This window comes from Brachionichthys hirsutus, chromosome 13, assembly GCF_040956055.1.
Source record: "Brachionichthys hirsutus isolate HB-005 chromosome 13, CSIRO-AGI_Bhir_v1, whole genome shotgun sequence".
NCBI classification, from domain to species: Eukaryota; Metazoa; Chordata; class Actinopteri; order Lophiiformes; family Brachionichthyidae; genus Brachionichthys; species Brachionichthys hirsutus.
The window spans coordinates 8,553,653-8,673,261 of NC_090909.1; the positions used below are offsets into that span (position 1 = coordinate 8,553,653).

The 119,609-nt window shown below is 40.4% G+C and overlaps 2 protein-coding genes and 1 non-coding gene across 3 annotated transcripts; 2 read left to right on the forward strand and 1 right to left on the reverse strand.

Annotated features, from left to right (window-relative positions):
- Window positions 1-53,433: 53,433 nt before the first annotated feature.
- Window positions 53,434-105,597, forward strand: LOC137902924 (glutamate receptor ionotropic, kainate 5-like). Its single transcript, XM_068747030.1, has 19 exons — window positions 53,434-53,542; window positions 60,777-60,941; window positions 62,200-62,297; window positions 64,417-64,582; window positions 66,488-66,666; window positions 69,381-69,434; window positions 74,014-74,175; window positions 78,593-78,745; window positions 80,278-80,382; window positions 81,552-81,659; window positions 81,758-81,961; window positions 85,530-85,643; window positions 94,824-94,933; window positions 95,881-96,054; window positions 98,392-98,557; window positions 98,865-99,090; window positions 99,755-99,883; window positions 103,538-103,659; window positions 104,818-105,597. Exons 1-19 carry the CDS (start codon window positions 53,434-53,436, stop codon window positions 105,595-105,597), a joined length of 3,324 nt encoding a protein of 1,107 aa, XP_068603131.1.
- A 3,522-nt stretch (window positions 105,598-109,119) lies between these two features.
- Window positions 109,120-109,192, forward strand: trnav-cac (transfer RNA valine (anticodon CAC)). The gene has a single exon. It is a non-coding gene; the product is annotated as a tRNA-Val (tRNA).
- A 796-nt stretch (window positions 109,193-109,988) lies between these two features.
- Window positions 109,989-117,161, reverse strand: LOC137903263 (glycoprotein endo-alpha-1,2-mannosidase-like protein). The gene is made up of 4 exons (XM_068747408.1): window positions 116,657-117,161; window positions 115,625-115,734; window positions 111,231-111,307; window positions 109,989-110,625 (listed from the first exon to the last, which is right to left on the reverse strand). The coding sequence occupies exons 1-4, from the start codon at window positions 117,159-117,161 to the stop codon at window positions 109,989-109,991; spliced, it is 1,329 nt and encodes a 442-aa protein (XP_068603509.1).
- Between the last annotated feature and the right edge of the window lie 2,448 nt (window positions 117,162-119,609).

Below are 119,609 nucleotides of genomic sequence, written 5' to 3' on the forward strand. Positions count from 1 at the left end.
CGAACACAGTGAGCTGCTCAGTGGTGTGATGCGACATTGCTGCTTTACTGCAGCACATCGAGAGAGAACAAATGAAGCACCTCTGCAGCGCGCGCACACACACACACACACACACACCATCCTTTAGTCTCCCTGCTGTGCTGCAGGAGGAGGATGAATGTTTGGTGGATGTTTTGGGTCAGGGCAGCAGTTCCACCGTGCTGAAGTTAGTTATGCTCTCTGCGGCGTGTCAACCTGTGTGTGCGTGTCTGTAGTCAGAATTAATTTGGGTTTCTGTCAGTTTTCTGGGGAAGCAGCACACCTGTGTTTGAGCACTGATTAGACAACCAAGGTCATTTTCAAGGATCAAGGTAATTATTTTGTCCGTGCATAATGCGACTGCATTAATGCATCGTTCATCCCACACAGATAGAACATCGGAAAGTACACTTAAAATAACAACATACAGTTGTTTCCTAATGTTGGATATTGCGCATTGTTTTATAGCACCGTCACTCTTTTTAATAGTGTGCTAGTTTTACACATCCAGCAGAGACAGACCATCATGATCATCACATTCATTGGTTTTTGCAAATCTACTAAATCGGTGGCTCCTTAGCTGATAATTCCCCTGCTATGTTCACCAGCTAGGCTCTCGCTCTGTGTGTGTGCTGTTTGCTGCTGGGCAGCCGGGTTCATCAGAGTGTGTTTGATGAAAGCAGCTGCTGGAGACATTGAGACTAAAACAGCAATAACTCACATGGCAAAAGTGTATAAAAAAACTTTGCAGGGTTGCACATTTTTCGGGATGATGTATTCTCTATTTCAAAAAAAGAAAAAAAGAAAAGAGGATTTGTTTTGTCCTTTTGTAGCCACCGTATGTAACCAGAGGTTGGATGACTGAGGTTCAGTGCTGCAGTACAGCAGGTCACACACACTGGAAGACATCTAAATAATGACTTCAGTGTGGCTGTTTTGTGGAAAGAGAAAACGTGTTTGACTGTATGACAGAAACTGATAAGCTAATAAATATGACAACATTTTATTAAATGTCCCTCTGAACAAATCAGACGTGCATCATTAGGAAAAGAAAATCATGTGTCAACTTAATTCAGCACATCTAACACTGTAATTGTATTCCCTCCCCATTTAAAGAGACATAACACAATAATATGACTGATTATGACCATTAGGATTATCAGATATGGCCAGCAGAATAAAAGGAAGAGATTTAAACAGAGACAATAATGTGTTGCATACCTCAGTTTGTTTGACAATCAACACACACTGAGCTCAGCAGGGGGGCTGGTGGGGACTGTTCCTCACTGAGAGACATGATTATGGATCTCCATGTCTTTTTAATTAGTCATTTGCATTGCAGGGATCCCCCCCACGGCAGCTTGACGGGAGCGAGGGGGTGGGTAGCTTCAGAGCGGGGCCTCTCTGCTCCCTCCTTTTGGTCTCCTCGACATGGGAGGGATGTGACGAAAGACAAATTGCTTTTCCCTGTAAGAGGACAATCTGGTGTTTAACATTCTGGTGGTTTTGCCTGCATAACTTTTCGGCTTTTTTTCCTTGCCTGAATGTATGTCTATGTCCATAGACATACAGAGTGCAGAGTAATGGAGAAACTGGAAAGGAAGTGAAGAACCGTGTACAGGCAGGCTAGAACAGGTGGATGAAAGTATCAGGTGTCCTCTGTGATAGGAGAGTATCGGTGAGGATTAAGGGAAAGGTCTACAAGACAGTGGTGAGGCCAGCCATCACCAGCCGTAGAGACAGTGGCTCTGAGGAAAACACTGGAGGTGGAGCTAGACGTGGCGACCCCCACTGTGCTCTACACAGCATTCCTAAACTGGAGTTAAACATGCTGAAATCATGCACCAACCTGGTAATGCAGCTAGGGGTTGCTGTGAAATTGCAACAACCTCTGCGAGAGCACTGAACTGGAAATTTCTTTATGCTACTGCTCATAAAAATGTAACAAAGACAAAATAATGAACCTGTCATGGCAACTTTTCAAATACTGGCTAGGGTCCATTGATTTAGAGTCGCCAATCTTTGTTTGATTGTTTGCAGTTGCGTTCTAACCTGTCGACGGCAGAACTTTTTTATAGTTGTGAGGAGATTCGTGTGGTGAATTTAAACTACCCACAAAGTACCAACCGAACCGAACTCATGTTGACATTAGGTATTCACCTTTTGACAACTCAATCATTCACTAGGATGGGAAGAAGCAGCCCACAAAGCTGAAGATGACCATTCTTATTTATATAATTTCAGTTATTTAGTGCATTGAAAGCAAAACCTAGCAGATCAAACATATTCTGCTAAGCAATATTGACATTTCCTCACTGTCATAAAAAGAATGACACAATAATGAATACTCAAGCGTGGTGTCAGAAAGTCTTCTGGTTTTCTTCACTCCGGATTCGGTGTTGAACACATTTTCTGCTCTGAAGCACATTCTGATATTTAACCGACAGAATATCTAAAGCCTAAATGAGACGTGATTCGGCTGAACGCACGCAAGGATGGGGAAGCTTTTCTGAAAGATTCTTATTTGAACCTGCTGAAAGTCTTTACATATGACTTTCAAAGCGAAGGGCAGCTGATGAACTTTAGTTCAAGACTGGTGGTCTGAACGCAACAGTATAATAGTGTGCAATTAGTCCAATCAGGTACTTTGTCACGGAGCTGCCAGAGAAGCCTGTGTTCTATTTGTGGTGTGTTCATGCTGCTGTTAATGAGTGTGGCTGCTGTTGGCCCTTGGCTACTGGCAAATTGCATTTCAGGCGCTTTGAATCACTTCTCTGTTTGAAGTAAATGAAGTGTATTCAGGGACAAGTTGTTGTTGTTTGTGTTCAACCCCCTTGATTTTATTGACAGGTAAATAAGCAGACAGCAGAAGTGCAGTTTGGGTACATCTGCAAATCCTAGCAGGCAGCATTCAATTAAAGGTGAAGCCTCTTTAAGGGTTAAACAATGATGCTAATGGTTGAATAACCTTCTCAGATGGATTACAGTTGTGTTCAGGATTTTTTTTTTTTTTTTTAACATTTTGATCAATGTAAGAATTTATGGTCATTTATTTTGAATAAACCTCAGATAGAGTTTACCAACACTTAAACTCCCTTCAAGGCAGCATTATTGTAAACTGAACAATCACATCAGCAATTTGAAGGCATCACTTTTATCTCTACTACCTTGCCATTGTCCTTTATCATCCTTTATCTCATTTTATTGACAAAAAGGATGAATTTGTTTTTGACGAATAAAAAGGTGGGGGGGTGGAAATTGCAATGTTTTTATTTTCTGTGACATATAATGCAATATAAAAAAGATTCTTGTCTGGCATCGTTTCAAATGCCATATTTGGATAGAATGATTCTGCTAATTCTTTCAAACAAAGAGACAGAGTGAAGGCATTGCAAATAAAAATGATAAAAAGGGAAGAAAATAGCACAACTGAACCAAATAAAGCATTGCATGGCGAAGAAACAGTGTATATGTCATCCTTCCCAGCAAATAATGATTAATTTTCCATAGGTGTACACAATTGACAAACAATACTAGTGTGTGTCTGCTTTTTATGGATACATTCACTTTGGTGAAATTCCCAATCCTGTTCACAACAGCAGGAAACCAGAAGTCGTAAGTCTGCTTCAGGTTTTGCCTCTAATTGGAGGAACACACAAAACGGTTGATTCCTTCTCCTGACACATACTAAAAGTCAATTATGTTTTTTTTTACTTTGATTTCGTTACAGTGATATGGATTTCACAATCAGATGCAGATAATTCAGCTTCCATATCTGTCCTGACAACACACTTGACATGCTTAGGAATCCTGCATGTTCTTCCTACATGATGGCCTTCTTTCATTGAACCATCCTTGCAGTGCAGTGGGCAGCTTATTGGGTCAGCCGACCCCTTTACCCCCCAACCCTGCAGCCCCAAGAAATAACTGGCATTGTTGAAGAAAGGAGGTGATGGAAGACACAGCCATTGTTCCCACTACGTTTTTCCATGTAATGCAAGCTCTCTACCCTTTCAGCAATTTGCAGGTCTAAATTTGATCCAAGTTACACATTTGACTTTGAGCAGAAAGTCCAACCCTTTCCAAGTGAAAGGAAGGTTAAATTAATTATCTGCTGTCCACTGTCTGAGCACATATTGACACATCCTTTTGTACATTCACTTCCTCTGTCTCGCCTTCTCTGAGCGTCATTATAAAAGTCACAAAAGGCCATGATGCATCAAATTCTTCTCACATTATGTGGCGGCGACACACATGGAGCCCTTCCCTTCACAAAAGGGTGCACATGCTAAATTTGATGACAAGGTTAATGCCGGCTAATCAGCGAGGCTGAAAGTTCAGCCCATGACATCAGATTGTTGTAATGCCAATTAGGTCTGACGTAGTGTAAAAGAGTCTGAACATGCTTTGAACCAACCCTTGACATGTCCAAAAGATGAAGAGTCACATCTACAGCAGATGCTAATTTGTATAGTGACCCGGCCTTATTAAATATAAAGATGACACCATTGGTGTCGCTGTATGACATCACCCTCTTTCTACTTTAATTATCTAATAGAGGATAAAATATATCATCTTACAAAGACCAAAGAAAAAAAAAATTCCAGTCATTATCAAGCTGTATTTTAGAATCCCATGTTAGAAAAGGCGATGGATGGGATGTAATAACCGTGTCTTTATAAATAGTCATAAGATTACATTTAGATTCACTATTAGTTCTGATCAATTTCTGATTTCCTAATTGCAGCTCTTTGCTTCAAGTCAGCTTCTCCTGCTTTTGTCCCCTTTTCCTTGCCCTTCATTCATTTCCTATTTTCTTATCTTCTTCCTAACGCTCTCTTTCTTTTGTCTTTTGACTCTCCTCCTTCAGTTTGCTTTTTAAGCATCTTTCCAGATATTTTTTGTAAATCGTCCCCTTCGCCCACAGCTCTTTCATCACTAATTTTTATTTGAATTTTTCATGTACTTTCCAAACTAAATCTTGTCTCTCCACTTCTTTCCATGTTTTCTCCCCTTATTCATTAAGTCTCCCTTTCACACCCCACTGCATTCTTTTTAGTCTCTGTCTCTTCTACTTATTTTCCTTCATTTTTTCCTCTTTTCCCATTTACCATCTGCTTCAGGAATCTTTGACCTTTTAATTACGGTCTGATTTCCCATGGATCCAGCCAATACTGTCCCCTCCGTCCACCAGTGACCTTGGCGAGGCACTCATTGAGGCATGGGGTTGTGAGGCACTGGGAAATCAATGACCATGTCTCAAATCACTCCCCCACTTTCATGTGGTTGAGGACAGGAGTTTAATTTTTTTGAGACACTCCCAGACGTCTTGGCAGTCAGTCGGTTAAACATAATCAGAGTGAACACGTACTGTGCCTGTTTCCCTGCAGACACTTCAGACCTGTGTTTATCTTGTTGCCTACTGCAGAACATTCTGAAGTCACATGATCCCTGCCGACTCAGCGGGAATGTTTACTGGGATCTCCTCACACTGGCCTCCTCACACGCAAGAGAGTTATTAACCATGAAATTGCCTATTTCCATCAAATTAAAGTGCACTTTTTTAGTTTCACACAAGCATCTTATGACTGAAGTTTTAGACATGTGTACATCTTGTTTTCAGCTTTGATCAGCATATTACTTGTGGAGTAGCAAGCATAAACCTCCAGTGCACTCATGGTATGTTATTTGCGTACTGATTCTTTGAGCCGATTAAAAGGTTCCCTTGCACATTCCATTATAGGATCATGTTGAAAGATATTTATTTGCAAAATTTATAAAATAAATGTCACATGCATATCAGACTAATCCAGAGTCACGCCGATTTCCAGACACCCGTTTAGACTGTTCCAAAACTGCTTCTTCATGTCAACATTATATATTGTCAATTGTTTCAACAGTATTTATATGTAGGATGGTGTGAAGGATTTCTGATCCCTTGTGCAATAGGGAAAATAAGGAACTATAATTTGTCTTGACAGTCAATTATCAGCAAACAAATAGATGATAATCAATATTAGGAAAATCATATTCTCAATCAATGAATGATTTTTTTTGTTTGTAGTGTTGGTCCACACCAACTCTGCTGCTCTATGCAGTCACCATCTTCTTGTGATACGGATGGCTGTATACGGGAAGTTTGTGTCTTTAATGCTGCAGGTTTCATTGTCCTCATCAATGTCCTGTCAACCTTATACATTAAGTAAATGGTGGAAACATCTACAGAGTCCAATAAGTACAGAATTGACTATCATTGCCACAAGTGTAATCCGTCTAAAGTCAAGCCATATATGTATGTATGAATGGTCCCATGAGCTGTGGAGCCGAATGTCTCTTAGAACAAAGGACTATGCAAGTCTCTGTCTGGGGAGAAGACAGAATCACAAAGTGACAGCAGCCTGACATTGTACAGGCTCCTCTGTCCCTCCAATGCGCTGTGTAGGGAGTGGCTGGGGTTCTCCGACAGCGGCTTATTCAAAGAACATCATTCAGCCATCTTCATCACGAGTCCAGTCCGCATCCCACAACCTTGCCAGCCTTCTGATCACCTTGTCTGATTTGTCCAAGGGGAGTGGGACAGGAGGTGTGCTCAATGGCCGCTGCAGCAAATGTAGAAGCGATGTTGGGGATTGTAGTGACAAACATGTGGATTTGAGTACTGAAGACAAAGCAGTTCAAATGTGTTGACAGGAATAGTTTTGATGATTTCATTACTATGTAAATTACATCAGAAACTTTGAAGAACTATGCAAACAGAGCAGCATTGTTTTCCCCAAACAAAATAAGCTTCTGAGAAGAGACACTCATAAATCTTTGAAAAGCAGGACGTGAGATAAAGTGTAATGATGAATTCACAGTTTTATCATGAGGGGGGACAATATCATGACCTAATAATATATATATATATAAACTCTGTTAAAACTGATTTGGTCACATTGTATGTAAATTCCTGACATGTTTTTTTCACCTTGAAGAATATTCTTCATTTTTCTGTCCTGATGGGCAAAGATAGAGTAGATGAAAAGAGAAGTGAAGTACTGTTTCTATCTTACTCAAGGTAAAATTGATCTTTTAGATGACTAGGAGGAATAAGTTTCACAAGCATGTATATAATGTAAATGTTGAATAATGCACCCAGCCCTCCGCTCCTCCGCATTCATGATATTCTTAATCAGGCCCCAGGACAATATTTGAGTAAAGCTTCCTTCATGCACGGACCAGGAGCACCCTCCAGGAGTTATAGAATATTTGGATCGCTTTTCAAGTGCAAATTGTGTGTTGAGGAAAAACAGCGTAAAGAGAGAGAGAGAGGGGGGTCTGCTGAAATGTGTCAGCAGCTTTTCTCCAGATTTACTCACACTTGAATTTATGTTTCCTTTCCTCATCTGAAAAATGAGTTGGTTGATTCAGGGGAAGTCCTGCCTGAACTTTCTAAACGCTCTCAGGTATACACAGTTTGTTTTATGTCCTCTTCAAGTTGATCAAGTTAACATACCATGCAGACTCTGGAGGATAATGTCGGCTGAAAATGGACACAAGATTTACTGCAAGGACAACGGATTGTGGGGTCACTCCAGTTCAGTACTGTGCTGGACGGTATTGAGGTCCAGGCCCTGTGCAGACCATTTCTCCACGGGGTTGTCGTATGCACGAGAACATTTGCATATTGCCCTTACAAAAACTCTACTGAGACTGGTCGCAGGATGTTTAACGTCTAGTTCAGACGATGAAATGTACAATCCAGGAATTATAATTTTCAGTTGAGAATATGGGTTTGGAAAGTTTATCAGATTTGCACTGCACAATGGTTTCAGATATTCAGACAGGATATTACAACTCTGGAAGGTTATCAGGATGGCAACAACTACATAAAAAAATGAAATAAATGTAGATCCATTCACACATTTTAATTACTGAGCGAATAATAATTTTTTTGTTTTTTATATTTTTTACTGCTCATCAGCTCAAAAAAAATTATAATAATCAAATGGCACATTGGGCTTCAGGGCTCCTCGAAATTGTGATGAACATTTCCTTTTCTGATTCCCCCTCCCAGCTTTTCATTTTGCAAAGCTATTACCAACAACTAAACCAGTCTTCGGCTTTTTTACTTTTGTCGAGCCACCATCCCCTTTAGGCTCTTCCTCTCTGTCTGAATAAGATTCTGGTCCTGGCTGAGTTGCCTGCTCTAGTGCTGATGAGCATTCCAACACCTCGACAGACAGGGAATGACAGAAAAAAAAATCTGTCTCACCAATATAGTGATGTGTCAATTAAGCCACATTCGTACTGTGTGTGCCAGCTCGAGTTGACTCACCTTAGTTTAAGGCCTATTTGTGGGATAGTGCCTCCCTCGGGGTGACACTACTGTGACGCAGTCTTAAACCTTACAAACACCTGTCATGAACCTCGAATTACCTGTTCGAGAATGAAACGTCTCGTGTTTGATAGAGCGGCCGTTTGAATAGAAGGGCCGTTGAGAACTGACACCGAGAGTTTGGAAGGTGGGCTTCATCCATATTCATATCTGCCTTTAACATTATTAATAAATTAGCTTGAAGATTATGAAATGGAGGTGGACTATAATAGACCTGCTGATCTGCCCCAGAGCAGACGAGTGGGAGACCTGTGGATGTACAGATGGAAAGCTGGAGCAGAGTTAGGCGGGGGTGGGGGGGGGGGGGTGGGTAGTTATTTTTACCTCCCTATATGACATCCAGTGGATGCATGTGAAATATGCAGGTGACTGGTGGCACTCATACAGCCAGAGTGCGACTAGGGGAGGGGGTAGTAGGGAGGTGGCAGGCAATAGATCAAACGAATCATGATAAGCAGCATGCTGGGAAGGCTATCTTCACCTCCACCTCATCCTTATCCTCCATGCACAAGTCTTTCCCACAGGTCATTTTGGCCTGAGAAATACCAACCAGAGGGCAGAACATCCACATCCTAATTGCCTGTCGCTGCACTCCATCGGTCAAGAAAATCGCAACTTAATCAGCTTGTCCTACATGGAGGCTCCTCAGTCAGGGATAAAGACCAAGCTGCAGGGGCCTTTTAGTGTTTCTTTCAGGAAAAATAACTGCATGACGCTGTGTAACGAGATGTTGTTGTCAAGTGACAACCTCCTCTCTGGTTGAGTTTCATTTCTTACTTCATAAGAGGGATGTCACAGAGCTTGCTTTATATGCTCATATATGAGTTTCACATCCTACAAAGTAATTGTGATGGATCTCAAATGGGAATATTGGACCATTCTATCTGGTCATGCAAGACACCATCGGGTCAACATTTAATTCAGCCTTTTCTTTGTGAATTCAGAAATGTTGGAACTCCACCGTTATCCTTTCTGCAAACTTGTGTTCAAGCCCACTTTATAGAAAACATAGCTTGTAAGGCACGTCTTCAAGACAACAAGCCTGCACCGCCAGCATCTGGTGGGTCACAAGCCAATCACAGCACATTGATTATCTCTCAGCATTTTGGCTCTGAAACTTCCCGGCGTCCACACACACACATGCGCACGCGCACACACAAACTCAGACTAACACAAAATCACAAGTGACAAAGAGCCTATTGAGTGGAAATGGTTTTCAGTCACTTTAGCAGGTGTGTGTTACCAGGTGCCTGATTGAAGAGATGTTTGTGTGTGTGTGTGAAGAGATTTTGGAGCTGAGTCTCCTCATTCAGTCCACAGTTGTTGAGGTTGATGATTATCCTTGGATGAAATATTTTCTCACAGAAAGTCAGAAGTCCAGTGTCATTTACAGTCATTCTACTGAGCAACTGCCATTGTTTTCTTGATCATGATGACATAATAATTCACTTAAATTATTTTGTTCTTTCGGTTAGGTTTAGTTTAGAGGATTTATCTGAAATGGGTTCTCTCTGAATTGCAAGTTGTGGAACACAAAGTTCTCCATTACAAAGAAACCAGAGTTGGTTGGGATTTAGTTAGTTAAGATTTGGCTTCAGTTTAGTCATGGAGCACCAAAGCACCATTTTCAGTTGCAGCCTGCGACTGTAATCCTCCTGTGGTGAATATTTTGAGACATTAGCATTTTAAGACCTTGTGTCCATTGTGCCTGTGGATTGTGTGTAAATTTAAGAAATACAGTACTGCAAGTGGGATTTCTGACTTCCGTCTCTTGAGATGGATCCCATCTTATTCCGAAGCTGTCCACACTTGTTAATCCATATGATCTGATTATGAGATTTATAATGTCCCTCTTTTACAGCTGGTCTCACTCAACGACGTACTTGTTTGAAGTACTTGAAAATGTAAAAGTACGAGTTTATCGACACTGCTACGACGAGCAGAATGCACAGGCAGCAGAGTTGTGAGTGAGTACGAACATACAGTATGTGCAGTTTAAAATATGTATAATATTTTATATTTGCCTATACGTATGCAAATATTTTAAAATAAATTACCACACGAAATGTTGGCAAAGTCGTCGGTCAACGGGGGTTTCGTAAAACAACAGAACTGTCTAGTGATGGATCTTGTCAAACTGTAAGGAACATAGCTCTGAATGGTTTGTCCTTCCTCTGCATGATAAGAGCATTACTTTAGAGGTTTTGGTCGTGTGTTTCTTCTCGTCTAAGTCTAAACTCCTTGGATTGACAGAATGAGGTCAAACGAGTGAAATGGCTATAGATGTTGCATATATTGTATTCTGAGTTTAACATGATGGACCTCAAAGTTCAATTAAAAATTCACTGAAAAACCCAATCTATTTGCAGCAGAAAAAGCAGAGATAAAGACACAAATATGCTGAAAATAGTGAATGAAACATATTTCTTCTAGCTTTATATGCTCCAAGGATGATGTAAACGCTGTGATGATAAAACACCATTAAGTGTACCAGCCATTTAGTTTAAAATGTGTTGCTTTACTTTGTTGTGCATGACGTGTGACATTTATTTTGTTCAATGTATTGATAACAATGAGAGGCTGTCTCTGAACTTATCCAGATGGATCCATCCAGCCATTAGCCCTTACTTTAGGGTCGTGGGGGATTTGAGTCAATCCCAGCTAACACTGGGTGAAAAGCAGTTGTAATTTCACTTCGTATCAGGTCGCTGATATCTAGAGACGACGAGAGTATGAACAGGGATCATACCTACATGTCTCACAACTGTGGGAGTAAATTGGACCACCTGACATGAATAGGGACACCATGCAAAGTTAATTCAGAATGGTTTGAGCCAGCTGCCACCGAGAACCACGCTGTGTGGCAAACTACGTGCACTGTGGTGCCATCATGTAGTAAAAACATAAATGAAATATATTTGAGTCCGTCGGGATGAATGAACAGAAAGGTGTCTGCTGTTGCTCTGAAAAAAACTGCTTACCTGCAGCATATTTTCAGCAGATTCCACCTCAGTCGTGAATCTAATTTGTACTGATTACGTCGTGTGCTGAGGCCCTAATGCAAACGCAGTGAGCCGAAGGGTGATTCATAGAGTGAATGTTTGTTCTGCCATCTCTATAGACATTAGAACAGCAACAACTTCCTTCTGCATCAAATGAAAGTGCTGAGTTACATGAATACACAAACAGTTTCAGTTTGTCACTTGTAGCATTTGCCGCTCTTGGGGTTTCGAGCAGATGCAGTGAGGGAGTGTTATGATCATGTGAAAGGTCCAATCGAGGCGAGGCATTGATAGGGAGCTGATGTGGTGTCTGGATTCTCACCGGGATGCTCGTGCTATAAATGTCTATGCTCACAGCGCTGTCAAATGTTATGGGCTAAAGCCTGCAGCCGACAACACAGACCTGCTGCTGGCATTTCTTGCAACAGATTGAAATCGCATGTCTATTGCAGGAAGGAATTAATTGTTAAACTGTTTTTTTTTCCATCGCCAAGAAAGTATATCATTAAAATGAAGGTAACACAATAGCTGTACTGCACAAATATGTAAATATCTGCTTCTAAAGAGCCATAGAAAACAAAGAAAAAGAAAAAAAAGTCCTCCAACAACCAGCTACAGGGTGGAGACACGTGTGTGTTTTTTCGTTCCAAATATTTGACACTTTGAGTGAAGTGCTGTGGACGACCCTCAACCCCAAACCTCTCGCTCCCATATTTGGACGTTCACCATCTATAAGATCCAACCTCTCTGCGATGAAGTGATATATCCTAGCTTTTTCGCCTTTAGGGCAATGCCTTATTGTGATTAATAGAAAACAACCTGCCTTTCTTCACATAACAGTTGACTTAAGGACATTTTAACCAAATTTAAAAAGATCAGAAGTTTACTTACAGACCCCTTTATTTAGCACGTGAATACTACCGGGTTTATTTGTTTATTCAGCCCTTTTTTTATTGAAGGATTTAGAGAGGGTTCCTGGGGAAGGTGAGTTGAAAGGGAATGGATAGGGATAGGGGTTTATCTGTGATTTATTTAGTGAAACAAAATAAAAATCGATTTGAAATATAAAAATATAATACATTTGAATTTCCTGCTTTGAATATCTAGCTCACAGCTGGCAGCAAATGTTCTTGTAATTACATTTACATATATTTCTAAAAAGATTTGGGTTCATATTTGGTCAACACATTACAGTTTTACAGTTTGTTCTTTTTCATAATGCAGGAAATGATATGTGGAGTTTGCTTAAAACAAATTGAGTGAGCCCAGAGACACAGCAGGGGAAAGGAGCCAAAGGCAAGAGCGGTGAGAAGCTTTGGTTAAAAATTGAACTTTCTGAGGCAACCCCAGGGATGAAAGTATTATTGCAATATTTTCTATCCTTTTCCAGTACAAAAGTACTTCAACGGACATCTGTACATTATGTTTCTTTAGTATCCTGCTATATTTATGTGCAGTCCAAAACGGATGAAGGTACGTTACATCAAAATCCTCCGGATCCTTTACCCGCTATTGCCAATGCGATGCAATATTAAGAAATAATTTTTGAATTTGTGATCCAGGAACAAAGCAGCTCATCCCCTTGTCTGCTGTCATCATTTAAAGTGACTTGAAATGAAGCAGGAGGCAACAATGAGAATCTTTCTACATTTATCTACAGTACATTGTATCTGAGGAATAAGCAGTATATTAACAGACACCCTAATCCTACTTGATCAGACTCATTATAATTTGATCTGAGTTATAATCCAAGACATAACTCTCCCACCTCAGGTCAATCTGGCTTCTTTATGGTTTGTGCTCTTTCAGGTGAGCATAAAGCAACGCACAAGTAGAATTTATTGTCGTAGGGAATTTATTACATTTATTTAGAACAGTTCAAACCCAAAAGACATTAAAAACCCTATAAATATATATTTTTAAACATTTATTTGAAGATATGGATATGTAGATTACAACTTTGAAGTCACATTTTCTGATTATATTAATGATGCATCACTAAACTTTTTTTTATTTTTAAATGTAGATTTAGATGCAAAATGAATTTCTTGCCAGGTTTGTTGGTGTGTCTATTTAAATGGGTACAAAGCTGTTGATGTGTAGTTTGAAATGGTTCAGTGTAGTTAAATAAGTGCGTAAAGATGCAACTGCTTCACAGAACTGTAATTAAGTTCATGTCATTTTTATATTTGTTGTACATCGGTCAAAAGAAAATCCATTATGGCATCGTTTTACAAACATCATATTCCAAAATGAAAAAATCTTCTTATCTTTCATTGCAATGCCTACTTAATTCAATGCTTTTAACAACTCCCGCTCTCATACACATGAGCTATATGCTATTCTGAAGCGCCTGCAAGCAATGCAATATACCTTTCTCTGTAAAAAAAAGACTGCCGGCCCAAGATGACCACATTTCATATGTTTTTGATCCCTTAAGTGATTTTCTTTGGCAGGTTTTTACTTCTACAATAACTGGTTGACACCTTTCAGAGACTTAAACCTGTCTGGAATGTGAGCTTTTTCCACAAGCACTTGTTTCTATCGCCAGATAAGTTGTTTTTCTGGATGAGTTAGATTATGTTTACAGATGTCTTTTGTTTTGCTTTTGTTTTTTGGTCCGTGTCATGGGTAATTCTCATCCTTTGGGTGAATGCTGAGAGTCAAAGCAGATGCAGGTGACGTAATGGTTGCATCACAGACAAAGAGGGTTTTGGGCATGCATTTCTTGTCTTTACTCTGCAATCACTTCAAGTTTCAAAGTCTGAGAGTCTTGTCTTTCTGGAAGCTGGTTTCTTCAATAGAATTATGGGTCTCATTCACAGACACTGGCAGAACACCTCTGGGTCGCTGCCTGTTTAGAGACCTGGACAATTCTTTGAAGTGCTTCATATTGGCATATTATAAATAAACATAAGGCTGCATGCTTGTTGGGCAGTGATCCTGATGTGTTTCAGTATGTGTGTGCGTGTGTATATGAATGTTTAATTTAAGAAAGACGTGCTGCAGATATTATTCATTGGTGGAACATCAGACATAAGACTCTTTGATATCCTTTTTTAAATTAATTAAAGAAAAACATATCTAAATTGATTAGATATCGTCAGGGGTCATGGAAAGCTCAGAATAGCTCATTATCTCTAAACTAATTGTGTATCGCTTCCCCAATGAAGGAAATTGCCCTCAGCGAAAAATGGGAAAAGGTAACCAAGCGTTGCAGATGAGGAGATCCGTGAATTATAAAAAAGAAGGGAGGGGAGTTTGGCAGAGAGACAGCCTGACAATACTGAGACTCCAGCTATTCCTCCTCCTCCTGACCAGTAATACATATATACATACAGATGACATATTCTGTAAGAAACACCCAAAGGCAAGAGCTATAGAAATTTCCAATATGATATAAATTACTTTTGACTTCCTGCACTCTCCTTTGGACCCTTCATCTGACCTCAGCTGACGCCACCCTCTTACGTGTGATATGGAGATGAAGAAAATATACATGTTGGGCACAAAGCCCTTGGCATAAAATTCATTCTATGCCCCTCAGGGATTGAAGTTGACAGACAGCCGTCGCTTTGCATCGTTATCAATATTATTAGATGATGAGGATCAATCGAGGTCGACGTTTGCGTCCACAAGGTCATGGAATATTATTATTGTTTTAAGAGCCCTGAAACTTTCCCAGGGGAAATGATTATTGATTGTTGATAACTTGGGGCAAGGCAGACACGTGAGTTTCCTTTAGGGGGATGTGATGGATCACTCTCCCTGAATGATAGATTTCATTCTCAGATTTGTAAGAATGTTTTTAGCAAGGTGCACTGATCAGAAGTTGTATAAAAAGGCATTGATCAGCTAAAACACTTTACAAGATTCAATATGTTCTCCTCAATTTTATATTTGTCTTCATAACTTAATTAAAAAACAGCATAGTTGGCGTCCCCAACCAAATGAGGAACATTTCTTGTCCATATTGTAATTAGAAATATTTTAGGACCATTTGCATCTTTTGTTTCAGGAATACAATTTTTTATAAAATCACCTCCGAGAATTTCCACAGCAACATGAGCAACTTGCGGCAGAGCCGCTGACGAGTCTTTAAAAGCACAGCCAACAGTTAATCAAAACAGCTGACTAGGTAATAAGTAATTAGATAAAATGTTGAGAAAAATCCAGATTAAGTAAACAACATTTATTATCACAGTTCATAGGATTTTGTACACAAGTTAGTAATGAAATCACAGCCAGACAAGAACAGCCGTGTTAGTTGTGTTCATGACTATTGGCATAGCTACCATACCACGCTTAGATAACAAGATGATTATATTTTGGTGATGATCCAGAAGAGATCCTGGATTCTGGATCACTTTGAAATTTCCGTTAACATTGCAGTAAATGGAGCTTCAAGATTTGTTCCTCAATATCTCGATTGATTATTGACAGATTTTTATGGAATTTGACACAGTCGTGTAGAGTGGGGACCTCTCTCTCACTACCGAATATCATCTGGATCTGAAAATATAAAATATTTACATTAAAAACCCATCAGTTAAAAATACACTTCAACTCCGGTTCACTTTTAGTTTTCATAGTTTGGTGTATAAAGATACCAAGAACAATTCAGAACCTTCTGATGATGATCCAGATCACCAATGTGGATGGTGTAAATCCAATTAAGAGGGGGACGAGCTGCTTGGCGGAGGTCTGCGCTCTTTGATTGCTTTTCTCGTTCTCAGAGATGGTTTTGTGCCGACGTTTTGGAAATATGGTGTGAAGACTGAAAAAGGAAAAGGATAAGTGGATGAAGGAATTCTGCACTGAACTGTTTCGTATGCATTTGTCATATTTTATTATTATGTCTGTGGTGCTCGTGCACATAGGCTAGTTTATCCATAGGTCTCAAAAGGCAATTAATCTTCTCTCACTTTCTCAGTTAAATTAAGCTATTAACCAACGTCACATGCGTTGATAAATAAGAGGAATAAGTGTCACTGATTGAGAGATAAGTAACAGCTAAGCATCAATGAGTGGTGCACTCTTGCACCATGATGCATTCATTAGATTCCATGATGTAATAAAGTAAGACTAGCTGACTGTATATGTGACTAAATTTGGATTATTTCACTAAATTTAACAGCAAAAACAGCTGGCATCTCATGTGTTCTCCTCTAAGGGACCTTTAAACATACAGTATTGTCCATGTCCGCTGGCTGATTTTTTTACGGTAGAGTTCTCTCTTGTGACGAGTGCCGCCACTTTACGTTGAAGACAAATCTTGTAGTCCTTGATTTAGTGACATCCACAAACCAGACGTGGTTGCCATCCTTTATGAGCTTTCACCCCTTGCCTGTCTCAGTGTTCAATCAGCAGGCCTTGATGGATGTTCGTGTTGTTTGGAAGCATGGTGGATAATGGAACCGCTGCTCACCTTGAATCTGTTGTAAAACATGAGCATGAAGGCGTTCACTTGAGACCACGCCACCCATGTGATGCGATGATCAATAAATGCATGTGTTGAGAGTGAGTGAATTAATCATTTGAATGGGAGCCTCTCACATGTGCCAGCAATCACAAGTCAGGTCACTTCCAGCTACTGTTTATTCTGGCCTTGCATCCAAAACCATGTCATGCCCTGTTGAGAGTATTAAGGGATCCTTACGGCTCGGATGGGGCTTCTGTCAAAATAAGGTGATTAAATTGTCATGGTAAAAACAAATGAGCCTAGAACCAACAACACATTCTTGGTTTACGTATTAATGGGCCATTATTTTCTTTTCCAGCTTCATTACAGTTACATGCCACTTTTCCAAGCAACGCTTAGAGCATGTTGATGAGAAAACGATGCTGCCGGGAGCAACCCGCCGTGTCACCGAATGTATTTGTGTTTGCTTCTCTCTACAATTATGTAGTAGTCACTTTTTGACAAAACTTTCTCATTCAGACAATCTCAATAAGTGATTTCTGAAGCTTTCATGACAACACATCTCTTCCTCTTCAGCCTCTTGGATGAGAGGGGAAACACTTTCAACTAGACTTGAACGAGTCCAGTTGATTCTTCCTTTCTGCTCTTTTGCTCGTGATCTATCAAGTTAATAATGACACCAATATGATCTACTATTCTGTCTATGGGTAGGCATTCATGGTCCAGGATTCACATGATGATGATTAGATTATCAGGGGACTGTTGCTATGTTGTGTTATGAAATAATGGGCAAACTGAGCTGCCTTGGTGATTTGCATGAATCCTTTTTTCATATTTCTGCGCACTTCTTAAGATCCCCCCCGATGTGAACACCTGCTATGTTTTTCAAATACTTCAGTTCTTTTTTCTCTGCAGGTTTCAGTTTAACACAAAAAAACCCTGACATGCTTCAAACTGTCCCTGAACCAAAGCGGAACATCTGTCAGGAATGGGGGCCCGATGGTAATTCTTCTCCCTGTTTTCCCAAGATATTTTCAAGGACATTACCGTTATTGGAAAGCTGCACCACAGAGACTTGGAAAATCCAGGACACTATTGAAGTCATTGTCTAAGCAGCACCACACAGTCGTTTTACATCACACTTTAACAAGCCAATGTTCTCTTGACAACAACAATGTTACACATTTTAATTTAGTCTTCCTTCCTATTGTTCTCTTTTCCTGAAGCGGTGAATAATGGGTGCTGCTAGGTGGGAATTATGACAACTGTTCGAAAGAAGAGAAGGGTGTGGTCTGGTTTTATCTAATGCAGCTATGTGGGGGGGTGGGGGTGGGGGGCTGCTGCCTGACTAATTACACGGCTGGAGATCAGAGACTACAGAATTCCTTATGCAGCAATGAAATGGAGAAAGGATTAAAACATGATCCATATTCTCGAGGAAGAGAGGAAAGCAATAATGACACACATTATTTCCTGTAACTGACACTTATTTTAATTGCATTATAATTCTATTCATACCCATGTTGGGATGAAACCGGTCAAGGCTGAAGGAAATGCAAAATTCCTTGTCATTTGCAGTGGCAACATGACAAAAGACCGCTGAGCCGATGTTATTTCATCACTCTTGGGAGCTGAAGGTCGATGTGCTAGAAAAAAGAGAAAAGAGAAAAAGGAGATGAAAAGGAATTAAAGCAGCTGAGGTTTTTATCTTTCAATCCTAATATTTGAGAAAACCCTTACATTGTCCTTCTACATCCTCTTGGCATTATACAAATGTCATGAATTCAACAAAATTATTTAATCTTGCATATTTCTTTAAAATGGAATACATTTTATTCTTTCAATTTTGGTGTTTTATACTTTATTTGCATAGGACCTGCTTGTATTGGGATTATTTTAGTTTTATAATCAATGTTGATCTCAGTTTACTCACATCTTTCGAGTGAATATTCGTTTCATCGTCAAAAAATGGACTTGACAGACCGGGTCATAATGTTTGTAATAATGCACTTCTCGCACTTCTCACATTCACACTTTTCATGTTTGTTTTTCCTCTAGGACACACAGGCAAGAGTGGACATATGGCAGCAGCTTTTTTTATACTCTATTACTTCATTTCTGCTGCTCTTCAGAAACACAAATACATTGGATGCTTACTCATTTGTTTTGCATCTACCTTTAAGGGCAGTTTGACACTGTCCAAGGTGACATCATAGGATGAGGTATAAATAGCACGGCACTTTAAAGGACGTTTCCTGTATTTAGACGCTACGTGTCTCATCATCTGACCTTACTTTTTGTGTCTGGTTCACTCTTAATGTCAATGTTGTTAAAATGGCATCCCACACTCATTAAGTGAAATATGATAATTACAGGAGACATTGGTTTGTTCCATGTACCATTTGGTGAGGCCAGCCTGCGAGCTAACAGCTGCATAGTCAATTTCCCCTTTAAAAAAAGCCATTTTCTATGCAGCCCCTAAAGTCCCCTAATATTTGACCCCCAATATTATTATCTTGTATATCTGTTACTATGTTATAGATACAAGATATTACAAGAATAATTAAAACAAAACTTATTTGTGCTATATTATTTGTGCATGTTATTATATTTCGGAATATAATTAAATAATATTGTGCGATCGTTGTGAGGTCAAGACAAGGTCAACACAATGCTCTGTTCAGATGCGGCTGTGCATTTGAAAGCCTCAGAGACCAATCAATGCAATGCAATTTGTTGCCCCACACACACCAACATCACGACCTCTCACCATACTATAGGGTGTTATGATGGTGCCATAGCCAGAAGTATCACGCCACCTGGAAAAAGGCACCAGATGGAAGGAAATTAGCATTTCCTGTCGCGGGGCCTGCTACTCCTCAGCCTTGCTCACACAACGCCTTTTCAGATGTGTGATTTCCAAGCTTTAGTGACAAACATGTCAATATGGAGTAAATCGAATATGGCTCATCTGTACTGGATCATAGGGAGATGGGGGGGGGGGGTTGTGCATACAATAAAGATCCCAAACTATGGTGGCCATGGTTCAAACTTATCTTCCATTGAAATATTTGGTTTACAAAATTAGACCAAACCATCATCATTTAGAATCTGTCAACTGTCCCAAAATGAAGTCTGGCTTGCAGTTAGCTCACCATATTAAAACATTAAAATGAGTGTCATACTTGATGAAATCCAAAGTGAATATTGAAGTATGTAGTGTTTATGTGCTACATTTGAATGAGCCGATTTAATGTCTTTTTTTCCCCTCGGTGCTCGCTGCTCTCAGCTTGTTATGAAAGCCTGCGTCATGAATCTAAATGTCTGTGTAAACGCTGCACTGCACTGCCTCAGCCTGTGAGACAGCCATATAAACTGACAGAATGAGCTTTATTCACCAAGTTAATCCTCCGAGCGCTCTCAGCTGGCTCTCTGTTGTTTTGCCGCAGGAGATCATGTGCCTGCAAAAAAAAAAAAAAAAAGATGCAGAATCACATAAAAACATGTTGATAGCTGTGATTTTACTGAACATGTCTTTCATCCCACTAACAAAGTTGTAGCGGGATAAAAAGGTCACATGCTGACCTTTTGCTTGGACACATGCTTGGTTGTGATCAGTGGGTTTGCTTCTGAATGGTTTTTTTTTATCTGTCATATCCTTTCCCACTCAGGATGCGTAGACGCGTTCCCCTCGTTCCCCGCCCTGTTACGTGCTTTTGGACATTTAATAAGTTTAAAGCTGCATTTGAGCTATCTTAGAGTGATACCCGTTAACTTCAATATAGTTCTTACCTGTTCCCTTTGTCTCCCGGTCCACCGCGCATGTCTCCTTCCAGCCATCCCCACAAACTGCCCGCAGCATGCGCTTCATCCATCTCGCGCAGCCCGGGGCGCACAACGGTTCTCGCTGCTCATCAACCTTCCTTCTCGTGCCTGCTTCCGCGTGCGTGATTCAGGTGACCGGCCAAACAGAGCCAATCTATGGTTCACACCTTTATAGTGCCTTTGCGCATGTTGTGGGTGGCCATGTGATTAAAGTTTAGATACATTTTGAATTTAAATTATTTTCTGTCACTGTGGAATAAAGGTTCGCTGAAGGAATGGTTAGATGTGCTCCAAATAATATCAGAAACATTATTATTAACCGACATTACATGGAAATGGTGTAATTGTTAATGGGACTTTCCTATAAGTGTTGTATAACGCCCATGGGGGGTTGGGGTATAAGAGGAGGACCGTGCTGGTCTCCCCGGGAGGCAGAGAGGTCAACATCAGTGAATTATTCTGCACCATCGTAAACGCCACTGCATTGGGAATTTTTGTTTACCACTATTTGGAAGATTTAAAAATGAATACCATAAAAGGAAATAACCTGACTGGGCCATTGTGACTTTCAAACCAACCCGCAACAATCAGGCCAATGAAGTCTCAACATCAAAACAAATATGGAACACAGTAACGGCGGTGGGAACACACTTTTTTCCAATTAGAAATGTCTCGTATTTCTGTGGGCCGGATGGTTTAATAAGCTGTTGAAAGGTTAAGGTGTTGAAAAGGGGAGCCTAACTTTGATCACAGGGCTGAAAAAATCCACAGAGACGTGACTGATGTTGACACATTCAACACCACAGGAAGCACCTGCCACATCAGAACCAGCTGTTCTCATTAAAGCGTTTCTCCTGTGATGCCTCTCTCGAGAAACTAGGTGTCAGTATTAATTTTGTTTTTTTTATCGTTTGTGCACACGGTCCTGATTATCTGGCTGACATTTTATTTTTCCTAGATTGAAAATATCAGGGCGGTATCACTGTGTATCCACAGGAGGAACGAAAATGGTAAAATGGCTTGTTTGACTGACGAAGAAACTGAATTTAACATTTTTAGGTATTTATTGATTGATCTGCTTTGCACCCCACTGTTCAGTTGTATGGAAGACTCACACCATTCTGGACTCTTTGTGGTAGTTGTACTTGTATTTATTGTTTTATAGCGACTTCCTTTATAATAGTGAGAATATAAGTTAGTGTGTTTACTGTAAAATTAAAACAATAACAAAAAAATACCCGAAAACAAATCTAATCTTTTGACCACAGGGGGCTATTTCGTTTCACATTATCATATGAATTAAACTTTTTGTGTGCTCTTGAAACCTCTAGAGCTCATCAGTGCTTTAAGAGATCTGGCTCATATGAGAACAAGCATGTTGACATTGACGTATTTGCTATTTAGCACATTAAGTCCCTTAATTAATGAACCTGTTGGTTCTCCCTGAGGCTCATTTCATGTTTTACTGGCTTCCATTGAATCAATTTAAATGTGATTACACATCCACTGTGGAACTGATTTAACTGCTTCACCTGAGAGGTTCTTTGAAATGAATTATTCACACTAAAAAGGGCAAATATCTGTTTCTACAATAACAAAGTTGTCTTTTTTTTTTCTCTCTCTATGTTTTTAGATTTTGAATTCATCTGGTTTGCCCAGTGCATATTGGAGAGCATTTGATCTACAGCTTGAAGTGCTTGATGACAGAGGGAAACTATAAAACAATATATTTTTAGCTGATATTATGTATATAATACACAGTACTCTAGTCTCGCTGCTGGATGGACCAGTCTTCCCTCTGAGTTATGCATGTTGATTATTAGATCCTGAAGCATGGTCCTTTTCCTAAACCTAACCAAACTGCGTTTCAGTCTGAAAAATCAGAAAATGTTTTTCATCAAACCTTTCTCATTTGACTGTAGAGCCTTGCAAGTAAGAACGTGTTATGGTCACAGTCAGCAGGGGGAATGAAGCCGGGATAAATGCTGCTGTTTCATGTTTCTGCAAACAAAAATATATAAAAAAAAACATTCTTTTGTGACCCAAAAATTAAAATTCAGTCATAATCTACTTGCTACACAACAAAAAAGTGATTCAACCCTCTTTGAAGGTCTGGTGAGGTTTAGAATCTACATGGAAATGCAGTTGCTATAAAGCCCCTGTCAATTTAACCATGCCACATCTTCAACCGCCTTCTTTACCTGTACTTTTCTGCTGTCATTGCTGAACATTTCTATTACATTTAGGAACATAATGTACAGGCAGATGTAGAACCTGGGCTGGAATCCAGGGGGTGGGTTGATAACAGTGCAGGGAGGGTTCATAAATGTAGAAATACACGTAAAATAATATGGTATCGCTACTTTGCGGATTTTCACCTATTGCAGCGGGTGATGGAACATAACACCCAGATAAACGGGGGACAACTTTACTGCATTACCTGATTTTATCAATTGTACACCATTACAGATCCAGAAAAGATCTTGCAGGACAAATGCATTGGACAGAAAGATATTTGGTTTGAGCAAATCTTATCTGCAGATCATGGATGTTCCTTCAATTTTGGTGATTTTTTTTAACAAAATCATTCCCATTCAAATAAATATCCTTGAACCACACATCAAAAAAGAGGAGCGGTGGGGTGATAAACAACAGGGTGGAGTGAATTCTTTCCGATCTCTTTATTTTCTGCTTTCTGACAAATCCAAATGTTATCAGTTTCCTGGCAGTTTCTCCCCTCAGAGTTGGTAAAATCCACTGAGTCCCCAGAAATGCTGCAGCCAAAGAACGGCTGCCGCACTACTGAAAGGTCACGAGGCAACTGTCTGTTTAGTCTTTATATTTTATTTCTTTGTTATTGATTCTGATTCTTTCTGGAAAGGCTAAAAAATAAAAATATTTTCTGAATACACCTCTACACCCCTTGCATGTTCTTTTCCCTACATACAAACTATAATAGACACACACACACAAATGAAACAAAAATCAGACTCGTGCAATTATCAATAAACATGACCGTGGTGTCTGCGTAAACTCCATTCACCCCTTTATAAGAACTTCCATGTTTCAGTCAGCTGCTTCAACATAAGGCAATGCACAATATGGTGAGGCATTTGTGTACAAGGGGTGCAGAGGGAAAGCCTGGCGCCCTGTCAGCAGTATTACATGTCTACAAATCTGAGCCAAGCTTTCGTCTGATGAAAGGCACGCATACACAGTGAAAGCACGTCCTGTACATAAGCTTGTCGGGATTTTTTTTCTTTTCCTTTTACAATTTCTTTCTGGAGCTGAAAGGCTTTTTTTGATGTTCGGTTTGCCTCCCTAGTAATTTCTTTGACAGGCATCAGTATAAGCATGATAAATATTTGATAGCACTTGTGTTTTAAAGCACAAAAGCCCACACAACTCAGAGAGCACCTTGGTTGGCCTTGAAATATAAAAAGTTAAAGAGCTTCTGAAGTTCTAGAACGTGCAAACGGGTATGCTTCCCATTATTTGCTGATATTTTCTTAATTTCTTTCAGTTACTTAAAAAATAATATCACACATAACAGCATTTAATGGGTTATAGATGGGAGTATGTTGGGATTTTGAGTAACCATTCAAATTGAGCTTTGAACGTGGTACAAATAAGAAAACAAATCATCAGTTTTTACAAGTCTGGAAAATCTTCACATGTTGAATGATTTAAACTTAAATTAACCGAATAAATTCATGGTACTCTTGTAAAACAATTCACCAACTTCTGATAAACCACCATCTTTCCACAAAATTCATCCTTCAGCACCAATAAGCAGCCAGCAAGGACAGTAAGATAATAAAAGGCAATTGAATATGTATGTTTTTACAAGGATATCTTTAAAAAGAGATGAGCTGTTGGAAGTTACAAGTCAGTAAACGGTCCTCCATCTGTATAGAAACTGGATCAACAAAGGGTAACTTAAGGTAGCAAATGTCGGCTTTGCAATTACAAGTTTGCATAGAAATCTTAATCAGCACCAGAACAAAAGTTGCGTCCTTTTGCTGCAACATTGCTTATAATATTCTATATTGAATAATTGAGTTACAAATAGTTGATGATATTTAGTTTTTATCTTAAGTCATTTCACAGTAACGTTAACGCTACACAACTTCTAAACATCTAGTGGTTGTAAATCCTGAAGTCCTTGGTTGCCACCTTACATGTTCAACGGTGATTGAACAGTAAAGATGTTTTCTGGCTGGCTGCTGCTGTCTTTCTCAATGTCAATCCTCCTCCTTGTCTCTGCCTTCTGTGGCTGCAGGAGTGAATGACATCCTTACAGTTCCCACATAGAAATCAAGCACTGATTTTTAATCATCACGCACATGATTTGGCTGTTGATTGTCTGCGAGTCGAAACAACAATATTGCAATCCTGAATTATACACTCAGTATAACTCCTCTGTATTTAAATGTGGATAATGTTGAGCAGAATGTGGACTCTGAGCACCAATGGTGAAGCCAAGCATCCTGGCATTAACACGGTTTACACAGCATGTCTTCAAATGGCGCAGACAGATCACACAACAAGTCACTGTGTCTTGGCCACAGTACAGAATAACATACGTTCATGAAATGTATTAGCCATGTTTGGAATTGCATGAAAACTGTGGTAAAGAGAGAGACAGGAAGTGCAAGGGAAAGATTTAAATGAGAAAAAGAAATCAAATGTTCTCATCCCTGAGCTTTGGCTTCACTTGACCTGTGATTACTGTAAATTGGCTTCATGATTGAAATGCCAATTTACTTTTAATTATTCATCTGATTTTGTGATTTATCTTCCTATTTTTGCTTCTATGTTGGACATGTTCTGTTGCTATACGTCGTGTTTTTGAAGTGTTTATTTTCTTAGCATTTCAAGGGCACCTGATGAAGATCTTCATCGACATCGTGTTACATTAACACATTGGACATCGCTCTTCTTTCTTTTATAAAATGTACGTTTGTGGGAGCACTAAGAGCCCCCAGACATTCTTCTCCATGTCTGTTTAGAGCTGTTTTCACTGAATTTGTGCTTTTCTGCTTCTGTAGATATTGCGTTTTGATCTACTGTGCATTTAATATTAGAGCTATATATTTCTAACAAGTGTCTTATAGCTGAGTCAATTCCACATCGGAATATCTCACTTATACCTCTGTAAAGGAGGTTCTGTTTTTGCTGGCCTTTACCAAGACACTGTGGAATTAGTAGTGGACAAATGGATTTGTTGTATCGTCAATATCTATGGATCTAGATCCAGGGGAATCCACCATTACTGAAAGTGTGCTTTTGGTAAATAACGTTTAAAATAATAATGATTTCAACGTGAATCCAATAGCTAATGGTATACTTTCATGGTTAAGGAATCTTAAAATATAGATAAAATAAAAGTAGGGCCATTATTTTTGGTGTAAATCACAATTTAGGGAATTGAGGGGCTTGGAGGAGGTCTGTGCTCTGAGTGTTTTTCTAGTTGCTTCTAACACGTAATCACCGGTATTTGTTTGTTTGTCTGTCCGTCCGTCCGACTGTTGGCACGATATCTCAAACGGTTCTCGACGGATGTTGAAAGTTTCAGTAAATGTTGAGGAATGTTACCAAGAAGAGATTTATCTTTGCCACCATTTAGCTTAGATGGGGGGAAATGGATGAAGATGGACGGAGTGGGGATCTAAGGAGAAATGAGTGTTGTGTGTAGAAAACAGCCTTTTGTTTGGTCTGGAGGTGAGAAGTACAGGCGACAGTTATAACAAAGAGACTGTGAATCAGAGCCATAATTAAATGTAAGCCTTGGACCAAGGTGAGTCTCGAAATTAAGTGTTCCTTGGAACATTGGCATGCTAAATTCAGCCAGAGTGCAGCCAACGATAAACTGCAGGAAGGGAGAGACGTGAGGGCGGCCAATGTCAAAGCATTTTTTTGGGGGGGTTGTTGATCGAAGTGAAGAGAAAGGATATTTCTATTTTAGTTTCTTGAAACTGGTCCAAGGTACAGTGTAGATCAGCTGACTAAAGCAACACTTCACATTCCAGTGAATTTTGATGGTGTTGCAGGCAATCTAGTATATTAACTGTCAAAACAGGAAGTGACACGCCAATGTGACCTGGAGTTAAAAAAATACTTCAAAGCAATCTTGGTCAGTATAAGTATGGAAACGATCTGAAATTGAATTGAAACCTTTTTTGAAATCGTTTCAGATTTTCATATCATCAACTCTGAGCTGTATGACTGAAAGAAATGAATGGTAATCTGTCTAGTCAGGCACTTGCAGCTGGCTCACATCTATTCACCTCTATGGTGAAGGAAATATCCAAAGTCAGACATTTAGTGTTGCCTTTTTTATTTTTTTATCCAGGTTCTCTTGAATTCATGATTAAAATATGGGCTCTAGATGGTCATTTTTAACTAATTACACATCAATAATTCTCAACTTTTGAGTCCAAGCAGGTTGTTTCCATGATGTGGCCCCTTCTTTTCCCTTGTGAATGACCTGACCTTAAATGATGCCCCTCCTATACTCAGTTGTGATGCCATTGATGTCAGTTACCGGTACATTTATTTACTTGTGGAATGATCCAATCAGACATTTCTGAGCACTCCACAACTTGACAGTTGTTTGTTGACCCTGCCTTGACCTTTATAAAGATGTTTTACAGAATAGGCTTGCATCCATGGATGTGATGAAGATACTCCTTACATATTGGGTTAGTATAGGATCATATTCACAGAGCATCCCAAAGTTTTTGCAATTGGGGTTGGAGATTTGGGTTTAATTTAATTAAATGCACTGCTGGCAAAGCTACACACTCTATCTAGTGCCCTTCTATTTCTTCTTATGAAAATCTTAGGAGCAAATTAACAAAGTGGTGCTTTTTAAAACATACAGCTTTATACTGCACTAAATTTGTGAGTGGCTGGCATCGTGTTTTTACTTTTATACTAGCCTTCCCACCTCGGTTTGGTTCATTAAGACAACTGTGAAAGCCTTCAGTTCATGTTTCAGTACACAATTTGTTTGTCATTGGATTTACACAAACACGCACACACACACACACGACAAGTTTGATGGAAGGATTACTTTTTGTGCTTGTGGAAACAGGGGAATTCTGGAAAAAGTGAATCTTAGCTGCACAGTATCTACCAGAATTTATGGAGTAGAAAGTGTTTAAATACCCGGTGGACATTTGATTTGGACTAAGAATTATTAGCATGAATGTTCAGACAGCTTCAACAGTGTGTGGCTGCCAGAGGACAGATTCAGTCTTTTCTTTTCATACGAAATGGCATAAGATGGAACAGAAGATGAAAAAAGCTTCAGGCCTCAGAACTGACCCAACTGATTGACTTTTTTTTTTAAATATTGCCTGTTCATAATGTAGTGCTGCACATCTTCATCAAACTAAATGTGATGTAGTGCCTAGTCTCTCTCTCTCTCTCTCTCTCTCTCTCTCTCTCAGAGCAGCCTTTGTACATGCAACTATCACATCTTCTTTCCGTCGTGCATCAACATGAATGAGATTACATTTTCTGCCCTCCACCACCTCTCAGCCCTCTTGCAACACCCAACTCCCCCCTCCCTCAATTGCACTTCACGCTGCTGCTGTGGCAACAGAGGACAGGGAGTGAGGATGTGGGGGGGGGGGGCGAAAAAGACAGTGACAGAGAGGGAGACAGAAGCAGAGGAAATTGGTGAAAACTGGAGTGTGGGAGCAAAGGTGGTGTGAAGCAAAGCGAGGACTGCAGTTTAACAGGTGTTTCCCAATGTTCATTCCATCATTTCATCTTGGGTGCATTGCTCCCTTTACATAGACCTGAATCAGTTCCCTTAAGTTCTGTGAAGAGCTCGACTCTCCCCTAATCATCTGGCTCCTCATCTCTGATTTGATTTCCGTCTCTGCAGTGACTCTCGTGTGAGTCTCTCTGTGTGTTTTTGCATTTTCACCTCACTGGAAGCCTTCGATAAGTGTGTGTGTGTGTGTGTGTACGTTCAGAATAAAGCTCCAGTAGGCAGTGAGCAAAAGTGCAGAGGAAAAGAAGAGGCTGAAAAAATTGTAGCAGATTTCAGTGTGACTTGAAAGTCATTTGAAATAAGATATTAAAGTCGTGAAGTTGTGACAACCCTTGAATGCATCCAGAAGAACGTAATACAAGTAAAAGCTAAAGTAAGTATTATTAAGTAAGAAGAGTAAGTATTGTACGACTCCCCTTAATTGCTCAAATTTATTGTGTTTAAATTATTTTAGTTAGTGAACTTCAATGATTTAGAGCGGTTGGTTTCCTTCAACTGTTTGAATTGGCCATTTCTCACATCCTGTGCATGGTAACATTTATTGTTGATGCAGATGATACATTGAAGGTGCATAAACCTGTAACTAATGTTAAATATGAGATGACTTTAACAATGAGGCTTTCATTTTGTAATGCCTAAGCCTAAGCCATCTGATAGCAATAATAAGTGGACACCCTACAGCCAATCATAGTCAAGTCCTGCACCAATACTGTGGCACAATAACAAACAAGCACTCGTCCATGGTTAGCAGTAATGCTCTCACTCAATTAGCAGCAAGAAAAATATATCTTATTTTAATGAAGTATAATACAGGGAAGAATCTACAACCTGCATGTTAAAGGTGCACAGATGACGAGCTGAGCGCTTTACAGCTCTACCTAACATCCATCCATCTATCTTTAACTGCTTATCTGGGTTCGGCTCGCGTCCTGGTGGTAACAGACTAAGCAGGGAAGCCCAGACTTCCCTCTCACAATAACATGAAATATTCACAGCAGAACTTATTCTCCATCCTCCCCTTTCCTCTTGTTTTCATGTGTATGTCTGGTTGCAGTGGAAAGGGGCACCCTTCATTCAAGCACACATAAAGTGACAGGAAACTCGCTGATTGGCTATTATTGGTGATGTCATCAGCATAATTAATCGTGAAAATTTTGAAAACTGATACATATTTTGTGGCCTGCATCGTTATGAGTTAGCTTTAATTGGAGAACATATGTCATGAATAATGTTAAACCAGTCTTCCAGTATCAGCCCAGGCTGACAGTAGCACACACCAGTGTCATTCACGTCATCTATGAAGGCAGCATTGCAGCACATCACCATTTTCACTGCAAGAGTCCAATGAAAAAAACAAAGTCTATTAAATCTCTTTCATCTCCAGCCTTCTTTTACTCCTTATGATTGAGCATTGCTTTCTTTGTTTTTTCTTTAGATTTATTGATCCTAAAGTCAGAAATTAATATTAAAACTTTACCAGGAGGAAAACCTTCAATCAGCAAAGTAATTATTTTTCTTCAATTTTATATTATTATTTTAAAATGATCAATGATATAAAACATCATGTGAACAGTCAAAGCAGAAAAAGTAGATTAAAGATAAAAAAAATGTAATCACTTTGGTCCCTTTCAACCACAGAGGGAACATGGAGGCAACATGGAGCAGAGCAGATAAATGAAATGAAATGAAATGAAATGCTTTTATTAATCATCATCTGCTGACACACACAATGAAATCGAATTACCAGAATTTGATAGCAATTACGAAGAACAATTTATCAACATAACATTTTCTTTTAATGAGCAAAGACAGGCTATTTGACCTTGGATACATTTTGTTGTCTTGCTGTATAAAAACAATAAGTATTTTGATTCTGACACTTTGTGTGAGACACAATGGAGTATCATCAACTATGAAAAGTGATAGCAATATAATTAAAAATTGCTTCTATTCAATAAATGCATTTTTCATCATTAGTTTGGAAGCAGCTCACAGGGATAAAGGCTTAAAATGTAAATGAGTGTACGAATTGAAATACGCTGGCTGTTCTCCACTAACTGTTCACATTTGGAACCATGTGGTGTTTTCTCTCCATCTATAAAGGGTAATTAAAATTGGCTGCAACATGACATGCAATTTACTGTAATATTAGTGCACTATCATTCTCCTGTTTGTGTTCCTTCACTACCATCTGCACATCAGAGCATGTTTGTATTTGTTCATGCGGGTCCATCTGTGCTGAAGCTAATAGCTTCCGCAACGTTCCTCCATGAATCACTTCTGTCACTCGTCATTTTTTAAAAGGCAGGGTTGCATTTTTCAAGTGATGGATCTCTTATTTAATGTGATCTTCAAAAGCTGAATGAAATGAAGGTTCTTTCCTAATGGGCAACAAGTTGCATTTATACCTTTGTGACATGTAACAATAAAAAATTGAGCTCCCAAACTGGGTTCAAGCAGCAACACTGTAATTCTTGCATTAGTACTGATGTGATGTCTTTCAATTGTAAAACTTGGTCCAAATCCAGTAAGGATGCAATGCCTCACGTTTGCTGGAGAACGTCTTCTTCAGTTCAATAACGAACATACAGCACACAAAGGGCAAACATCCTCCATACATCAAATCCCGCTAACGTGAATATTATAAACTAATTAGCCTAGAATAATTTTTAATTTGAACTTACAAGGTGAATTTTCTGTATTTCCATATTTTCAGCAGCTGATTGATGGCATTTGTGCAGTTTAACTAACTTTGAATTAGTTTTCATGAGGGATGACCGTTTTAATGCAAGATGACCAAATGTCTCTTCCACTGAAGTATTCTGAGTGCGTAGCGTTGAATATACTACGCTTTGCATTACGACGTAAATAGCAGCTTCTAAAACATTGATGGCTGTTGAGGAAATTGATTTCTGATGATTGCACACCCGTTCTTCAATATTTAGAGAAAACCGATGTTATGATTCTGAAAACATATCAAAGTCTGAATGTATTTGGATTTACACCTACCTAGCATTTGTCCCCGGCACCAGCACACCTCTCGTCAAACATTTCCAATGACATCAAGTAAGCGATGACACTGACCTGTTTTCTACACGCATATGTGGTGACTCAGCTTACAGGGGAGAGGAGAGCTGCATAAAACTAGTTGTTCATTGACTTAAAAAAACAAAGTTACTTATTTAATGTTTTAAATGACAGACAAACAGATGTTGGAAGGGCAACCAGAAGCTGCATAAATCATAGAATGCAACATTTTTTGAAAAGAGGAACTCGACACCATCCACCCATCCATCCATTTGCTCGTAGATGAGACAATTGTCATAACAACGGGCAAAGAAAATTCATATCTTTACTAGCAGTCAGGATGACGAAGGGTGAGTCATCCTTTTAAGAGACTGGCAGCAGACCCTGAGTTTATATTTCGATTGGAGAATGAAACACAATCACACATTTTGGCAGATTTGTCATCTCATGTTCAGGAAAGTAAGTATTGGACACGCAAACCTGAATCCTGAATATTTGAAATCAATATTAAATTCATCAGACCTACAAATCAGGAGAAAATTGCCTCTATTTGCGAATTGCCTCTCCCTCATTAACACTCCAGTTGTCATTATCTCTGCAACAAAAATGCAAAAACAGTACATTTTGGATACGATTCATCCTTGCTGAGAGAATAATTGATTTTGGTAATAAAAAATCCCTATCTGTTGACGTTAACACTTTGAAGTCCTATAATTTAATTACCGTATAATACTTTAAAAATCCACTAAGCAACACAGTTTGTCCGTGCAACATAATCTATAAAAGTTTACATTTCAAATTGACAATAGGGATAAGCAAGTTAACAGAGTTGGCACATTTCCGCTCTGAAAACAAAACCAGAAGTGACTGTTTTATTCTATTCTGCTCAGGCAGAGCAGTTTTACAGCCTTTGGGCAGAGCAAAGAGCATTCAACATCTGGCTGTGTGTGTGTGTCACTACCGCTGTCAGTCAGTGCCCTCTGGAAACCTCTCACACCTTGTCATCCTCTCAGTTTCCCAGAGCCAACCAACCAGAGAGAGGCAGAGACGACAGGAAAATGTGAGGTGAAAAAATAGGTGAAAGCGAGTAAATTAGAATCGACTAATAAAAGAAAAGCCTGAGCAGATCCCAGATCGATGGTTGCTGGTGAAGGTGAGGTAAAGACACAGAAGGTTAAAAGAGATGGGAAATCTCTCCACCTTTTTCTTCCTTTTTGCTTTACTGTGAAACGCATTATCCTTCGTCTCTGGGCTTTGATACCAGACACGTCTTCTCCAGGCCGACTTCAAAAGCCTCACAACTTGAGCCCTCATCTGAAAACGCACACCCAGCCGCTCAGCTATCTGACACGCCACACAGATAACAATGCAAAGACGGCAAAGAGGGAAGGAATAATACACGGAAGCGGCTTCAACAATGAAGAAATCGCATAATCGCATCACAAAATCCAATAAACACATGAAGTAACACATGCGGGAGAAGGCTGGGATGTTAGTTTGAAAAATAAAACGGGGAAACAATTTTATGTAAAACCAACCAACCCTGATCGGATCCATAAACGCTGCAAATTCAACCAGAGCACTGTTAAATCTTTCGTGACCAAAATCGAACAAACCAAGAATTTAGTACTTTACGCAGAGAACTCGATTTTTCATTTCTTTAGAAAAAAATAACACAGTATGGAGTTTGGAAGAGCCTTTGTCTCTTCCAAACTAGACTAATGCAGAACATCCTGAAGCTTCAAATCATGCAAAACAGTGCTGCTGGCATCCAAATCTGAATTTGTAAACAGGAGCTCATCTCACCAATTCCAACCTCGATCCTGCTCCCCATCACCTCCATAGTAAAGTAAATGATTGCTGTCATCACCCACCACTGAACCCATATGCCCTACCTGAAGGACCTCCTCCAGTCTGTCTCCAGTCTCAATAAAACATTGTATTATTAGTATTATTATTATTACACACACACATTGCTACCTTTTCCATTGCTTTCTTCATTGTGTATCTTTTCTTTCCCCCTTTTATCTTTCTCATCTCTCCCATGTCACCTTTCTCTTCCTCTGTGATCCCTCCACATGTCCTTTTATATTTATTTCCTTCCGCTGTTCTGTGCTAGCGGTCATACCGGCTGAGCCCTTTGTCTAGCAACAGAGCCGTCCCACCATAGAGAAATCTCACTGGGCTATAGGACACAAACTGACCTCGTCCAGCAGAGAGTCATGCATGTCCGACAATCTAATTCACATGCTGTCCTGATGTCTTCCCTCCGTTGGTATCAATATGTTGTGCCTGTGAAGGGTCTGGGTTGTACCCCGCCTCTCGCCCGCAGTCAGCTGGGATAAGTGCCAACAAGCAAGGCAGATACAGTGGCTGTAGAGAATAAGATTTTGCAGGCCCTACTATACATTTATAGTCTGCAAAGATGGACAAATCTGATTCAACATAAAAAATATATATATTTTTTTTATTTTCACAAAGCAATCATTGTTGGTAGCATATATTATTAAAAATGTACCAATGTGTGCATTCTTATTCTGCACGACTTATGCTTTAGGAAACTAATTGAAGCAGCAAATTAGAACTGAAAAATGAGGCTCGTGTGGATGTTGCCAAAAAGGGCTCAGTCGTGAAACTTAATTAGTGAAAAGGAAATATCAACTCGTGAACATGAGGGAAATATAGAAAGGTATGCATCTCATTTTGGGGTGTAACAGAATGAATATAGCACTGTGTAAGTGTAAAACTAACAGTGTCCATGACTTACAGTGGACATTCTAGCACCTTTTACATGAACTGGAGAGAAAATGGACAGATGGGGCCGAAAAAAAGGGAATTTGAGACAGAGTGTGTTAAGAAGAATATGACTGAGTTATATGAAAACTGGAATAAGATAAGAGTACAGTTTATATTGTGGAACAAAGAAGAGACAATGGCATGTACAAAAAATTACATAAAGGTAAAAAAAAGAGCAGGAGAAATGTCAGAATTGACTGCTCCCCTATTCTGTCAGCGCCTGTCTCAGGTTTCAGACCTTCCTGTAATCCAGCTTTATGTCTGTCACTGCGCCTGTAATCTGCTTTCCGCTCTCCTGTAATCTCATGTTTACGCCGCTTATCTTCTTCTTCTCGCTCAGAGAAATCTCACGACTGAAACGTTTGCTTCACTCAAAAGTGAAAAGGAGGTGAACCTTCCACTGCCTCCTCCCATTTCTCCTCTGTATCTTAAATCTCTGATGTCATTCACTGATTTATATCGCCTTCCTGTATTTCTCTGCAGCTCTTCTCTCTTCCTAAAGTTATTTTTCTATGACAAATCTTTCTTTTTTTCTGAAGCGCTTGAAATGCATTAAATTAACTGCTGTATAATTGGGGAAAAATACAACAATAATATATTATGAAATATTAGAGGATTTATAGTCATCATGGATGGTTTTCATTTTACAGATTAAGATTAAAATTAGATACAAATATGTAATATTAAAGTACTGTCTTACTTATATACAGAGATGTGTCTATTTTAAATCATCAGTCACAAATTTGTACCATAGTAGAGATTTGGGCAGGCAATGTGACAATACTGATTGATAATCGCTTAGTACTATTTGAATCTCTATGGAACAATTTGAACAATGCTGGAAGAGAACAGTGCAGCATGATTAGAAGCCACTTTCAGTAAAAAACAAAAAGCCTCCATGTCTGAAAGGCGGAGGAGACGCTCAGAAGTATCTCATTAACGCTGAGGCGAAATGTAATGGTTTTGAATTTATATTGTTTGCACATTTCTGAAAACACACGATTATCAAACAAGCTGCACAAACAAGTTGCTGCACTCACACTCACACAAGCCTGGAAACGTACTTCACGTCGGCTATTCACAGAGAAACCAGCATCAGAGAAAATAGATAAATGCACTTGTACTTCGAGCCGGTCGTTTGAATTGTTTACCGGTACTTGATGAGAAAAGTCTGGCAGAGGCTTCACTTTATCCTGAGCTTATACCTTCAGAGCAGTGATTCTGCTTTGGGACTCACTGCCTGCAGGTGGAGCACTGATAAGGTAATATATTTCATTCACTGCTTATTCGCAACTAAACTGCAGGGGGAAACCTGTGGTTCCGAAGTACTGGAGCTGTGATCAATATTAATGATGGAACTTTGTTTACAGTATGACGTGTAGTTTCCCCAAAGGCATTTCTGTCCATTACGTTTAAACTACATAATAGCTTTTGATGAAGCTTGGAGGAAGAGCTTGTAATGAACCAATGCTATTCTGCAATTAGATATTTCACCAACTCAAACAACTCCTTTTGACATGATGTGACAGTGGCTGCTACTCCAAGCTCCATTCAGATGTCCTCACCCTATGGCACTCTAACTTCAAGGAGAGGGGAAACCCATTGATGTGAAACAGCCTTTACAATGTTAATTTAATCAGTAATCAATGAATACTCAATCCAGGGTGTATGCTTTCATGGGTGATTAGAGGAACTGTGGTGAGCTCAGGGTCAGTGCTGTACATGAAAAGCAACTTGAACAAAAACACAACGGTGATTAGGCCTTCAAAGGAAGGTGATGATGCGTCAAAAAGAGATTCATTGTTTGGGAACCATGAATATGAACAGTGGATTTTCTGACGAGAGCAATTATTTTCCTCGTATGTTGCTGTTCATTTTCACAAACATTATAATATATATTGTAACGGTTCATGTTTTGTGAGTGTTCGTTATTCCTACTCTGCAGAGAGTCCGCAAAGGCATCCAGGGAGGAGGGGAGGTGTGTGTGTGTGTGTGGGTGCCGCGGGGAGGAGGGGTGAGAGCGAGACGGAGATGCGGGAGTTAGAACAGAGTTACCCGTTCTGTTGTGGCGTGGTTACGGCCAACAGTGACCCTTCATTAAAAGCTCTTTGTGAGATCCACCGTGTCCTTATTCCAGCATCCGACGGACGCTACAATATGGTGGGAAGGACTGCCAAAAAATCTGCTAAACTGGGAAGATGCTTTGTTTTGCACCAAACTGGCATCATCGTCATTTGTCTCTGCCGAACATGTCTGCGATGAGAAGCTGTTTTAATTTGTTCAAATCCAGTCAGTACATCAGAAATGCGTCTTTATTTCTAAAGTTTTATATTCTTCAGCTTTTTCCTCCACTGAACACTTCTCCTTCACCCCCCTCAATAAATCTCTCGCCATGTTGTCTACGTCTCTTGAACTGCCAGCTTCTTTATTCTGATGACTCTGTCTTTCATTACCTGCTGTGATGCCCCCCCTCCTGCTTCGTACATCATATTGAGGTTCTGGCACATAAGCCTCCTGTGTTTGGAGCCAACAGAAAACATTAAACAGTGTCAGGAGGAAAAAAACACCAACAGAAAATAGAATGGACATAAATCATAGAAAATAAGCTACAGGAGCCTCAGATCAATTTTGATACATCCTGGCTCCATGAAACCAAATGAGAGGAGTGTCTCACCAAACTCGATCAATGATATATGAACATAAACCAAGATTCTTCACATTTTTGGTATGAAATGGACAGTCAGTGGCCTGAATCTAGCTCTAATGGAACTGTATACAGTATGTTGCCTGAAAAGGCTTGTATGCCCAAACCGTTTGCATCAGTCGGGAAGAATTTTCATGTTTGGGGAAGAACTCATTGTATTTAAATAAAAATGGAAGCAATACATGCAAGATAATTTGAACCAACAAGGTCAGGATTGTTTGCATCTTTCTACTGCATAGAAAGTCCAGTTTTATGTCTTTTTTTTGTGTGTGATCATGTAGTCCGGGGGGGGGGGGGGGGGGGGGGGTCTTGTTATGGCTTTTTAAGGGTTGCAGCTTGGCCTCATGCTGCACACATAATTCCTACAATGAGTGAAATGAATAGAATGAGGAGATGGGCAGTAAAGCCAGAAGAAACATGAATGTTTATTTTTAGAGTATTAGAGTCGTTTTAAATATATGGACAAGGAACAGATAGAATAATATATAACAGAAAATTGTGTGTGTGGTGGGTTACGTTTAAATTGGCTTCTGAAACCACCTCATCCTGATCTAGAATGGTGTGTGACAGAACATACGGGCTAAATGGTGTGTGTGTGTGTAAGAGTGATTAAGAAGAGAGTTGGCATTTAGCAGCACGATATCTTACTGGCTTGGATAATTACACCATGAGAAAAAGCGGGAGCTGGGACTTTATCAGCACATGTGGGAACCTACTCCCATTATTTTTAGACGCTTCACTTAGACTTTTGCCAATTCAGCCCAGTAATTTCTTTTTTTTTTATTCCAAAGTTATTCATGTCTGAACTACAGCAAGGGCAGATTAACAGCACTGAGAAGAGGTGAAGAGGAGGCTTTAAAGCTGCGTATTTATACGTTTATTATCATCAGAAACACTTGAGGTGAGGTGCCCTCATGAAAACAGATGATGTAAAGCAGGATGAAACAAATAAACCCAGCTATATCAATTAAATTATTGGATTTTATAAGGTGCATTCTCATTTAATGTTTTTTGGTGTTTTCCATTTTTACTTGCAAAAATGTTATATTATGAGACAGTGGAGAGTTAGGAAGTGAGGTCAGTGCGGTGATTACGGGGGGAATGAACTGTTGCTTAAATAAAAATATTAATGCAAATACTCTGATTAGGAAAATGTTCATATAATCAGGAAAAAACCTGTTAAAGTATTATACGGTAATTAAATTAAAGGACTTTAAAGTGTTAACATCAACAGATAGGAAAACATTACTTCCCGCCTTCATGATGAAAATAGCTAGAAGTATAAAGCCGACGCAGTTTTAACTCACGCAATGAGAAAACTGTTTAATAAATATATGGAGTTTTACTTTATACTTAGTACATGAAAGGAAAAACGGAATTCGGACTTCAGTTTGAGGACCAACTCTCGCTGTCGGGGAAAGTTGCAAACAAATGGTACAAAATTATCTTGACGTGCAGTTTTACCCTCAGTGGCAATTTGGAGTTCAGACGGGGTTCAGCAGCAGAAAACGGGCTTCTTCAATAATTACATCTGGATCAGAAACATTTCTGTTGTTTCCTGAGGATTTATTCATTATTTGTTCATTAAAGGGATGTTCTGTGCCTGTTAGCACATGAGAGCTGAACTCTTCATTAGCAGCTGACGTGGACCGAGTAGCAATCAATTGGAGGACAGCAATCATCGTGTCCTCCCATCAGAGCCTTGCTCCCTCTGGAGGCAATTTATCTGCTGCAGTGCAGTATGGGAAAATTACAGGCCCTCCTTGTGCTGACACATGTGGTTAACGTGGGATATATCCCGATTGACACATCTGGTTTTTTTTCCTTTTACCCATCGTTAACACCACGTTTACTTGACAAGGCCTCCCTCTGTGTTTTCTCTCTAAATGTGCTGACAGCTCAGGGAATCATAAATCCTCAGCGCATAATTGTCTGTATCCTATGCTTTATTCTTTATACACGAAAAACTCTTGCTGAGACTTGAATCTACACTTCCTGTTTAAAAAAAAATCGGAATTGTCGCTATGTCAGAAAGAAAAATTGGCAGATCCACATGCTGCCAAATGAAAAATCTTCGCTGAAAGTGTTCTACAATAAACGGCTGTATTCACACGCACAGAAAACATACAAGCAGTTGGTTTTGAGATGTACCTATCAAAAACAACAAAAGACAAGCATTTCTGAACATCCTCATCAACTTTTTTTCCATAGACTTGAAACTACTTCCTGTGTGTTCAGGAGGTATGAAGCCTCAGAGTGTTTTCTATTTTAGCTCAGAAATTAATTGTGAATTGAGAAATTGCTTCTTTCCTTTTTGGATCACGTCTACAGCTGTTTGAGAGGTTAGCTCTGCTGACATAGCAGATCACTCCTGCAAATATCAGCTTTATTGCTGCAAATTTTTCTTATGGGGAAGCTTCAGGTATCATTTGTAAGATAAAATACACAAATATTGACACATCCTCCTCCTCTTCCTCCTTCCTCGCAGTCATCCCACTTAGTTGCCTCAACAGTCTCCTCCTCTGCTTCTTAACCCAGACACTCTTTGATGGAAATATATGTTACTGTTGTTATTTATTTTTATTGCCAAGCAAAAGGGGGCATATTCTTTAGCTTATTCATACTGCCAAAGAAAGGTGTGCATCCCATAATAGTTTTTCTTAAGAATTTAATATTTTTTGTTTAGCTGTTTTGTTTTTCTTTAACGGTTTTCATGTCTGCTGACATTCAGGTTTTTTTTTTATTTCCAAATGTTTGGCAAATTTCATGTGGCTACTTATGAGCATCTTACTGGTAACAGAATACATAATATTGATTCACAATTATGTTATTCCATGCAAAATGAATCATATCAGTCTCCATGTTGTTGTTTTTAGGCAGGATGGATTTTTTTCTGCAGACTTAAAACAGCTTCCTGATGGGGTGATCCTGTTCATCTCCACTAGATGAATATAACCAGGTGGGCACAGAGACTGAAATAAGCTTCACAGTATTATTATTATGATTCACATAACATGACAACCATTCAGGAGTTGTTTCACCAGCAGTGATGAAGGTCAGCAGCTGTCTGCTGGTCTCATCAAACAGGAATAATTCAGAGCCTCAATGGAAAGAGAAGATGAGGTGTGTTCTCAAGTGTGTATGTCCATCTCCTGTTCCTCCAAAGGTCAGGGTGGAGGGAATGTGTGTGTGTGTAGGTGTGAGTGTGTGTGTGTGTGTGTGTGTCTACATTATTGTCTGCACTTTCTCATATTCTGTAAAATGAGTTTTTATTGTCCCGTAAGTGGAATAAAAGCAGAGGATTTTCTGTGAATATAGAAGTGTGAGTGAGGGGTTTCAGGTATGGGTGTGTGTGTGTGTGTGTGTGTGTGTTATCCTTTGTGACTTCTCTAATTAGCACTGCTTGTTAATATTTAATGTCTGACAGCAGAGAAGCAGTAGATGCTAACACAACCTGCTCACAGTCACATCGTCATGCAACTAACTTTGCTAGCAGCTACCTCCGCTCGTTTCCACCAGCTGGCCTTCTTTAAAAACCCTTCATTTTTTATTAATAAAAAAAATTCTGATTTAGGTCTGATGATTAAAAAAAATAAATATCAAGGAAGAATAAATTGAGAATCATAGGAAAGTGACACTTTTTTGGGCCTTATCACGATTGTATTATGTTCGCATAATGATAATAAAGTATCTTGAATCTTGAATCTTGAATTTTCCTGTCTTGATCAATCTTCATTTCATTTCCCTCTGAAGCTGCTGATTGTGGCAATGGTTAAAATATTGTGCCATTTGTCACGGAGTCAATCGCCGCCTCAGCTGGGTCAATCACTGATTTTTATTTTTTAAAGATAATCCCCTTCTTTTACGCTCTTCTCTGAAAGAGAGCGGATTTGACCTTATTGTGCAGGAATCACATCATCCGCTCCTCCATCGCTCTTCATTTATTGTCTCTCGCTCTCTCTCTCTCGCACCATCTATCCATTGCTTTCTCTGTGGCTCATTCATCCATCTTAATTTTCATCTTTCAGCAGCATTAACTAGATAGAGGATGAATTCGAGAGACGAGAGGAAAGGAGGATTTTTTTTTTTGTAATCAAGGAACTTCTTGAAGCTTCACTGTTCTACGTTTCCTGTCTCGTTATTCTCACTTTACCTCAGACATTAATCTCTGATTCTTGTCTAATATGCTGCCATTTCAGCAACGACTTTCCACAAGTCCTTGTGGTGCATTCAATGTCAACAATCCTTATTTGAATGATTAGTTCACTTGAAAAGTTCACACTTCTTTTTGAACTTAGGACCCATTAAACATGCTCAGACACCAAGTGTAGCTTAATTAGTCAATTTTGTTGAAATAAAGAGACAGTACTCAATGTTTTATCAGTTGTATTCTGAATGGGATAGAGATTGACTAAAGCGGTAGAAGGATGCTCAGGATGGAACTGCCAGGGAAAAGGGCTAGATGTCGACCCAGGAGAAGATACATGGACGTAGTGAGGGAGGACATGAGAGTGGCTGGTGTTGGGGAGGACGATGCAAATGACAGGGTGAAGTGGAGAAGGTTGATTTGCTGTGGCGACCCCTCACGGGACAAGCCCAAAATACAGTAGTAATTAATAAAGTGAGCATCATGCTGCATTGAGTGATATCATAAACCCATCAGAAGTCTGTTTATTGAGGTAATAAATCAAGCCAGATGTGGATATCTCTTTACACCCCGAAAAGCTATATTGGAACAGAGAGGACAGAGGTTTCCCTGTGGACAAAACAGTTTTGGACTTGATTTATCTTGACGTTGTGGCTAGTATTTGACTTGAATGCCACCCCCACTTTACCTTATATCCTGCAACAGGGTTTTGTCGACAGTTTTGTGAAAATATTATAATTAACCACATAAAAGATAGAGTCAATAAAGATAAGATCCTCTCCATCTCTCTTCTGATCTGTTTATGAGGCGTCATGGACTCAATTATTCTTGGAGAATCTGTATAATTTCCCAGTCAGTCATGGATGCAGTTTGCTAGTAAGCCAAAAACTCCTGCGTGCCCCTCATATTCAGCTGGCACTCAGATCCAGACAGCGAGTGTGGAGGATGTGTTGCCACGGAAACTGCAGGAGGAGGCTCATAGGACCACAGCCTCCTGAAAGCAGAATGGGGGCTCAAATGCACTCTAAAGCTAATGTGTTCCTGCATGTTTAAATCTGCAAAGTTCAGTAGTTACTTTGAATATTTTTGGAGTAAAATAAAGAAACTGATCATCAGAGAGAGGATTCAAACAATCTCTCAGGCAAATAATCAGAAGCTCACACAGGGATTGGGAAAGGTGGCGACAGACAGGAAGCCGATTTCAGCTGCCAGTCTTCCAGCCGGCATTTGTCACCTCCCAAAGAGACGAGGAAGATCCTGTCAGTGGATTGATATTTTAAGTTTAGCCTCAGTGTGATTAATCACATTGGCTTTTTTTAAAACTCAAATTCTCATCTTGGTGGCAGGTTGTTAGTGGCCCGACAAGCAGGACTCATCACTTTATCATATTTATGTTTTAAAAAGGCAAATAAAGGATTGGACAAGTGGCACAACACTTGGAGGGATGGATGGAGAGAATATGATGAATACTGATTTGGTGGCTTATTTAACCTGGAGTTATAAATGCTTAATAGACCACAAGTTAATATTTAGTAGACAGCGAATGAACCTGCCAGCACATGATCAGCATTTCAATGATTCGATGCGTCTGGACTCTAATTTGCCACTGAGTGGGTACAGCAGACACTGGTCTCAAGCACCCACTGCACCAAAAAGACATCCAGTTCTACTGACCAGGAGGCGTTTTCAACCTGAATGAGCAGTATGTGTCTCTCTCGCATTCCAGCAGTCTGTCCTTGCCCGTCTCAAAGGTTGAGTCCCGATGAGAGAAACTAATTTGCATGAGAGTGCCACAGTTCTGCCATGCTAAACTCTGTAATCCAAATCATAAGCTTCTGAGACATAATGTAGCAGTTCTCAGAACACATAATCTTTCTCACCAATCTGCTTTGTGTTTCTGTCCAAACCATCTGAAACAAATAAAAGCAGCTTGGCGGTATATCCAGTCGGTAGCGATCATCTTTCCAGTTCTGGATCTTTGGAGCAAAATAAAAACCTTGTTATTTGAAAAGCACATTCTTATCTGAGCGTGTTTGTGTTGATAAGTCAACCATCCTGCAGTATTGGAGAACTAATTTTCCATTCCTAACAAATGCTTCTGTGCACAGTTAAAAGCAGAACTGTGACTTAAGGGAAATATATATACATATATATACATATGTATATATATGTATATATATTAGAACTGGTTTTTATGGACAAAGCTGAAATGTTAGCATTTAAGAAACAACATATCAAGAACAGTAGGTTCCAGGTTCGATTCCTTTCTATGAGGAGTTTGTATGTCCCATGTCTGCATGGACTTATTGCCGGGATCTCAAGGTTTCCTCCCACCTCCAAAAAAATGTGCAATGAGGTGAATCGGTTACTAAATTATCCGTAGTTGTGAGTGTGTGCATGAGTGCTCGTCTGTCTGTGTGTGGCCCCGCGATGCAAGGTGCAAGGTGGATCAAGTGGGCTCTTCATGAGATTACTGAAGGTGTCTCATTGACAAGAAAATGGATGGATGTATCAAGAGGTTACTTATCCTACATTGCAGTTAAATCAAATACGTTTTCTTAGACTGAAATCCTCCCCAAGTCTCTGCAACTTGATCCAAGATCTTGTGGTGGAGACGGGTAACTTTAAAGGTGTGGCTAAAACAATCCCTAATTTTCCATTATGTCACCAGTCTCATCCCACTTTATTTGTTTCATTTCTTTAATAACCAGTGGCAACCTAAAATCCAAACAGGGCGAGCAGGGCTCCTATTCTGGACCTTGTTCCTCCCAGAATATACTGGTTCCTCCTCCATTCCGGATAAGTTTACTTCTTGCATACATATTAATACGAAATATGTAACAGTGTCATTGTCCAAGTCTGCCATAAAGAGAAGACTGCATGAGGGTAAATACAGAGGTGACATGTACAAGCATACGCCTCAATATTAGAACGACTAGTTTGGACTTGCCTAAAAGGCCGTGTGATGACTTGGCATGGCTGCCAGTGGCGCTGGGTCACTGGTGGTTATTGATGGTGTGACACAGGACAGGAGCAGCTGGATGAATCTTGAGGTGTTCAGAGACAAACTGTTGGCTCAAATCCACCAAAATTTAATGCCAGTGTTTCTTAATACGGATGAACGATACCCCAAAGCGTACAGTCAAAGCAACCCAGGACTTTATCAAAGCAAGGACGTGGAAGTATTCTTTAATGACCAAGTCAGTCACCTGATCAGTCAAAATGTCGCCTGTTAAATATTAACTCCAGACAAAAAAGGGCCGACAAACAGTAAACAGTATTTTGTCATCTGCAATGGGTAACATGGCTGTTTCTTGACTTTAATTCCACATGCACTTACTGAGGTTTATTTCTCCTTTCTTTTGGCGTTAGCCTGTGGAGCACCTGACGGTTGTTGGTGTGAATCATCTCGCAAGCTCCACATTTTTACATTTACTTTGATTGCCTCCATTCAATCCTTTGATCCATCATTTGGTTTCTCTTTTCTCATGTTATTGCAATTGTCCTTCATCCCCCAACACCTTACTTTATATATTGGTTGCCGACGGACGGCCTTTGACATTGAAGCATGTGCTGTCAACATGCTGAAACCAGAGTGAGCTTTGCCAAACTTGAACAAGGCCAGTTGATTCTTCCTATTTGCTCTTTGTAATTTACCTCTACCTGGATGGCTGAGAACCTACGCAGACATGTCGGAGCCAACTTGGTGACGAACGGCCTACGGCTGGTACGGGACTATGAGAAAACTTCCAGAAAACTGGCAGAGCTGAAAAATGCCTCTTGGATGAGAGGTTCAATCAAATTTTTGCTCTTTGTGATTTAGCTTTGCCGTGTTTACCTTCCTCTGAGCTTGATCAAGGCAGAATGATGGCTGTGAAGTTAAAGGACAAGGACTGTAATGCGGTGCATATGAGACAGACAAACAGCAGTCCTTTGATTAAAAACCAATCAATGCAGTCTTTCCTCTTTTCATTCATCAGTTCCATATATCATCAATTCCATTCTTTCCCCTTTCATTGCTCCCACCTGAGATGCGAGCCAATGAAAAAGGGAAAGATAAGCATGGGAAAGCAAAATGGCACATTTCCACTTTGGAGCCATCACCTTGAAGAGACGGCAATTAAATTTGATGGGTGGCACAGACGCATCATCTGTCGTGTTATTGCCTATCATTGTATTTTGTAATCTGTCAGATGACAAAAACAGAATTCCCAACAATTAGCCGGCATCTCATCCAGGGTGTACCCTGCATCGTGCCCCGAGCCAGCTGGGATAGGCTCCAGCAACTGTTGCGACCCGTACTTTGGATAAGCGGCTGAAGACGAGACGATTACAATCGTCTTGTTTTTTAAATAAATGTATAAAGGTAGGGTCAAAGTGAAATGTCTTTTAGCTGATGCAGCTAGAAGGTCAAAACGTTTGGCTCCATTAAACCAAAAATAAGGACGACTTTGTTGTTCTCCTCCCAAATAGAGGTTTGCATATTGCAGCTGTGACATACCTTTTATATGACTTTGGTAAAGGTCAAGCCCGTGAATCTTCACTCATTACGCCCCTGGCACTACGCCGCTGACTCTTTTTCTCATTCCTTTCTCAAGACTCATTCAATGCATTGAGACATCCTCCAAGATAACACACAGGCATCATTTTCCATGTGACAGACTAGTGAATGGAGAGGTGCTGAGATGAGGAGTTGCATAAGACAGAAATGATAATATTCGCACCATCACAGGACTTATATTGTTCCCGCTTGTATCGCACATTGTTTTTGGATATTTTACCTCATAATGTGCTCATCTCCCGCCCAGTCTTGGCAGTTTCAGTAGTGTAAGAATTTCATCAGACTCTTCAGTCTCAGCTGTCATCCATCATCAACACCGTTTTCTGGACAACAGGGGGACACTGACGAATGTCTGACAGGATTAATGATATCATATTTGATGTAATAAACAATTGTTTTACTTAATTTGTGTTATTCATTAATTTATCTTCTTGTAAACGTCTCGTTGTCAGCTGCTTATCTGAAATATGGGTCGACGGTTATGTTGTAGCCTAAACCCCGGACAAGTTGCCAGCTTATCACAGGGAAAAGTTGATACATACAGTGAAACGTCGGTGTACGAATTTAATTTGTTATTTTACTCCATTCTAAACCAAAAACATTTGTCAACCCATTTCAATTAATGTAAATCCAGTTCATTTGGGAGCCATAATGAAGGTTAATTTAACACAAAAAAGCACCAGATACAATGAGAATGTTGCGAACAACGCTATGTACAAAGCACAACTGTCGCGTTTGGCAAGAGCCGGGGTGCTGCGTATGTGTTCACCGATTTACCCACCCAATTTGTTCTTACATTGTGTTTGTTCATTGTGTTTTTTTACACTACATTCAATCATCTTAGCTGCACACGCATCTTTCCTCCTGTCCTTTTCTCTAAATTGCTCTAATTTTGTCCTGTCCTCCCCTTCCTCTCTCTGCAATAAATCCATCCGCACTGCCACACATCTCATCCTCTCTAATTGACATTATGCTCACCCCATCCTCTCTCCATGTCTCTTTCGCACATCCTCTTTCTCCTCCATAATTGCTGACCGAGTTCCTTGTTTTCACCATTGGCTTGCCTCCGGAGATTTTGCCCATCAGCCGGCTCTCCCGGGTGCAGAGGAGACCCAGGGGTCAATCTGTCACCTTCACGCTGCTGCAGCTGCCCTCCACACATCCATTCATCTGTCTGCTGTTAATCCCTGTTTTTGGTGTGTTTCTCCTCCAGTCTTGTTTTTCAGCATTCTGTTCAATGTGGAACAAGTGACGTAAAACAACGTAAAGCTAAAGCAAGATGGAAAATATTTGTAAAAAAATTTGCACAACACAAATTGAACCACAAATATTTCTATTAAACTCGAGTGAAGTTATCAAAGTTTTCAATGAGACTGAATGTGTCAGGCTGAAGGTTGGAGAAATGTATCTAAAATGAGACGCTATTTCTTTTTTCTTGATATTTTAAGCTGTGACTTAAGGAACACGTCTTGATATTTCACCCAGGGTAAACATCATCTATCTTCGAGAAGTATGACATGATAAATATTCAGCAAATGAGACACTGTCCTTGACTCTGATTATGTCTCTTCTGTTATGACAAACCTTAAAGGACTTACACAACTTGATATAGAGGGCATGTAAGTGTGATACATTTGCATATCTTGGGAAACGGGACATTCGAAGGGGGCTTGTCACAGTAAACACAAGCAACAATATTTAATTTAATATGAAACTTACGACCAAACACTTGGTGTGTTTTGAAATCCATTGAGTGTATTTGGTCATTTATGCTATTTTAATTATCCTTAAGTTAGATTTAGTTGGAAATCCATTTTATGAAACTTTTTTTTCAATTAGTAGAACTAAAAGAGGCACCTTGCCCTGTGCACTATTTAAAAACAAACAAACAAACTTTGTTTATGGACTCACGGTACGCTAGCGACGCGTCCGAGGTGTACCCCACCTGCCGCCTATAGCAAGCTGGGATAGGCTCCAGAAACTCCCGTGACCCGCAAAGGAAGTGGATGGAAGAATGAAATGCTTTCTCTATTTTCGAGACAGGGACTATCTGCACAAGAATTTGAAAAGTTTCTGTGCTGTTCTATTCTCGGGTTTGTTCTATTCAACATTTACATGCCCCCACAAGCCCCGCTTATCAAAAGCTTCATAATGACTGTGGTCCCTAGCAAGCACGGTAAAATGAAACCAACTCAATGTGTAATGTGGCTTTTGTGTGACACACATGCTTTATTACTTTTGCTATTGTAACTATCACTCAAAATCTATTAGTGATTAGAGAACTCGGACATGTTCCTGTGATACATTCTCCTTCAATTCCTGCTGGCAGGATCCCAAAAATGTGCTCTTCTGGTTAATGCAAGAGAATGCCGCAAATACACAATGAAAGCAGCAGGAGGATTTGTTTGCTGCTCCATCTTGGATTTTCTTTTTTTTAGAAGGGAATAGAGTTCGGTCGGATATACTGATTAAATGTGATTGAAAACTGGAGTGGAAGCTTACAGCCAAACCCTTCAGCATTCTTTGGCAGTAAAATCCATGATTTTGGCAGCAAGTATAATAGATTTCTCCCTAAATGAAACCATGATTTACAAAATGCACATCATATTGTATTGGAATTATAGGGATGGGACGAGAGATCTCGTGCCACAAGACTTCTCATTCTTGCGTTAAACAATATTTAGTTTAGTTAACACCCCCCCCCCCCCAACACCACCACCACTAAGGGGCAACAGCACGCTATAAGTGCCCTCCTTATCTGCATGCTTGCGTAAATGCGTATGGCACAGATGTGTGCCAGTTGAGTGTGAGTGAGAAATGCAATGGAGTTTGCGGGAGAAATCCAGGATGCTTCTACATTTTAAAACCCCTGTACTTTACTTTTTAAAGATTAGATTGCAGAATATTTGTCGGGAGATATGCACCAATGTGTAAGTAATTTGTTTTTAACCTTAAAAAGTAAGCATTTTATTTTGTTAAATCATTGCGTTCAAGAAAACATCTCCGCTGTTATTATTGCGGCACAATTAAAAAATGAGCCTGTAACAAAAGTTACTCTACTGTTCATGTTAACAGTTGCACTTTACATTTTTGAGAATGTTAATGTTGCTCGATAAAAGAAAATGTTGAATACTTTTCATGTAATACTATTCAAATTAATTTTAGATCTCATCTTGTCTCAATCTCGTGAACTCAATCTCAATCTGGAATTTGTGTCTCATCCCACCCCGATGAAATTCATATCCAGCAAGGTTAAAATGTCTTCTGAAATCATCGGTTTAAGTGAGAAATGTATTATTCCTTTAATATGAAGAGCAGTACAATTTATTTTTATTTTTATTATTTCTGGTTAAAAAACTTCGACTTTGACATGTAAAAAAAAAAAAATTCTCTCATCTCGGGCTGTTTCTGCTTCTAAATTGTCTGGTGAGTAATCTCCGGTGAAACTCTTTAGGTTGTCTATAACAGTGTTGGCGCCACCAAGACAGATTCCTCTGCTCTTCGTCGGCTACAAAGCACTGACCTTGAGATGTTTTTATGTATTCGAATATAGTAACAAAACAGGAATTGCCTCTCCATAAACATAAACTCCTCCAGGGGTTTGAAGCTGTAAAACTGATTTCTGTCTTGCTTCTGCATCTCTGCAGAATAAACTCCTTCATAATGGTACAGTAGAACATGCTAGATACAGTAAAACAAAGAGCTCCACAAGTTCCGATGATGATCCTTTATTAAGGGTATCTAAACTGCATAGGGTAAGTTTGAAATTCACAACAATATTAAGATGCAAATTAAAACATCATCAAATTGAATGAATACTGAGGTGAAGTATAACGTCTTCCTGAATAAACACTTTGTCAAAGTTCACTAGGAATGGTATTATGAATATTATTGTGTATTAAACTATTTAATTTCCATTTGATCTTAAATAAAGAAACTATTTGAATATTTTATTGAAATCTGGTTCATCATGTTCACCCTTGGGCCATGAAAGCTTTTGCTGAGAATCCAGGATTTATTTATTTCTATATTCACATAATTCTTTAGCTAGTTCTTCTCAGTTGATGTGTATATCTCATTCTACATTTATAAGCCTTAAGCCCTCTGACCTTGTTCACAATTCTGCACGGCTGAAATCATACAAACTGTTTAAAAAGAAATAAATACATGAACTTAGGACACAATCAGATGTTTAAATGCTTGCAAGGTTGCAAACTTGTTCCATCACTTCGTGACTCTCTTCCTCCATGCTCTGTTTTGAATCTGATGCCTTTTTTGTATTGTTTATAAAGCAGAGTAAATCTCTGTGTAGTGATTGGAACTACTTCCGACTGTTGACCAGAGTGCATTTACATATACAACCTCACCCTCTATGTTTTGGCTGCCAAAGTCTAGATGTGTGTGTGTGTGGGGGGGGGGGGGGGGGGGACTCGGGGATCGATAAATCAGCAGTTATAACTATATAAATTTATGTCAAAAAGCTTTTAGAGTGGGGATATAAAACAATCTGGGGGGGCTGGTGTAGCTTCCACAAGAAAGCAGAATGGAACTTTTGACAGTAGCTTTAACTGTGAACTTTATTACCCACACGGTAGGGCAATACTACAAATTGTATTTTAATATAACTTAATTTGTACTGTCATTTCATTAAATCTAAAAGTCTGAAATGTAAATCTAGTTAGTTGGGTGTGCTAATATTTGGTAGCATGGTTTAAAATATTCTTTAGGTTGGTGTTCCTTCCTTTATTATTAAGGAATTTCTTTTTTTTTAATCTAATACTGTGTAAAGTTTCAAAAACTGAACCATTCTATACGTCAAAATGTGACATCCCTTGTTCTTCTGCAACCTTTTTTTCTCATGTTTGTTTTTACTCTCTGAAAAGCATTAGAACAGCAAGTTGTTGAATGTCAGTCGGCATCTTGTCTCGCTCGTGATAATCTTAATCTCCTGCGATGTGTTATGTTTCATTATTGCAGAGCGTGCATGCTTGGGAATACAGAGGGGGGAACATCTGTCAAGGCTTTCCAAATGTGGAGCTGCTACCACAAACTGCAATGTCCCGTTGGCTCTAACATGATAGCTCTTGCTCCAGGAACGACCCCCTAATTAATTGTTATCAACATTTGCCTAATTCTGCCTACAGCCATTCCTCGTTTCCTGTCTCAGCTCACCATCACGTCTGGTTTTGCCGCATTTTCTGTCAATCAGATTTGTTGCTTTAGTCTTTCTTGCTCAGTCTTATTCCTAGTCACTCTCCCTTTTGTCCTGCTGTCTTAGTATCTTGTTTTCCATCTCACTGACTCTGCAGCTTTCCGTCTCAGTTTAATTCTTTCACTCTCTTTCCATGATTGTTGGCAAACTGCGGGTTGTTTTGCAGGTTAATTCTTGAGTTGCTAAGGACTGCTTTGAGGATAGTCATGTATCTAAAAGTTGATTCTATTCAGTTGAAGGAGAACACATTTAGTAACTCAGTGGACTAAGGATATATTTTAATATTAAATTATGAAAAATACAATAAATGAAATCGAAACCTTTTATTAGAATACATTTTATTATGGTTTTCTGACTACATTTATCACTGGAGCTATATTTCCCCATTAGCCATAAGTCACACATTGTCCATTAAAGACATTTAATCCTCTACCGCTGCCTATGAGGGTCTAAAAAAGCTGATTCTACCTCAACTTTAGACGATATTTCTAATTACAGCTTGAAATAATTTACTTTTGGGCTCCACATTGCAAAATTAATTTAGTTTCTGCCTGTGTTTGTATGATCTGAACATCTGCTTTAATTTACACACTCCAGGTCTAAGAAGATAGAACCTTCTTCTTCTTCCAATATTCCTCCAATATTATCAAATTCTTCAGGGACCCAAATTGATTTCAAAGAAATTAATGTAGTGAATTTTAAAAAGGAAATACGTAGTCACCAATAATTTAAAGTGTAAGCGTAACTCATTTGAAGTGGATGTATGTGTACACCAGCCAATGACATGAAGAGGAGCGCTCCATATCTCAGCGTTCACCTCCGAGCGAGCCTTCCGGAGGATTTGGCTAATCCTGGGCAAGCTTTTTGGAGTCATTTTCAAACAAGTCTTTATCTTCAGTTGTTTTGCTGTAACACTGCTTTCCTGTGAAGCTCCAGAAACCTTTTGAGGTGCTTTGGGAGTGAGCAGATAATGATTTGAGTCAATGTTCTCGTCAAATTCCCTCAGTGACAACTCATTCATCTTAAAAACAGACTGCACAGCTTCGAACAGAGACTGTCCCCATACTTCTTCTTCTCCTATTGTCCTTCACTCCTCATCTCTCAGTAGAATCTCTCTCACTCTCCCCATCCAGCTCGTCCCGATGAGCCGGGGCCAATTTAAATTCCGTCTCACGGGAGAGGGAATCCCATTTAAATTCATGTGGGATACCTCATTGGCGGGACATCGATACACATTCATTGTGGCGTGGGCTCAACAAGTCATGAAGCATTGTTGGGAAGGGTTAGAGGAAAATAACGATCCATGCACAGAGGAACAGGTGAAGCATGATGGGATTGGACAGTGGTAGATGTTAGTTGGGGCTCTAGACTCTCAGTTTTTGCTGTGCTGGGAGCTCGAATTTAAGCGTTCACTCGTATACACATTTATCTGCTAATGTGAAATTCTTGCTCCAGTCGCTCTAATCTACTTTGCTTGGGAAGTGTTTTTTCTGTTCTCCCTTGCTCAGCCATTTCAATTCTACCTTTGTTCCTGCAACACATCACAGCCTATCTATTTCATCTCTAATATTTTCTCTCAGTGTTTCTTTCCTCTATCTCCATCTCCATCTCCTTCTGTTTTCTTTTCTTCCTGCCTGTCTCACTTTCACACTTTGAATGCATTTCTCCTCAAGGCCTTACATTTTCACTGTGTCTCCCTCACTTCCTCTCAAACTCCTTGAACATGAAGCTGACTAATTTTCAAAATGCGCATTAATGACCAAACAGGTTGTTTTTTGTCAAGAACTTCCTCCAAACTATAACACCCAAAACATTACTAATGTTCTGTTTGACAGATTTCTTGGAATGTGAAGCGCATGCCTTAGCTCTTATATTTCTCCACATCTGTAATGGCTTGTTGGTTCACTACCTGCTTCCTACTGTTCCTGCCCGACTGTCTCCACCTGTATCTCATTATTTATTTCTCGGCGTCTATAGTCCATTTGTTTGCGATCTTTGTGGTGTGTTTCCTGTTAACCTCTTGTTAGTGCTTTTATTTGCTCCACATAAGTCCCGCTGTTTCATCATGAGTTTGAGTAATTTCTGGACTTTCATTATTTAGATTTTTTCAAATTAATTTTCAAATGAAATATTTCTTGACAAAAAAGCACATATATAATAAAACAGGAAAAGCATTAGAAAGAATTTATTAAAGAAAAAGTGATTTATGTGCTATTGTTACTGTTGCACAAAACATTGAAGCGATAATATATTTCCACGAGTCTAACACATCTATTTTTTGAGGGGGTGTATTTTCACCTTCATGCAATTGATAAGGTGTCTGAATCTCATGTATTTGACACGTGTTGAAAATATTTATGGAACAGCAGCTTCTCCATGGCATGCTGTTGCCTTTTTTTCTTATTTTTTACATGTTGGAGATGAACATGTGGAGCAACTCTTAAATTATGTCATAACCCCAATACTGTGAATTGAGGTAGTAATGCCTCCTCCTCTCTTGCAGGTGGCGGTCCAGGCAGCCAGCAGAGCATTCTCCATGAGGAGCAGTGGAAGATGCCGGCTCTGCCAGCACTGCTGCTGTCGATTTACATTGTCGACCTGCTGCTGACCATGGGACCGCTCTCCTTCAGCCAGGCCAACACGCTCTCTGCTCTCCGGATGGGTGAGTACCGTCACCGTGAGGCGAGTGTGAATCCCACAGTGTTTACCCTAAAAATTTCAGACTGGAATATGTAAACTTCAACTGTCTGTATGAGTTCTCTTCGGGTTCTCCGGCTTCCTCCCACCACCAAGAACATGTAAGTTAGGTGAATTGCCCATAAGTGTGTGTGTGTGTGCGTGTGAATGATTGTCTGTCTGTGTGTAGCCCTGCGATGAACTGGCGACTCGTCCAGGTTGCACCCTGCCTCTCACCCGTAGATCTGTAGCTATAACTTGGATAGGCTCCAGTAGATCACGCAACCCGATAATGGATAAAGTGGTTGGAAAATGACTGAATTATAACACTGGACAACAGGAAAGCTTTTATTTTTATGTTTGTTGCTGTTTTTTTTTTATTTTAAAACTGTTGCTCCAAACTGTCATTAATTCATCATAAAAAATGTAAGATATTAACATTTGTTTTGCGTTAGGGCTCGATGCTTTCACTATTCACACATAATCCTACTCTTTTCTTGTTCCTGTTAGGATGCCTTAACAGAAAAATTCACTTTTCCCACTGCTGTGTTTTACTACTCCTCCCTCGTTATTGCTCTCTGCCTTTCATTTAGTTTCTCCCCTCACTAACAACCACTGTCTCTGTTTGCCATCTTGTTCCCTCTCAAGCTATTGCCAAGCTTTGTTTGCCATCTCACTCGCCCCTTGAGGCCTCGCTCTCTCTTCTTGCTCTGACTTTTCTTTTTTTTTTCTTCTTTATGCCTCGTGCTTTCCTGATTCCCAGGTTGGATCATTTGTAGGCACAAAAAAAATGCAGAAATCAGATAAAGCATTTATTCTATGATTGACGGCAATTCCTGAGGTCTGCACTATTTTCAATAGCTCTTGCTTCCTCTCCTCGTGGCATCTTGCACAGAAACATTAACTGCACGAAAAGCAGTGACTTAGCTTTCAGAGTAAAAGTCCAGCTCTCTGCCCACATCAACCATTTTTTCTTAAACACGTCGTAGCCATGATTGCAATAAGTTCAACTATTTGATGCTTTCATCAGGTGGGCTTTAACATATTTCGCAACCTGTGGTGAAAACCTGATCACCTCACCATGTGTAATGGCTCACCTTTCACTCTTTCATATTTTTTGTGTGGCATACGTTCAATTGCCCTGAAGATATTACATGTAAGTGAATTTGATGAAAGGATTTACAGAGACCATGGAAGTTTCAGGATAAATTGAACAGACAGAGAACATTTTCTGTCATAAAATAAATATATTGGATTAGGGTTAGGGTCCCATATGTGCAAATATTTTTTTCTCAAAAACATTGTTGAGACTGTATTTATTACATAACTTCAAGAAGTATTATAGATTCATATCTGTATAATCTAAAAAAGGTTAGTGGGGTTGTAGCTCATAAATGCTTAACTTACACTTACGATTTGCAAATTGACAAGGTTTTCTAAAAAAAGTAAATATTCAAGACAGTAATTAAAAACACGTGTACTCTTTCTGATGAGGAATTCAAGATTGGGTGTTGAAAAATAACTCTATAACATAGCACTCCCTGGAAAAGAGAAGCCCATCAAGTATAATATTTGGCACACATTTGTCTACAAAGAAGCCACTCATTGCAGCAACCTGCCATGAAGAATTCATCCATCCATCTATCCATTGTCTTGGAGATGTGACAGCCATCTCATCTGCTTTTCCGCTTTGCGGGTCATGGGATTTGCTGGAACCTATCCCAGGGGTCTACAATAATTACCTTATTTCCCCCCAAAATGTTCTTGATATTTCTTCAAGACAATGGAAAGACATTGCGGAGGAACATTTGCCGAACATTCATTCAGAATTTGAAAGGTTTCGCAATGGTAGTGCGGAAAATTGCAATGTTTCCCCAATTAAATGGAAAGTCATCATAAATCTATTGTCCATGGTTCAATGGTTCAACTAGATTATTTTTATTTTTTTTAGATACGTGGCTGAAGGAAGATGAGACAATTTTGATAATGTAATGTAATGTAATGAATAAATATGAAAATAATACTAGGAACCAGTATCCTTTTCAGCGGGGGGTACTGAACATAATAAAGATACTGTGTGTTTGGAGAAAAATCCCCTTTTCAAGAGGGTTGAATTTTTAGCAAATAACACATCCTGCACATCTGCCCATGTAATCAGTATAAAAGGTAAAACAACATGTATCAGTTTTTATGAAATCTGAATGAAATACAATTATGGAAGACATTTGCATTACCTTTTGCATGAATATTAAAGTTTTACCACAAGGCAAATAAAATTAGCTGGGTTTTTTTTAAGGAGAAAGTATTCTGAAAATGACAGGAAGATTGTTAGTTAAATCATTTTTGAAGTGAGTCAGGATGAAAATAATTCATCATCCTTTCTCACAGTTGACGAAAAATAAAAGGATGAAAAGAAATCCAGCCTGATTTAATTTAATCCAAAAATGCTGGTTTACTGTTTTCAGGTACATTTTTCATTTCCATCTTGAGGTTGCTGGAAAATCTGATTTATCTCCAGTCAGCTATAACAGAATTGACATTGTTCATGATTGAGTACCAGCGAAATAAAATGATTTGTCATTCATGGACAATGACGGTGGGACACTGCTGATGGTACAGTTTGTTCAGCAGTTGATCCTGTCGCACAATTTTACAAGTTGTTATGAAAACCAAATATCTGGCAAACATCAGAGGGCACATACGAATTCCTTACATTTTTGCATTGTACAAATCATTTGAACAAAGATAGAAAACTTAAAAAAAAGCCCTCAGAGAGCACAGACCTCCACCAAGCAGCTCATTTCCTCCCCAATTGGATTTACACCATCGACATGGTGATCTGGATTATCATCAAAAGGTTCTAGATTGTTCTTGGTATCTTTATACACCAACCATGAAAATAAAAGTGAATCAGAGTTGATGTTTATTTGTAACAGATTTTTGAATCTGTAAATGGGGTTTCTTGTTTCTATCAATGAGCTCCATTGGCAGGAATGTAAAGCTCACCAGTTCTACAAAAGAAACATTTATGCCTAAATCTAATTAAATAAATCAGACTGAAACCTTTGCGAACCTGTGCTAAGAAATTATATTTACAAAATCAGATAATTGAGTAATTTCTGTGTCGTGTTTTACGCAAGGCAGAAGAAAAAACCCAAAAAATGTAATCAAAACCAACACTTCATATTGGAAGCAATCAAATGCCAAGAACGACTCAGCTCTAGTCATCAATCACATACATTTTGTAAGCAGGCTAATCACTGTCGTGCTGGGAAGAGACCTAGTTGAGACCAGAAACAGGCATTTTAATTAGAACAACTTGGTGCTTGTGCTGCAGGTCTCCAGCAGGGCCGTCACATCAGCTCACAGGTCAATACAATGCTGTCAAATGCAACTAAGGGTTCAGAGAAGTGGATGCCAGAACAGAAGCAAATGGGAGTCTATCAGATGGTAATTGGACAACAGAGACACAGCAGACAATTCAGTCAGAGTGTTATTGCGGACAAAGTTCGGCTTTTTGTCCTAAACTTGATGTCAACAAGTCTATTTTTACGCCAGTGCCTCTGTGAAGCTGTAATGAGCCACGTGTGCAATATTTGGTATTGTTCATTCTTATGGTGAGGCAAAACTCCATACAAGTCATGTAATTCTGGAGTTTTTCCTGTGTATCGTGTCAGTTTCTGCATCATCAGCAGACAGCACAATATGTCTGATGAGAGCCTGACATTCTTTGGTCTTAGCCCTAAGCCAGGTCAGGTTGAAGTGTTTGCCATCTGATGTGATGTGGTGGTAGAATCCTTCTGATGTGGTCCCAAAGGCAGGATGCATGATCAGAGGAAAGTGTAAGACCTTGCGTTGGATACCTGAACAAAAAAATAGTACAGTAACAAAACAGTGTGGTAGGCATGCAAAGAAGCCATTCAGATGCAATTAATGATAACAATTGTGTAGCTCCTGTGTATTGTGCCGAAAAGGTACTTGCTACTGAAATATGTGATGCACAGCCTAAGAAAGGAGTGTAGCTTGGGCACATTGTAACAAATGAAAGCAGTAGTTTTGTGATGCATCACATTGTCCTCCCAGACCTTCATTATAAAACTTAAAAAAAACATTTTTTTTGATTTTGTGGCTCGCAGGGCAGCATGGTGGTGCAGTGATTAGCACTGTTGCCTCACAGCAAGAAGGTTCCGGGTTTGATACCTTTTTGTATGTTCTCCCCATGTCTTTGTGGGTTCTCGCTGGTTTCTTCGGCTTTCTTCCACCTCCAAAAGCATGCTATTTTAAAGGAATTTGATGTACACACGCATTGTCAGTCAGAGTGTGAGCATGAAAGGGATGTTTGTCTTTTTTGTGGCCCTGAGATGAGTTGGCATCTCATCTGGGCTATACCCCATGGCCACCTGGGATAGGCTCCAGCATAACCTGTGACCCGTATGTCGTGTCGTCTTCCAGCAGATGAATGATGGATGCAGACAACTCAATGATACGCACACACACACACCCATTAAAAACACGGACTCGCCTGTTGCACTACGTGATGGTTAAGATATCAGCCACGAGAGGATTGCAATACTGTGATTCCAGCCCATGGCTGGCAGAGTGAGTTTTTGCTTTAGCACTCCGTTTTGTCCTGTCTTTTTGAATCTGTCAACCTACCTGCAGCCCCAAGACTCCAGACTTCCTGTCATATCAAACAATGTCAAACACATCGACGGAAAAGGTGGGAAGTGACAAGAAAACCTGTTACTTCTTATTTTTTTCTCGAGTCAAACTGCCTCTAGGGGTGATAGAATCAGTCTGCAGAGCTCCATCTGCTTTGATAAAATGAGTTTTATTGCCTTGTCTCATCCAGAACAAAACACACAACCTCTTAAATACTTAAATACAAAATGACACTTCTCCACCAGCAGGCAAAAACGTGTTTCACCATCTGCGTAAAAAAGTGAAGTTGAAGTGGCATAATTGCATTTTTAGTGTGCAGTAACACTCCATGTAGTGTATCTGAAACTTAACATGTTATTGAATCGAGGCTTGCAGTAACTGTGGAAGAAACGATGGTCGCTGAGATACGAGACGCTCCGGGAACATTTACGACGGAGTTCAAGTGTTTAATCCAGTGTGTGTGTGTGTGGCTGCAGTGACCCACAAAAGACACTGAGTAAACAGAGATGGTGTCTGGACAGTGTATCTCACCTCATCTTCATCCTCCCCTCCTCCTCCTCACCCATCTTCTCTCCTGGAGACACTACTTTATTTCTCTTTCTGTCCAATTAAACAAAGCTGCAACAGTTACAAAGAAGAAGGGACTAGAACAGGATTGAGATATTTACCTCCGCCAAGACGGAGGTTATTATGTGATCTCCGCCGTTTCTCCGTCCGTCTGTTAGAAAGATATCTCAAAGTTCTGGACGGCTCTCGATGAAATTTCAGTTTCACCAGCAGGCTAATACTTTTTTTTCTTCCCAATATGCTAACAGTGGTTTTTTCTTCTTTAACAGCGTAACATCAGTATTAATGTCTCCAAAATGCAAACATTACTAACAGTTCTACCAAGAGGGAAATAAGAGATTTGTGTTATTCAAGTTTGTGGCATGGTGGCGTAGTGGGTAGCACTGTCTAGTTACTTTTTATAACAAAGCTGATTGTGGCGTATTAGGAAAGCTGACATTGCTACTTACTTGTGGACTCGTGGAGTAGCTGTCCTGTAATGCTTTTCCATGTTGATGCTTCTCCACATCTCCCATGTCATTCTGGTGTAGACTGGGTCTTTGCTCAAGATTCCAGTTTCAGTTATGCTAAAGGTACAATTCTATCATATGTGAGGCAATATAGAAATTATATTTCCAGACTTTGAATGTTTCTTTAATGTGATTTCATCACATATTTTGGAAATACAAATGAGTAGTGTTTGGATGTAATTATGGCGGGGTTGCCTCAAGGTAAGACACTGATTCTGCAAGATTCCCAATCTGGATCCAAATGTTGATGTTTTCTGTTTAAAAAAATACTATTTTTATTGTGTAGTTTTACTCAACAAGTCAGCAGACAAAGATAAGTTGACATGAAACCATCTGGCTCTCTTTGTGTTTTCCTAAACCAAAAAAAACTTACACCAGGCTTTTTGAAAAAGGACATGATGAATCGCCTCCGAGTTCGCCTTGAGAGGAGTTAATTATTTAAGAAACACAAATCAAATCTAGAATAAACCCTGGCAGCAGCAGTAGACTTTATTCTTGTTCCTCAGTATATTCACTTTGATTTGTAGTGTTTTTATTATTTTAGCTCCACAGTCTTATCGTTCAATATCCACTGACTATTATTACACTGTAAATAAATAAATTACTAAATAAATAATTGGCAAAAAGCAAGTGCTGGATGCACATTCCATATGATGACTGGATGTCTGACTGCTCTCCACTGCATTTCCATCCATATTCATAGTGCTGAAATCAAACAGTTGGATTCTTAAGCTTACTAGTTAAAACGGGTGAGTCAGGCGACAAAAATGAACATGCAGGTGTCCATTTCTAGTAGATGAAAATATAAATCCATTATATATATATGGTAACTGCAGCTGCTCTCAGCTCTCCATTAAAGGAGCATCAGTTCTGTGTTTGTGATCTTGCTGCAGGTGGTTTTCTCATCTCTCACTCTGCAGAGGTTGTATTTCACCTGCCTGAGAACCAATTGTTCCAGCTGCACATGCAGTAGAGGGCACCTTGCAACTGGATTATCTGACCATATGTTGTGTTCTACAAAGAACTCACCTGTTGTGTTCTGTGAAGAACAAAACAGATTGAATGTATAAAAGCTAAGGTAAAATAGGCATCAAAAGTGAAGGTTTGTTTCTCATAGATAAATAGCCTGTCATCACATGACAGTGAGAGAGGGATGCCATCGTTCTTGTTAGAACAATGACCACAATACTTCCTTCTTATTTTTAAAAATCTCCCTAGATGGAGAGAAAAACTGCATGATTAGCACACACACACACACACACACCATAGAGAGGATGTGATGGTTCAAAATGAGTCAGATAATGTGCTTTGTATCTTTAAAAAAATGGATTATTTTTTCTCTTCTTTCCCTTTTATTTTTACTTAATCTCCTAAACCAGGTTTAGAGTGTACATTCACAATTTCACCTCCACTGGATGACCTACATAAAAAAAATATTTTTAATTATTAATTATTTTAATTTCTCAATCTGCCTCCCTGCAGCAGCCATTTTGGACGATCAGTCAGTGTGCGGTCGTGGGGAACGTCTGGCGCTGGCGCTGGCGAGGGAGAACATCAATAGTCTGATGGAGGGCTCCACCCAAGCAAGGGTGGAAGTGGATGTCTACGAGCTGCAGAACGACTCCCAGTACAGCACCACTGACACCAGTAAGTCACTGCCCTGGCCTTTATCTTGTTTTCTGCATCAGCCGGAGTGACAGCAACAAGTCCCTGCCCAGAGCTGCAGCTGGTCCTCCGGCTGACATTTTCAGATGAGATAAAATTTATAAAGTGTTCTGCACCACAGCAGACAAAAAGCATCAACCTTTATTTAACAAGGTAGGTCAACAGCAGGTTGGTGTACTCCCAGGAAACCTGCACGTAAACTACCAGACGTGAACTCCCAGGAAGGGGTTACAATTAATCACGGCCTTAAACCAGTAATATAACACAAAAATATGCTTGTTTTAATCTAAATGGCTGAAAATGAGTTTTGCAATATTGTCCCAAGATTCAAAACTGACCTATTTATTGATCACTTGTGGCCTTTACTAGGAGGGGTGATGACTCAGCAGTCGATGACAGATTAATTTGGAGCAATCAATAGAACTGGTCTGTCATGAATTGTAAATCAAGCACGGGGTTATAAATGTTCACAGATAATATTAGGCTGACGAGTGCAGTGCAGCGCGTCCTTAACAGGGAGATGGGGACTAATACTGCCAGCAGCTTCCTGACAAAGTGTGTGACAAAAGTGTAGGTGGCATCTTCTCTATTGACTGATTTAACATTATCGATCATTCTGGGACAGTTTTGACCCTGGCTTTGGTTGCAGTTAGGCAGCAACATCCACTGCCGCAGTGATCAAAGCGAATGAGGGAACTACTTTTGGTGAATAACCTTCCCCATTGTGTCTGTTTGAGCATAATGGAAGATGACGCTCCAGCAGATGGGTGATGCTGATGCTTTCCTGATTCACAGGGTGTGGCATCAGTTTGGAACAGAGGTTGCCTCGACCAGAGGGATTGCAGCATTCTGCACGAACACATATTAAGATGTTCATTGATTTTGAACTGCTGGCAGCACAGAGACTTAATCATTGAGAGGCCTTTAATGTTGTCTGTCAGAACACACACACAAAAAAAAACGCATGTACTTGAACAAACATACAAACCACAATATGATTCTGGAAACATGTACATTTATAGATTTGTAAAAGGCAATCTACGCACCGTGCTCAGGAGAAGACAGCAGATAGCAAACAGTTAGCAACTAGCTGTGAACACAGCGGAGTGTTCAGCAGCAAAAGAGTCAGACATTCTCCACTGGACACGGTACAGGCCAAAATCAGAGCTAACAGATAAACCGTTGTGCATTTAGCATCCACTTCCCACACGAACCTGCTTTTTTATTTGTTTCATTCTAGTGTGTCAAATCCTACCAAAAGGCGTGGTCTCAGTCATTGGCCCCGCCTCAAGCCCTGCCTCTGGGTCCACCATCAGTCACATCTGTGGGGAGAAAGAGGTAAGTCACCTCTGGCCCTTTGATCATCACTGTGATGCCAGATGTTAATAGCGGTCATAGAGATCCTAGTCATTGATCGCTTTCCTTATAGTCTATCAAAATGTCTATAAAATATTATGAAGATAATCATTTATGGAGGATAACTCATTCAACTCTCACGCTTCTCGTCTCTCGTGGTAAAGCAGGATGTAAATGAAATGAAGAGTAATGTGGTGTTTGGCGTAGCAAAGCTTTACAACAACAAGATAGGAAGGGTTAAATATCAACACATCAGAGACTGGATTTATTTTCCAATCAATGCCAAGAGAGAATCTCAATGTTTAAAAGAGTCTAACCCTGCCCTTGTGAATCTATGAAGCACATCTCCATTTAAGCCTCTTGATGGCTTCTAAATATCCACTCCGTTTACCTGACTCACAGAGTTGGATTATATGCTTGGATTTAGAATAAGCTTTAGATCTGAGTGGAGCCCAGCTGAGTTAATTATAGTCTACTGCTTAAAAGCTCTACAGGTGTCATGTCACTGAGCAGTGGATCACACCGCTTGGTCTCTGACCCTCATTCACAAATAGTGGGATTGATTTTGCAGTATAAATACATACACAGTCAGCCACAGGATTTGTGTTCTGTGGATTTAGAACAGCTTTCAAACTTGATGATGATGAGCTATGATGCTTTGCTAATGTTATTTTTATATGGTCATTTTTACTGCATAATCTGTCCATGAATGTTTGTTTGTTTGTGTTTGTTTGCTTGCCTGATTTTGGGTGTGCTTAAACAATGGCACCATACACTTTGCGTCCATTTTTGGATGCAAAGGCCATCTACCTTTGTAGCATTAACTGGTATTCATCGCTGAACAGAATATATTTACAAGGATTTGAATGCCATGAAAATTTGGTATTTGCCAATGCACTGCAGTTCTGACAACACATTGCAGTCAGGTCAAGAATGAAATGAGGACAAAGAACAACCAAATGAGCTTCCTGGAGACATTTACAGAATTCTTTGGCAGAGCTCGGCGACTATTGCATCAGATGCTGGCTCGACTGGTCTCAGATCATCACGCAGGTCTGCAGTCGTTGGGCCAGTTAGATGTACTGCCAAAACCTTGACTTTGGAGACTGTTTATGGTTCTGAAATGAACATTCAATTTACGAGCAAGAGCTCTAGTGGACATCCCTGCAGCCAGGGACTTTCCCTTTTGTGTCCCCAACAATAAACCCAAGATTTAATGGAAGGACAACTTACAATGATTATGCTATTTTCATTTCGAAACTTTCTTTTCACTTTGAAATAATTTGAAAATTGTCACATTTATCACCAGCCTAAAATATCTTACCATAAAAAATAAAATTATAACATTTGATCGAAACCTTTCAGCTGAGCGGTGGTGAATACAAACTCTTGATGATTTTGCATCAAATACTAATGTAATATCACTGATAATTAAGGCTTTGTTCCATTTCCAGAACTTCTTTTTGACAGTGAACAAAGTCTTTGTTATCAGCGCGTGTCAGAGTCTGATTAAGTCATTTTATTCTGTTATCTGAAATCACACAAGGCCTGTATGCTTTGATGGTTTAAAAAAAGGGGAAAAAAAAGAATATGATCCTTTGATGAGTTCATTTCTAATTAGTTTTCAATGTTTAATTTCTTCAGTTCAAATCATTATTGTCCCACAAGAAATATGGTGAAACATCGACATCAAAATGACAGATACAGACACTGAAAGTGTTATGAGCAAAATCTTGTATACAGGTACAATAAACGGTGTGTGATAAAAGCAATGAGAGATGCAATTTTTTTAAATATCTACAACCGGCAAGGCAGGATAATCCTGGAATTATCACGTCTTCGTTTAGCTTAACATGATAATAACTGATGGCAAAGATTGGTAATTCAGAAGTGTCATGTATGTTTAGAATTTAAATTGCAAATCAGAGACATGCACTCACTCAACTCACAGTACGGTAGCAGCTATCATTTTAATTCGGCTTTGCTTTATCTTCCTTTCCTTGCCTCTTCCCCCTCCGTTTCCTTTTACTTTATGTATTTTATTTCCTCTAAGGTGAAGATTACCCATAAACTACTCCTGTTTAATTGTCTCTCCTCTCAGATCCCTCACCTGAAGATCGGTCCGGAGGAATCCCCAAAGCTGCCGTACCTGCGTTTCGCCTCAGTGACGCTTTACCCCAGCAACGAGGATCTGAGCTTGGCCATTGGATCCATCCTGAAGTCCTTCGGCTACCCATCAGCCAGCCTCGTCTGTGCCAAAGCAGAGTGTGAGTGTACTGTATTCATGAAGTGTCGGCGACTCCCGCACACTATTTCCATTTCTCCTCTCAAAAAGCATGTTGCTTCTTACTGAACACCTCAGTGGATTTTTTTCCAACATTCTCAGACTTCTATCCTTCCTGTGGAAACGTGATGAGTTGAACTGAAGCCCCTGATTCGTTACTCACGTTTGTCTGCTTGCGTTTGGATGTTCAGTCGCTCATTGATGTTCCTCTAGAATTATACACTTCTAGAAGTGCTGATCAGCTGAATGTTCTCAGTTTTCAAATGCTGTAGCATTCCATAAAAATGTGCTAGTTTGACTTCAGCAAGTCATATCGGATAATATTATGTAAAAATGAGAGACAGATAGATATAGATAAATAGACAGAGAGACGGATCGATGGATGGAGAGTTACAATTTATGTTAAGGTGTGTGTGCGGGGGAGATTGGAGGTTAAGGATCGAGCAGTTGATCTGCAGCTTGTGGGAGGAAGCTGTTCCTCAGTCTGTTGGTCCATGTGTGCATGTGCTCAGGGTGTTGAACATGTGGTGTGCAGGGCACATGGGGTCTAATGATAGTGTCTCGTTTATAGCGACGGTATCCCGCAGGTTGTCAGTGGGCAGCCAAGGATCCACTGAGCTGACATGAGGGTCGTTCCTCTCGGCTGTAGAGCATCTGTGTTATCAGACTGTACAACGAATGTCAAGATGAAGTATTTGCACAGCAGCAGAAGCTTCTCTGCAATAGACAGAGGAGTTTGCTGCATCTGAGGGTCCCTGACAAAAAGAGACACTGCAGCCTTCTTCATCAAGCGTGACGTGTGTTCATCATGTGCCAGGCCAGGTCCACTGACAGATGGACTGCTGCAAACATAAAACTGACAACCTGCCCCACCTGCTCTAACCTCTTCCACATCAATAACTTAATGTTGCTGTTGTTGTTTTTGTGATGAGATTCAAGTCATGCAAACAACATCTGGATTTCTTCCGTGTAGGTTGATTCATTATTATTACATTTCAGACATGCAAACTTAAATAAAAAAAATTCCCTCTGTGGTGGAAGTTCAGCAGGAGGCAGGATTGCATAATTCTGCTTAAAATTCATGGTTGAACTAATATGCTTTAGGAGCCTTGTTTCAAGTCCAGTGCAGGCGACGTCCTGGCAGTTCCATTATTTAAAACAATCCATTTCTCCCTTACTGCCGTGTTTATGTCTTTTCATAAACATAACTAGATTCAGGGAAGTGCACTTTATACTAAAACATTATGTCGCAATCCAGGTCCCACTTTTTTGGTTGTGGTTCAAATTACATTACAAAATTAGAAGTAATTAAATCGGCACCATGACCCTCGCTGACACAAAACAATTCCTTTACAATTAAATGGGCACTCGGAAGAGCTCATATCTCCACCGAGGCCCATCAGTCCATTATAATTTTTTGAAGCCAAATGTCAAGTAAAAGAAGTTTAAAAAAAATAAATGCATGAATATGTCAGCTTATTCAGGTTCATTCCAATTTTTAATAGATTGGGGGAATGTTACACTTCAAACAAGTTTTATCAAAATCTATTTGTCAAAGAAAGCGCGAAAAAAAAATCATATTTTTTAATTTACATCACATTTCCTCCCTGTCATGGGCCCAATCCTTCCACCAAGCTTCATTTAATTCTGTTTGGCAGATTTGTTTGTGTAGTTCTGCTTACAGAAAAACGAACCAAGTCTGACGGACATAACCTCCTTGATTTTGAGGATCGGAAAATAAATAAATAAGTATAAACAAAACAGCCTTTCACAGCAAACCTGGGTGTTTTAGCAGATTTTATGTTCGCGAAAGCCTGTCACGTGTGTTTATCGTTTGTGTTCTATCAGGCTTTTTACTCACTTCCTGATTTCTATCTGCACCCCTCAGGCCTGCTGCGATTGGAGGAGCTGGTTCACCGCTTCCTCATCTCCAGGGAGACGCTGTCGGTGCGAATGCTGGATGACAGTCTGGACCCCACACCCCTGCTGAAGGAGATCCGTGATGACAAAGTGGCCACCATTATCATAGATGCCAACGCCTCCATCTCCTACCACATCCTCAGGAAGGTACTGAGATTTGTCACCAACTCGACCATCAACCAGCCTTTGGTCTTTGCCTCTATTCTCTGTTTTCTTCAGATTAAAACTGGACACAATGGCAATAGGTCAACCTGGAGCTGCTTTCAGCTAATGTGATGGCAACACCATGTAAAGTCTTCAATATTTGCATAAAATGGACTCCAGAGTTGAATTATACCTGGCAACTTGTTCAGGGTGTACCCCGCCTCCCGCCCAAAGTCAGCTGGGATAGGATTCTTCTCTTCAGAATGTTTGGCACATCATGACTCTGTTTCTTCCTCTGTGGCATTTACAAAGTATAACAGGACCTTCAAACTCAGGTTGGTTGCCTGCCAAAAGACAGCCTTTAAAGCCCCAAAAGAAATCGACCAATGTTTGACAGGTTGTAATTTCTCTCTCTGACTGGCAACCTTGGAGGTCCGAGGAGTTTTGAATATCAAGTAAAGCTGCCCAGAAGAGCTCAGCTCCTACAGGCAAAAAGAAAAAAAGAAAGGCAGAGGTTGGCTTGCATTGTGTAAACGGTTAATGGATCAAGAAATAAGTCAGACTGAAACTCCTTTTTCAGAGGTTGGCAGTGGAAAACAAAGCTTAGCATATGTCCTGAGAGGTTTTGCAACCTGGCTGCTCAGAAACCATCTGCAGTTTGAAAATGAAGGTGTTTTTTTTTCATATCCACAGATTTAACATAATTTGCTGATCCCAAATTACTACAAATATTTCTCCACCTCGAGGTGAATGTGATTTGCCTCAAGCAGACCAGAGAACATTTACAGAATAATTATGTCTTTATGGATTATAAAATTAAACAATTGCAATCTCATATTTAGTGACTAAGATGTAGCAATGATAAGTATCCAGTTCATTTTTTTTGAAGTGTAGGAAGGGTTTGGGTTTGAATCCAGACATGGGCTCTTTTTCCCTGTGTCAGCGTAGTTTTCGTCCTTGTACTGCGTGACCTAAACCAAACAATAACCATAAGCCATGCAAAAAAAAAAGTACTTTTGTTCGTCTAAATTGTGCATTGTGTGAATGGGAGCATGAATTGTTGTTTGTCTCACATTGGATGAACCTGTCCACAGTTAATATTCTTATCTAGTGTATATGTCAGTGGATATATTCATCCTTCACAACCTTGCAAGAATAAGTGGTTATGGAACATGGATATCACCAAATGCACTAATATTTAACTGAGGTGGTGGAGGAGGAGGAAGAGGTGGCCCGCAGCTGCTTGTGATTTCTAAAGACTGAATTATTCTAATATATAGGTGGTTGATATAAGAAAAGAAAAGAAAATATTACTGTAATTAATTACTTGTAGAGATCTTCATGGATAAAAAAAAAATACATTTATTTCTGCCATCTGTGTCATTGACATATTAGGACAGCAGCTTTAAGTCATAATTTATTTAGATCTCCAACAGGCCGACATTATTTATTATCCTGATAAATGTTCTGTGTGTTTCTGCATGTCCATAAAGGCCCATGCTCAAAGTCCAAGTTCATTCAATGGAATAGTTTAGATATTTAGTTTTTACTGCCTGAAGTAATTCAAGGGCTCTGCTCCATGCTCCAATATACACCTCCAGATGTGTGCATTACACATTTGTAATGCTCCATAAACGAAATATGATGAACATGTGTGATTTGGCCATTTCTGAACAGATATAGAGTTTTAACAATCTGAACCTGCATCATCTGAATGATGTCCATCCGTTCCTTTTCTCACACTCATTGCAAGGTCACAGCATGTGAATAAAATGGCCTTTAATTTTATATTATTTATTTGGTTGTTCAATGCTGCAGTTGCTTTCCGCTCCATGATACCACACCTTATATGGTTTGGATGCACAGATGGGTGCTCAGCATGAAAACGACATCTGCATAGGTTAGACACTAGCAGCGAGATGCTCTCTGCACAAAGATGAGATCCAAACTAAACCAGAAAAAAAAAGACCTAGTGACTTTGCAAACAGCCCTAGCAAACTAATTTCCACCTACTACAACATGGTCACTTCTGATGAAATAGAAATAGAATAGAATGAGATTGTCATTGCTTAGTGGATATACAACGAGATTATGAGTGCTGCTCCGTTTGGTGCTTAGGTAAAATATTAAATAGAAATAATAGAAGAAAACAACACAAATCGAAAGTGATAAACAGTGCATGCAGATAGATTGTCCAGTACTTTGCATTGAGTAGTAGAATACATTAGTTATTGCACATGAAGTCAGGGAGGCGGCGGTATTGCACTTAATGTGTAACACATTGTTTTACCTTCACACTACAAATTGCACGTGGTGTGTAGTTCTATTTTTTAGTGCTGGTTGTTGTTCAGAGCGCTGATGGCTCTCGGGAGCCTCTTTTATGTGATGGGGTTTAAAACATCAAGGCTTATGTTACAATGATTTGACCTCCAAACCAACATTCAGTTTTCAGAGGTCATCTTTAAACTTTGCTTTGAATTTTCACCTCCTCAAACTTTTTGGAACAGCTTTTCATTGCCGGATTCTGTAAGTCTGCTTAAAGGTTGTTTCGTGCTATTAAGGAAACAGGGATCCAGACTGTTGAGGTCAAACATTCTAATTATTGTGCAGGAGGCCTGGGGATAGGATGGCGATGCAGCTGGTTCAGTTTGTGTAAATAATGGAGACTCAGTTCCTGTTTCACAGCTTTGACAGTCGTTTGCTCTGTTCTGATGCAGGCGAACGAGCTGGGGATGACGTCGGCCTTCTACAAGTACATTCTCACCACTATGGTAAGAACTTCTTTCATCAGTCACCTCTAAAGATGGCCTTTGCTGAACAGTTGCCGTTTGTCTCATCTTTCCTTTGTCTCCTAACCATCATCCTCCTACCTTTCCTCTATCCTATGCTCTTTCTGTCATTTCAGTTGGACTGCACTTATACAGGACTTTCTACAGCTTCACGGTGCCCACACCACTTTAAAATAGGCCTCACTTTCACACACCAGTGGGCGACTGCTACTGGGGGCGAGTCAGGGTTCAATGTCTTGCCCAAGGACGCTTCGACATGTTGGACGGTTGGGGTTGAGATTTGAACCGCGAACCTAACGGTCACTGGACGACCCACTCTTACAACTGAGCCACAGCCACCCTGCATCCCCTCACATCTCTATTTCCATTTCACTTTCCGTTTTTGCTTCCTTTCCTTAATCTCCCCTTCCACTTTGATCGCCTGTCTTCATCGTTCCCATCTATCGAGATCCTTCTCTTTAACTTGCTCGGATTACTTGAGGTTGAACCTCGCCTGAACTGCAAACCAAAGGGAGTAAAAGCATGACATTAGTGTTTATGGGTGGATCAGATCTGAAACAACTGAATCCAAGTATCAGTAACAGTTTGCTTGTTATTATGTCTGAATGACTTTGATTAGCTTTGATAAAATAAATAAATAAATACATTTACATTTCTATCCCCACCTGATTTTTCCTTTCCTTCATCTATTTTCTTTCCTCTCCATCTCTCCTTGTTCTGCTCATTTCGCTTCTTCACCTGTTCCATTTTTTCGAGTCTCATCTCTCTTTCTATTATCAGCACCAGGATATTTGTTTTTGCTATTGGTTTGTTTGTCTGTCTGTTTGCAGTCACAGAAAGCTGTGATGGGATTTTGATGAAATTGTTTGAAGAAGTAGGTGTGATAGTGGTAAATACAAGACATCAGAGATAAGGCCTCCAAACCTTTGGCAAAAAATCCACAATGATGTTGACGTTGTCATCTTCACAGACTAGTATTAATCGTCCCTTCTTCCCCTCTAAATAAATGTTACTTCCTCTTTACTTTTTCCCCTTTCTTTTAATTCCATTGGTCAGTTTTTGTTGACTTGTTGGGACTGTGCAATTCTTTTCACACATTACAGATGTTAGTTGGTCCCATCTTCAAATTTAACCTATCCTCTCTCATCTCACCATCTGCCTGCAATATATCTCCTCTTTACACATAGCTGCTCTCCCCTCATCAGGAGATGCATGCCGGCATTGCCACCACTCGCCATCATTATAATTTCCCTGTCCATTGTCATGTCTTTGTGTGAGGAGACTTTGCATGGATAATAACTCGTCTCGATCCCAGCCTCATCTCTAAACGCTACCACGTTGTAGACTTTAACTTGGCCATTTGCAAGGGTACTGCATATACTGCGCACAGAAACCATGGATGAAACTGCAGCAGATCCCTGGATAGGAACCAAAAGTAAAATGAGTCCCCACTTCCACACACACTCATACACCTGCAGCACAGTCTTTGACCTCCCTTTAACTTTGCATTAAACATGCTCTGCTGCTCTGCTGACTGTGACAAGATGAGCAGCTATCAGATAGAAGAAGTTGCGAGGAGTTCAGCACTGATATTTCTCCATGAGCTATGCATGGGGTGGGGGCTGGGGGGGGGGGGGGGGGGGGGGGTTGTTCAAATAAGCAAAATGAACTTCCAGTGGAATAAGAAAATTCTCATACAACCCACGGATAGCTCACCAGTTCATTTAGCCAGGAAATGAATATTTGCCAGTATATGAAGAAAAAATAGTTTTCTCAGTATGTAGGAAGATGCACATAATAGCAAGTTCTAATGCCATCGTCTTTAAATATGGATCTATATTTTGAGAGGATATTTTATAACTATTAAAAATTATATTTTTCCTTCTATTATTTAGAACTGCTTATTGTTGGTCAGTTGGGAACTTTTTCTCTTCTTCTTTTAGGCTCCTGGTTTTGGTTTTGAAGCTTCTCTCCAGATTGTTTGGTCTTTCTGTCTGTCTGTCAGCTCCTCTCCATCTTTTACATAAGAACAACGGTCATGCTCCCCCTTCCTCATTACACAAACATTTTAGTTTGTCTCTTATTTTGATTGGGACAGAGTATCACAGTTCCACTTCATTAAAATTAAATGTATTAAGTTACTTCTCACCACTGAGTACAATGTTTACCTAAATAGATCAACTGTTTTGGTGGGGATGAATTCTCTCCTAACAACCGACCCAGCTACAGTCTAAAGCACACCTGGATATCCAGCCCACACGATTGTTCTGTCGGCCCACAAGGTCAAAGGCAAGCCATACCCTTTTACGCTGATGAGCCTAAAAAAAGATTGCATTTTCTGCTGAGGTGGCAGAAATGCGCTTATAGCAGTTTGTTTGAGTGGCCTTTGGTCTAAACTAAAGTAACTGATCAATCACAAGCAGTGGTCGCTAACCACATCAAACCCCTGCAGAGATGTGAGTTACTGCTTTACTTTGAAACCCACAAATGTCAAAGACAAAGTGTTGTACTTTGGTCATAGCGCCCTCATCTGTTGTTGAATCCCTGGTCCTTTCTAAATAAAGATGTCCAATGCGTGCTGCAGCCACAGCACCAGTGATGTCCTCCTGGGCGACTGGCGCACGTATTTCCTGCCTCAGCAGCGCCGACCTCGTTGCTACTACTCCTTGAGCCAAGAGCTCTTTGTCATGATTGGCAGTCTTACAGCCAGACAGTGCATTTGGCTTTAGCTGGAATTGATTTAGCGACTGGCAACTGTACTCACAGCAGACGGCAATAGAAGCAGCAGCTTCCTGGTGGGCTGGGATGGGGTGAAGCACACACTAGAATTAGGGTTAAATAAATTAAACTCCCACACAGTCGGGCAGTGGAACTAAACAGCTGGACAGAACGAGTTCCAAGGCATGAATGTGTCCGAGATGTTTTGAGCCGTCATGGTGAATTTAAGAATTATCCCCTTCTGCCATCTCTTACCTTTTATTGGCACATTTTCTCAGGGATGCCATGACGCTTATGCTGAGAATTAACAGTCCAGCTATTGCAATTGCACTTTTTAACGTTCCTTAATTGAAAGGGCAAGACAAGGTAATATAAAGGTAAAAGCAAGTCAAATCAAAGGACACAGGTTTTACATTTGTCTAAGATCCAAACTGTGTCACTGAGCATGCTTGCAATTTACTTCCAGGGTTAAATGAGACGCAGCTCATGTGTGCATTGTACACACCCACACGGTCCTGAGAAAGACGTCCAATCATCTGTGACAGTGGTCAGACTGAGAGCGTGAATCAGCTGGTTCCAGATGACTGAGTTCTCAGGCATCCTGACATTTAACAGCAAATAAAAAATAAAAAAGCAGATAGTCGACTCATCACCGCAGGATGACGAACGATCGACCAATTATAAGCAAGGCAGGAGTAATGCCATTGTCAAGTCACTGTTAAGATGGTAAGATGGGCCTCACAAGCAAATGTTGTCACCTTAATTTGTTTTTTCTTTTTACTTCAGTCCACTACACAGCACTTAGCATAGCAACAATTCGATGTGTCCTTAAGATGATGCCAGACTCGGGTGAGAACGTAAGTCAAATATGCTCTGGAGACTTGTATGACATTACAAGCTGCACCAGTGGGGTGAAATCTCTCTCTCTCTCTCTCTGGAAGGAATGCCACTCTGTTTTCATTAAATATGAAGTAGCACCCTAATTAATTTATCAGAATTTTAATAGACACAAACGCAAACCCTATTTAAACAGAGGCCCAGTTTGTGGAATATCAATGCGTCTTGTTTCTGCAGCGGGAATATTTGCTGCTTATTTGCAAAGTCGAGTTATATGTTGCTCATTGCATGGGATGCAGCACGTAAACCAGCACATCTGACTTAAGATGATTCGAGCAATCAGAAGAGAAGAAGTAGTTTATTGCCATTGTCAATGAGGGTTCACTGACTAGGAATGTTTCTCAGTGAAGTCGTGCTACATGTAACAGTAATGACAAAATACAAGTACAGACACATCACAAAACGGCAGCATCGGGAGTGGATACACAGATGTATATTAGCAGCAAGTCAAGTGTTCTGGTCAGTTATCGGTTTCTGAGGGTTGCAGCATCTGTTTTAAACGACTTCCTGCCTGCAGGCTCTACTCTTTTCAGCTCGAGCTAAATGTTTTATTGTTCGGAAGCGCAAACCCTCCAAGGACGAGCAACAGTTTGATTGTGGTTTGTTTCAGCGGCAGAGCTCGGCGTGACACCGACTCGCCTTCAAGGACTATTTGAAGTTCTTTGAATTTTTCCAACGCTTGATTTCTCAGCTTTCCCTCTCTGCTCGTCGTGTCTGAATTTAAATGCTAAACTTGACTTGTGCAACCTGTCAAAGAAACCTCCAATCAAGCCCTCCGTACATCTCGTTCCTCCTCTCCTCTGCGTTTCTTTCATCCTTCACTCATCTCAGAGTTCCTTCCCTCTGTGGGGAATCTCGTTCTATCTTTTAAACAATGTGTTCATCAAGACAGATAAAAGATGTGACCCTCTTCACCTCCATCTTTCTCTCCTTCTGTCTCCTCTAGGACTTCCCGCTGCTCCGGCTGGATGAAGTGGTGGACGATCAGTCCAATATCGTGGGCTTCTCCATGTTGAACATTAGCCATTCCTTCTACCTGGAGTTCATCAGGAGCCTCAACCTGTCATGGAGGGAAGGTTGTGATATCAGCCCATACCCAGGACCAGCGGTGAGTGATGGTGATACAGGAAGAGGAAAAAAACATTCTTGCATCTTGTGTTTGTTTCTGCTGTCTACATTTATAATTTTCTCTGTGCGTTTTGTTTATTTCCAACCTGCTCCGGTCACAAGTAAGTTTTAAGTTTAATATTTGACGTGACACTTTAAACTGTTGGGACACAGACGATGTGAGGTGCTGTGGCTGAGGAGTTAGAGGTCTGACACACGCTGGACGGTTGGTGTTTCGATCCCCGTCCACTGTCGTTGTCATTTCGAAAATGTATTTTGGAAAATGTTTTTTTTGCTCCTGTTGAGCAGGTGACACCGGGCATGGTGGCCTCTGCCATCGCTGTATGATGACTGGATAAATGTTGGTGTCGGCTTAGAGAGCTGCAGTCACAGAACATTTATTTTTCAATGCAAGCAGATTAAAAAAATAACAAATTAAATAAAATAAATGCAATTTGGTTGTTAGAGCCTCCAGGTCCAGGTATTTCATTTACTTACACAGACCATGTGTCAGTCATTTGCAATATCTAAGAGAAGATAACCCTGATGACATCATCAGTGGCTCTTCAGACTCAGTAAAGATGGAGATATGAAGTAGCTGTTTACAGAGGTGTGTAACAGGCATACACATCACTGGCTCCTTGATCTGCTAGTAGTCTGGTGGGAATTATCCATTCACTGCCGCCCTCACCAGTGTAACCATTACAACCAGACTGCTATTTCTATCGCTCCGCTGCGGCTCCTGCTCCACCGGCATGATTCCTTCTTGGTTTCCTCGTGAATGTAATCAGGTTTTCTGCAGAATTCTCCCTGCCGCTCAGATCCGTTGAGCTCTCTCCCAAATGGCGGAACCATGTCTGCGTATCTGTTTTACCATTGGCCCATCAAGAACATATTTTAGAAAATGACATTAAAAATGAATGTGTCTCAAAAATAATAAGATAAGTAATATGTGATTTTCTGCATAATGAGTTCAGTCGTAAAAGAGAGCTGGATTTTGATTACCAGTTACAATCTGTACAAATATTCCAATGTCACAAGGAAAACAAAGTTAGGATCTGAAGAAAACACAAAGACGCTAAAAGACTTTGTGCTCGTGGGCACTTTTATATTTGAGTGGCTGTGATCCTGAGCCACTCCTCCACCGATCCTTCTCTCAACATCCTTGTCCTCCGATTTAACAAAAAGTTCCATCAGGACAAATAAATCCCTTCAGAACTGTGTGTCTCATTTGCAGCTCTGATGTGAGCAGAGGCAATAACACATTGAACAGATTGCTTGATAGCGTTAATAGTGATGACAATAGTGTTTGTCTCAGTCACTGAAGGCATCATTATCACTGCAGATAACATCTCCCAGAGGTTCATTACTCACAATCATTCACTTAAGGTGCTTTGTGGAGCCATTAATACGGCTGCTTTGATTGTAATGAACTTATTGCTTGTAATTATTATGGTCGTTATTACACGATGCTCGAATGAAGAGTCTGAAACGACTGCTGACGTGGAACAATATTGTAAAACATTTGAACCCTTTAGAAGAAGAAGTGTCAGTAAAAATAAGGCATGCTTTACATCTTTGTTTTTTTTTTATAATCATGCGGAATGGATGAAAAGCAAACAACAATATTATCCTCCGTGCGTTCTATTGTTTCACGTCACCTGGCAGTAGACAAAAGTAATTCAAAGCGCTTATTTGTATATCCATTCTCGTTCGTCTTATTTTCACCCTATCACGCAGCAGCTGCTGTCTGCCATAAAACCCATCCATAAATAATAGTATGAGGAAACCCCCGACTCCCAGCAACTGCATCTGATATGTTATAACTGTCTGCCAAATGCTGTGTTATTATTGTAGTGGACAGTCAGGCAGACAGTTTGTTTGTTTTTAAAGATGTGCTCAATCTTGAAACGACACAAGCACAACAAAAAGTGTATAAATGTGGAAATGTTACATGTTTCATCACTGAAACAGTAAGAGATGATGAGATTTGAAAATAAATAATTAAATAACTCGCTAATACCTAATTTTCATGATTTTGGAAAGAGTTATCCAAATAGCGTTCATGCTATTTATATGGGTACATATTTCAGCACCACGGACAGAGCAAAAGTCTATCTCCATCAAAAAGGCTTTGTTTTTCCCCCAACATTGTTTTCTTTTTCTTTTCTGTCATCATTTACTTTATTTACTTCCTATGACTACATTCACGAATGGACCTTGATGAATTACTTTGACGAAATAGGGGTTAGGTCCAACAAAGGGTCCCTTTTGGTTTTGAATCATCACCGAAACACAATGCACTGCTAATGTTGTGCTGCGTGCTCGGTGTGTTAATCAGGGAGAATGGGTGAAGAGCTGCGGCTTACAGTATATATTATCCCCCTGCCAGGAGAGGCAGCTTACTCCTGATGCTGCAGCTTGATTACAGCATTGTTTCGAAAATGAAGGCTTGCCACAGGGAGATCGAAGTTCAGCCACAAATCACATTAAAAAGTGAGCTTGACTGATGAAACTTCATCGGAAAAAACTGAGCCCGTCTAGACGGAGGTTCGTTCTATCTGAGTGGTGTCTAATTATCATCAGTCATTTGTTCAAAATGCATTGTGCGAGTTGATTGCAGTTTCAGTGTGTTGAAGCCTGACCACACAAAGAGATTTCGGCCCTCAACAATAAATGTGATTACCATTGTGGCTATAATTATGGACAGTATATTGAACAGACTGGTGGTCTCTTATCTAAATCAGTCTGGCAACATTCTTACATTCAAAATCCAACCTGAATGGACAAGCTCACCAACGGTCTCTGATATCTGCTGAAGAATGGAGAGCAAATTATGGAACTGTCACAGGTTGATTTTATGTTTCCGTACGCATTTTGTAAATGCATATTTAATAAATGCATTTTTGTTTATGAATGCAATAAACGTTCAGCGTTTTAATTATTATTATTTATCGATTAAATGTATTAAAACACTTTAGTCCAATTAAACGTCTCTAGCAAAAGGTTCATCCTTTGAGAGCGACTGCGCATGCATTCGTACAAGTTCAACAGAACAAATTAAAATGTGAAGTCTGAGCTCCACCTCAGTCAGGGGGGGGGGTTAGGGTTCATGATCGATCGTGATCTGTTCATAATCATGATTTAAGGTGAGACATAAAGAGTGCCGCGTTTAATGTCCTATCTTCACCTCCAATAGCCACGCTGCATGAACCAACCAATGAAATCATGCAAATGATTGATGCCAGTGCTGATTGGATGAATTACTTTTCAATTACTTCTCAAACAATGTATCATGGTGGAAGAGCTAAAAACCAACAAATCCTTGATGCCATATTGCGCTATAATAAATGGCGGGTACTGAATCTCAATATATAGTTGAGTACATTTTTCCAAACCTGGGGAAACGGCTTTGTGACAAAACAAACACTTCCGTCAGAGCTGTCTGAATATTTCACTCTTTTTGCCTCTATCGTCTCCTCTCTATCCTTCTCTCTTCCAACTATAATTAGTTATCATTATCATCCAGTCCCAAAACTATTGACGAGAGAGCAGAGGACTCCAATCACACTCCGCCATGAATCCATCTTTTTTATCAGCCGTCGACAGACTGAGCAGCTCTGCCTCCATGCAGTTTGCCTGAGTGTCAGTTTGACTGACAACTGACCAAACAGACCAGAACGCCCGACTCCGATAGGATCGCTGAGCCATATGAGCCGCACACTGAACGCCGCTGATAGCAGGAGCGCTTCAGTTTCTCTTTTTCTCTTATCATTCCTCGATGTCTTCCCCTGTAGGAACGGCAAAAGAAACATGCAAACAGTTTTTCTATTGTCTGCGCAGTTCAATTGTTGTATAAGAAAATAAATGAATGACAGACTAATCACAAATTCTGTAGCTCTTCTTGGCTTTCTAGACTCTTTTTTTGCCTCCAGCTTTGGTTCTCTGACACATTTCCTGTCTGCTTCTGCCTCGCTGGTTTTTTTTTAGCAAGGTCTGATAAAGCCACTGCCCACCGCCTGCTCAGCAGGAAACAACAGATACCGTTGAGCTGGTGAATAAAGTGGGACATCCAGTTGCTAAAGTTGGTGGAGACCAAAGCAAAGCTTGAAAGAGAGTTAATATTGGGCATCGTCTGCTTGACACAAGTGCAGCTCCACTGTGATGACCATCAGCTGCACTGGTTCTGCTGAATTTGTGTGTATTGAAGATGATGGCACAGTATTTATATATTTTTTTACACTATGCTGAGGCTATACTATCCTACATTGAAAAAAACGACCTCCAGGAAAGGGGCTTATAATAATAAATACAGTCATGCGGTCACAGATTTTAAGGATGGAATGACGACTGTTGATATTTCAGGTTCCCACTGTAAACTTTAGACTTGATTGTTCTTTTGGTTTTGCGTTTTGCAGCTGTCTTCAGCCCTGATGTTTGATGCTGTTCATGTCGTGGTGGGCGCCGTGCGGGAACTGAACCGCAGTCAGGAGATTGGGGTGAAGCCACTGAGCTGCACGTCACCACTCATCTGGCAGCATGGAACCAGCCTCATGAACTACCTACGCATGGTAAACTCTCACATTGCTCCATGCACATGCATGCATGCATAAGAAAGCTATTGTTGTTGTGCTGTTAATCCCCTGACTGCATTCATTCTGAATTATGAGTTTGTAGTTTCTCAGAAATAGGAGTAGAAATTGTTGTTTTGACCATCATCCTCCTGTGACATAAACCAGGAAAGAAAAACCTTTGCATAGATATACTGTGCAAAGGTTTTTATGTATAGAAATATATATATTTCTTATTTCACTAAACAAATAATATTGTTATGTTGATATGAGTTCACTTGAATGGAAACACCACCCAGTAATATTTATAGTGCGGGAGAATTAGCCGCTTTTTAATGGGATAAGCTGAAGTCGTAAGACGGTGTTGGAGAGTTTTATTATCTCTTTAATTTATGCTTGTCACCAGCTTTCCTCTCTGTCTGTCATTTATTTACTGAGTATATCTCCCTCGTTCCCCAAAACATGATGTTTTTGTTGCTCTCAGTTCATCACATCATCATCTCTACAATGTATTTGGCAGAAACCGGAGTCTCCCTACCTCCTCCTCTATTTTCATCTCCCTCTGTCTCACTTGAGTTTGCGGGATGTAATTAATCTTTAGTCATGCACACACTAGCGTGCGTGCACACACACACACACACACACACACACACACACTCGCAATCATACTCTGTTTGCACTCAACATGAGCACGAGAAAATAATGCTTGAATGCAAATGTCTATAACACAATCCTCACATTCAAATGTACATACACACTTGCAGGAACTCCCCCTCTTTCTCTTTCAATGTCTTTTCATCCTCAACATTTCCAATCTGAATCAATAATTGTCTTCATTGTGGCTGCTGCTCGCTTAAAGCCTGTGATAAAACTGCCACAAGCATTATCTGCCTATTACAGAAGGGTCGGCCTTAATGTTGGCACAATTTAAAATGTTATGCAATACATTTTATTGCTCTTTAAATAGCACAGCATAAAGAAAACAAAGGACTTGGACACAAAAAATCAGGACTGTCTTTGCTATTACTGCCCTGCACATTGTAATGGCACACAATTGACAAAAGAAAAATCACAAAAGCTTAGATTTACTTCTGCCTCGCTAATCATGTTAATTATTGGCTTAACACCATGTGTCTACGCCTACAGCCGCATATTTTGAAAAGGCACGTCATTAGCTGTTGTAGCTAAGTGAATCTGGGTAAACTTGCTTTGTAGAGCCCATCTAGAAAATGTCCTGGTCTCATTTTTAATTGGTTCCATTAGGTGAGGAAGAAATTTGCGACATTTAGCAACTAAAGAATCAAGTAGTTTTCTCAGGATTGGGCTGCGACCAAAAAAGGAGCTAAACCAAACAACAATTGGGTAAAACACTGTCTTTTACAATGAGGAAGCAGGAACTCCAACATTGCTAGATTTGCAAGAAATATCTCAATTTTGATTCAGTAAAGTGTGCAAAGCAAGCATGATGTATGATTCAGTCTCCTTCTCTCTCTCTCTCGTTCTCTTTGTCTTTCTCTCGCTATTGGTCTCAGGTGGAGTACGATGGCCTAACAGGTCACATTGAGTTCAACAGCAAAGGCCAGAGGACCAATTACACCCTGAAGATCCTGGAGAAACACCCTGGAGGTCATAAAGAGGTCAGAGGTCACATGGGGTCAAGTGGAGGGAATACAAGCCTGAGCCACATCATGACACTGTTGGCAAATTATGAAGACTCCCTGAATTTTAAAGCAATGATTGTGTTCATTGCATTTTAAGAGACTTTGGGAATTGAGAATGTTTTGTGGGTAAACAAACAAGCAAGAATGGAGGATTTTACAAATGGAAAAGGGGTGGACATGATTTAGGGACAAGAGAATGGTTTGATGCCTGTAATGTACCAAATAGAGATGAATTTCTTCAACTTCAAAGGAGCTCCCCCACTCTTTATCAACCTGTCAGCTCAGTATCCTAACAGCCAATAAACACACAGACAAACAAAAGGTCGGGATGTCTGTGCGATCAGGTCAGCAGATGTGCATTGCATTGTACATATTTATGACCTTATTTAACCTCCTGAACCGGCTGGAAGGAGTCAGATCCTCCTCTATTGATTTAAACATTCATTTTGCAGTGATGATAATTTCGCTTTGTCTTGATTTTAGTATTTCTGTCTGCTTTTTTTTTTTTTTACCTTTACTCTGCATTTCTTTTTCTTCGCACCATTTTATTGATGTTTGTCCTTCACCTCCATCTGTGTTTCATCACAACACATTAGATTTCGTACGCCTTTAAATCATCCAATACAAACACACTTTTGTTCCAAATGCATTATGTGAAGAACAGAAGGGCTTTCTGTTCAAGTTAGTTTCTGCCACTCATGATTCCAGGTGTTTGGGTTCAAAAGATTTGAAGAGTATGAAGTACTGGCCTTAAGAGGACTGATTGCACTCAGGTTGTGTACTCAGTTTTGACTTCCGACCTAAACGACTCGAGGCTGTTTGACCACACTGGTCTGTTGTTTCTTTTTGTCTGTTTACGAGGCGTTTTACAACGTACAGAAGCGAGTGAATCGATTGTATGACAGTTTCCGCAGTCACACCCACGGTGTCTACATAGAGGAAATCGTCTCTTTCTACTCCTCATTTACAGAATCATGACGCAGCACAATATACTTACCGTAATTTAACATGGGGCGACTTACGACAAAACCCTCTGAACCAATTTCCGTTGTAAGTCAACGACCCCCCCTGTATTAAAATGCTTGCTTTATTAAATTCACATTTACCTTTCCCTTTTACATCACCTCTTCAACCTGGATGGGCAGATTGGCACCTGGTACTCCAACAACACTTTGGTCATGAACTCCACTTCCCTGGACCTCAATGCTTCAGAGACGCTAGCTAACAAAACTCTGATTGTCACCACAATACTGGTAAACATCCATTCTTTATATTTGCACACAAGCATTTCTAATTGGCTCCCCTCCTCCTTGGAAGCAGCTGCTGTACGCTGTCGCTTCTCTTCCAACAGGAAAACCCATACGTAATGCGAAAACCCAACTACCAGGACTATCGGGGTAACGACCGGTACGAGGGCTTCTGTGTGGACATGTTGCGGGAGCTGGCAGACATCTTGAAGTTCTCCTTCAAGATCAAGCTGGTCGATGACGGGCTCTACGGCGCGCCGGAACCCAACGGCAGCTGGACCGGCATGGTGGGAGAGCTGATCAACAGGGTGAGGGGGAAGGCAACAGCTCGCAATCACACCTTCACATTGTAAGATGTGTAGATGTGCCAACCAAATTAAAAATCAGTTGTGCAGAGTAAGTTTTGACACGGGTCATTAAACAGTTTTAACGGTTATATTAGAGATATGTGTGTTGTGCTTAATGCATCAACAGGACCAAACTGATTTTATTCAATGACCATGTGTCCTCCTTCACTGAACAGCAACTTGGGTTAGTTTTGTCATAAGCCACCAACAGATACAGTAAGTAGGAAACAATCAATTCTGTTTTGGCGTCTTGTAAATTTGTTCGAAGAGATTGGTGGTGAAATCTACTGTGTGATCTGTGTGTGTGTTATGAGATCCGAGCCAACAATGCTATTCTATTGTATGGGATAGCTCACAACGTTTGTTTGTGTTTATAGGTAAATAATAAATCCAGGCCAGTCTTCTCAGATATAACAGCAGAGATAGTGGATCTGTACAGGCGGAACGTTCACTTTGTCACAGAGGTGAACTCTGTCCGACTGAGGTGTGAGGCTTCCCAGGAAGTGGACGTTTGGGACGAACAGTTTAATTATAAACACAAACAAACGTTGTGAGCTATCCCATACAATGCATGCTGCACTGCGGTTTGTAGCATTGTTGGCTCGGGTCTCATAACACACACACACACACACACACACTTTTTGTTTTAGGCCTGGACCTTGTTGATGGTAATGGTGATGGTGGTGGATGATTGTGTTTGTGTGCATGTGTTTGCATAGGGATGGGTGTGTGTGGCGGAAACATGAAATTGGGAACACAAGCAGGTCATTAAGAGGCTAATCAACCGCCTCTCTTTTCACTAATTATACAGAGCTGTTCCAATTACACTCCAAGCATGAACACACACACACACACACGCACACACAAGCCAGCAGGTAGTCAAACTTTTATAGCTGGACTTTTTTTTCTCTCATTTGCCCCGATCTACTCTCTCTCTCTTTCTCTCTCTCTTTCTCAGACACACACACTTTGCTTTCTATAAGGCCTTGGATCAGAGGAAAGTGTGTAAAATTCGTCCAAGAGGTGTCTGTTTGTTAATCAATTTAGTGTTAATTAAGGAGCAGAAAGGCATCTGGGGTCCAGATAAACGCTCGGGCATGGATCCACTCTGTCTCTCTGTTGACTTAAAATTAATGAGATTATCTTTCAACTTTAATTTCACTCTACCATATTTATCCAGTAAGGTTAAGTCCTCCTCATATGTGAAACTCGAAAGAGTGTATTTAATGATGCTTTCTAAGTTTCTCAGGTTAAATGGTAAAAGACTGCTGCAGCGTCATTGAAATAGAAATACGTTAAAGATTATCGGTTGTTCAGCTTTTGAGCCATATATATATATATATATATATAGAAAGAGAGAGAGAGAGAGATAAACACCAGGTTTCATGCTAATCCAAGTAGTTAATGTGGGAATGACAAAAATATTTAAAAGAGACAACATTCTGCATTTGACCTGTATCCACATCCATCTCATCCATTGCAAATTTAAGTTTATCATTAAACCCTAAAAATGATCAGGAAATTAAAATTTTGGAGCATCATAAAAGATTTAATCCACTTACTCTCAGCTGAACTCATTTTTTCAGGTGCAAAACAAATAATTCAGCACCATTCTTTGTTCCCACAAACTGCTCTTGCATTTAAAATGTTATTAAATTCACACAACAGACTCCATTTCAGACAAAATCTCTCCACGTCAGGTAAACTGATTCTACAAGATATCATCTTGCCCTCCCGAAGCTATTTGGGTGTGTAAAACGCATCCAATACATTTTGGGAAACGATTATAAAAGGTCCCGTCAGTAGCTGGAGTGTGTCTTAGCGTCAAACTAGGCCAGTATGAAATCCATGATTTACTCACTCAGCCCCAGCAGGCACCATAGCTCTTATCTGGCAGTTTTAGTGCCATGTTGTCCTCTGGGACCTACATAATAACAACTTACTGTTAACTTGTGATGCATTCGGTAGCAACTGCCCACTCAACAATAACTTCAGCACAATAAAAAATCAATATTTCATTAAAAGCCTCAGAAGCCCTGCAAAGAAGGTTCACACATTAGGAACCAAAGGGGCCGCCTTTAAATGTGGCTGGCGTGTTTGAAATACTCCACTACTTTGTGGAAAGAGATGGATGTTTAATTGGAGACTGTTGGACTGTCTCCAGGTCAGTTTGATGTGCCACTGTATCAGTCAGCGCAGACAGTAATGGGGATCTGCACTTGTGTTCCAGCAGAGGGATGATTAACCTTGAAAACAAAAAAAAGACATGAAACACTGCAGGAGACCAACACACACCGGGGCCTGATTTTACTCGGTAACACAAATATTCTGTTCATGAAGAAAACGTATGTAGTGTCCAGGGTCCAGACCTCTGAGTGTCCCTCGAGATCTGTCCACTCAAATTCATTGCGGTGACATCATACATAATGTCCCCCTCCAAAATAAGGATTTTAATCTCCCAGAACAGGAATATAATCCAGATCTGAATTGGTGGAACATCATGAGATAAATATATGAGGTAGTTTTGTGTGGTCAGCTGGAGCATGCAGAGTGCTTTTTAACGAAGTTATTTATATTTTATGAGCAACGTCCACACCGGAAGCAAAATTGTGAACAGAAAGCCTGTTTTTTTGAGTCCTCCTGCAAATACACAATCAAAAGCAGCTGCAATTTTGCTGTTCATTTGATACTTGACTGACCCTGATGTAATGATCTTATAAATGCACTCCCTGTTTGAAAAATCAACGCAGCTCAAACCATCGACACGTTCCTGGAGGGAAAATGTAGTAAGCAGAAAGTGTGTCATTAAATAATTAACTGATTTATTCCTGAAGGCATGGTGTTTTCCCCCAAAATGTTTTCTGCTAATGCAATGTAGTCGAACTTGCCTGTAATTCACTGGAGGTTGTTCAGCTCATTATACGATAAATTAGGAGCCATTAGGCTGATAGGAACAGGAAAAACATTGTAATATTGCCTCTGTCTCCGTTTATTGACGTAACCACAGCATTTTTGGCCTGTAATCTGCTTTACCTGCACATCAGACAATTATAGCACTTGTTTCCAATACAATCTTTTCTTTTTCTTCATTTCCATTGATTTCTATCTTCTTTCTTACATGTAGTCTATCCCTACTTGACCCCATCTTTCTTCATCTGTCCCCCTCTTGCAATCATGTTTCCCAATCCCCTTTGCTCTCCGATGACCTTCTCCAGTGTTTTTGTTTTTGTTCTCCTCTGCTGTTGTTTCTTATTCGAGGAGGAGATGGTGGAAATAATACTCTTTCAGTTCTGCCTCAAATGGTTTTTCTGACACTTCACCAGTCAATCTAAATGTTTTCCCTCTTCTTCCATCTGTCTGCTCCATTATCCCTTTCTCATTTGCTCTTTTCATTTCCATTGGAAATCAGATAGAAGTAATACACTTTTTGTATTTTATATACTGATTTTATCCAACTGAATATTATGTTACGGTCCAGTAGGTGTTCATCTCTCTCTCTCTCTCTCTCTCTCTCTCTCTCTCTCTGTAGAAAGCCGACCTGGCTGTCGCCGGCTTCACCATCACGTCAGAGAGAGAGAAGGTGATCGATTTCTCCAAACCCTTCATGACCCTGGGGATCAGCATCCTCTACCGGGTTCATCTGGTAAATGCATCACTGCATCGTTTATTATGTCCATTTGCACTTTGGTGTCTCCTGGTCATGGCCAGTACCATTTATACTGTATAGCCATTTGAGTACGTAATCAGAATCGCTGCTGGTGACCCTCGTGGTGTCATGATCAAAGACATGACCCCCCCCCCGGTCTCTACAACATCTTTGCTAATCCACACTGAACAATACAGGGGTGAAACCATGCCCCCCCTGGCATGATTTTAAACAGCTTTTGAATTGATTTCCAGTTGATTTTCTCTTCTCAGAGTTGGCTATTAAATGGTTTAGGTCACACCAGCATAACAAATCCTTAAACTAAACAAGGGCTGGAAAAGGAGCAGAGAAACACAGGATAAACATATTGCTGGAAAAAAAATACATGTTTCATGTAATTTATTTCGAGCATCCAAAGAGGCTGAGCAGGAACTATTGGACATCTGAGTCAAGACGGTGTTATAGACTCCAAACAGGTAAAAAGACAAAAAGTTCAAAATAATAGCAGCAAACTAAATTAAAAACACAATCCATAATCAAAAACATGCCCCTTCTTGTTCTGATTAATCTTATAGACTTTGTTCCTCTCTGGGAGTTGTGAGAAAGTGACTCTGTTATCTAACTGGATCTGAAAATGCAGGTTGTTTTTTTGACTTCAGCTCTGCAACAAGCACATATTGAGAAGTTGCCCAGCAGGCTGCTTGCGTTCTTCCAAATTTGAGCTAAAGACGTTGAAACAATCCCCGTGGATTCCTCGGATCGACACATCTTTAACAAATCGAGCAACACACTTTGCACCTGTTGACATTTCCTGCCTCTTTCGCTCTGTCTGGCGGATGATTTGATGGGAAAACGCTGCAGCAACAACAGCAGCCACCTCCTCTGCTGGACTCCTGCTGCTGGAGGCAACAAGAGTCCAATGACAAGCTCAGGTCACTTAGTCAAACTGTGAGTTCAGGAGGTGGTGACGGAAAATGTTCCTGAGGCCGGAGAGATCATGCAGAGGGAGGAGCGCTGGTAGGGCAGATAAAAGAGCTGGGACACAGATAGAGGGCATGTTTCTCATCCTCATTTTGGAGGGAGATGGAGGATGATTCAGGTGAGGGAAGGTGATGAGAGCCCGACTTGAAAAATATGTCTTTTTCAGCCTCTGAGGGAGGATCGGTGACTCTGCCTCCCTGACTGGAATTAGAAACAGGGACTCGATGCTTCTGCAGCACCTGGGAGTGAGACACAGGCCTGCTGCAGAAACCGAAACAGGCCAACAGGGCGTTTCTGTATTTGCATAGCAGACGGCTCCATGTTTCCTACGATGAAAGTCAGAAATGGTCTTCAACATTGTTTGGTTTTTTTTGCTAAAAAGGAAAAAATAAGTGTGAAAAAGTTGTCACTGGGGACAGTTGATAATTTTAACTAAATGTGATAGAGAGTTTAGACTATGAGAACGTGACAGGGTGATGCGCCGATAACTTGAATGCATATCCTCCTGAGAGCCAGCCAGTTAGTATATCCTCTGTAGTGGACATTTGTCCAATACAGATGCCATGCTAACTGGCGGGCTGGGTCCCAGGAGGATATCATGAAATGAAATCTTAAAGAGTGCAGGGCATGCCCAGGGCACAATGGAGCATACATATATATACTTTTGATTGGTATATTGCATTGGGTATTTTCAGCAACGAATACCTGTATTTACTCTTAAATCCCATCTGCAGCATTCATTCATTCATTCATTTTCCAAACGCTTATTCCGTCATCGGGTCACGGGCCAAGCTGGAGCCAATCCCAGCAGTCAATGGGCGAGAGGCGGGGTACACCCTGGACAAGCCGCCAGTCCATCGCAGGGCAACACAGAGACAGACAATCAGCCACACACACACACTCACACCTACGGGCAATTTAGTGTCACCAATCAGCCTAGGCTGCATGTCTTTGATGGTGGGAGGAAGCCGGAGAACCCGGAGAGAACCCACGCAGACACGGGGAGAACATGCAAACTCCTCACAGAATGGCCGCAAGTCGGAGACGAACCAGCGACCATCTCGCCGTGAGGCAACAGTGCTTGCCACTGTGCCACCGGGCCGCCCGACCCCATATGCAGCATCCAATGTGTTTTTTTTCAGGAAGCGTCACGGCTTTACTCTGAGAGCAAAACCTTTCTGACCTGTTGCACAGCAGCATCGGTGGCTGGGGCTACATTTTTACATGCTTTTCTTCTTCTATTAGGTAGCTGCTAACTGCTGCTAGCTGCTAGTGGTAACTGATGCCACACACCACTCTATGTCGAGTGCTTCTCATCATTTCCTGCCAATGTTCTCTGTGAGCGATTGCTATTTCCAGCTGTGTATGCAAACTAGCAGGGCTGCACACGCAAACTGTGTGTGTATCCCTTTGTATGACACGTATTTATTTATTGCCGGTTTCAATTGGCGATGCGGAAAATAGCATTTTCTGTTTGCTTCACGTAATGTTAGCAATTTAGATTTGACACAGCACACCCATCCATGCACTGACAGAACGACGAAGGCTCAGTAACTTCGGGTTATTATTGTGCGACCAATATCTGTTTGACACTACTGGTTAGAACACCAACTAAACAGTCAGATAACATTACATTTATAGAGCTAATTAAACTTTGATTGTCCCAACTATGAGACACGACAGACCTAAATGCAGAATGATATTTAACTCTTCCTCGTTCAGTTTGTAGTTTAAGATCTCTTCGGTGTAAGGTTGTCACATTTCAGATAAATTGGGGGGGGCACTGAAAGGGGTGAGATAAGCGTATGAACTCATGAATGTACTCAATCAGCATCTGTATGTCAGTTTTCCTTTGAAGCCTTATTTACTGCGATACCATTGCTGTTTGATGCAATATTCTTATGTTACCTTCTTCATAGCTCTCCTAATTAAAAGCATTTTCTCAGGATTGAAGTAGGCGGCATTTGATCAGTCTATTTTGCACTGAAAATCATGCACCAAATGACTATTTTATGGGAGCATGCACAACGCCTGAAAAAGAAAATGCAGTTTACCGCCACCATGACTTTCTATCCTACAGATACAGATGCAAAAAAAAAAAGTCTGGAGCTCTATTATGCCACAGTTTTAATTCACAATCCCAGGACTGATGTGCTCAGCAGAGCTCTAACTGATTTAACTCCTTAAATCTGTCACCTCAGCTGCTGACAGCAGTTGGACCAGTGTGAATGTCCATTTGGTTAATAGCAGCAAAGGTTAATAAAACATGCATTTAATAGCAGTTGTCATTAAAACATAATGATGCATCTCCTCTGAGGACAGACTGATGATGTGCTGCAGTGTCGCTGCCTGCGGTTATTGAAGGTCTCATCAGTATTCACCTCCACCATCTGTCCTCCATGTTGGATCCGGTCCGCTGTTAGTGCCTCGATGTATTGACTCGGTGATCAGCCAGCTGCTTAATATCTGCATGGCTGAGACATCCTCACACTGAAAAATCATTCTCTTAAGTGTTTATATAATGGTTAAGTTGAAGAAGAGCACATTTTTACTCTCAGTAATGGCACGCAGCAGTGACTTTGGCTGTCACGCAGCAGAGCTGACAAGCTTCCAGAGATCCATTGTTTCCATCGGGAGGAGAATTTCATGCCCCCAGTCTGAACAGGTAGATTTAAACTCAGGCATCATAAATTTACTCTGCCAAAGCACCAAGGTTGCTGTTATACAACGCAGTATTGGTGATCATATTACACAGTAGATAGACTGGCTAACAGGGCGTGCTGAGGACACACGCACACACACAGGACCGTGGTCAAAATGAAAATGGTGCAAGGGTGTTGCTCACCCCCTGCTCTGTGTCTGTACATAATGTCCTTTAGTTTGGCATACTTTCAATTACATTTGCATAAATAAGTGAATTCATTCTGGAATTTCTGCTTGGCAGCCGTTGGTGGAAGACCAAGTATTTGGATATTTAAATGAAGTGAAAGTAGCAATTCAGGGTAGAAACACTCTATTGCAAATAAGTAGCATTAGAAAATTGACATTAGGGAAAGTACTCTTCATTCATTTTACCATTTCAGAGACAAATATCATTGGATCCACATAATGTATCATCTTATTTAACCATTTATTGGTTGCCCTTTTTTTTTAATTCCTTGGAATCCTTTTTTGTCTAAGTTCCTGTAATTGGTTTAAAGTCAGCAGGACTTACTTTGGAAAGAGATGTCATGTATTAGTGCATTCGATCTGAGATGTAGTGGGCCGCATGGAGTTTGAAAGTTTCTCAGAGAGCATATCCTTCCAACGACACCAACAGCAAACTCTTATATCATCAGCAGTGCAACCCCTAAACACAGCATGTCGACGTATTTACAAAAGCATTAGAATCACGGCAGTATGGTCGTGCAAAGCTGAAGCTAATGAGCCGCTAAAAGCGCCTGGTTGTATCTGCAATGCTTGTATTTCCTTATTTTGCAGTGTTGGGGAAATTTCTGCAGCACCAAGCCTTTGGTTGGTTGATTTGTTTCACCCACTTAATATCAATATGCAGGATGCGAGTTTGGACTATACAGGAGGCAAAAGGAGTAGCAGCCAAGTTCATTGCTGTCTATCATCTGATTTCTGTGGATGGATGTACAGAAAGCTGCAGGTTCAAAATCCAGCACTGTGACACCTTGCTATTGAAATTCAGCTAAAATAATATTGATGATCCAAAGGCAGACTTAAGGTGAGACGGGGAATATCCAGTGGTTTAATAAACCAAAATCTAAACGTCATGCAAAACATAAAAAAGAAAATTACATGCCTGTGTCATACACAGGAGAGCACAAAAAAACATGAGAGCAACAAACTGGAAGGAGATACGAGGACAGCATCCCCGTGACAAAGGGCAGAAACACCAATAAACTTTAACTGACCTGGTAGAATAGGCTCGGACGAAGAGGGGGCAAAAACTGCAATTTAAAATGTGAAGACAAAAGGAAAGCCAGATAACAGGATGTGAGGCGCAAAGAACATGACATGGAGACCCAAACAGGAAATGCGACTAACCACTGAACCGTGGCGCCGTCCTGCATGATTAAACAGAGCTTGTGGAGTTTACGGTATTTGTGCATCCATTCAGTTGTAGTTTATTCTGTGTCTGTGACTCGTTCATTCTAAACTGAAGTCATTTGCGATCACAGCTCACATCCGATCACAAGGATGTGTTGAAGCAATGAGTCCACAGCATGCAGAAATAACACAGATAGACATTCAGATAAATAATAGACACACTCGTGATAGATAATCCATTTCATTGTTGCTATCAAAATGTAAATATGACCTTTTTCCTTGTAACATATTTTGAATTTCATTTTCCCATTTTGAATTGCATTAGTAAAATTTCATCATCAAGACTTTCCTTTCGAGTTGCACATAACACGTGTGAGGTCATGCTCGTGAAACACGGGATATTGATATCAATTCAGGGGGTCGGCGACTTACGAATGCAATTGGTTCTGAGGGTTTTGTCGTATGCCGAATTGGTTGTAAGTCGGCCAATTTTAAATTACGGTAAGTATATTTTGCTGTGTCATGATTCTGTAAATAAGGAGTAGAAAGAGACAAATTCCTCTCGGTAGACATTGTGGGTGGGACTGCAGAAACTGTCTTGCACACGACTCACTTTCCGATAATATAAATATGTCCATGCTCCATCCTTACAAGGTTCGCTGGAATCCATTGAGATGAACAACAATACAAACAATCCTCCATATGTATGTTATTATTAGCCTCAACTGCAACCAATATTAGAGGAGCTACATGATTCTGTTTTTCTTTTTTTAATCAGCAGGTGAATAATTAAACCAGAAGTTAGGGCTCTTTAAAACCCGTGATGATGAATATAACATGGAATGACTTATGCATAATTATTAAAACTAGAGCTTGTTGCTGTTAGCATTATTATTAGCACTCTGGTGGCAACCCAGTGATGGGGTTGAGTCTATTGCTAAGTCAGATATTGTGTTTCTGACTGAGACTCTTCTTCAGGCTTTACAATATTATACTGTAATGAACCAAACATTCAAGCCTCTCTGCATTGGTTGCTCACTTTGAAAAATTGCTCTCTTACATTTTCTAATGGAATATCGTGGCACTTTTCTTCTTTTATGAATGTAATTTAATGACACTTTATACAGTAGAATACAGTCTTTGCAAAGGAAGTGGTTGTTGTATTTTTTATTTTAAAGAACTGTTGCATGTAAAGGGAAACTGACAAACAGGTCGTCTCAGGTCCACATAAAGGCTGTGAGGTAGAACAGTTTAATTTAACTTTAATGTCACTCATCTGATGAGACTAGGCTCAGCAATGCAAGTGATGTCATTGTAATACCAAGCCAACTCTGAAGGTCTTCCTGGTATTGGAGTGTTTAATTCTGTGGGATGTGTCTTGTGCCCCAAATGTTCTCCTAAATATGATTCATTCCACTGGAGAATGTCCATGTATACAGATAAAATGATGCATATGTAGGTCACCTTCTAATTAACGGCTCTCACTCCGTGCATCTTAAAGCGCAACCACCTGTCTCACTGGCAGGACTAGGACAAAGTCGGGTATCTGGTAACCTTGGTTGCCTAGGAAACAGAGCTGCTCCATCAGTGCTGTTGCTGTCAAATGTCCTCCCTAACTGAGAATGAATAAATTATTGTCAGAGAAGAAAGAGGAGCTTCCAGCAGGGAAGCACAGGCACCCAATAATCTGTCATCTACGATTAAGCATTCTAATCAGCCCTAAAAATAATAATAATGGTTTGTTGCACAACAAAGACAAGAGTAAAACCTAAATGTAAAAAAATGTAAATGTAAAAAAGGAAAACAAAAACTTTTTGTGCACAAAGACAAATACGATTGGCTCTTTTGTTTTCTACATTGTAATCCATATATTCTGTTCATGGAGTGGTACGTGCAACAGTTTATCATCTAGTTGGTTCTCCCTGAAGTTTCCCTCACGATAGCTCGTGCTGCACGGTTTTATCTGGTAAAGCCAATGACCAGAGGTCTCAGCCAAAACGATTTCAGTAGATTGTCAAACTTTAGAGGGGGATAGAGGCCCGGCTGACTGGCCTGGAGACGGGCGTGATTATGTCTGAATGGATCCTTAAACTGACATCATGTAATGCTGCATTTGTAATCATTAAAACTGTTTTTTTATTAGATAATATTTTAACAACAAAATAAATCACTAAGGCAAATGGTGGGGGGGGGGATTAGAGTGACATAAGAGGAAAAATTATCATTTGGGCTCGACATCGATGGAAATGCTAACAATAACCCAGTGTTTTATCAGATGCCCTGACTTTAAGTTGACTAAAAGCTGAATAAAAAAGTAATAAAGACACAGAACTGAGATGAAATGTCAAAGCAACTGACACAATTCAAAGTAACTGCACCTCCGCGTTTGATAAATATTGCAAAGATGGAGTTGTTCCAAGGCGTTTGGGCAAGAAGAAAGAAAAAAAATCTAATCAGTGTTTATTAATTAGTAAAAGATTATGTTTGAAGCAACACAGCTGGTACATTATACCAAACAAAATTTGAGCAAAAGCTGCTGCATTTTGATGACAAACACATCATCAGTCAAACATGTGATTGATTGCTGCTGCCTGTCATAATTTACTAACCGGTCTATTGAATAATAAACAGCTGTTTCATTTCTTAGCAATTAGTTTGTGCGGGAGTCTCACGTGTCTTTTCCGAGTAATAACACTTCCTCTCCCCAAACACGGCTGGCATCTCCTCGCTAGTGATGTCAGAGCTCCTCGTACTCCTGATAATAAACTGCCGTCTCTCGTATGGAGTGAAAAGCACTCTGATAAAATATTGAGCACGAATGATTTTGTGGAAAGAGCAGACATAAATATACACTGTTCAACACCAGGAGGCAAAACACACTGACAAACACGATGCCGCTTCGCTAATGTGTGTGCACAATTCAACAGCTTGAGCAATTAGAAAGATTATCATCTTTAAATTTACTTAAATTGACGCTATTTACATACATGCTAGATGTGTGTGTTTGTAATAAAGCCCTTTAGGCTGGCAGACGTAATTGTCTTGCTTTTAATTTCAGCAGAGCTGTCAGATTTAACGTGACTGCATTGTCCTATAATGAGCTTGAACACATGCAGATATGTGTTGTATTCAACTATATAATCTCAGAATCCTTATTCAAATCAAACATTGAATATCTTTTATTTTTTTTGCACTGATCGTTTGTACAACGCTACCAATTACTTCACACTGGAACAAGATCACCTCTAGCAAAGACGGGAATCTAATTTGGTCTCTTCAAAACTTATTTTTTTCTTTCTTTAATTGACAGTGTTTATTATGGGATACAACAGGGTTATAGAATATAGTGGGTTTTGTAATGGAGGTCAGTGTAATGTATTTAGCATGCTAAAATATACATGCTTTTATCTGGTCATCATAGCGGTTCTATTGCGTGGTGAGGCTGTTGCTGTGAGGTGTGACGGTGGCTGCCTGTCGAATGAACTGCCTCTACGCCTACGTGGGAAAGAAATGAATGTGACGCCTACTCAGCAATAATAAACCAGAAACCACTCAGAGAGAACATACTGTGACTCTGCCAGTGGGACGTACCATTAAAACGGGAATAATAGGAAAAAAGTTGAATCACAACAAAATAACAGTAATTTCACTATTTTATGTTCCCATAATTTAAGATTGCTGACACACATACGTGATGTCATTTTAATAAGATTTGCCTTGCAAAAATTAAAAAAAACGACTTCTAGAATTTTTAATCACTGCCAGTTTTCAACTAAATATGATTTCTCATAATGGCAGGTCTATTTCTGCCGACAGCCTTTATGTGCTTTGTGAGACCAGCAGATGGTCTTTATCACAATTCACTGCTGACGGCTGGGGACACGAGGACCCCTCTGTGCTAAACTGCAAAACCTTTCATCTTGAATTTAAAACATGTTTAATTTAACCAGCCACCAGACACTCGCCAACAAACACCCCCCTCCAAGGTCCTGTTTTCAGAATTTGGAAGTTTTCTGGTAATGTCAAACTGGGAGAAGACTGCTGCTGGATAGACCCAGAATCAGAACATCTTGTTTCAATCAGTGTAAATAATTCAAAATGATTTTTAACCTAATGGTAGGTTTTGTTTGTGTATTTCAGGGCCGTAAACCAGGTTACTTCTCCTTCCTTGATCCGTTCTCTCCGGCTGTCTGGCTCTTCATGCTGTTGGCCTACCTGGCTGTCAGCTGCATCCTCTTCCTTGCTGCCAGGTAACACATCTGGATGTGCGAGTGTCGTTGGCTGGTGGGGAGGGGGAGGTACGAGCCAAAGCATAGAAATCAATAATAGATTACCATACCGATAGAAATAACGAACATCTGGCTTTGTCTCCAGTGGGAAATGCTGGATTCTTCTGGATCAAATTCTTCAAGGTTCTGACGTCATCACAGATCTATAGAGATATTGGGGAGACATGAGCAAACATTTTGAACACACCTAACTGGCGCTAACAGGTGGATGCTGTTGTGGTGGGGCTGACGGCACTTAATTTGTTTGATATCACTCTGATTGGGGATGATAGAAGGACGTTTGACACACTGGTGCAGAAATTGTTCCCATCCATTCAAAAAAGGACTCAAATATTGATCAACAAGCATTTTCAAGTACCTGCCTCAGTGTTGAGGGTTGATGTTTTTAATACCTGCACCAATGCAGCCTGTAATGGGAGTTGATCTGCACCATGTGACCCAAGAAACCCGAGCCACTGCCACCAGATTACCATGACATGGTGCTGATCCTGCTGCTGGGGGGTGGTAGACTGTGTTCCACAGTCAGATGGGAAGGGATCGGAAGTCGAGATCGGGTGGATGATGGACTATTGCAAAAAAGTATATATCTGAATCTTATTAATTAACAAGTGCAGGTCTCTCTACCACCTCTTGCTTTCTGCTTGTAATTGTATATGTTTGCACATTGCATTTTTATGCTCACATATTAGCATGACTATTGAACTCCAGTCAAGCAGTTAAAATCTCAGCTTGTTAATGCTTCCTTTGAAACAATAATGCATGAAAAAAAAACATCTTAATAGTTCAGTTAATGGACCAACAATAGAAGACAAACATGCTACAACAAGCAGAGGCCCCCTCATAGAAGAGGCATCATGATTGCTTCATGTGTTAATAGAGGACTTTTGTGACTCTTCCCCCCCCCCCAGACTCAGCCCATATGAGTGGTACAACCCTCACCCATGCCTCCGGGAGCGACGGGATATCCTGGAGAACCAGTACACGTTGGGAAACAGTCTGTGGTTCCCAGTGGGCGGCTTCATGCAACAGGGCTCAGAGATCATGCCCAGAGCTTTGTCCACGCGCTGCGTTAGCGGAGTCTGGTAATCTATCTATCTATCTATCGATCTATCTTGATCCAGATTTAAACTTTGTGCAGGGAAAACTGGATCAAACATTTATTTAAGACGATGTCAATGCTGTTTAGCAAGTTTTACAAACAAAACAAACTTCTAAATTATTTAGTGCAACAATTAACCAGAACCAAAGGGACAGAGAGCACATTATTCCTCTTTTGGCCCCTCTGCACTGGCCTTTCTTGACATTTAGAAAGAAATTCAAGATCCCCAGAGCTCTTAATGGGCCAGCACAAAGCAGCATTGCTAACTCCATTTTCGACTAATAGCCTTCAAGGTCATCTGCTGCAGGATTGGAAATGAGCTAACTAAATATTTTAAAAGAAAACTGCAAACTTATCAGGACTTAACTTATGACTCTGCTTCCAATCACTTGTGTGTCACCCAACACTTCTCACCTCTTAAGGTATATTTTTACTTCATATATTCTCTCTATACTATAACTATTTACATCCATATTTTTGTATCTCGTCAGCCTTTTGTTGTTTTTGATGAAGCAAGTGTAAAAGACAATTGTCTGAGAATGACACCAATAACCTGTTGACCTTTAGACATTAATAAATGATAGTCTAACAATTGCAGAGCTGGATGATGATGACCCTTAATTATTAATGTTTTTTTATTACTATTAGTATTTTTATTTGACATTTAAAGTAAATATGTTTTTTGTATTGACATGCCACAGACTGCTCTACAGCACCACTGCAATTTGTTTCGGTGTTTCTGTGTGCCTTTTATGGTTAATAAAAGAGGATAAATTGTCCTTTGTGGACGACATGTAACGCAGTCCCATATGCGCTGCCCTACATACTAGAAAATTAGTTTGCCCCAATGTGCTTCTGAATGGTAAAAAAGAAAAGTTAACAGTTACAGTCTATTTTTTTTAGATGTTTTTATTACATAGGTAATAAAAGAAACAACATACTACTTCATCATAAACACATAATTACACCACACACACTGCGCTCTACAGTTTGATTTTATGAATGACAGTTTGTTTACAATTTTATTCTCTTGATTAAAGAATATCAAAAATATGAATTCAATTCAATTTATTTTCATTTCTATAGCGCCATATCATGACAGAAAGTTATCTCAAGGCACTTCACAAGTGTTGCAGGGAAAGGCCGGCGTTTTTATTTGAATTAAATTTAATAACGGAAAATTATTGATCATCCAGGATTTAATGTCCTTAAGGCATGTTTCAAGTCTATGATAATTTAAGAATTAGTTATCGCAGAATTCTCATTGGAACTCTGAAAATGATGGACCCATGCAATTATGTGTTTGTATCATTTATTTGTTGCTGTTCACAATGTATTTCTTTCTATTCATTTTATTGATTTTGCTACATTTTGTTCAGCCAAATGTTCAGCCTTTTTGATTGTGTTTTCTTGTGACTAGATTTAAATTGTTACTGCAGGCGCATTGTGTGACTGTTACTTTTACTTTAGTTTACTTTTTTTTACTTGTTACTGTCCAATTTTGGCTTTGGTTTAAGTGTTTAATGTTTCCACTTTGGCAGCGTCAGCAGCATCCACAGCCTCTGAAATACAGCTGTTAAAAGCAAATGGGCTCAGTCTTCCTCTCCACTCATCTCATTTCATCTGCTCTCCGCCCATCTTCTTCTCTCGTCCCTCATATCCAGTAGCCACTGCCCAACAGATGGTGGAGGGGCACTGGGGGGACTGGGAGAGTAATCAGCATCTTTTCTCTGGCAGTTCCCGGCCTCCTCGGACTATTAATGTGATAAAAACTCCTGATGGCTATAACGCACACTGCAGCATGCCGACCTCTGTTCGTCCAGATGACTGACTGATTTTCTTTTTGTTCTGAAGGGACCCAGATCAGGATAGTTGGTGTAACAAAGGCTTTTTTTTTTTTCACGCAGCCTTCATTAGGTGCCTCATAAAAAGAACAGTTAATACGTTTGATGTAAAATCATACAAACAGCTACTCCTGCATGTACTTACTTAAACAGACTGTTCCACTATCCTCTAATCTCATACTTTCACTTCTGTTTGGCACCGTGTCTCCCTTTCACTCCCCCCCCCCCCCCCATCTCACCCAAATCCCCTTGCTCATCACTTCCCTGCAGTGGAAATGTCCTGCTCCTCCCTGCTGCTGCCAGAGGTCAGGTTCAGGTTGACGATTCTTACCTAAAACTCCCGACGCCTCCTGCAGGGCTTCCCATCTGTCTCGCTCCTGCTTTTCTTTTGTGGCTAAAAATGAAAGGAACGATAATAGAGTTGATTCTCAGGGCAAATGAAGGTTAAAGTTCGTCATCTTCTCTGTTCTTCTCAGGTGGGCATTTACCCTAATCATTATCTCGTCCTACACGGCAAACCTGGCGGCTTTTCTCACCGTCCAAAGGATGGAGGTTCCCATCGAGTCTCCGGATGACCTGGCCGACCAAACCAACATCCAGTACGGGACCATTCATGGAGGATCCACCATGACGTTTTTCATGGTGAGACAAATTTGAGATATTTTAAACCAAATTATCAGCTGCATCAGTGCAATTTTATAATGATGATGACATTACGATATCCATTTTAGCATCCAGCTTTTAAAGACATGTTTTCTTGGTGTTTCACAGACACGTCAGCAGAGGTAAACAGTTAATACACGGAACAAACAACTGAAAAACGATGTGCCAATTAAGAAGCAAAATAAAGGAAACCTCGTTTTGGGTTTCATGGGCCTTAAATCCTAATTGAGAAAAGAGATTAAAATAAGGTTCCCTATCTGCTGCCTCCATCCCGCTCTTCCTCCAGAACTCGCGGTACCAAATATACCAGCGGATGTGGAACTACATGTACTCCAAGCAGCCCAGCGTGTTCGTGAAGAGCACAGAGGAAGGCATTTCCAGAGTTCTCAACTCCAAGTACGCCTTCCTGATGGAGAGCACAATGAACGAGTACTACCGCCGGCTCAACTGCAACCTCACACAGATCGGTGGACTGCTGGACACCAAAGGATACGGCATTGGCATGCCTCTGGGTGAGTGTAGCAGGAATCGGTTTGAGATAACTAAAGGAAAATAGCGTCGCTTTTCCTTTTATTCGGACAAGGCAGATTAAAGGCGATAACGCAGCTTTTTACTGTTTGTTATTAATGATCCATTTGAGCCCTGGTCCTGGAACAGCTCCCATCTGTGAAGCGCCACTGATGTTACACTGATATTACACTGATGTTAGGTCATCCATCCTTCCATTTTCTTGTAGATAAGACGATCGTGCCATCTATATCCGTTTTTCTGGTTTCTGCACATTGTCATTTAATTCATTTATGTATTCACCATGTATGTTGAGCACTGGTTCTCATTTACAATGGCGATCTGATACACCAGCATGAGACACTGGGGGTAAGGTGGGTGTTGCATCTTACCCAAGGACACAACGGAGACTGGCGGTGATAGAGAGGGATTTGAACCACCGACCTTGAGATTATTGGATGATCCACAACTTTTGGATTCAAGTTTAGTCATTTCCTGCTGTTAAAATATTAATGACTGATAACACTAATTAATAGTGAACTTAAGGATGAATGGCTGTGGTGCTTCTGCTGAACAAATTTTCACTTCATAAGCAGTCGCCAAAAAGAATGTATATTAGCCTTTGTTGTGACTGATATTCCAGATTAAAATCCCCCTTTGAATCCCCAGGCTCTCCGTATAGAGACGAGATCACTCTCGGCATTTTGCAGCTGCAGGAGAGCAACAGGCTGGAAATCTTGAAGCGACGCTGGTGGGAGGGAGGACAATGTCCCAAAGAGGAGGACCACCGAGCTAAAGGTAGGAAAATAGCAATGTTAGCCTGCTAATAACACCATAGCAATGGAGATGACACTGATTGTGTGTGTGCCATCTGAGTTGAAAATGGTAGTTTGCTTGTCAAGTTGCCCAAAACTCAAGTTGCAGCTGAGGCAGAAAATAGTTTGCTCTGACTTTAAGAGGCTGCACATCATGTTGACATGATGATGGTGTCAGGTGAATATATTTTTTTCTATTTTATTATCGAAAAATAGAATTTTGCAGTGCGAAATATTTACACCCCTAACCCCTAACACAAACACTTAAAAATGTTTTCTACATTACATTTTCCTCTCTCCACCGCACAATTCCTACTTTACTATTTCTTTACAAAATAAACTCAAATAATTGTCAAATAATAATAATCTCATTGAGGTTCAAAACAAAATAACTTTGTTTAAATCTGAAAAAAAACAAAAATAACAAAAAAAAATAACAAAACCTTTCACCAAAATCTAGGGTAAAATATATTTGACAAAAGTGCTCCCCTCACTAAAATTGTCACCTAACTTATCTCTATTTAAATGAACTTGCACCATTTGAATGTCTTTTGTTTATGATTTAAAAATTTTCCAGAACTCCTCATTCCTTTTTTCAAAATAGGCCAGCTTCCTTCTGACTCTGGCAGCAAACCTTGTTTGGCTGAGGACATAGTTCAACAAATTTACATTCACACCTTTCATTTTCTCATTTTTTAATCATACTTATTTGCCATTTGTTTCTTTTAGTTTTGTAAAATACCCCTAAAGTTCCCTGCATTCATGTTTCTACTTCCACCTCCCGCACGTCACACTCCTTCCTCACACTTGCATCCCCAGATGAATAATCATGGAAGTGATCAGTCTTCTTCCACAGAGGAATATGAATGCTATGATATATGTAGTCATGGGCTGCGGCCTTCTGCATGCAAATATTTTGTCCTTTCATTTCCCCCTTACACATGCAGAGCACACACGAATGACAGTTACTGAATATCTCAATATCAGCTTGTGCATGCATTACATGCATTGAATCACCAACTCTGTTCGTGCACTGAATAAGTTCATTTCAGCTGGGGCTTATGCCTGGAGTCTTCTCAGCAGGAAAAGCTAAGGATATTGCCTTTGTTGGTTTCAGATGATTATACATTTTTTTTGATTTATTCATGCTTCAAACTAGTTGGTTTTTTTTATTTTTTGGTCAATGAACTGTATTTCCTGCATATTTAGAACTGGATTAAATGCCATATGTATTAAGTTACGTTGTGTACTTGGGGCCATGCAACTGCACGATGGTCGTTACCTGGCTTTACTGATTTTGACAATGAATTGTGTGCGGAAACCTCCCATTATAGCTCCCTTAACGCAAAGCCTTTTCCTCACGGCTCTGCCAATGTTTGCCGAACTATGTGAATCTGAATCAAAGAAGATCCACTAGTGACTAGTCAGACAAGACTGACACCAGGAGCCGCGTCGCTATCCGGGCTGAAAACGATCAATAGCTTTTTCTTTTCTTTTTTTCCCTAATGAGCAGACTTCATTCTGTCTTGTCTCCTGCTTGCTTTTTATTTCGTAAGATGTAAACTGAGACGTAAAACATGAAGGCATTCCATCTGATGCAACAGGGGCTCAATCACGATATCATCCATTACGTCTTGGTTTTCTGTCTGTCTTTTGTCTGCGTCCACATCGATCGTGGTGTCTGAGCTTTCTCCTTCACCGTTTCCGTTATTGACCCACAAAGGCCCTTCATGTTTTGTTTTTTTCTTCCCCTGATGTTTCTCACTGTAACAAATTAAGATAGAATCTGTTCATTGACTTTCTGATGATGAATATATTTATTAGATACAATGTTAGAGTACAAGTACAGTCACACCGTAGCATGTATTACAGTACAAATACAGTCAAACATCCTGTCTAAGAGGAGCATTTCAAAAAAGCCCTTGCGGTCTTGTTTCCGTTGAAAGTCCTTAGTACATAAATCATCGACAATTAACAATACAAATGTAACAATACAAATACAAATAAAACCAAGGAAATCATGTTTTTAAGAGCTGATCATTACAGTTGAGTCCGGTGACGGTGAGTATCGATCAGCTACTTTGTCATGTATTGAAACAGATTTCTTCATTTCCAAGACCACACAGCATAATTATCTGCATCTGTGTGAAGCCCTAGAATTAAAATCAAGCCATTAAGCCAGTGTTAAAACCACTTAAAACAATTATAGTGTATTTTTGCTACTGATATAACAATATAAAATGTGTGTATTGCTCTGGGTCCTCACAAAGATTGGGAGGACACACCCTCTGGGTGTTGTGTAATGAGAGATCAGGAAGTAATGCAGTGGTGTGCTATTTTGGAAAATTCACAATATTTAAAGGACATTTACTTTAAAGATTATAATATTCTGTTTTTTCCCTCATTATTAAATAAAAAAAATGTCACTTATTCTAGCATTATTTTCATCCACTGCAGAGGTGCATCTAGTTCCGTGACAAGATCATTTGATGTCACCGCCTTGCTGTGTCTCAAACTGCATATCCTACCATGTAGTAAATCTACACTGTGCATGCTTATTTGCATTGTCTGTGGATTTTGATCATGGAGTGTTTTTTTGAGATGCTGTTATGGCGCATTTATTGGAAATGAATGCAGAATTGGACTGTGAAACCACTTAAATAGTCAAATATAGCATTGATTGCAATCTCCAGTTCATGCGTGACTTGTATTTATTTTGTCGTGCTGTTGTTCTCTGCACTCTTGGACACCATCAACACAAGATTGAACAAATTTGCGGCCTGTATTTTGACATTTATCACAAATCTAATATTACATTTCAGTGTAGCATATCATATCGTTAATGTACAATGTAAAATGAACTATGATGAAACATAATAAAAGACAATGTTAGTAGCTGCTGGGGAGAAGGAGAGGAGGCGGCTGAGCTGAGGCGATGGCTGTGTGGGAGAGTGAGGATGAGGAGGAGGAGGAGGAGGAGGAGGAGGATTTTACTCCTGCTTCGTACCTTTGCTATAAAGTTAAGAAACGCGGCAGGAAAGAGAGGCAGCTTAAGTGGTCAGCTGTCTTTGAATGAGGGGTCTGTATATTACTGTATATTACTGTACATAACACTATGATACTTAATTGCACAGTGAGACTGTATGTTACTGTAATATACTGTATTACTGTACAGTTACTGTACACCATTATGAGTTACTATACGTTACTCTGTATTACAGTAAATCTGAGGAAAAGACAGGTGCTGAGGTTCCCCATCGGAGTGACCAGGTTGGATAGGATTAGAAATGAGACAATGAGAGGGACAGCGAAGGTTAGACGTTTTGGTGATAAAGTCAGAGAGGACAGACTTCGTTGGTTTGGACATGTCCAGAGGAGAGACAGGGACTATATCGGTAGAAGGATGCTGAGGAGGGAGCTGAACAGGGCTAGAGGTCGACCCAGGAGACGATACATGGACGTAGTGAGGGAGGACATGAGAGTGGCTGGTGTTGGGAGGACGATGCAAAGGACAGGGTGAGGTGTAGAAGGTTGGGTTGCTGTGGCGACCCCTCACGGGACAAGCCCAAAATACAGTAGTAGTAGCCTCTGTGTTACAGTACATTTCAGTATGTTTCTATGTATCTGTGCTTCTCAGGTCTCGGCATGGAGAACATTGGTGGGATTTTCGTGGTCCTGATCTGCGGTCTCATCATCGCCGTCTTTGTGGCCATCATGGAGTTTGTGTGGTCGACGCGCCGCACCGCAGAGACGGATGAGGTAAACCTTTACCCTCCTCCTCTTCCCCTCTCGTCTTCCTCCTCCCGTCCTGCCCCTGGCCTCAACCTCAGCCCAGACACCACAGTAGGTTATCTTCCAGTGTGTGTGTGTGTGTGTTTACATTGTCAAACTGTCTTAACCAATGGTTCATCGAGAAAATAACTTTCACTTCAACCACTCCTGTTTGTGCATTTAAAAAATGAATTATTCTGTATACTTGCCGGGTTTTGCGATTGTTCAGCCTCTACCTTCACATGAAGCTTACTTTTTTAAAGCAATGGAGACTTTTGAATGTGCTCACACATAATCTGAGACATTCTATACAAATAATAATCCTACTTTAATCTAATAAAATAAAATAAAAAATTGTGTGGGGGGGGGGGGGGGGGGTTGGGCGGCGACCGTAGCTCAATTTATACGGACTTGGCTTGGAGACTGGAAGGAGGGCAGTTCGAAACCAACCATGTGAAACGTGGACTGACGGTTGGAGAGGGGCCAGTTTGCCTGGGTGCTAACGAGGTGCTCCTGAGCAAGGCACCAAACCCAAGAAGTTACTCCCTAGGCGTTGCTAGGTGGCTTATCCTCTCACTCCACCAACATCTTCTCCCCCAACTTGCATGTCTGCAGGCCCTTTGTGTGTGCGTGATCAAGGCCCGCACATGTGTGTAGTCTGTTTGTATAATTTCCCCACAAGTGATCAAATAAAGTAATTCCGCATCTTCTAATAATAATTATTGCTAAAGTGCTATATGAGTACTGGCAATATTTGTTAGACATAAATTATCTAAAACCTTCAATTAGTAATATTATTACTCAACAAATAATCAACCACCTGGAACTCGTAAATATACTGTATATATATAGATCCTCATCAATTTTTCACATGGTGCTGTAAATATGGATTATGATTAGAATGTCAAAAATATTGCAGATTTAAAAAAAAAAAGTAAATGTGAACGAAAACTTTAAAAAACGATCCCTGTGTCTCCTCGAGAGCTACATGATTGCTTTGATTTACATTTTATCGCTCTGTTTCAGACAGATAGCTTTTCGGGCTTTTGGGCTTTCTCTTTGGGAAGCCATATTTTTTTTGTGTTAGTTGTTTCGGTGACTTTGTTTGAAAATGTTTTTGTCTATCTGTTTTTGGCTTTCTCTTAGGTCTCTGTTTGTCAGGAGATGCTGGCAGAGTTTCGAAACGCTGTCTCGTGTAAGAAGAGCTCTCGCTCCCGTCGCCGGCGGCACCTGAGCAGTGCTGGTGGCGGAGTCCTGCGGCACCCGTCCCGTCTTGCTCTAGCTGCCCCACGGCCCATCCGTCTGGTCCGCGAGATGCGTCTCAGTAATGGTAAAATGTACAGCGGTGCCGGCCCACTGACAGGCGGGTTGGCAGGTCTCGGGGGAGGTATGAGTGTGGGCCTTGATTTGGGCCCAGGACCGCAAAGGCTACTGGAGGATCCCCTAGGCCCCAACGCCACCACCAGCACGCCACCTCCTCCTCTCCCAGCATCAACCATGGTGGCTCCTCCTGCACCCCCCCGTAGCTTCCTGCAGGCCTGCAGCCACGTTCGAATTTGCCAGGAGTGTCGGCGGATTCAGAGTCTGCGGCCAACCACTCTCACCCCTCCACCACCTCCTCCCCTATCTTCGTCCTCCTCTGCTTCTTCGTGCTCGCGGCTCCCTCCCACTGTTCAGACACCAGGTCACCACCACCACCACCACCACCGCCACAACCTGCCCCACCTCCACTACCACCACGGCTCCATGTCACTGCCTCGCCTCCCGCCGCCACCACCTCCAATCCCAGCAGATAGAGCTGACAGCGACGGGGCGATGAGGAGTCCCAGACGGACCAATACCAAACCCACACCACCACCTCGCCCGATGATCCCACCCAAGACGCCGACACGACCTCCAACAGACTTACTGGTTGGGCACAATTAAGTGGAGGGCGACTTTGTGAGGCATCATTAGAGGGATCCAAGGTTGTGGGGTTGAACATTGTGGGAACGTTTGGGCCCCAGCAGCACCGCTGGGTCCATCCAAACCCCCCGCTGGTTTGGATGGTTTGTTGAGTACAGAAGGTCAGCACAAATGACTCTTTTGCAGGGTCATTTGTCAAAACTAAGTAACCTTTGCTCAGTGGATCATACCAGTAACATTTCCAGGTGGGTAAACAAATGAATCAATTCTCGATTGATACATTTTGGATTAAACCAGCTGAGAATCATTGGCTCTCCTGCTTCATTGAATCATCACGCTCCGTGGAAAGAGAAAATGACACAGAGAGACTGTTTGTCAGCACTCTGACGTTTTACTGTTTGACTACACGAAAGCAGGTGTTTGCACTGCGGAGAAGGACAATGGCAGACATTATCTGAGCAGCTGTACAGCCTTCATAGTCATCTGTCAATCGTTTGGACATCTGTGAAGGATGAAGCCTGACAACCTTGACCTGGCGCATGGAAAACTGACCAACCGGTGCTGGGAACCACAAAAGTAGGAAAACAAATACATCAGTACTCCCCTGAATTCTACGAAGCAGCGCTGGGACAGTTCTATCCCATGTACTTTCAAATACGCACAGCAAGACATCCATAAATGTGAAAGTAGTGGAGCGGAACGAGATAAAGAAAATGTTTTCTCAACCAATTTTTGTGCCAAAAATTGCCTGGTGAGTCAGACTCTGATTGTGGGGTTCATCTTTTTCAATGTTTTCGGTAGATCAGAAATATGTTTTTTTTTTTTATGTTTGTTTGTTTGTTTTTGCATAAAGGTACAGCAAATTATTCTGGAGAAGGATAGCTGATTGTTGAGAGTCATTCCCAGTTACATGAATAAATGTCAAACGCTAAACTGGTGGTGAATAATTGGTTCATTCACTGTCAGAGCAAATTCAATTTGTCAGTTAAAAATAAGCCAGCTCAGCATTTGTTTTATTTTATTTTTATGGCTAATTCATGTAATTATTTATAAGAAGGACGATAAAATCAGAAATGATCCATTAGGACACAGTGGCGCAGTGGGTAGCGCTGTTGTTTCACAGCAAGTGAGTGTGAATGGCTGTTTGTCTTTTGTGTGGTTTCCTTGAAGGGAAAAAGATGTTAATGAAGGAGAATTCCCAAATTTACTCTTGAAAAAAAGGAACCATGAGTCAACCTCATGACACCACAGATGCAATGAAATTTTAACTGGATTGAGGAGTCAGGAAATACTTAAATGTTTCAGCTCAATCATAAGCATCCAGTCATGAGAAAACAATAGCATATTCTTACAATAATGGTAATGTTTTATTTGCTCATTTTATTCCTTCTATAATCTTGCTGTGTTTCATCTTTTCAATTTAAAATGTGTAAAACAAATCATTATGATATAAAAAATTAAAACATTCTAAATTATATGAATGGGTCATGAATCAAAAATGCACCTTTTGAATTAAAATAGACACCCTAAATCAGCCGGGCTGGGGCTTCCCCTATTTGACCATAGCCGTAGAACCGACCACACGGATGACCTGCTGGGATCACATGGCAGCGTGCCTCAGGTTGACTCATGCACCTTCCTCAGTGCTGGTTAAAGTTACCTGAAAGCCACTTGCTTTTCTTTTCGGTCAGCCCTCTGAGAATGACACTCAGTGATGCGCTATCTGCATCCAGAATCTCCAACTTCACCTTCAGTGTTTTATTTAAGCCTCCCCCGTGTGTTGCGTTTACAGTAAGAGTCGCTTCCGATATGCAAATTGATGAACTAATGTGGCCATTTAAAGGTTGGAAGTGGAGTCTTGACTTATTGCGTCTTTGAGTTCTTTATTTTCGGTAATAAAAGTACCATGATATGGCTTAGATTTTATTTTTTAACTTTTATAAAATGACAAATCATATCGGTTAGTTTTCACACAGTCCCTGAAACATTGCAGGTGTTTTTATGTGAGGTCAATGTTAAAGCTGTTAAAGTGCAGGCTGTGATTTCTATTAGTCCGTGCAGGTCAGACATATTCCGAACACACACACACACATATTCACCGGTAAACTTGGAGGAAAATAAAAATAATTTGTAACTGGAATTGCCTTCCTGTCAGCGTGTCCAACTTGAGTATTGCTTGTTCCATTATTTATTTTATTTATTTTTTCCATTCATGGCACCTTTTAAATTGAGTTCAGAACTCACTTGTCAGCTGCTGCGGTTCTCCAGAATCTATACACCAATAACTCTCATTGACCGATGACGTGACCTAAGTGCTGGTGTTGACTCTGAATTCCGTATGTAATTGCAGAGACGTGTCTGCAGGGTGCCTGCAGGGTGCCTGCAGGGTGCCCGCTTAGAGGAGCCACATGTAAAATGGTTCCTCCACAGTTTTCATGGAAAACTGAACATTTGATTTGTTAACAAGCAGTGCCTGTTTTATTTCGGGGGTTTTTTGCTTTCATTTTTGCATGGAAACGGTTTAATAATTGGCCAGCAGCATCCAATAATAAGCGTGTGTGTGTGAGTGTGTGTTTCATCATACTGTCTGCTGTTTCATTTTTATTTTGCTCCTCTCTCACATTGGTACCAGCAGCTCATCAGTAGGACAAAGACCGCCGATGGATATGATTCTCATTATTATTGATATTGACATGTGGGGTGACTGTAGGAGGGGATCAGCCCTCTGATGTTCAATATATAGACACACATTTGGAATAAAAAAAAAAATCAATGTACCAAAAATATTATTTGGTGAGTTTTTATTTATTCTAACCCCTGACTTTTTGCGCTCCTGCACAGTCAGAGGTTTGTGTTCTGGTTGTTCAGACGTCAGGACGAACTGACGGGATGCAAACTAGGTAAGTTTTTGGCTTGATTTATGGTAAGTTTAATGACATAGATCTGTCTAGGTGACAAACAAATACCTGTATGGGTCAGTTTGCTCATCTCCTGAGCTGATCTGATCAACGGTGCTTCAACACACTGGAAAAGTGAAAAGACATTTGGCACAAAAAGGAAGGAATAACGCATTGTTTTAAATATTCAGAATTGTCCATCTCTAATAATCAAAACTAAATCATAGTTTCACTAAACATTGTACATTTAATAACCATGAGAAATAGATGTGCTTGTTTAATTCATAGTCTCTTGGCGCCATCTAGTGGATTCATACAAATTGTCTCCAATTCAGAAGATCATTTTTCTCAAGTGAACAGATTACAATTCCCGAGTGTACTGCATTTTTTTAAATTTAATTCTGTTTGTCTATCTGTTTTTTTGTTACACATAATAACCTCATCATAATACTTTTTTATTTATATCATACCCGAGTTCTTTGAATATACCATTAACATTACTCTTAGTAAGACCTATGGTAAAATATATATTTTAATATTTGTATGTATTGTCATAGTGCTTAACTCTATAACAAAATAAAACAAATGTTCACTTGGTTCGTGTACAAAGATAAAAAGAGATCTTGTCACGGCGTCGTGTATGGCGGTTTCCGTAGTGTAGTGGTTATCACGTTCGCCTCACACGCGAAAGGTCCCCGGTTCGAAACCGGGCGGAAACAGTTTTTGTTTTGGTTCTTATCAAATCTCACTGTCCTTCATAATTTACATGATACAGACACTATATACACACAATATACATTTTATTCAAAAACATTCAGTCCTATTGGTGATATTTCGCCAGCAACTTGAGTTTTTTATTATTTAAAGAAAGAAAAAACAGTTTTATGTCACTGACCCTCAAACTGCTGGACAGACTAGCATGAAACTGGATGGAAGAGTGGGGACTGTCCCAAGGAAATGTAACTGGTTTTTAGATCTGATATGGCAAAAACAGAGGTTTAATAGTTTTATTTTTATTGGCGCACATGTCTGAGCCTTGGCAGATGTTGAGTACCCTTCTAATTTGCTTAAATTATAGAATTTGACTTTAAATTAATTGCATCTGATTCCCGAGCACCACTCCAGTTTGAATATTTTATGTCAGTTATTTTCGACCTTCTAACTTTTCTTTGAAAACAATTTTCTTGTTCAGTGACTGCATTGTTTCACAAAGTTTAATTCATCTTCAAAAAGCAAAACAGGATAAAATAGTCTTTCCCATCGTGATAAAATACAGAAGCGGACATAACCACACGTCTTTGTGTCACAAACTGATAGCAAACAGACCCTGCCCATTGCTGTGGTCTTACAGCTCCAACACGTCACTGACATATTGACCTGTACAAAAATGTTAGCATTAAAAATAGTAAGGGTAATAGGAACCACTAAAGTAAAGCTCATCGTTGGAGGAAAGTGGAACAGTGATGAACATAAAAGTGTTGATTAAAAGCCATTTCTCAGGATATCAAGCCGTGTTCACATCAGCCACTTGTCCTTCTCCTTGTTGAACTTCTCGGCCCACTGGCGAGTGAGCTGTAAGTAGTGGTTGGGTTGGTTGGGTTGGTAGTCAAGGTACAAGCGTGTCACTGTTTTCTTCGGCACAGCCCTCTCTATCTGTGTGCCTTCGTGCCATTGGTTGAAGGAAGTGATGGTGACAATGTCCGGTCTCACAGATAAAGCTGCCTCCAAAGACGTCTCGTAGTAACGCCCGTTAACTCGGTTCCTGGTGTTGTGGTTGTTCCATGGCCGAACAGCCGTGTCCACGTACCCCGGGCCGACACTGGGAATAAACAGCAGATTGTTTGCGTCGCAGAAGGTCTTTATGGCTTTCCAGTTTTGGTGGGACGAGCCAAAGGAGAAGCCGTTTGAGGCGAAGTAGGTGTAGATGCCGTCAAAGCCGCTGGAATGGATGTCATGTTTGTGGCGCTCTTCGACAATGAGGGCGAGGAAGACGCCATCATAAGGCGTCCCTCTGATGCTGTGGGAGCCTTTGGTCGTCAGGAGCTCAGCCCAGGACTCTGGTGGAGTCAGGTAAGAGTCGTAGACGTAAAACATAGGGAGGACTCGCCCTGTGCTTGATCTGAATCGATAGAAGGCGCCATGTGCTCCATACCTGTGAAGAAAAGCTGTTACAATTATCATATCCCAAATGGAATGATGCTTCACATAGCACCTTTAACAGAGGCAGCATCTCGCTGGTGGGGATGTTCTGTCTTTTTCTGGCTGTTTTTGTATTGTTGTGTACAGAAGGTCAGCACAGCATGCTTCCAGAAAGGTTGGCAGCAACACGAGGCTCAGAAGTTTATTTTAATCCAATCTGGTATCTTTAAATGCATGGCATTGAGCCCCATTATGTTATTCCTAATCACAGCATGAGATCATGGGCTTTTTCTTTAATCAGATTACTGAGTATCATTAGATGGATCTAATTAGTTTCATAGCTTTTATCCGGGTCTCTGTTAACATCTTTTATATGTTGCTTTTGTCGCGTTAGAACGCTGAGTATCATGAGCCAGGTTCTCTTTCACACACATTTAGCAAAAGCTGGATCACAGGGGAGGCATCTATATTTAACAGCCACCCGTCTCATCGTCGACCGTCAGACTTCATGTTTCAGCAGATCGCTAAACCTCTAACTTCAGCCGTCACTGTTGGATGCGTATAACCCGACTCTAGGGCCGGTGAAAGGAAACACACGTAGTCAAGGAGCCGGCCTACCTGTCAATTATGTATTTGATGTTGTCATGCATGCTCTGGTCTGTCCGTCCTTTGTATGGCTGGATGTGAAAGGCCACCTGTGTCAATCACATTTGAACGATGATGTTAACAAGGGGGTTAGGAAATGTTAAAAAAAAATACACACAAGTCTTGACTTATATTGCATTACATTGCAGTGAGAGAGCACTCGGTGCATCATTTGTATGAAGGCTTCTGCCGTGGCTCTGTGTGTGTTTTTTTTTGGAAGTCTATTTTTCCTTCAGCATGAAGCCGTCATGTTTACATCTGTTGGATCGCATTGGCATCTTCAATAAAAAAAAATTACATCTGGACAAAGTAATCTATCTAATTCATGTTGGGTTTGAAACACATTAACCAAACAAGGACCATTCTAAAGTGACTGGTGTTTTTCCTGCTATTAAAAGGGTGCATTATTTAAGGTAATACAATAAGTCTACCAAGCACCACCACAATGCATGTAAAATCTACTGATTGCATATTGATCAGAATAGCTGTTTAACTCTAAATGTTTTCACTGTATGAACCAGGATTGTTTGTGGGACCTTCTGAATGTGCAGAAGAAGAAAGAACATAAAAAATTAACACTAATTCCTGCCAGCTCAGAGTTTAATTAATGATACGGTTTTGCATTGTGCGTAAATGACATGGATAGCAGACATAAACAACATTTCTGCTCCTCACTGATCTATGCAGGTAGATGCTATGCTTGGCCCGCGACCCGATAGCGGAATAAGCGGTTAGAAAACAAAATGAAATAACCCTTTATTATTTCACCTTCCAGCATCCTGACCCAATCTGCTTGGATCACTCACAAGGATAAGCAGCAGCACTCATCCTGCATAGTTACTGTAAATATGACAGCATTTTTTCATCTCCCTGTAGTGACTTAGATTTTTATTAGATTATCAGATTACCAGACTAATGTGTTTTGTAAGTACCAAAAGAGGGCTGGACCTATCAATGTTTGTGTGTTTCTGTTACACTGTGTAATAATTAAGCCCCATAATGTTTTATGGGATGGGGTGTTCATTCAAAATGTCGATTTCCGGTGAGTTTTATTTGCCTTTCTATAATTTCCTACTTCAGAAGAGAAGAGAAAACATCTAGACTGTCCTTTTCCTCTGGCACAAATATGGAAGTAGAAAGAACAGCTGACTGAACCGATTTAGCCTGCAGGATGCGAAGGGTTTCTCCAAAATGGAGAGTGGGTTGGACAGACGAAGAGAAGCAGATGTTCACCATCCCCGCAGACTCACTGTCATCCCATCCGTCAAAAAGGTTCAGGTGACACAGGGTGACGTAAACCCCACTCATCCCAGTGTCTTGGATATCTTTTTAAAGCTGCTTCCCAGGAATAATTAACACTCGGGAGGAGTATATCAAACATACCAAAGGGAATCTGCATGCTGTGAGCAGACACTCCTCCGGCTTGCTCCTGCACGATGAAAGCGTTTACCTCAGTGATAAGAGACGGCACGTCATAATGTCCATTAATAATATATTCCCATAATTTAAGCATCTGCACACTACATTTTCCTACACGTGCTTTTTATTGCCTCTGCATCAAAGAACAACATGAAGTTCCTTAGCACGTGAAGAATTGTGCGATTTACCCCAAAAGGAAAACCTTTTTTGTGATCCCAGATCTCTGAGTGCTTCAACAAATAATTCCACAGACTCACCATTTCACATTTTTATATAATTGGCAAGAGGTAGGAATTTTTTTGCTGTCCTTTGGGTGGAGCAGAGAGCTAAGTGACGGACGCCGTCGTCCAGGAAGGACCGTGCTGCTTGTTTGCTGCAGTCACGATGGAGAAAAACGGTGCAGCTGCACGTCAAACAGCAAAGCATTGACAGAACTGTTGAAACACAAACACTGAGCACTAAACGCCCACTCCATCTTTCAAACAAGGCTGCAAGTTCTTTATAAACAGTTTCTATGGTAACGCAATGGCGTTTGGCACCCAGAAACAGGCTTGTGAATCGCTCTCAACCAGTAGGCCAGCGAGTTAAGACGCTGCTCAGTCGCTTCCTGACTGAATAAACGGTCGCTGAAAAATGCTTGGTTTACCCAGATCCCCTCACTCTGTGTGAAACCATCAGACCCGACGGATCAACACGTATTCATGCTCTAAGCCTCGGGTGAATCTGGGCTGCTGCCTCCTGAATAGTCTGACTTACACTTCAAATAATATTCAAATAAGAGCTAACCCGATGCAGTGCTGCATTATGCATCAGCTACTCGTTAGCTGAAATTATCATTGAATGAGTTAAGATGCAAAAAATCCAGATGTAAAAACCGTTTAAAGAAATGTTCTCATAATAATAATTAGAAATCCAGTGGCCTGCTTTGATTTAATTTGCCCATAATGCGTCCATATTTCCCTCTTATCCGATCTGTATTATCTTTTGTTTGTCAAAGAAATTCCTTTGACTCTAACAATGCTACAAATCTTAATAGAGCCATGGGAGTTGGATAATAATTATCCACCTCCCACATATGATTGATTTTTCATCCACAGACCATAGATCACATCATTTGCATATTTAAATATTTGGATACAAATGTAATTCATACACAACTCAGAGAGCGCAGACCTCCGCCAAGCAGTTCATTCCCCTCCTAATTAGATTTACACCGTTCACATGGTGATCTGGATTACCGTGAAACGGTTCCAAGTTGTTTTTGGTATCTTTCCTACAGCAACCATGAAAAGTAAAAGTGAACTGGAGTTTATGTGTATTTTTTAACAGATTTACTGAAACGCACACGCCTGCTCACGAACACAGACTGTATTTAGTCAGAGGCAGCGCTGCTGCGCTGCAACACTGGAGCACGAGCCCTCAGGTCAGCTGTGGGACACACACTGTTGTGTAAGTGTGGCTGGGACACACAGAGACCCAGTTCTCAGTCTAAGACATCCATTTAAGGAACACTAAAGTAGACTGAGGGGACGCTCTTCTGTCCTCTTAATGCCGGATCCACAGCCGCTGACGTCTCACGCTCCTTCAGCATGCCTTGGCTCTGTGCTGTCTGCCCCCTCACTGCTAAAGCAGATAAGACTTTGTTTGATGGAGTAGTGAGATGAAATAGAAAATGGACCCTAAAGCGCTTCCTTAAAAAGAAGCTTTTTGGCTCAGCAAAAAAAAAATGGCATCTGAAAGCAAGACATTTCCGTCTCGCTGCCACACACGTGTTACTGTAAATGCCACATTTTGAGGTCATCGAAGCTGAACACGCCACTGGGTAGTTAGCAAACGTCTTCACCGTCAGCAGCCTCAGTGGCCCAGAATGCGATGAAGCTGCAAGGCATGCTGCATTTTCAATAAAGGGCACAAATGGAGGAGTCTTATAGGAGCACTTTATTCATTATCTATTCAGCTTCATGCTGATGGACAATGGTTGCAATCCCCTAAACGCCTCTGGAGTTCGCAAGCAAAGAAGATGATGACTTGTTTATTTAAAAAAAAACAGATTCCAGATCCACTGGACCAGATTAACAAGATCTCTCCTTCCTCAGTACTGACACACAAATAAAATAAAATGAACTTCTATTGAGAAAACATTCTGGGTCTGCAGGATGCAGAGACTGCATTTTTATGGAAATTGTTTAAACTTTAAATGCACATGTTTTTGCTTGTGTGATGTCCTCGGTAAGGCTGAGCATAAAAGCTTGTACCTGAGAGCCTTCAGGACAAATTTCAGCATAAAACAGTTGCATTAGTTTGTCTGTTTGTCTTTTCTCATTTTTAAACCACTCATCTTTGGTTTTTGAGTGGAATGCTTCGAAGCTCCAGAAATATTTTGTAGATGAAGGCAAGTCACCATCGAGCATGGGCTTGAGCAGGAACAAATCTGAATTTAAGACTTAAACCAAAATATACATGTTGTTAATATTGATCTCAGGATGTTTCCCTACTGGGCAAATGAATACATCCTATAGTTGACTTGTTGTTTCTAAGTCAGAATGTTTGCACTGCATGCCTATATTGCAGATCAGAACAGACCTGAGCCGACTCCGTGCAGCTTCCTGCTTTTCACACGAGGAAATCAGCATTTTCAGATGCAGTGTGAAAACATAGCAGCTCATGAAAGAATGGCAGTGTTGCTATTCTGAGCTTAAACGTTCAACTGAGTGACAAATCATTCATTTAGAATGTTTAGTGATTAAACAAGTCGTCTTCTTCCCACTCCCTTTCAGGCAGAGTTGGTATATTATTTGTTTCAATGTGGTCGGTGCAATGTGGCACGAGTTGTGTAGTTGTTGTTTTTTTATTTTTTTTGCCATTGCCTAAAATAAATAAACAAGTAAATGAAATGAAATGAGAAGATGTTTGGAAAGGAATAACATACCGGTTGTCTCACCAGTTACCTTGATGCTGTGTCTGTGGGCTGCGTCCATGACAGCAGGAACCAGGTCTTCGGTGGGCTCTCCGTGGTCGTCTGCCACCCCAGGAGGGTACCAGGACAACACCAGCACCCCTACGATTCGAGAGGAAGTTCAGAAGTCATTAATGGTATTGGAAGTTATGGTGTATGCAGGAAAAGCAAACCTGGATGTTAGTCAAAAGTAAATTATGACATTTGATCAATGTTCCCTATATATAAAGAAAAACGTACTGCATGAAAAATATGATTTGGTCTACGAACAGTCCTCTTTCCTCTTTGTATTATTAATGTTAATTATTTATATGCATGGCATACAATTTTAGATTTTAGATTTCGATTTTTGTTTGGGAATCTGGGCTATGTCTACGGTCCAGTGTGTGGAAAGTAGAGGGACTCAGGGACAGAAATGGAATGTCTAACTCGTAATTATATTTTATATCTATATTATAATCACCTGAAATTTAGAACAATATTGCTTCTTGCATCCAAAATAAAGATCCTTCCATACATTGCTGTCTTGGATGATTTTAGGAGCCCAATTGTACAAGCATTAGCAACAATCAGCTTCTGACTGCATCCAGAGTTGTGGTGATGGCATGTGCAGTTTAAACCATTTATAGATCACACCTATCAAATGATGAAATAATTCTATAGATTAATTTTGCCACTAACCATTACTATAGCAGCATTGTATACAAATACACCATGCTATCCGGAGTTTTGCAACTTTTATGGTACTTTGGGGTTTTAGCACCATGGTGCTATACTTATTATTGTATGATTCAAAAACTGAAACACATGCTTGTTATTCTATAGACTTTTTTTCCAGCATTTGCAAAATCAACTTGAATGATTTTGTATTTGTAATTAAAAGTCCATTTTTGGCAGTGTGGAAAATATTTAAAAAATACGTTTATTAAATAAACCTGCAGAACCAGATACTCCCTTAAAATTCATTTTAAATAAATGGAATACAATTTATTTTATTTCAATTTTTTGAATCCGCAATTGTTACCTGCTGCAGCTGCTTCTATCTGGGCCATGTGCGACTCCAGCACCTTTGGCTCCCTGGAACTGTAGGGTCCCAGCTCGGGGTAGAAGCTGGAGGCCACGTCTTCTGGGGGCGCATGCCTTCCTTGGGCATGACTGGCCGCGATCTTGGGGTCCCAGTGTGGCACCAGCACGTGGTCCCAGTGGATGTACTTGCTGTCCACGCTCGGGGAGCCGTACCACAGATAGTAGAAGATGTGCACGTCGTAGAATATGCTGTAATCTCGATCCGATTTGGTGAAAACCACCTTCGTGTCGCTGCCGCGCGGGTCGAACCGGCCCGGCGTCGCCACGACGTCTCTCGCGTCCAGGCGCTTCCTGTCGGTCCGCTCCCTGTTCAAGTCCATACCGGGGGCCAGGTCGGAGAAGCCGTCGCTCGGTTTCAGCGTCCTGAGCCCCATCATGGCCCCGAAAATGAAGAGCGTGAAGAGGAAAAGTGCCACCAAAGCTTTCCGGCGGAGCCGCGTCATGGTTGCTGTCCGTGGTGCTGCAGAGCAGCCGGTCCCGGAGGAGGGGAGCGACAGACCGGCAGCGTGATTCGGGTAGAGGCGGAGGAAGAAAGAGGAAAGTCAGTCAATGCAAAACCGTGTCAGCAAGAGCTGAGGGGGAACCGTGCACGATAACGCCTCCGCACAGCCATGACGGTCCTCCGCGCCTGCAGGTTTTATTTTTGGTCCATCCCTTCCACCTCAGGAGAACCGACCGAGGGTTCAGGAGACCTCTATGTTCCATCCCTTGTGACTCCAAGTTCCATCTGCTTCTGGGAAAACGGCCTCCAGCAGACGAGCATGAAACACGCAGCAGCTTTTAATGGATCTATGAGAGAACGGAACATGCAGGATGGAGGAGGGACAAACCACAACAGTCGGTATGGGGGGTGATTAATGCCACAAGGACGTAGGAGGCGGGGCTTGATGATAGTTTGGATTCATATTATTATTATTATTATTATTATTATTATTATTATTATTATTATTATTATTATTATTATTATTATTATTCATTGTGTCTGGCATAGTGGTTAGTGCTGTCACCTCACAGCAAGAAGGTAGCGGGTTAGAATCCTATCTGTGTGTTTTCTTTGTGTCCGTGTGGGTTTTCTCTGATTTCCTCCCATTTACGCCATTTTGGTAATTGATTACTCCAAATGTCCGTAGTGTGTGCGTAATTTGTTGTCTTTTTCTGTCTGTCTCTGTGTTCTTATTTTTTTATCCAGATTATTTGACAAATGCACAGAATAAAAGCGAGATCAGCAAGTCAACAGACAGACATGCATTTCTCAACAAATATCAATATTGTTCAATAGCTAATGGTTTGATCATGTTTTAATTGATTGTTGTAATGTTTGGCACTTTTTTATGCTTTATTTCCATTTAAGGAATAAAGGTGACCCTGTTTCTGGTAGAATGTATTACATGAACATTGATTCATTACTTTGCCACTTCTCTCAGATATGTCAAAACGAGTTAACCCCCCCCCCCCCCCCCAATAAAATAAAATAAAGTTACATTATTAAGATCATTTCCAGTATTAAAAATTAAATGGATCCACTAGTTTTTATTTAAAAATAGAAAATTAAAATATAGGGCATTTGCAACATGTGTTTTTTTTATTGTTGTCGTGCTGTCCTTTTCATGAAACAGGATGAACGTTGAATGTTGTAATAAAGGTCCACTTTTTATTTATTTTGCATACTGACAAATAATAAATAAATTGGAAAAAAGTTTCAAAGTTTTCAACTCTGTTAAACTGTAGTCTTTAAAATGTCAATAGTTTCAGATAAATGATACTACATTGTATATTTTACATAGTTATTTATTGTGAGTTTGCATAAATTATGCTCTTTTTACATTGTTTGCAACATATAAGCATGTAATGTTGAGTTTTCCGAATGATTACCGGTACTATAACTTTTTCAAGCTTACTTTTGCGCCCCCGTGTGGTTGAGTAAATATTGCCTGAAAGTTCCTCCATTGACAACATTGAGATGAAGAGGCTGAAAGCAGCACAGACTAAATCGGCTTTATTAATCCCAACAAACTGTATGTTACGACATTAGGTGTGTTAGAAACAGAAATATCACATTTCTCTCAAAAAAAACAATTCAAATGAAATCCCCTAAAATATGTTGAACTGTCAGATCTGATTGGTAAAGTATAGATGCAGGGTGTCAATGTTTGGCCGTGGGGTGGCCCACAGCACCCTTCCACATTGAGGGATATCTGTCACCGCACTGTAGCCATTCATAGATTTGTTATTGATCAGGTTTATTGATTGACGTTATTGTGAGGCTCAGGTCAAAGTTGAGCTGACAGGCTTCCCAAGGGGCTGCTGCTTGTCCGCCCCTCGCAACTACACAAGGGCCTCTGTAGTCATTTCCAACGCATTTTAAACCATTTATTATTACATCTACAATACAAAAGCTCCAAATGATCAGCAATGTATGCAGTGCAGACACATTCTAGAAACATTGTGTGACATTACGGGCTGTGTTGACTCGGTGACTGCTGCTGAGTGGCTGTGTGGACGTGTGGCCAGGCTTTGTCCCCATGAGTGTCCCGGCTGAGGATGGCCTGCTTTGTTGTGCAGCAGGCGGTGGGCTTTTCCATCTCCAGGGCAAATAGGGTTTCTGGCATGACTATTTAACGCATGACTGGGGGGGGGGGGCAATCACTTGGTTTTCATCAGAAAACACATCCAAACACACACACACACAGAGAGAGAGAGACACACACATTAGGCTTCACATGTTTGCAGGTCGTCAGACAAACTGCTGGTTTAGCTCATTATCTCTACACTCAGTGTGTCCTTACAGGAAGCTCCATGACTCAGCAGCAATGAGAGCAGGTTTGTGGTCTAGAGCAGCAGCTTGAAAGCTACTAATTGCATATTAATGACTGTGAGTGACTCAAACAGGC

Excerpts from the sequence above, each read along its gene's own strand:
- LOC137902924 (XM_068747030.1), top strand. The coding sequence starts at position 53,434 with ATGCCGGCTCTGCCAGCACTGCTGCTGTCGATTTACATTGTCGACCTG. Across the intron at positions 66,667-69,380 it reads CCTACCACATCCTCAGGAAG|GCGAACGAGCTGGGGATGAC; the intron begins GTACTGAGATTT and ends GTTCTGATGCAG. Across the intron at positions 69,435-74,013 it reads AGTACATTCTCACCACTATG|GACTTCCCGCTGCTCCGGCT; the intron begins GTAAGAACTTCT and ends TGTCTCCTCTAG.
- LOC137903263 (XM_068747408.1), bottom strand. The coding sequence starts at position 117,161 with ATGACGCGGCTCCGCCGGAAAGCTTTGGTGGCACTTTTCCTCTTCACG. Across the intron at positions 111,308-115,624 it reads CCCACAGACACAGCATCAAG|GTGGCCTTTCACATCCAGCC; the intron begins GTAACTGGTGAG and ends TGATTGACACAG. Across the intron at positions 110,626-111,230 it reads ATCAAATACATAATTGACAG|GTATGGAGCACATGGCGCCT; the intron begins GTAGGCCGGCTC and ends TTTTCTTCACAG.